The 132,378-nt window shown below is 34.9% G+C and overlaps 8 protein-coding genes and 1 long non-coding RNA gene across 19 annotated transcripts; 6 read left to right on the forward strand and 3 right to left on the reverse strand.

The window, feature by feature from the left end:
- The first annotated feature begins 39,680 nt into the window (after positions 1–39,680).
- Positions 39,681–46,062, forward strand: LOC141721375 (protein-tyrosine-phosphatase PTP1). The gene is made up of 8 exons (XM_074524291.1): positions 39,681–40,085; positions 41,459–41,555; positions 41,649–41,731; positions 41,846–41,986; positions 42,678–42,812; positions 44,825–44,973; positions 45,061–45,202; positions 45,738–46,062. The coding sequence occupies exons 1-8, from the start codon at positions 39,900–39,902 to the stop codon at positions 45,819–45,821; spliced, it is 1,017 nt and encodes a 338-aa protein (XP_074380392.1). The 5' UTR covers positions 39,681–39,899; the 3' UTR covers positions 45,822–46,062.
- Positions 46,063–48,111: 2,049 nt separating this feature from the next.
- Positions 48,112–56,933, forward strand: LOC141721376 (protein PSK SIMULATOR 1-like). 2 transcript variants are annotated; one of them, XM_074524293.1, is made up of 14 exons: positions 48,112–48,397; positions 48,716–48,779; positions 48,898–49,236; positions 49,605–49,930; positions 50,137–50,229; positions 50,315–50,405; positions 51,545–51,638; positions 52,610–52,707; positions 52,987–53,056; positions 53,761–53,855; positions 55,234–55,350; positions 55,538–55,614; positions 55,926–55,970; positions 56,058–56,933. In XM_074524293.1, the coding sequence occupies exons 3-14, from the start codon at positions 48,916–48,918 to the stop codon at positions 56,566–56,568; spliced, it is 1,938 nt and encodes a 645-aa protein (XP_074380394.1). In that variant the 5' UTR covers positions 48,112–48,397; positions 48,716–48,779; positions 48,898–48,915; the 3' UTR covers positions 56,569–56,933. The 2 variants fall into 2 exon arrangements, with proteins under 2 accessions (XP_074380394.1, XP_074380393.1); XM_074524292.1 differs by having other exon boundaries at positions 48,716–48,774.
- Positions 56,934–59,511: 2,578 nt separating this feature from the next.
- On the reverse strand, positions 59,512–62,052 carry LOC141721377 (uncharacterized). 3 transcript variants are annotated; one of them, XR_012574725.1, is made up of 4 exons: positions 61,812–62,052; positions 61,532–61,638; positions 60,173–60,558; positions 59,512–59,652 (listed from the first exon to the last, which is right to left on the reverse strand). It is a non-coding gene; the product is annotated as an uncharacterized LOC141721377 (long non-coding RNA). The 3 variants fall into 3 exon arrangements; XR_012574726.1 differs by lacking the exon at positions 61,532–61,638; XR_012574723.1 differs by lacking the exon at positions 61,812–62,052 and having other exon boundaries at positions 61,532–61,805.
- A 6,012-nt stretch (positions 62,053–68,064) lies between these two features.
- Positions 68,065–71,854, forward strand: LOC141721378 (alpha-N-acetylglucosaminidase-like). Of its 8 annotated transcripts, none has more exons than XR_012574729.1 (6): positions 68,065–68,245; positions 69,762–69,871; positions 70,496–70,559; positions 70,680–70,734; positions 70,832–70,867; positions 71,434–71,854. XR_012574729.1 is itself a non-coding variant. In XM_074524297.1 (6 exons), the coding sequence occupies exons 2-6, from the start codon at positions 69,181–69,183 to the stop codon at positions 71,455–71,457; spliced, it is 231 nt and encodes a 76-aa protein (XP_074380398.1). In that variant the 5' UTR covers positions 68,065–68,245; positions 69,021–69,180; the 3' UTR covers positions 71,458–71,854. The 8 variants fall into 8 exon arrangements, 5 of the variants coding, with proteins under 5 accessions (XP_074380398.1, XP_074380399.1, XP_074380395.1 ...); XM_074524297.1 differs by lacking the exon at positions 70,496–70,559 and adding an exon at positions 69,021–69,186; XM_074524298.1 differs by lacking the exon at positions 70,496–70,559 and adding an exon at positions 69,140–69,186.
- Positions 71,855–77,214: 5,360 nt separating this feature from the next.
- On the forward strand, positions 77,215–77,832 carry LOC141719918 (uncharacterized). Its single transcript, XM_074522280.1, has one exon. The coding sequence runs from the start codon at positions 77,215–77,217 to the stop codon at positions 77,830–77,832; it is 618 nt and encodes a 205-aa protein (XP_074378381.1).
- Positions 77,833–86,338: 8,506 nt separating this feature from the next.
- LOC141721379 (putative arabinose 5-phosphate isomerase) lies at positions 86,339–89,575 on the forward strand. The gene is made up of 3 exons (XM_074524299.1): positions 86,339–87,107; positions 88,207–88,430; positions 89,083–89,575. Exons 1-3 carry the CDS (start codon positions 86,469–86,471, stop codon positions 89,237–89,239), a joined length of 1,020 nt encoding a protein of 339 aa, XP_074380400.1. The 5' UTR covers positions 86,339–86,468; the 3' UTR covers positions 89,240–89,575.
- Positions 89,576–110,129: 20,554 nt separating this feature from the next.
- On the forward strand, positions 110,130–113,305 carry LOC141721380 (sucrose transport protein SUC8-like). The gene is made up of 4 exons (XM_074524300.1): positions 110,130–111,536; positions 112,148–112,211; positions 112,308–112,351; positions 112,973–113,305. Exons 1-4 carry the CDS (start codon positions 110,274–110,276, stop codon positions 113,147–113,149), a joined length of 1,548 nt encoding a protein of 515 aa, XP_074380401.1. The 5' UTR covers positions 110,130–110,273; the 3' UTR covers positions 113,150–113,305.
- Positions 113,306–119,879: 6,574 nt separating this feature from the next.
- Positions 119,880–122,982, reverse strand: LOC141719919 (uncharacterized). The gene is made up of 4 exons (XM_074522281.1): positions 122,336–122,982; positions 121,615–122,206; positions 120,577–121,422; positions 119,880–120,035 (listed from the first exon to the last, which is right to left on the reverse strand). The coding sequence occupies exons 1-4, from the start codon at positions 122,980–122,982 to the stop codon at positions 119,880–119,882; spliced, it is 2,241 nt and encodes a 746-aa protein (XP_074378382.1).
- A 54-nt stretch (positions 122,983–123,036) lies between these two features.
- LOC141719920 (uncharacterized) lies at positions 123,037–124,986 on the reverse strand. Its single transcript, XM_074522282.1, has 2 exons — positions 124,567–124,986; positions 123,037–124,428 (listed from the first exon to the last, which is right to left on the reverse strand). Exons 1-2 carry the CDS (start codon positions 124,984–124,986, stop codon positions 123,037–123,039), a joined length of 1,812 nt encoding a protein of 603 aa, XP_074378383.1.
- Between the last annotated feature and the right edge of the window lie 7,392 nt (positions 124,987–132,378).

The following is a 132,378-nucleotide window of genomic DNA, read 5'->3' on the forward strand; positions in this document are numbered from 1 at the left end:
GAGAGTGATCAAGAAATAGTGTCTAATGATAATGCAGACAAATCTACCACCAATGAAGCACAAAACTCAACATCCGTCGAGTTGCATAATGCTTCATCCGTCGGAAGGTAATATGTGTTATCCGTCTGAAGACAACCTGCCTCATCCGTCAAAACTCAAAATTCACCATCCTTCAGGTTATCAAAAGGAGCAGGAAGTCAAGACAGATCACCTACAGAAAATTCTCCTTTCTCAAATCAAAGATCCACAAACTCAGGGGTAGTTTCTAGCAATCAAAACTCAATCACACATCAAGACAATTATGTGGCCTCTTCATCTAGAGCTAATCTACCTCAACAAAGGAAATGGACAAAAGATCACCCCTTTGAACTTATTATTGGTGATGTTTCTTCTAGAGTTCAAACAAGGAGAGCAACTCAGGAAGAATGTCTATACAGCAGCTTTCTGTCAAAGGAAGAACCAAAGAAGGTAGAAGAAGCTTTGTTAGATCCTGATTGGATTTTAGCTATGCAGGAGGAGCTAAACCAATTTGAAAAGAATAAAGTATGGAAGCTGGTACCCAAGCCTAAAAGAAAAAATCCAATAGACACCAAGTGGGTATTCAGAAACAAGATGGATGAAAATGGCATAGTAGTCAGGAACAAAGCCAGATTGGTTACTAAAGGCTATTGCCAGCAAGAAGGAATAGATTTTGATGAAACATTTGCTCTTGTTGCAAGACTTGAAGCCATCAGAATCTTCTTAGCCTATGCAGCCCATGCCAATTTCAAGGTCTATCAAATGGATGTCAAAAGTGCCTTTCTGAATGGAGATTTGGAGGAAGAAGTGTATGTTAGTCAACCTCCTGGCTTTGAAGATCCAAATTTTCCAGAATATGTCTATTATCTACTGAAAGCACTTTATGGACTGAAGCAAGCACCTAGAGCCTGGTATGACACTTTATCAAAGTTCCTTTTGGAAAATCACTTCACAAGAGGTACTGTAGATAAAACTTTATTTTTCAGAAATGTTAATGGCTCTAGCATACTTGTTCAAATTTATGTAGATGATATTATTTTTGGCTCTACAGATGAGAAACTTTGTAAAAAGTTTGCCAAATTGATGCAAAGTAAGTATGAAATGAGTATGATGGGAGAACTAACTTATTTTCTTGGTTTAAAAGTTAAACAAGTTAGTGATGGAATATTCATCAGTCAAACTAAATATATTTTTAATCTTTTAAAGAAGTTTGATCTAATGGATTGTACATCTGCAAAAACTCCCATGGCCACTGTAACTAAGCTTGAATTAAACACTACTGAAAAGTCTGTGGATATTTCAAGTTATAGAGGCATGATTGGCTCACTTCTGTACTTAACAGCTAGTAGGCCAGATATAATGTTTGCTACATGTTTATGTGCTAGATTTCAGGCTGATCATAGAGAATCTCACTTGATAGCTATTAAGAGAATTTTCAGATATCTCAAGGGAACACCAAAACTTGGCATTTGGTACCCTAGAGATTCTGTCTTTGATCTAACTGGTTATTCAGATGCAGATTATGCAGGTTGCAGAATTGATAGAAAGAGCACAACAGGAACCTGTCAATTTTTAGGAAACAAGCTTGTGTCCTGGTTCGGTAAAAAGCAAAATTCAGTTTCTACTTCTACAGCTGAAGCTGAATATATTGCTGCTGGCAGTTGCTGTGCACAAATTTTATGGATGAAAAATCAATTGTTAGACTATGGTTTGCAAGTTGAAAGGATTCCTATTTTCTGTGACAACACAAGTGCAATTGCCATCACTGAAAATCCAGTGCAACATTCAAGGACAAAACACATAGACATCAAGTGCCACTTCATAAGGGAACATGTAATGAATGGTACTGTGGAGTTACATTTTGTTCCAAGTGAGAAGTAACTTGCAGATATCTTTACCAAGCCACTGGATGAATCCACCTTTTCAAGGTTGGTAAGTGAGTTAGGTATGCTTAATTACTCTTAATTTATCTGAGTTAGTTTGCAAGTTGAAATGTAGCCAGAAATTTAGCTGATTTTTTAGTCTTGGATGAAATTTTGGCTAAGTCAAAATTTGCATCTCGACGGATGACCATTATCCATCGAGTCGAGTCATCCATCGATATACTATTTGCCAATAAAAATCAATTACTTTTCTGGAATCTTTTAAAACTCGACGGATAACAGTTTATCCTCATCCGTCGAATTGTATAAATCTTAACCGTTAATTCCCTGAACATTATCCATCGAGTATACTTACAGTTTGTAAGCATTACACGACGGATAATGGGTGGAATTTTTACAGTTTATTTTTAAACGGCTATTTTAGGCAATTTTTATTGGTTAATTTACTTTTCTTTATTATTTTTATCCGTTGTTTTTGAGATAGTATAAAAGCTTATTTCATTCCAATTATTTTCTTTCATCATTCTCAAATTCAACTGCTTTTATTTCATTCTCTCTCAAGCAAATATTCTCTTTCTCTTCAAGCTTTCATTCTCTAACAATGGCACCTGTAGTAAAGATTATGTCTCAAACTGGGTTCATTTATGAGAAGAACAACTTCACTGCTTTGGTCAATAAGGGTATTCAGCAATCAGAAGACTAGGACTTTGTGAAGAACTGCAAGTTAAATTATGCCATGCTGGAATCACCCACAATTTTCTGTGAAGTTGTTGAAGAGATGTGGACCACTGCAATCTACAACTCTACTGACAAGACCATCACTCTAACCATCAAAGGTAACGAATTTTGTATCAATAGTGATGTGATAAAGGTATGTTTCAAAATTCCTGATAATAATGTGACTTCACCACACACTGACACTGATCTTATCAATATGCTTAATTCCATGCATTATGCACTTCCTACCTCTAAACTAAGTGATATTAGAAGAATGGGTCTTAGGAAGGAGTGGAGTTTCATGTGTGATGTAGTTACTAAGGTTTTCTCTGGAAAAATCAGTAATTTTGATTCTGTGAACATTTCCATGCTTAACATGCTATACATGCTAGTTACAGATAAATTTTATAATTTCAGTGACCTTGTCTTGTATGAGTTAGGCTTTAAATTAGGTGTGTTAGCTAAAAGGGGAAAGAATGTATATTATGCTAGATTTTTCATGTTATTGGCTAACCATCTATGTCAAGAGATTGTGCTTAAGAACTCAAACAACAAATTGGCTTGTTGGGTTCAAGAGAGAAGAATCATTGCAGATTTGAACAGGGCCAACCATCACAAGAATGTGCCAATGTTCTACTTCCCTGTAATGAAAGCACCTCAGGTAAGTGAGGTAATTTCATCCATCCCTTCAACTATTCCAACCTCCTCAATTTCTTTGAGTTCAGAAGTAGCTATGGCAACTGTGACAATGACCAAACAGTTGCCTACCAAAGCTGCCAAAACTACTGTTATTTCTAAATCCAAATCAAAGAAAACCCCCTCTGGTATCTCTCAAAAGGTACCAGTTGAAAAATCCACCAAAGCCAAAGAGGGGAGTGTGTAGGAGGGTAAGTTAGGTGAGGGAAGGGGTGAACATCAAAGAAACCCCAAGGATAAGGTTGGAGAGTTGAGTGAATCCCAGCCTAGCCACACTGCAGTTTCCCAACAAACTGCAGTGCTTAAAAAGGACTTAAGCTCACTTCTAGCTGCATCATCCCAAAAGGATGTAGTTATTGAACAAAGCTCTCAGCCAAGAGCACAGGCCAAAAGGGTTAGGGACACAAGCTCACCCCAAACTTACACAAGAAAGAAGAAATCCAAAAACACTGGGGATGCACAGGGCGCACACACAGTGCAAACTGGTGCTAAAGACACAGACCCTGCACTTTCTCAAATTCAGTTTGATGTGGCTCCAATAAATGTGGAGTCACAACCAAAATCTCTAATAATAGAAGCATCTGAAACACCATACTCACCAACAAACTCTCTGGAAGTGGATATGATAAACACTTCAATTCCTGATTCCCCTTCTTTAACTCTGTTGGGGAAGCTAAAATCTAGTGCAAGTGAGCATCATCTTTTAGATGATTTGTTGGCTCACTTGCCAATTCTTTCAGATACTATTGTGACATCTGTGCCTCAAATAACTTCAATCAACACAGAGTCAACAATAGTTTCTCTTCCCACCTCATTCATTTCTACTCTCTCGATGGATATTGCTCATCCGTCGAGTAGTGATTGTATCCCGACGGATAAGCTTAACAGCAGTTATCCGTCGGATAGCAATACCACTCACTCGATGGATATCACTTATCCGTCGAGTATCTCTGCACAACTTCAAACTTCAATTATTTCTAGTGCAGAAGATTTAGTGGTAATACAGTCACTCTTAGGACTGAGAGAGGAGAGTGCATTGAGTGAGAGACTGGGTTGCTCCCAGGCAAAAGGAGAGGAAAAAAGTGAATCTCAGCAATCCATTTATTCAGGATTGGCAAAAGTGAGTAAGAGGAGTCCCACCTTAGTAGGTGAAGGTGAGGGTGTGAGGGTGGGGAGCCAGGGTGAGACCCTGATGCAACAAAAGAGAGATAATGAGAGAAAGGCAGGTACAGGAGAAATAAGGGTGGATCCAGCCATTGCCAGTGAGTCAATGATTGTGGATGATGCTGAAAAGGGAAGACAATTTCAGCAACATTACAAAGTTGTAATTGATAAGATTTCCTTGGATGCTGACACTTTTACTCTTCCTGTGTCAGCCTATCAATTGTTGGCTGCTCAGGGCAATGTGGAGGCAAAACAAACCTTGAACTTAGTACACACCTCAGAATCTCTTCAAAGAGATAAAGCTGCTGTTAATAGGATGCCTTCTCAAGCTGGTGAGCCATCTGAAGAATTTGGAGTAAATTCTAATGGTGATGACTCTATTTTATTTGATGGAAGCATGAACTTAGGGGGAGATGAAGGCCCAAGTTCTATTCCTGATCTACCTGAATGGGCTTTGACTAAGGAATCTACTCCTGGACAATTCAATGTATCCTTGGTCAAACAAATTATGTCTATCCAACAGGCCATTCAGAAGAGCTCCAATGCTGGTACCAAGGCTGTTCTTCAAGCTCACCTAGAGTCTTTACATCTAATGAAGCTACAGCAAGTCAGACAGAATATGAGTGTAGATGAAATCAAAAAGGACATAGCTGACTTGAAGACCTATAATTCTGAGAAACTGGATTCAGTCATGCCATATGGTACCATGCAAGATCTAGTACTGAGACTGAGGAAAAAATCAGATTCTGAAAAGAAGCTGGCCAAGCTGGAAGATAGAGTTCAAGCTATTGAGAATTCTGTGGCCATTCTTCTGTAAAATCAACAGTCTCAAACAATCCTTCTCATGCAACTGGCTAAAGCACAAGGCCTAACTCCTCAACTTGATGATAACAAAAAGGGGGAGAGAGAATCAAGTAAGGGGGAGAAAGGACCAAGTGAGGGGGAGACACTTCAAGTTCAAATCAGCAAAGTAATTGTACCTTCAATTACTGTCTCCAAGCCAATAGTAGCAGATGTCATAGATCTAATTAAAGCAGCAACAACAAATTTGAAATTTGCTGAGAAAGAAAAATTGAGTTTGATCAACTGGGAGAAGATTGATGAGGAGATACAGAAAAAGTTTGAACCTGTCAAGGAGCCAGTTAAGTCAGCCATCCATCACTCTCAAGTCAAGCCAATCGGTGTGAATGAGATGAGCATGAATTATCTGGAAAGAGGACAATCCTCCTGCATCAAGTCTCCAAAGGCTGAAACAATTCTAAAACCAAGGGCAAATTATCCAAAATCATCTTTGAAGAACCCCTTGGACACTGTGTATGAGACACCCAAGCCTGATGAGAAGAAACTTCTGTCAAGATCTATTGTCTTCAATAAAGATCTAGCTGATTCAGCTTCAAAAAGGAGAATTGCTAAGATATTCAGAAATGGAAAGGAAATTTGTGTGGTAGCTGGACATCCACAATTTGCTCAAGCAAAGAGAGAAGAAAAAGCCAGATTGAAGCAGGAAAAGAAGCAAGCTGCTCTAGATGCAAAGAAGACTAAACAAAAAAAAGAGCAGATTGCTATCTTGGCCAAGCTACAGGCTGTTAATTCATCTCAACAAATTCCCTCTCAACCATCTGAAGCTGTTGAATCAAAGAAGAAAATTGAAGAGCAGAAGAAATCCCCAAGGAAGAAAGAATTGGCTAGAAGAACAAAAAGGAAACTGGATATTGTTGACAAGGAATTGGAAGATCAATTTCCTAATGAATCAACACCAGCTACAACTCAAGCATCAAAACCCTTTATAGTATTTGAAGACATAAGGGTGGTGGATCCCTACAGGAATATTCATGGTGAACCTATTGTGCCAAAGGATAATCCAATAGAGTGGGATAATATACCAATTCCTGACTTCAGCTTACCAATCCTTAGCAAGCCAAAAAGGACAAAGTCAAGGGCAGTCAAGAAAGTGAAGTTGTCACCTCTCAAATCCAAATCAGTAGTTCAAGCACAACCCAAAGTTAACAGGATAGACTACTTGTACTTGTGTGACATCAAAGAATTTTCAGATCTAAATCTTTATCTGGATGAACTGGATGAAGTGAGGGGAATTGATGCATATAGGAACCTACCTGAAAGGTTAGTGTTCAAGTACAAAGGAGGAAGGGAGATTCAGTGGCCATTTCACAGGATTCTTCAAGAGAGCCAAGCTGTGCTGATTAAAGTTTATTCATCCTTCAAGAAAAACTTTGGGTTCAATGTAACTGCAAGAAGACTAGTATTGAAGAAGATTGAAGAACTAAGGAATGTTAGAGCTAAAGATGTTGCTGCTGAAACTCAAAGAAAACAGGATCCACTTGAGCTTCCTCCTCCCATTCTTCAAAATCACTTTCCTCCTCAGCTTCAAAGAAACCATCTTTATTTTCCAAGACTGGTTCAGTGGGAATGTCAAAAATATCAAAGTCATCCTGTTCTCCACTATAGTAGACATCATCAGCCTTCCTTGTGTCTCCAGCAGAAGAATCTTTTTCTTTAACCTTTTAACTTCTCCCTTGCTTCTCCCTCTTAGTTGAGGAATCCTCTACAGATTTTCCTCTAGACCCTCCATGACCTCCATTACCTCCAGAGCATGAGCCTCCACCAGACGGCCCTTCAAAGAAGGTTCTCTGCTCTTCATTAGGGCAGTGAGAATTTTTAATCATAAAATACAAGTGCTTCATCCCTTCATTGATATGTTCCATGCCCGTCTCTATCTTTAGGAATCTGGAGGAGTCCAGTGAATGGTTCATTTCAACCAGGTCTTCAAGAGAATTCCGTCTAGTATGAAGAGAGCAGAACTTTGCAATATCGTCTGCTGATAAAGTTGGAGATTCCTGAATGGAATTAAGCTTTGGTATCACAGAGGTCTTGAAATCTGAGATATCATTCCTAATGAATGCTAGCTGATTGTTGATAGAGGTGGAAGAAGAAGACCGTTCAACCACTTGTGTTTTGAATATTTGAGTCTCAGCCTGACTTTTTGCAAGTTGTTCTTTCAGATCAGTAATTTGAGCTAACAGATTTTCAGTATTTGTGTCTGTGTGTGCGCTCACCTGAATATCTCTCCTGTTTGGTTCACTGAACTCACGTGCTTGTGTTTCTCTCAATATAAGTGCTCGTGAGGAGCCATCCTGTAGCTGGTCTTCTGTACCTGCAATTGAAATCACCCTAGCCTCTTCAAGAGAGGTCAGTGGTCGTGCAATGGGAATTCGCGAGTCCCGATCCTCAGTCAAACCTATCTTTTCATGTGAACTAGATGTCTGAATTGCTTCAGGGATAGATTGACCGAGTTGCCCTCCACTTTCTCCAGATAAATCTGCGAGTGGAGAATCCCGTGAGGGAGCCAGAGGTGTTGGATCTGGGAGGGGAGAAAATGACTCTATTAAAGGTGGTTGAGAGTCAGATTTTCCCTCTGAAGCATGTGACTGCTCTTCTGCCGTAACTATGGCAGGCACTGTAACCGACTCAATGTGCACTCCTCTCTCTGTGTCCTGATTATCATCTATTGGTCTGTATGCTTCCATTGTGAGTAATGGAAGTGTGCTTGACTCAGTACAAGATGCCATGGCCCTATGGCGAATTTCAATAGATTCATCCTGTTAAGAGAATGTCTCTAGTAACTGTTCACTGGCCATATCAAAGTCCATGTCCTGTTGGGAGGACATGGATGGGCTTTCAGATGCCTCAGTAAGTGTTTTTCTTTTCTTGGGAGGAGGCAGAGCTGAGGGTTCATTCACATCCAACAACATACTACTTCCTACTAACCTTCTCGGTAACATTTTAGACCGTAGGGGAGAGGTTGAGACAGGTTGAGACTTTGTGTTTGGCTCTATGACCTGGGATTGAAGCTGCGGTTCTACAACTTCATGGTCAGCCCTATCAACCACTGGGGGTCTTTCAACAGAAGTAGGAATGGTGTGAGAGTGAGGAATTATTACCTGCAGTGGAAGAGCATCTGATGTTTGAGCCTGGGTGGCTTGAACCACTGGAGGTTGAGGTTGCTGTTCATGACCGGGAATATTGAAAATTGGTAAAGGAATGAAGGTGGCCATGAAAGCAGATACAAGTACTGGAACTTGCATGAATTTGAAGGAAGTGTCTTGGCGTGTGTAGATCTTTTTGCTTACGGGAGGGGGTTCAGCTACTGATGAGTTAGCAAAAAGAGTCTTATGCTCAGGTGTGAGAAGATGTTCAGCTATAAGCATGAGAAAGCGAGCGTAATAGCAAGAAACCCTACGATTTGTAGAATGATCACGCTTAGCTGAAATGAGACGTCTCAGAAGAATGGGTAAAAGTAATTTGCCAACATTGATCCTTTAATTGAAAACAACCGCAAGACCAATATACTGCAGAGTGGAAGTGATGTTGTGAAAATTTGATTTAGTGCAGTTGGCAAACACTTTGGAAATAGTATCAAAGAAATTGTCCCATTCAGAAACCAAATTGGATTAAGAAATCTTGGTTAAATTAATCACCCCCTGATAGTGAATGGCATGAAAAATTTTTGAAATCTCATTTTCAGAGGGTAAATTATAGAAATTGTCCATTGGAAAATTTAACGCTCGATTGATGACTGTTTCATCAACTACATACTGTGTGTTTGCCACGGTGAATGAAAAAGATTTTGAATCATCGGCCACGGTAGAGGTTGTGCAAATCAGTCTAAGCAGATCGACATTTAATAGCACATTTGATTTAATAGCAGAGCTAACAATCGAATGGTCATTTAAAAATCTAATCCACGGCTTAAATTTTTCCACATCACACTTTTCTGGATTAAAATAACCAACATGATTATGCGAGACAATTTGGAAATTGAGAGCCATTAAAAATATAATAAAACACACACTTTCAGAATTTTAAGAATTAAATTAAGAAAATTCGAATTAAAAAAAATTAATAATTCGAATTAAATCAATTATATCCGAAAAACTTAGAAAGAAATGAATCTCGTTAATGTTCTTAACTCACAAAATCAGATTTGCAAACTTACAAGACATAAAACCAAATTGAAATAAAGAAATAATAATAAAAAAAAACTGATTTTGAAGAGAAAAAAATAACGAAGTGAAAATAGAAAAAATGGGCAGCACTTCCTCACTGTATGTATACACACGTATATGTATATATCACAGTTAAGTGTGCTAAGTAAAAACTCGAGCAAGAAGATAACAATGGTGACTGATTTGATCGAAGAGAGAGAGAAAGACACGACTGTTAAAAATGATTTAAAATAAAATACAATCACAAAAATTATTAAGTAGGACAACTGGTATGACAATCGAGGATAGTCATACCGATTGTCTTCCCGATTGTCATACCAGGCAACCGGTTGGAATTTAAAAAGGAAAAAGATAACTGGTATGACAATCTGATAGTCATACCGATTGTCATACCAGTATAAAATAATATGAAGTTAAACATAATATACTAGAAAGACAATCGATAGTCATACCGATTGTCATTCTAGTATAAAAATAAAAAGAAATATATATATATATATATATATATATATATATATATATATATATATATATAATATAAGTTTTATAACTGGCAAGACTATTGATAGTCATACCGATTGTCTTGCCAGTATAAAATTAAACTGAAAATAAAATTAAACACATATACACATACACACTGGAATGACTTTCTGCAAGATAATTTCAATTGTCTTGCCGATTGTCATTGCAGTAATAAACCAAATATAAACATAATTTACACTTACACAAAATATTTACAAAATTAAAATACTTAGAAATAATTATATTTTATTCCAAAAACAGATTTCTGTTGAATTTTAGAAAACAAAATTCATAGAAAAATATTTTTAGAGAAAATAAATTATTCTGAGATATTAAAATTAACAAGTAGAATAAATAAAGAAGATAAGATAATAAAACTTACATAGAAATAAGCAAGAATTATGGAAAATATGATAAAATAAATTTGCAAATGAATTTTTCATTCATGAAAAATTCATTTGTAAATTCATTCAAGAACAGATTTCAGATATTAACAAGTTTAATCACTAAAGCTATTCAACATACCCAGTTTACCAACTAATCTGGTAAATGTTGATTCATCAAGAGGTTTAGTGAAAATATCTGCTATTTGTTCTTCTGTTGGAACAAAAAATAGTTCAACAGTACCATTCATGACGTGCTCTCTAATAAAATGATACCTGATGTCAATGTGCTTGGTCCTTGTGTGCTGCACAGGGTTGTTGGTGATGGCTATTGCACTTGTATTGTCACATAGAATAGGGATTTTGTTCAATACAGAGCCATAGTCCCGTAGCTGATTCCTAATCCACAAGATCTGAGCACAGCAGCTTCCAGCAGCAATATATTCAGCCTCGGCCGTTGAATTGGAAACTGTTTGCTGTTTCTTGCTGTACCATGAGACTAGTCTGCTACCTAGGAATTGACAACTCCCTGAGGTGCTTTTCCTATCAACAACACTTCCTTTGTAATCTGAATCTGTATATCCAACAAGGTTAAAACCAGATTCTTTAGGGTACCAAATACCTAGATTTGGTGTTCCCTTAAGATATCTCAAGATTCGTTTAACAGCAACGAGATGAATATCTCTAGGATCCGCTTGGAACCTTGCACATAAGCATGTAGCATACGTAATATCTGGTCTACTTGTAGTAAGATAGAGTAATGAGCCAATTATACCTCTGTAGCTTGTGACATCTACCTTAATGGAGTTTTCACATGGTCCAAGCTTGACAGCTATAGTTGACGGAGTCCTTGCTGATGCAGAGTCCTCTAGATTGTACTTTTTGAGGAGTTCCTTGAGATAATTGGATTGACAAATAAAAGTTCCATCTAACCTTTGATTTACTTGTAATCCAAGAAAGAACTTCAGCTCTCCCATCATGCTCATTTCAAATTTGCTGTGCATTAACTTAGAAAATCTCTTACAGAGATTATCATTAGTAGACCCAAATATTATATCATCCACATAGACTTGGACTAATATAGTATCATTATTATGCTTTTTAGAAAAGAGAGTTTTGTTTATGACACCTCTAATAAAGCTATTTTCAATAAGAAATTCAGAGAGAGTGTCATACCATTTTCTCGGAGACTGTTTGAGACCATAGATAGCCTTGAAAAGAAAGTAGACAAAATCCAAATGATCTGGATCTTCAAAACCAGGAGGTTGCTCTACATACACCTCTTCATCCAACTTTCCATTCAGAAAGGCACTCTTGACATCCATTTGATAAACTTTAAAGTTCAAGAATGTCGCGAATGCCAGAAATATCCTAATGGCCTCTAGTCTAGCTACTGGAGTATAGGTTTCATCATAATCAATGCCTTCAGCTTGAGAATACCCTTTAGCTACCAATCTTGCTTTATTTCTTGTAACCACACCATCTTCATCTAGTTTATTCTTGAATACCCACCGAGTACCAACAGCTTTCTTGTGTGTAGGTCTAGGTACCAGTTTCCAGACTTGTTGATGTTCAAACTGATTGAGTTCATCTTGCATAGCAATCACCCAATCTGGATCAGTCAGTGCTTCTTCAATATTCTTAGGTTCCATCTCAAAAAGAAATCCTGAGAACAGACATTCATTTTGAGTAGCACGTCTAGTTCTGACTCCAACATCTGGATCACCAATAATCAAATCAAAAGGATGAGCTTTATTCCAGACAGTCTTTCTTGGAAGATTTGATCTTGATGATTCACCTCGAAACATATTGGGATGTTGTGTCCTACTCGTTGATCCTTCAGCATCTCCCCCGAGTTGTTGTCAGGTTTACTTGATGATTCTTCGTCAGTAGCAGTGGTATCTCCATTGTTGCCAATGTTTTCATCACCATTACCTTGAGTATCATCATGATTAACAGGTTCTTCATCAGCAACAACCTCAGGTTCTTGATCATGTTCTGATTCTGAATCTGACATATCATCAAACTTCAGTTTCTCAGAAGGATCTTCAGTTTGGATACTAGGGAGTTTAGTGTCATCAAATGTAACATTGACACTTTCAGTTACTTTGTGTTGATCAATGATATACACCCTGTATGATCTTCTTCCATATCCAACAAAAATACCCTCATATGCCTTTGCCTCGAATTTACCACGACGATCATCTCCATCCTTGAGCACGAAGCATCTGGCACCAAATACATGAAAGTATTTGATAGAAGGTTTATGTTCATTCATAATCTCATAAGGAGTCTTCATGAAGTCTTTGTTGATTAGAGTTCGATTCTGAGTATAACATGCAGTATTGACAGCTTCATCCCAAAAGTACATTGGAAGACCTGATTCACTTAACATAGTTCTTGCAGCTTCAATCAATGTACGATTCTTCCTTTCTACCACTCCATTTTGCTGAGGGGTTCTAGGAGCTGAAAATTGTCTGGTAATCCCTTTGTTTGTACAGAATTCATTGAGAAGTGAATTCTTGAATTATGTTCCATTATCTGACCTTATTGCTCTAACAGAGACATTAGAATCTAACTCGATCAACTTGATATGATCAATCACAACTTGTGGTGTTTCATCCTTGGAGTGAAGGAATAAAACCCAAGTATACTTGGAATAGTCATCAACTATCACAAGACAGTAACACTTCTTTGACATCGAAAGAACATTAACTGGTCCAAATAAATCCATGTGCAATAATTGCAGAACACCAGTTATAGAGAATGTGTCAGTGCCTTTGTGACTTGCTTTCTTTGACTTTCCCTTCTGGCAAGCCTCACACAGTCCTTCTGGGGAGAATTCCAGCTGAGGCAGACCTCTGACCAGTTCTCTCTTGACAAGAGAATTCATTGATTTGAAATTGAGATGGGAAAGTCTCTTGTGTCATAGCCAACTCTCATCTGAAGATGCCTTTGCATAAAAACAATTGACTTCAAAATTGCTTCCAGAGTTCATGTCAGCTACGAACAGATTTCCTTTCCGGATTCCCATCAAGGAGGGTTTTTCACTTTTCTTGTGCAGAATCTGACACTTCAGCTTGTCGAATAAAACATTGTAGCCGTTGTCACAGAACTGACTAATACTAAGCAGATTGTGTTCAAGTCCTTGCACAACATACACATTTTCAATGATAACATTACCAGCTTGCAAACAGCCATATCCCTAGTTAGACCTTTGCTGTTATCTCCAAAGTTAACCACTGGGCCAGCTTTCTCAACCACATTTGATAGCAGGGCTCTATCTCCAGTCATATGTCTCGATGATCCGCTGTCAAGAATCCACACTACCGGTTCTTTCTGTTTAATGCCCTGTAATATTCTATAGAAAAGATACTTGTTCTTTTAATTTATCTTGATTAATGTGCACAAGTCTTAATTCATTGACCTCTTTCTCAAGGTCTTTGGTTTGTTGAGTTAACATTTCATTATCACGACGAGCACAATCTAAGGAGACTCCTAGATGATAAACTAATTCAGCATCAGTAAATTTTACCTCTTTTCTTGATGATGAGGTGTTTGCATCACTAGCCATAAGAGCAAGATTCCCAACTTCTTCATCTTCACTGTCAGTATCATCCCAGCTTCTTCCTTTTTCCAGGTAAGCCCTTTCAGATTTACTCTTCTGATTAGAGTCATAAGAGTTCTTCCTAACTTACTTTGGCTTTCTGCATTCTGTGGCAAAGTGTCCCAACTCATTGCAGTTAAAGCATCGAATGGTGCTTCGATCAACCATCCCTGTTTTGTATCCACCACTGCTGGTGTTAGAGGATGAAGATCCACCTTTCTGGAATCTGTTGTTGTTGGACTTGTACTTGAACTTGGGATTCCTCTTGAATCTGACATTGGAGATTCTCTTGACAATCGGGGCCATTGACTCATCTTCCAATTGCTCCAGTTCTTCCAGGGAGTAAAAATCATCTCCTGATTGATTTGTAGTAGGAGGATCAAATTCTGCTACTATCACATTTTCTTCAGCCTTGGAAGACTGTACCATTCTCTCTGACTATTGAGATTGTTGTTGTTGTTCTTCAGCTACTAGAGCAGTAGATGTGCTGACCACTCTTCCTTTCCCGTAGACTTCCTTCTGCTGAATCTGCTCCAACTCATAGGTTTTTAGCACACCATAGAGCCTTTCCAAAGAAATCTCATTCATATCTCTCGCTTCTCTTATGGCAGTGATTCTATGTTCAAGATGAGTTGGCAGTGTTAAAAGGAACTTTTTGTTGACCTCCCTGATTGAATAATATTTTCCATTTATGTTCAGGTTGTTGATCAATGCATTGTACCTCTCAAACACTTCAGTGATTCCTTCTCCTGGATTGGATTTAAAATGTTCATACTCAGAGATTAGGATCTCTAACTTGTTCTCCCGAACTTATTCTGTGCCTTCATTGATCACCTCAATAGTTTCCCAGATGTGTTTGGAATTTTTACAGTTCATCACATGTCTGTTCATCAAGGGATCAAGGGAATCAACTAAAATTAATTGAAGGCTAGCATCCAAGGAGGCTTCTTCTTTTTCAGCAGGAGAAAAATCTTCAGGATCCTTTACATAGGTTCTAGCTTTGGTAATTACAACATCATCTTCCATGACCTCTGGTTCAATAACCATCGGAATTTTTGGACCCTTCTTTAACACGTCCAGATATTTGGGATTTGCAACTTATAAAAACAAGAGCATCTTCTTCTTTCACATAATATAATTTTCTTTATCGAACAGTGGAATTTTAACGGTTCCAACTTTTTGTGTAGTCATTATGAATTTTTGAGTAAACAAAAATTCAAGGAGTGGAAGAATCACAAAAGTCTAGGATCTTGATTTGTTCGTTAATCAGAAGGCTCTGATACCAATTGTTAGGTCCCAACATGTTTGTAGAAGGGGGGGTTGAATATAAACTATACCGTTTAATCGAATAAAATGCGGGATAAAAAGTGAAACAAAATTCAAGTTAAATAAAACTATTATTAAACTTGAAAGGTGTTACAACAACGGTATCGTTTCTCAAATAAATTATTCCAAATCTAGAATAAATTTGACATAAACTTTTTCTATTTTTGAAATAAAAAGGATCAGATGCTAAATGCAATTTGAGATTAAGTTCTAGGGATTTTGATCCGCTAGATAGTTACACAAGAACAAGAAAAGGATTTCTAGTGGTTTAGATTTAACAATAAATACTAGAAATTAATGTCCTGAGAAATTGCAATAAGTTCTCTGCTTTTGTTCTGTGTTCTTCAGTTGGTTTGATATTCAATGCTCCTGTTAACAATCAGCTTCTGTTGTTTTATATTAAAACAACCCACTTGATTTAACTGGCAAGATAATCAGTTGAGCTCAGCAAGACAATCCCAACAGCTGGTAGAACTTTCGGTAGGACTATTGATTGTACTAGCAAGACAATCACCACGGCTGGTAAGACTTCCAGCAAGACAATTTAAATGAACTGGCATGACTTTCGGTATGACTATTGATTGTCATACCGATTGTCATACTAATACAAAAGATTGTCTTGCTGAATTAATTTTGAATTTCTGAAAATGCATAATATTAATTCAGAATTAATTAATCAATTAATCTAATTAATCAATAAATTAATCTTTGCAGATATAATTTATTTTCTTAATTAAATTATACGACTTAATTAATTAATAGAGAATTAATACTATTCTTGAACAACAACCACTTTTCTGACAATCTTCTAAAAAATCATGAATCCATTTCACCACTTCAATGTTGACACTCGATGTACTGTGATGTTTCTTCATGTCTTGATTTTCTTCAGATTAAATCCCTGTAATTAGTTGATACCCTGACGAGATCTCTGTCACTTGATTAAATCCACAATCTTGATTTATATCACTGAGGCTTGATCAATTTCTTGAGCTTCTTCCAGTGAATTAAGTCCTCAAGTCTGTAGATAAACAATGTTACTTAATCCTTTGACATATGTTACTTTGAGAGATCTCTCTGACGATAGAACCACTATTTACTTGTTACATCCTTATTTGAGTTGAGTTAAATCCTCGAATAAACAAATAGGATATGACATATGCCTTTCAGTCATGCATTGAAAGATGGAGATACAAGATACCCTACCATCGAAAAGTTAGCCTTGGGGTTAATAACGACAGCAAGGAAGCTTAGACATTATTTCCAAGGAAAAATTATTGAGGTGATTACTGACCAGCCATTGAAGAAAGTTTTACATAAACATGAAGTATCGGGAAAATTGATGGTATGGGCTATAGAGCTTGGTGAACATGACATTGATTACAAACCTCAGACTGCAATCAGAGCTCAAGAACTTGTTGATTTTATGGCCTAATGTTCTTTCAAAACACCAATGGAGGATGTCACTGATGATCATATTGATAAAACCCCAAAGCTTTGGATACTCTTCGTCGATGGGTGAGTTACACAAGAAAAATATAAATGCGGAATGCTCCTAACTAGCCCGAGTGGGTTTGAGGTTCGTCAAGCAATACGTTTTACGTTCAAAGTTACAAACAATGAAGCTGAATATGAAGTAATGATATCTAGGATGAAATTAGCCCGTAGCCTAGAGGTAACTCACTTACAAGCTTATAGTGATTCACAACTTGTTGTTAAACACTACTCTGGAGAGTATAATCGCAAGGAAGAAATATTAAAATCTTATGTAATCGAAGTGAGAAGTTTGGTGAAGGAATTTGATATCTTTAACATTATTGGGATAGCTAGAGAAGACAATTGACGTGCATATGCTCTTTCAAGATTGGTACCGCTGATAGAGGTACTCCTGATGGAGCTATATACATGATGGAGTTACATCAACCATCAATTGAAAGAACACAAGTAAATTTTATTGGCCAAATAAGATACTGGATGACGATAATCCGTATCTATTTGGAGAAAAATATCTTGCCACCCGATCGAACCGAAGCTAGAAAAATAAAGTATAGAGCAGCTATTTATACAATGGTTGGAAATTTGCTCTATCAAAGATCCATGTCACAACCACTCTTGCAATGTGTTACTCCTGAAGAAGCAAGGTTGACCCTGGAAGAAGTTCAGGAAGGAGTATATGTTGATCACTTAGCATGAATAGCTTTGGCCTTTAAAATTCTAAGGCAGAGATATTTTTGGCCTACCATTCGTCAAGATGCATTGTATTATGTTCAAAAGTGTCACCAATGTCAAACTCATGCAAACATTCCCCGCCAACCTTCATCAAAGCTTACTTCAATTTTTTGCCCAATTCCTTTTGCGGTGTGGGGAATTGATATTGTGGAAAAGCTGCCAAAAGGTAAGGGTCAAGTAGTCTATTGCATAGTAGTAGTTGATTACATGTTGAAGTGGGTTGAAGCAAAAGCACTTTCTCAAATCACAGAAGTTGCAGTCATTAGGTTCGTCAAAGAGAGCGTTATTTACAGATTTGGTGTGCCAAAAACAATGGTCTGTGATAACGGTTCTCAATTTAAAGGAAACGAATTTGATGAACTTATGGAGATCTATCACATTGAACATCACACTAGTGTTGTTGCTTATCCTCGGGGAAATGATCAAGTTGAAAATGTAAACAAATCCATCAACAAATGTATTGACAAAAGACTGGAAGATGCCAAAGGTTTATGGGTTGATGAATTGCCACATGTGTTATGGGTATATCGTACGACTACAAGAAGAGCAACAATTGACACACCCTTCAGATTAAAATATGGAACTGATGCCTTAGTTCCTGTCGAGGTTGGGTTATCATCCTATCGTAACCAAAATTTTGACATGAAGAAAAATTAAGAAGGTCTAAGGTCAAATATGGATCTTACCAAAAAGTTGAAGGACATAGCTACACTACACACTATTTATTATCATCAGAAGGTTGCTCGACACTTCGACTCTAAAATTAAAAAGAGATTTTTTCGCGTTGGCGACTATCACATTTTTCTTCTTCATTTCTCTATCCAATGCAATCTAAGATAATCTGTGAATCTTTGAATATTTCCTTGTTTGCACCAGAATGGAAATGCTGCTTTTTCTTGACTCCTCCAAGAGGCTACCACATTCCAATTATCTCTGTCAACCCATGTGCCTCTGTCAGCTTATGAATTGTCACTATCAACTGCTATGGAACTAAGCATCTGTTGAAGCTTTCATCCGTTGATGGCTTTTATCCGTTGATGCTTTAGTGACATCCGTTGATGCTTTAACAGTTGAAGCTTTATCCGTTGATGCACTCATCCGTTGATGGATGTTATCCGTTTAAGCTTTAGAGACATCCGTTGAAGCTTTGTTTCTCATCCGTTGAAGGCCTTTAATCTATCAGTTGATACTACTTCATTTATACAAAATTACAAGGCATGAGATATTTACAATTAGCCCTCCTATTTGCATATCCACTAGTAGTCAACATGACTTATAATTTCTCACAACTTCTAAGAATTATAACTTAAAATGCAGAGACTGAAATGTGCTACAATACTAAACTTATTTCTAAGTAAAGCTACTCCATCAACGGATAGCCAAGATGGTCTTATCCGTTGAGACTACAAACACTAGATTTCTACTTAAGTGTTTTGTTTAACTTATCATCAAACTAATACACATATTCCTAACAATGTGCTTAGGGAAATAGGTCCGTCAAAACCATAACACCTTGGATTCATGATTGGTAAGTATACCAATGACACTTGACTGTTGAGGTTAATACTCAAAAGGTCTGCAAGGACCCTCTTCTCTTGTACCCAGCATTTGAGTTTATTACTCTCATTAGTTATGACCAAACCTTCAACAACATGGTTAGCCAATAACATAAAGAATCTATCATGGTAGATGTTATGAGGTCTATTAGCCTTTTTACCTAACCTAGTACCCAATTCTAGCATAATATAATTGCTAAAATTAAAATACCTATCAGAAACCAGCATATAGAGCATATTAACAAGAGATGAAGTTATTGCATCAGAATTACTAATTTTCCCAGAGAAAACCTTGATAAAGGCATCACCAAGAAAACGCCATTCTTTCCTAAGGCCTTTTCTCCTAATACTGTCTAAACTAGCAGAATCAAAGGAATAGCCTATGGAATCTAACATGCTAGATACATCATTATCAGTGTGTGGTGTCATGGCATGATTTTCAGGTAATTTAAAATAGGACGGTATATCATCACAGTTAATACAGTAATCCTTACCTTTGAGAGAGAAAGTGATGGTCATATCAGTGGGGTTGAACTCTACAGTTGTCCACATTTCTTCAACTACCTCACAGTAAATCACTGGGGCTTCCAGCATTGCATAGCTTAGTTTGCAGTTTTTGATGAAGTCCATCATCTTGTGATAATCTGAGTGGGCTTCATTCTTTTCCACCAAAGCTACAAAATTGTTTTTCTCATAGACAAACCCAGATTGGGACATAATCTTTACTACTGGTGCCATTGTTGTGAGTAGAAGTTGCAGAGAAAGGTTGAGAGTTTTGGGAGAGAAAGAGAGTAAAAGCTTTTGAAAATTGCAAGAAATCGTAAAGTGAAAATAAGAATTCAAAGGGGCTTTTATACTTTCTCAAATTAAAACATAAAGAGAATGATTAAACAATATTTTTAAGTGAATTACAGCCGTCTGAGAATAATATTAAAACTGTAAGTATTCTAAAACTGCCTTTAATACAAATACATACATCTGTGTATATATGTATGTATCAACGGTTAAGTACATAGAATCAACGGCTGTGACTCACTCAAAACGACCGATGTGACACTTCAACGGATGAGGTAAACAATTATCTGTTGAAGATTAGCAGAATTTTATCCGTTGAAGGATAAAATTACCAGAAATATATATGTCTTTCAAAGGATAATGGACATCCGTTGATAGAACAATTTTGGCTTTCAACGGATAGGGAATATCCATTGATAGAATAAACTTTACTAAAAGCCAACTATGTTCTTGCAACAAATTTATTTCAGGCTACAAAACAAATTATAATTAGAACATGAATTTAGGAATAATTAAGCATACCTAGCTCACTTACTAATCTTGTGAATGTTGATTCATCAAGTGGCTTGGTGAATATGTCTACAATTTATTTTTCACTGGGAACAAAATAAAGTTTCACTGTACTATTCATCACATGTTCCCTTATGAAGTGGTACTTCATGTCAATGTGCTTGGTTCTTGAATGCTGCACTGGATTTTCAGTAATGGAAATGGCACTTGTGTTGTCACAGAATATTGGTATTTTGTCAACATTTAGCCCATAGTCAAATAGTTGATTCCTCATCCATAATATATGTACACAACAACTACCAGCAGCAATGTACTCAGCCTCAACTATTGATGTAGAAACATAATTTTGCTTCTTACTGAACCATGACACAAGCTTATTCCCTAGAAATTGACAGGTGCCAGTTGTACTTTTCCTGTCTATTTTGCAACCTGTATAATCTGCATCTGAGTAGCCAATTAGATCAAAACCAGACTCTCTAGGGTACCAAATTCCTAGATTTGGAGTCCCTTTGAGATATCTGAAAATTCTTTTAATAGCAACTAAGTGAGATTCTCTAGGATCAGCTTGGAATCTAGCACAAAGACATGTAGAAAATATTATATCAGGTCTACTAGTAGTTAAATATAGAAGTGAACCAACCATGCCTCTATAGCTTGTAATGTCCACAAACTTTTCAGCCTTGTTTAATTCAAGCTTGGTGGCAGTGGCCATGGGAGTTTTTGCAGATGAATATTCCATTAAGTCAAACTTCTTTAAAAGATCATAAATATATTTAGTTTGACTAATGAAAATTCCACCACTAACTTGTTTAACTTGTAAACCAAGAAAATAAGTTAGCTCTCCCATCATGCTCATTTCATATTTACTTTACATTAACTTAGTAAACTTTTTACAAAGTTTATCATCTGTAGAGTCAAATATAATATCATCTACATAAATTTGAACAAGTATTGTAGAGCCATTAACATTTCTAAAGAAAAGAGTTTTGTCAACAGTACCTCTTGTGAAGTAATTATCTAGGAGAATTTTTGACAAAGTCTCATACCAGGCTCTAGGTGCTTGCTTTAGTCCATATAGTGCTTTTAACAGATAGTACACATGGTCTGGAAAATTTGGATCTTCAAACCCTGGAGGTTGACTCACATAAACTTCTTCCTCCAATTCTCCAATCAGAAATGCACTCTTGACGTCCATTTGATAGACTTTGAAATTGGCATGGGCTGCATAGGCTAGAAAAATTCTGATGGCTTCAAGTCTTGCAACAGGAGCAAATGTCTCATCAAAATCTATTCCCTCTTGTTGAGAGTAGTCCTTGGCAACCAATCTAGCTTTATTCCTTATGACAATGCCATTTTCATCCATCTTGTTTCTGAATACCCATTTTGTGTCAATAGAACTTTTGTTCTTTGGCTTGGGTACCAGCTTCCATACTTTGTTCCTCTCAAATTGGTTTAGCTCCTCTTGCATTGCTAAAATCCAATCTGGATCCAATAGAGCTTCTTCCACTCTCTTAGGTTCTTCCTGTGATAGAAAACTACTGTATAGACATTCATCTTGAGTAGCCCTTCTAGTTTGCACCTTAGATGTTGCATCACCAATTATTAGTTTAAACGGATGATTCTTGGTCCATTTCCTTTGAGGTGGTAGATTAGCTCTAGACGAGGTTGCCTCAGTATTGTCATGATGTGAGATAGAGTGTTGATTGGTTGAAACTCCCCCCTGAGTTATTGGTCCTTTGTAAGGAACTGGGAGTTCTATCAACTGATAATGTAAATTGATTATCCGTTGATGAACTATGATCAACGGATGCTCCATTATGTACTTCAACGGATGATGCACTTTGTCTTTCAACGGATGCTGCATTACTTCTGTCAACGGATGCTGAATTATGACTTTCAACTGATGCAACATTTTGTGCATTATCCAAAGGCATATTTTGAATCCTTTTTGAAGTGTCTTCTCCATCATTCTCATCTTCACTATCATCACAATATATCTCAATGTTGTCAAATTTGAGTCCTTCATGATGTCCCTCATCTGTTAGTCCATCAATCTTTTTATCATCAAACACAACATGCACAGATTCCATAACAATGTTGGTTCTTAGATTGTAGACCCTATATGATTTTCCAGCAGAATAACCAACAAAGATCCCTTTATCAGCCTTTGCATCAAACTTTCCTTTGTGATCAGGTTGGTTCCTTAGAATGTAGCATTTGCAACCAAAGACATGAAGGAAGTTTAAGGTTGGTTTTCTTCTCTTGAACAATTGATAGTGAGTCATGCCTTTTGTCTGATTGATTAGAGAAATATTCTAAGTGTAACATGCACAGTTAACAGCCTCAACCCAAAAGTATGTTGGGAGTTTTGACTCTTCAAGCATTGTTCTTGCAGCTTCAATTAGTGAACTGTTCTTCCTTTCCACCACACCATTCTGTTGTGGAGTCCTTGGAGCTGAGAACTCATGCATGATCCCATTTTCTTCATAGAACAGCCTCATGGTTGAAGTCCTGAACTCAGTTCCATTGTCACTCCTGATATTCCTTACTTTGAAATATGGATGGTTGTTGACTTGCTTGATATGATTGATAATAATTTCACTAGCTTCATCCTTTGAACCAAGAAAATAGGTCCATGAGAACTTTGAGAAATCATCTACAATCACTAGGCAATATCTTTTCCTTGAAATTGACAACACATTGACTGGTCTAAAAAGATCCATGTGTAGCAGTTGTAATGGTTAATCAATTGCTGATTCAAGCTTCTTTTTAAATGATGCTTTCTTTTGTTTTCCTTTCTGACAAGCATCACACAGTCCATCCCTTGAGAATTCCACTAGAGGCATTCCTCTAACTAAGTCCTTTTTGACTAGATCATTCATTGTTTTGAAATTCAAATGGGACAACTTCTTGTGCCATAGCCAACTTTCATCTTGACTTGCTTTGCTGAAAAGACAAGTAAATGATTCTGCATCTGTAGAGTTAAAGTCAGCCAAATACACATTCCCTTTTCTAACTCCAGTTAGAACCACTTTGTTGTCCTTTTTACTGGTGACAACACAGGCTTCAGAATTGAAGGAAACGTATTCCCTCTGTCACATAGTTGACTGATGCTCAATAGATTGTGTTTGAGACCATCAACTAATGCAACTTCATCAGTGATGACATTTTCTTTTGAAATCAAGCCATATCCCATAGTGAACCCTTTGCTGTCATCTCCAAAGGTTATGCTAGGGCCAACTCTCTCCTTGAACTCTGTGAGCAGGGTGAAATCTCCTGTCATGTGCCTTGAACAACCACTGTCCAAGTACCATAGATTCCTTATTTTTCCCTGCACACAACAAAATCAAATCAAGTTGATTTTGGTACCCAAGTTTCCTTGGGTCCAGCCTTGTTAGTTTTTTTCCTAGACTTCACACTTCCTGCACCTTTTGACTTAGGTAACTTTGAGTCAACCTTGATCTCAGATGTAGTTGGTTGAAGTGTAGGGTTAGTCACAGAATCATTTAGCACATTTGACTGAATTTGATAATGCATAGATTGTGCAAACATATTATTCCGCATAGGCATGTTGTATGGCATTTGAGGCATACTAAATGCAGCAAAATAAGGATTATTAACATATGGCATGTTTGCAAAATGTGTATGTGAATTCTGTTGAGACATAACAGGCATAACATGCAGTGGTGACATAGACATGTTAGGCATGGAAGGAGTTAAAGGCATGGGAGCATTCTTAACAGATTTGCAGTTAGCAGATAGATGATTAACACTACTACAATGTACACAACTTTTTCTAGGAGCATACTTATCAGGTGTGTAATTGTTGTGTTTGTCAATCCCTACCTTCCCATTTCTATTAGATTTTATTTTAGTTTCCTTTTTATCCTCAACCAACTTAAGCATATTTTTCAACTGATCTAAAGTCATGTGTCCTATATTCACCTTACTGGCATCTTTGGATGTGCTAGCTTCTTCTTTGACAAAGTTCTTGGAAGTTGAACCAAACTTCTTACTGAGATTTTTCAAATTATTCCTTTTAGAATCTTTTGCCTGTTTCAATTAATGAGCCTTCAACGGATGCTCCTTTTCTTCCTTCAACGGATGACTTTCATCATCCATTGATTCCACATCCGTTGACACTCCATCAATTAACTCTATTTCCTTTTTGTTTTTCTTCCAGGCATTCTCACAGAGTGATTCAATTCTTTGAACCTTGACAATTTGAGCACTAACATCCCTAGATGTTTTCCAGGCCTTAATTACCTCTTGCTCACGTTCTAGTTGTCTGGAAAGAACTTCTACTTTCTTAACAGACTCTTCTAGTTCACTCTCAACAGATAAACATTTGATTTTAATCTTTTCAAGCTCAATTACCTTACCCTCTAACACAACATTCCTATCACTTAAAAACAAATTATTCTCTTTAATTCTTGTGTTCTCTTTAGCCAGTGATTTAAGGGAAACGCGTAAATGATATAATTCATTGGACATATCATTTATAGCTTCATTGAATTCATTTTTAGAAAGCTGAGAGAGGTCAGTAGTAATTACCTGGTTACTTGATGAACTAGTTTCATTTTCATCAGAATTAGCCATCAAGGCTAAGTTGACATATTCCATATCATCATCTTCACTGGCTCCATCAGCTGCCCAGTCATTTTCCTGAGTCAGAAAAGCCCTTTCCTTTTGTTTGAGCAATTCGAAATATTTCTTTTTGTAATCCACTTGCTCAAATTTCTTCTTTTCAGAAGTTGGCTTTCTACACTCACTTGCAAAGTGTCCACTTATGCCACAATTATAACACTTGAACTTAGATTTGTCCACCATGTTCTTGTTTGGCTTAGTGGCTCTAATGTTTTTCTTGAATTTCATTTTTGCAAACCTTCTGGACAGAAAAGCCAGATGTTCATCAACATCATCAGAGTCATCTTGACTGGAATTGTCTTCAACCTCAACAACTTGCTCCTTTCCCTTGCTTGTGCCAGTTTTGAGACTTGGCATTATCTTTTCTTCATTCCTGGCTTCAGTTCTCTCATTGCCAGCTACAAGTGCAACTGATCCACCTTTTCTCTTTCCCTTCTCCAACAGCTCATCTTGCTCCATCTCAAGTTCATAGGTCTTCAAAATTCCATATAATCTTTCAAGTGTGAAGTCCTTATAATCTTGAGAATTCCTTAGTGAAACAGTCATAGGCTTCCATTCCTTTGGTAGAGACCTCAGATTTTTTAGGTTGGAATCCTTGACTTGGTACACTCTGCCATACAGCTTCAATCCATTCAATAGTTTCTGAAATCTATTGAAGGTATCATTCAATGATTCTCCTTCTTCAGAATGAAAATATTCATATTGTTGAATGAGGAGCTGCATTTTATTTTCTCTAACTTGTTCAGTACCTTCACAGATAAGTTGCACAGTATCCCAAATTTCCTTGGCAGTTTGGCTGTTAATGACATTATCAAACATATCTTTGTCTAGGCCATTAAACAGAATGTTCATGGCCTTTTTGTCCTTGTGAACCTCTTCAATATCTTCATCAGTCCATTCTGCTTTTGGCTTGGGAATAGACTGTCCAACAGCAACTGTGGCAGTGGCAGCTGTGGCCACTTTGTGAGGAATGTGAGGACCATTCTCAATGCAGTTGATGTAGCTTTCATCTTGAGAGAGAAGATGTAGAGCATCTTCACTTTCCAGTGATGATAATTATCTCTTTCCAGGATTGGAATCTTCACTCCAATATCATTCTTACTCATGATGTTAGTATAATAGATCTTTAAACTCTTTGTATGTCAAGAGCTCGCTCTGATACCAATTGTTATTCCCAAGGAACTAACAATGAGATTTACAGAAGGGGGGTTGAATGTAAATCTCAAAACTTTTTCAAGTTTTGAGCAGTTTATAAAGCAAAGTGTTATGATGAACAACTGTGTGTGAATTGCTTTGAGCAGGTGCAGACATATGTATATTCAAGACACAAATGTAAAGAACACAAAGGCTTCAAAAACTTTTCTGGTGGATTTGTTGTTCCACCAGAGATGTGTATTTCAGAAAATCTGTGATATAAAGAATTGATCACAGCTGCTTCCTAGTACAAACTAGATGATTTTCTCTCTAAGTTTTTCTAAACAGCTCTGGAAAATTCACATCTAATTACTACCTGCTACTTGGTTTATATATCACCAAATTTACAAGTGAAGACAAAGATAAAGTGCAATTATAAAATAGTTCTTCACATGTTTCTTCTTCATTTCTCTATCCAATGCAATCTAAGATAATCTGTGAATTTTTGAATACTTCCTTGTTTGCACCAGAATGGAAATGCTGCTTTTTCTTGATTCCTCCAAGAGGCTACCACATTCCAATTGTCTCTGTCAACCCATGCGCCTCTGTCAGCTTATGAATTGTCACTATCAACTGCTATGGAACTAAGCATCCGTTGAAGCTTTCATCCGTTGATGGCTTTATCCGTTGATGCTTTAGTGACATCCGTTGATGCTTTAACAGTTGAAGCTTTATCTGTTGATGCACTCATCCGTTGATGGATGTTATCCGTTGAAGCTTTAGAGACATCCGTTGAAGCTTTGTTTCTCATCCGTTGAAGGCCTTTAATCTATCAGTTGATACTACTTCATTTATACAAAATTACAAGGCATGAAATATTTACAATTAGCCCTCCTATTTGCATATCCACTAGTAGTCAACATGACTTATAATTTCCCACAACTTCTATTTCCAAGCTATTGATGGTACGCCAATCAAGAATACTTGGAATATTTCCAAGCTAAAGAAATACTACTAGTAGCTCATCATACTATCGTCATCATCAGATAAGCTTAAATAAAGTGATGTTGATGATCCATAATTCTATTTATCATAGTAGGATATTTATTTAAATATGTATGAGGATTTTTATCTATTTGGTAAAATAAAAAACAAATTATGAGAGCAATATATTTATCAATAAAAGTTTTTTTCATTTTATCTATATTAACATGTGTATGTCAATTTTATTAAATTAGTATAACTTAGTTGCATAACTTCCTTAAGGGATGACAAGCAACTAGAGGTTACAATTCCAACCCAAACAAGTGTTTGACGAAGGTCACTTGGGGCCAACGAATTTTTTTCAGTCCTGGACTAGCGACTCTTCGCCAAACACTTGGGAGGAAATCAAATATTTATCCTAGATTTGTGACCATATGGGTGATAAAATGGTTAAGTTCCAAACTTGTGATATATCGATGATCACTCGGGAACAAAAAATTAATCTAACACCCTACTTATGATCTGTTCGATACTCACATGGGGATACAATATATATATACGTGCTAGACTAGTGATGAACCACTTTTTTAATGAAGCAACAAGTCACTTGAGGGCAGAGGATATATCAGGCCAGATATACGCCCTTTTGAGTTAACTCCATCCGTCCTTTTGAGTTAACATTTGAAATGAAGTGTTTGACACGCATTTTAAGGCTCTTATCTATTATAATTGTATAACTTATTTTGAAGATTTTTTTTAATAAAAGTTTAAACATTTAATATTTACTCAGAAGAAAAAAAATTAAAAAATAATTTATTTAACTATAGTAGATAGGAGCCTTAAAATGCGTGTCGAACACTTCATTTCAAATGTTAACAAATCAAAGGGACAAGGGAGTAGAAAATAAGACTACCGCAACCGGCAACTATGGCACTAAAGCAGCCCGTGAAAAACAAACGGGGCATTAGATTTTCACACTTTCAGATGGATGAAGAAAGTCCAAAAAAATAGATTCAAGATTAATGATCTTACCAGAATGGCAAGTTGGAAAAATACTCCAGGACGCCACATTTTGAAACCCTAATTATAATTACAATTGGGGATGAGGAAATAGATGTGAAGTAAAACTAGTGGTTTCGATTATACCATTGTTGGAGGGCATGGCTAGGATTGCTGACACATGGGTAAAAATATATCCCCAGCTTTCTCCAATAGAGCTTAAAGTTTGAGATGACTAGTTAAAAAGCTATTAAAAAACAAGCTATAAGTCATCATCGACATAGGTAGCCTATTGAGTGCTAAAATAATATATTAATAAAAGGGGAAAAAGAAAAAACCAAGGTATTGAGATTATGAGATTCAAATGGGTCGTGATGGAAGTAAAAAGGCCTACTAATAAAAATTAGCTCAATAATTCCCTCTAAATGCATCAACATAGTTGTTTTGGCAAATGGGACAACATTACTACCATATTCCCAATGATATTGGAACAAAAAGTACATCAATTTTATATTCAATACCATGGCTGCTAAACTACATAAGAGATGTGATAATTTGAATTCATATTTTTTATTTATCCCGAGGAAGAGATTCAACATGGAATAAATTGATAATGATTTGGCAAACTATGCCAAATAAATTATGATAATAAGTTATTTTGATAACATCAAAATAATTAAAAATATTAAAAACTAAAAGTTTCAAAAATCTCGGGTACTTGTTGATACTATATTGTGATTTTAGATATTTATTATTGAATTAGCAACAACTCGTATTATTAGATCTCTAAATCTATAGAACAAGTATAATGCCAATGACTTCACATTAAATGTTAGGCCCAATGACTCATTGGCGAATAAAAACCAACATAAGATATCAGTATATTATTGGGCCAAAAGAACATAACGGGCTCAACAACTTTATATCAAGACAATGGCAATCCAATAACGAAAGCGGTGGAAGGATCTAGAATTTCAATAATATTATATTGATGACTTGCCGCCAAAGCATTGTCATTTCCATAATAAATATTACTTGTCGCCAAAGCATAATAATGGGTTGGGCCTAACGTCAATCATAACCAATATTGAATAGAAATATGTGAACTTGATCCTTATAAATAATGTACGTAGGCACCTTGAGAGGGATCCGAAAATCATTATTAATTAACCTACTCTCAAGAGCAGTCCCAAATATCTTAAAACCCTAATTTTATTCTTATTATTTACTAGCATAAATCTTGTGCGATGCACAGGTTCCCGTTAATATTTTAAATTTTTATTTATCACGTTATATTATATTTTTAAAAATTTATATAAATATATAATGATTATAAATTTATAATAAAAATAATAAAATAACATGTGGTCATAATTTAGTAGAATAAGTAGAATATTTCTAGTCAAATTTGGGTTAATTTAACCATAAAAAGTCAAGTATGACGGATAAATTTGGATGAATGAAGTATTTATTATGAAAAAGAGGAATCATTCTTTTTCTTTAGCAAAAAAAGAAGGAATTATTATTTCTCTTATCTTTTAAATTGTGCATAGTGTAATAATAATTTAAATTATCCAAATTCCAAAGTGCCTTTCTGAAAAAATAAAATAAAATTCCAGTGCCTTTATATTCGTTCTTGTTTGGTATAACTTTGAAAATAATCATGATACCCCATAAAAATTTATTCGAGGCTAACAACCTTTATCGATTATTTTAATGTTTTTTTGACAAATATGGGTTATATTCGAGGCTAACAACCTTTATCGATTATTTTAATGTTTTTTTGACAAATATGGCTTATAGCCTTACAAATGAGTATCTGTTCTCATAAATTCTCGGGATGAGCGAGGATCGAACCCAGTACCTGGGACTGGGACGACAGAGGATAAACTATTAACCAATTGAGCTATTAATAGTAAATAAATACTAGTCTATATACCTATATAAAGTAGAATCACGGGAGGTCCACGTTGCAGTGTTCAAATCTCCTCAAACTCCATTCTGATTTTCTCAAGCCTCTCTAATTTGTCCTCAAATTTTCTCTCATAATTGTATTGTAAGTTTTAAAATGATTGTCAGCAGAAATACCAAGAGGCAATTGATCGAATTCAATTCATCAATTCAATTACAAGTTAGGGTCTTTCTGCCTACCCAAACCACGCAAATTGAACTGTATAAATATACATCAACAGACTTTTGTGGGATAAAATTAGTACGAAAACCCCAATTTTCTGCCCCTGTAGGCTTTAAGAACATGTACTTTTTGTTATCAAACTTGTACGATAAAGACATTATTATATATATATATATATATATTGAATATATAACTAATTCACAAGAACATTGCTAATTCTTAAATCACATAAGAATTAACAATTAAATTAGGAGAAAAGTTTGAGAAAACAAACAGAGATTGGATTTAATCTCGAGTCCAGAAAACTGTCTCCTTAAAGCAGTTTTGCCCCGCAACATCCGTGTTTAGCGACCTGCTTCCCAGGATAAAACGAGATACTAGTATAATCGATAGATCGAATATACTCTCAGCGAACTTGAACTGAGCCCGAGAACTATCACCGGAATATTGGAAAAATTTAAGACTAAAGAGACCGAGAATGAAAGAGATGACTCCTATTTCCTCGACTTAATAAAACTGATGCCCTAAGACTCTATTTATAAAGAGAGGCTTAAAAGGACTTATTTTTCTTTTCGATGTGGTACATGGTATTTATAAGAAAAACAAAGGAATAGGTTTGTGCTACTCTCGATGTGGTACAAAACCACTTTTCATATTAAAAGGTAAAACTTTGGAACATCAGTTCTCATTCACCTTTTACTCATTTTGAGTGTGTAAATATACGTTGGAATCCCCTCGAAGAGGAGAATACGTTCCAATAAATACACACCACTAACACATAATGTGTCTCACTCACATAGAGTCTCAAAATGATTCACAACTTAGTCTAAAATATTAAGTTTGTCTAACAATCCCCCACAAATGAGATTGATGGTCCAGTAGCACGCACCACATAGACAGACAGACACGGAGCTTGACTTGGTGATAGTTCCGGCGGTCAGATATAGCATACGATAGGTAGAGAATGCTCATTGAACCTTCGCTCGAATAAGTATATCGACTTTACTGGTAGACAGTATGACGCGATGTCCTTGAACTATTTGACCGTTTGTGTAAACGATGACATACTCATCACTATATCTTTCCTGACTCATTCAGTTCTCATGATTATATCCATTTTGGCCCTGGAACATCGTCCTGGTTCTGCAAGAGTTTCTAAAGAATTGTGCCTCGCAATTCTCCTTTGAAGTGACCATACTTCTCTCTTACATAGGTGATCTTCATCTTATCGAGTAACCCGCGTTTACTCAACCGAATATTATGTATTCAAACTTGAAATCCTTGTATTCGTCAAAGATCATTAAAAGCATAAAGCTTAACCTCGTACCTTATGGGTCTCACTATTTCATCATCATAGAAATAGGCCAGGGGTTACCCCCACAGTGATTTGGTCATCATGATTTAGTTGTCCCATTGAACCAAGTTTTTGGGATCTCCAGTCAACAAGGTTGGGTGTCCACCATGACGCCGTTAAGCAATAGGCAAGGAGCATTCATCTCGATGATTTGACAACTATCTCTCGGTCTAACTAGATTCCCTTGGCTTAAACAGATTCACTCAGTTTAACCATCTGGTTAGTGGATCCAAACATTATCATTTGACTTTACATAGTCAATCATGATAATTCTCGTTGAGAATAGTTGTTTATTGGTATTATGTCCTCATCATAGATGTGAGACATACCATTTCATACACAATAATGTGATCTCCCAATTTGCATATTGATTACACGATATATGCATATTAAAGACACATTTTCCTTGTCATTTAGGAATATCCTTACAAAGTGGCTATTCAGCCTTTTAACTGCATTTATTTTATGCACCAGACTCGTATTCCATCATGAATCGAGCTAAGTTTAGGATTTCCATGACACGACTGCTAAGTGTGAAATGTATTCTCGAATGACTTTTAAATTCTTAAAGTCAAATATCTAATTTACATACTATATTCATATAGTACAATTAGATATCTTTCGTATTGCAGTCCAAGCTCACGAGCACATATCATACACCTTAAATCTCATTGCAATCACTTCCAAGTGACCAATTTCCATTGTACTCGTGCATCTACCCAGTTTACCAACTGTGTAGCCTATGTCTAATTTTGTACAATTTTAAAAGTACAACAGACTTGCAATCCTTCTTGAGAGATCCTTGTTCATCTACGCTTGGATAAATATAAATCCATTCTAGCTATGACAACTTTAGCTTCGTTGATCTCTTCAAAATTCACATCACCAACATATGACATGTATCATCTAAAACTTTTAAAGTCACGAAGATTGTAATCTTCAAATGAAAATTTTTCAATCTCATCAAGATTTTCAGAGATGATTCTCTTGTCATTACTTCTCGTAATGATCAGATCACTCACATGCAATCAATTATGACTTGCATATCATGTGTAAATAACACATGCACACATGTCAATTCTCTGATTTTGAATCAGTTTGACATCTCATATTGACATATTTCACATTTATGAAATAACTTTACTAATTATTACTTAAGGCTTCACTTGTTATTGATATTACCAGCTGTTAGCGTCCCAAAAACCAGCAATTTCAGTTTGCATCATTATTGAGTTTAAACGTCCTTAAACTGGCAATCCATATTCACATAGCAACCAATTTTGAGCGTCCTCAAAATGGCAACCATGTCATTTTTTTGAATCCACTGCTTATCATATCAATATCAAATTTAATATGTCATTATTTCATGTCAATGTTGTTTCACTCAACATGATCACCAAAAATACAGATTTTCTACTCTTGCTTTATCTAGAGCAACCTTCAGGTTCACGTAAATAGATATTTCTCCAAATATCTATTTAGAAAGACCGTCTCAATGTTCATTGATGCACTTTTAAATTTCACAATACGATAATTTTAGTATCATCTTAATGAACCTTATTCTCAAAACTCGAGAATATTTCATAAATTATATAAGGTCATCACTTTTGTCTGTAATATTTTATTATCAGTCTGACCTTATACTTCCTTCAGACCCACATATATTTTCCCAATTTGAAAATTTATTTGGGTCCCAATACTTCTATCTCGTAAGAAGATCTATATATTTTTTAAATAAGATTCTGTCAAACAGAACCACTCTCTCTATTTCTTAACATCCTTTCCCCCACAAAGGACATAAAGAGAACATGCACAATCCATTTTCTAGTACACGTGCTAGAAAATCTTGATTTATTGACTCTCAGTAATAGTCAAATTTTCTCTTGATATATTCACTTATCAAGGAATTATACGAGAAGCGCATTGTTTTCCATTAAATTTACAAGTTCACCTTCAAGCAAATTATCAAGACATTCGGGACTAGCAATTATCCAAGTCTTTTGCTCTCTGCAGGTTCATCCTCACATTCTTCCAATAACTCGTAAGTTCATTTAGATAACTTTTAATTATAGATCTACTAGTTTATCGCATAAGCATTCCTAAACTCTGTAATAGTATTCTTACGAATCTCAAAAATTAGATTCATATGTCGGATATTATTAGACTCAACCATTGTCTATGTATCCATCCAAAATATCTCAATTGATTTTGGATCTCATGCTACCAACAGATGTATTGGTATCAAGTTTCGAGATACCCCCACATTTCAATTATTTTCAAGAATGTTTCATTACATTCCACTATTCATATAAAATTCAATAATTTTCTATTCTAGATACCCCCACAATTTTAATATTTTACAGAATGTCAGAAAACTTTCCAAAACTAATAGGAAATTTAATTATTTCCTTCTGTGGTATCATGTTTAAGGAACGATTAGCCCTTCGTAACTAATATCCTCAAATTCAGTGATAGTCTGAGCTGATCACAATCGTTTTGCATCTCTCTCATAGCGCAACTCAAGCCTGCATCTACTCCATTTATTTAATGCGAGTAAGGTACAACGACCTCATGAATATTCACGTTGCAAACAGAATTTTCCCGGTGATTATTCATCATCAAATTTATCCAGTGCAGCACAAGTGAAAATACTAGAACAAATTTTTCCAGTCAAACTAATGTTAACTAACGAGACACGTTATATAATAAAGCAACTTATGCCTCCTTTAATAGCTTTCCAAAGCCTCCATATAGACTAAAAGCATTTTGTTAACAAATAAATCTATTAAAATAAGATGTTTAGAACTACATAGTTTGCATAACGTTTATTGTCACCAACCTATGCTTGTAATCTATTTTCTCCAATTAAATAGATACGCGGTAAGGCCTCTATTTATCCAGTATTACAAGTTTGTGATATAACTCCATTATTAAAGATTAAACAATAATAATTGATGCCTTATCATCACTCAACAATGATTAAAAATTAATCACCAAATAATCAAGTTCCATCATGAAGGGTCACATTTATGTAGCCATATCGTTTAATTGCATAGCAATATCATGTTATGAACTTGCAAACACGCATGTAAACTATAGCATATATGATTCTTGTATCAATATACTAATAATTCCGAAATTAATTCAGAATTAAGAAACTCTAGCTCATATATATTATCAATCACCATGTTAATTAAACAAAACATAATAAGCTATCCATTAATAGCGAAAACATGGACAAATTATAAATTTGGGTTTAATCTACCTATTTATAATGATCAACCCGAGAGAGATGTCACCAAATATGTTCACTTGAATATAAGTTGATCATAAATCAATAACCATTAAAGCATCAATAGCTTTATAAGAAACCAATTATCCAACAACTTTGTGCTTACTTTTGCCTCGTACCTGTTATGCTTAAACAAAGCACCACTTAAAATCAAATTTATATTAATTTCAGGCACATGGCAACAAGTGATCAAAGAAATTAACGCACTAAATTTAATTTAATTATTGAGGCAAATAATGGCCACTCATATACCCATAAATAAATCCAATTTAAACAATCAAATTGACTTTTGCGTCTACTCACAAGAAAGTATGAAAATTGAAGGGAACTGCTTTAAGATTGTTATCAAACTTGTACGATAAAGACATTATTATATATATATTGAATATATAACTAATTCACAAGAACATTGTTAATTCTTAAATCACATAAGAATTAATAATTAAATTAGGAGAAGGGTTTGAGAAAACAAACAGAGATTGGATTTAATCTCGAGTCCAGAAAACTGTCTCCTTAAAGCAGTTTCGCCCCGCACCATCCGTGTTTAGCGACATATTTCCCAGGATAAAACGAGATACTAGTATAATCGATAGATCGAATATACTCTCAGCGAACTTGACCTGATCCCGAGAACTATCACCGGAATATTGGAAAAATTTAAGACTAAAGAGACCGAGAATGAATGAGATGACTCTTATTTCCTCGACTTAATAAAACTGATGCCCTAAGACTCTATTTATAAAGAGAGGCTTAAAAGGTCTTGTTTTTCTTTTCGATGTGGTACATGGTATTTATAAGAAAAACTAAGGAATAGGTTTGTGCTACCCTCGATGTGGTACAAAACCATTTTTCATATTAAAAGATAAAACTTTGGAACATCAGTTCTCATTCACCTTTTACTCATTTTGAGCGTGTAAATATGCGTTGGAATCCCCTCGAAGAGGAGAATACGTTCAAATAAATATACACCACTAACACATAATGTGTCTCACTCATATAGAGTCTCAAAATGATTCACAACTTAGTCTAAAATACTAAGTTTGTCCAACACTTTGTTAGTTTTTACATCATATATCATACACGCATAATTATAGATTTACATTTTCACTTGTATAAATATTTTAATAATTTTATCTATAGTTGTTCTTCTACATCAATCAATTAATCCAGTTTGTGAAATAGTATCAGAATCCAAGCAATATTTTCTCATACCTTGTGTTTGTTGTTCGGGTATTAGGCTTCCAAGAGAATGGTGTTTACAAGTGGAGACAACATATTTTCGCCATTCAAATGCCCCAACTCGAAAAGGTACACATGCCCTAGACTAGAAACTTTTGAATTAATCAATTAATCAACTACATAAATGAACATTTATGTATTTAGGTTTCAATAATTGCTGATATGACAATGATTGGTTTACATTTGGTTACATTATGCACATATGGTGAACAGAACAATGACACTGAGATAATTGCATGCAGAGGAGGATGAAGATAGATTTTTTGCGGACCTTAAAAGAGTTGTGTGTGAAAGCCTTGGTAAAAACTAAAAAGCTTTTATTCTTTACTCTTCACCGCAACTTTGTAAAGTATAAAAATAAGGGACTGAGTTTCCAGTGCACTATGTTTTGTTACTAGCATGACTAGAAATTTCCATTCTTATCAAGTTCTAAATTGAAAATTAATAATATAGCTTGGTGATTGAAATAAGTTTTGCCCTGTCCATTGGCCATAATTCAAGTCATGGGAGTGAAGTGTTGAACACAACTTTCTGTGTAAAAATTCTTATACAGTTGCCTTTTATTATTTATTATTTATAAATTTATAAATAATAAGGCATTTGGCTCCATTGCAACTTAATCGGGATAACATGAATTGTCATTTGATATTTATTTTAAACACAACTAGCATAAGGTATTCTCTCCCTCCCTCCCTCAATATAAGTATCACTATTTAGCTTTTCTGCCAACTATCAAAGTCTTAGGTTTTTTATATTTTTAGGATCATAATATTATAACTTCCTTTCTTCGTCTTTCTTTGTAGGAGCGTGCATAACAGGGTAAATAATCTTTATATTTTTGGTGATGCAAGCATGTCGTGTTTTTCTCTGCATTTGTATACAATTCAAGCTTAGAGAGGCAAAGCTGCAAATAGATGAAGAACAACATAAATGGTAGAGTAGTTGAAATTAAACACCAATATCAAAGGAGATGCAAGATAAATAAAATGGAAGTGAAAGGCTACCAACACGTCCCTCCAAATTTGTATTTTACCATCTATAATCCTTTTAGTTTCTCAGTAAAAATTTCCCTTTTTTGAATTTGCTTTCATTAGTTTGGTAAATTTATCAGTATTAGATTGATTGATTTATATAACTATCCTTTTTTTTCTCCAAAAGATAGTTTTAGACTTTTAGTTTAGCTGTTAAGTCTTTTGATTCTTCTTCGTTATTTGGAAATTTGTGCTGAAAGTTTCAGTTACATTTGTGGACACTCATATTCCTATTCGTTTAACCTAATCAACTGGTTTTGCTTCATCTGACAGGAAATAAACTACAATGAGCAGGCCGAAGGGGTGCACATTAACATTGTGAGGCTGATGTAAAATGTTATTGTCGAATTCTATTTCATGAACGAATCATACGTTGAATTTTATTTTACTAAATATAAAACATTCAGATTGTGAAGTTGGAATACATAAAGAATGTAAATTATATGTTGTGCTCTTCTATATTAGAAAGAATGGAACCCTGTATTCAAATATAAATATAGAATTTAGTTGAAAGGTTGTTAGAATGTAATTTCATTTAGGGTCTATAGGTATTGTAGTCGATAGTAATACTACACAGAATTAATCGAGCAGGATTACACCAGTGATCTATAATGCACACACAATATAATTCGAAGCATTTAGGTAATACGGTGCTTTGGCGTTATTAGTTAAGATCTACAATTAACAAATAATGATTTAGTCAAAAAAATGTAAAAAAAATATAACTTTCTTGGTAAAAATGAGAAAAGAAAGTGAATTAATATCCATGGGAAAATTTTATTTGGGTCTGAGCCCCAAGGTATCATTTGGACTTTGAAATCAATGTACCATTAACGTAACTAACGTAACCATATTCTCCTACATGTAGATAGATTTTTTGTAGTGTTCGTACAAATTCTTGATTAAGGTAGATGAGATGAATTAGTCATTCACCATGTCTGCAAATTTACCTCATACGTTGTGTGATCTCACAAAACATGCAACTAACAAACAATGTGTTAGTTACTCCATATTTTTAGGTTTTTAGATTTGGTTCGCATATATTTCCCTGTCTCATTATTTTATCTGACTTGTTTAACTTTTGACGGTCAAATTGACTCAATTTTGATCATAAATAAAAATTTACTTTTTTATTATTTTAAAAATCTGAAAAATGTATATTAAAATAAATTAAATATACTTTCTAATAATATAATTTTATAATTAAATTTGATTATTTACTATATATAATTTTTAGTCAAAATTAAGTTACTTTGACCGCAAAAAATCAAGACTAAAAAAATTGGAACGGAGAAAATACCTTTTTTTGAAGAAGTATCGCATAATGTACTTCCATTATAAAAAAAATAGTTAACCACCAGTAGTTCTTTAGTCCCTTACATTTTCCACTGAAAAATACCTTGATAAATATAAACACTTTAACAAGGGTGAACGACAAAAATGTCCGTTTTCCGGAGAACATTAACAAAAATAGCCAGTTCTAACTACCTGGCCAATTTTAGCCGTCGGGTTACGCATTTGGCTGAGTAGTAAATCTTGTTACGCATTTCATGGTCATGTAACATGTTCAACTTTTTGTTCTTTTTTTTTTCAAAATCAATTACGCATATGGCTATGGAGTGAAGGCTAACACGCATTTAGCATTTGTGTAATGGGTGTATATATATAACTTTTTTTAATATTTGTAAGATAGCTTACGCATCTAATAATGTGGTATCCTGATGTGTTAACGCAAATGGAGTTGGGGTATTCTGAAATATAAGGGGTGTTGCCCCTCTATCACACTATTATTTAATTTAGTGTTTAAATTTAAATTAAGGTTTAAAATTTAGGGTTTAGGCCTTTAAATCCTTAATTAATGTGTTTTTTATTCAATTTTTAATATTTCTAAAATTCAAAATTAGAACTCTTTTAATTTTAAAATATTAAAACGTAAACCTTAGATTAAATTAGGGTTTAGGCTCTAAGGTCCTTAAATCCTAAACCATAAATCGATGAAACTTTTATTATTTTTTTGTGAATATTTCTAAAATCCAAATATGGATGGTTGAACCCTAAAATATTAAAAATTGTTAAATTAGCAAATATCCATAAATTTTAAAAATAATATTATAAAAATAATTGTTAAAAATATAATATCAAGTAGTGTCTCGAAATATAAACACCTGTCTTGAGGTTATGTGAATGCATAATTATCTTGAGGTGTGTTAAATGTTAAGATATAAAAATATCAGGACACATTGGTTTGAAGTCAGAAGATAAGATATGAGAGTCAGGTTACGCATTTGGTACCGGCATATCCGAAGGGACAAAGTTGGCCAAACTTTTAGAATCGGCTATATTTGTCATATTAAAAGAGTAATGGGTTATATTTGTAAATTTTTCGAAATTAACTATTTTTATTATTAAAAATCGTATTGTAACGTGTTTTCAACGTTTTTTTACCTAGTAGTTATCATTCATAATCCAAAGTCTCGATCCAATATTCGGCTATTTCGTCGTGAATTATTCTCGCACCTTTCCTTATAAACGCCCTTATGTACCCTCTCGAAATCGATAATTCTCAAGCAGACACGATCGAACCAAACCGAAATCAAATTTTCGAAACTCGAAAAAAGAGCCACGGGTAATTCTAAATCTCGCCCAAAATCGGCGATGTCGGCCGCCGGTAAATCCCGATCCATCAACTCGTCTTCCAACTCAGTGAGTCCCTCCGAGTCTCCGTCAAAACTCACTCTCTCATCTCATCAAATCAAGTACTGCTCTCAAGCTCTCGGTTTTCTCAAGGATAAGAGAATTAATCATCCTCGCTCACTGAGTCACGAGTTCGATATCTTGCAGGTTGTCTATACATATCTATCAATCAAATATTTTGTTGTGTTCTGTGTATTTTATTGCTCCTTGGTTAGGGGGATTGACACGCATTTTAAGGCTCCCCTAAGTATTGTTGCTAAATAATTTTTAATATTTTTTTCTTTTGAAAAAAAATATAATGTTTAAATTTTTATACTGAAAAAGAAAATTTTAAAAATAAATCATATAAGTATACTTTATAATAGCCTTAAAATGAGCATGAAGAAAAAATATGTAAAAAAATGAGTGGGACAAAGGGAGTATGTATTTTGTAATGCTGTTGAATTTTCGGATTGTGTATGATATAGATAATCTTTATTAGACTATATATTATATTGTGATTCGATGGTTTTAACTCGATTTGTGTTTTTAGGGTTTTGTGCTGGGGAAGTTAAAGTTGTGCATTAAAATAACTAGGTTTTGATATTAATGCGATGCGGTTGAGGTTTTGTGAATTATATGTAAAGACGTTCATCGTCAAATGCAAATATATATATTCTATGTTTGTGTTATTAGATTTGAAAGATGCAAACCTATATAGGAAAATGATAGAGGTACCTGAAATCTGTTACCAAAATATTTTCTCAATGCTTATGTGCAACCTTGTTAATTAGTATCTTTCATGTAATAATATGGGACCCCACGTGTATACATATGCGCCCACAAATTGATACGTGACAAGTATTATGCCACGTTATTTGGGGGAAAGTTTCGGGAACTAATTTGGGGTACCTCGCACTACTCGGAGGTAAATAAAGGGAATTATGTACTTTTTAAAATGTAAGTAATGCTAAGCAAATGCGCAATCTTTTAATTAACTAAAACATATTTGATATTACTATATTTGCAGGGTGTGTATTTTATTGCCATCCTAAAATGACTGAATGAGTGAACAATTAATGTTACTGGAAAAACAAGTTGTTTCTAGGCATGCTTTTGTATATTTGTTTAATCAATGATCACCTTGACCTTCTACGATTAATTTGTTGGTATTAGTAGCTCCGTTACCCTTATATATCTTTGTCGTTAACTTCAGCTAAGATTACTGTCTGGTAGCATTATTTTTATTGGCTGTTGAGTCTGTTGACTCTTACATGAGCCCATTATAATGGATATGTTACGGAATTTAGCTTATTAAAAAGTGTTGCTTCAGCATTTTCAATTTGTCGTGGAACTGGAATTTCAATGGATTGAATTCATTACAATGTTAGACCACCATTTAGTCATTTCTCTGTAAATGCGGGAATAGTAGTAATTTATGTATTGCTCTGCCTTTTTATGTATTTCTTGAGCAACTGGTGCTCTTGCTAGAGTACTTTTGTTCTCCATTTGATTACTAATCTATATATTCTTATTCACAGGCCAATCGGATGAGAGCATTGGAAGGGGAACATAGGTGTTTAGTGGCCTACAACCCAAATAATATTAGCAAGAACCGTTATACAGATGTTGTACCATGTATGCTAAAATAATTCTGTCATTATCCAATTTTTTTTTAGTTATTTGCTCATTTATTAAAAAAATAATCTTATTGAACTGCATTGCTATCAGTTGATGATAACAGGGTTGTCCTGAACCCATGTAAAGATCATCAAACATCAAGCAAGGGATATATCAATGCAAGCCTTATCACGGTAAATTTAGATTTTATTAATTAAATATGCCAAAATGGTTCGCACAGTTAATGGAAATCACTGTTAGTGTCAGAAACATATTCACGTTTTCTGACTCAGAATTTCTGCTTGTAGACTTCTACATCTGAAAGTATTTCACGGTTCATAGCTACACAAGGTCCAATGGCCCACACCTGTGAAGATTTTTGGGAGATGGTACTCCAATATCGCTGCCCTGTAATTGTGATGCTTACTCGATTGGTTGACAATTACAAGGTACCTATGCCCCTATGCTAGATTGCTAGATGTCTATTAGATCCATCAGGTTGTACTTGTACCTATGCTACCTGTCTTAGAGATGCTTATTTTACAAAAGGCAGAGGAAAAAAACTTGATTCCGTGATTATTTACCAAACTAATTGTATCTTTTTGATAGAAAGCAAAGTTGGGTCATTTACAAGTGTAAATGTTTATCAAACTAATTGTATCTTTATTGATAGAAAGCAAAGTTGGATAGGAAATGAAAGACGATGTCAACGGTTCATGAAAAACAAATCAAGAATCCCTACAGAAACCACTATTGGACAATATAAATTAGTATAAAAGAAAATGATTACCTGGGTGTATAATGCTATGAAAAATTGGTGTTTTGATATTTGTTTTGCAACCAGAAAGTGCATCCATAAACTATTACTGGAGATGCTCACCTTTGACTCGTGTCAGCTGCCAATTAATTCTGTAGTTCTTTAACCTCTAGTCAAACCATTTTATTGACGTTTCGACATGACAGACAGGAAATGCATTGTTATATGCTTATATTACAAGTGTTATCGTAGTAAACCATTTTTTTGTCACTGTCAGTATTCAGTTGCACACTTGCACTACAGGATTAATATATTTTAATACTCTATTTTCGTTTCTTCATTTGTTTAGGCTCCTGATTCTTGTACTAATTTCTTTTATGCAGACACAAAAATGTGGAGATTATTTTCAGGCCGAGGACGGTCAGCGAGAATTTGGCAAAATATGCATCCGTACTAAATGTACAACGACAACCAGAACTTCATTAATTCTGCGTAGTTTGGAGGTCAAGTACAAAGAGGTAAATTTGTAATTGGAGACGGCTCTTTGTAGCATTGCAAGATCCTATTTCTGTTTTGCATAGTTTTCACCCAAAAATAAATAAAGTTAGGTATAATAAAGACTTATTTTTAAGAAGTTGAGGATGTATTATAATGTCTATACAACACAATGAAATATCACATGAAGGTGCTATGTTCTTATTGACAATTTTTTTCCCTTTTTTATAATATAAGTTATGCATGGCCTGCTTTTTAATTGCTGTCATTATACTCTCTTAGGCTTAGTCTGTTCCTTTTGATACAAAGTAGGTTATTTCCTCCCTAGATAAAGAGAGTACGTCTGTCATCATATTTTCTTATGCTTAGTCTGTTCCTTTTCAAGAGTGCGTCGGAGATAACTTATAAGTTATAATTATTGAAAAACTATGATAGGTTATCTTCCCCCCTAGATAAAGAGAGTGCGACTGTTGGTTGTAGCCCGGTGCACAAAATGTTTGTGCTGTCACCCGTGCATTCTAAACCATTCTCTTTCTCAACTATACAACTAATTGAGTTTTGAATTCCTTTCATCATACTTATCTCAATATAATGCATATCTCCGATATAACGAAAATAACATGCACAGAGGAATGACAGTCAACATAAAATTAAATCTATGTGCTTAATGTACAAGTCTATAAAGTTTAAGTAATCTGATGATGTCTAGAATGGGACATCGTAAACATAATATTTATAGTGTCATAAGAACCGACAATGTTGGAAAACTGAAATAATTACACAAAGAACTAGAGAAACTCTCCTGAAGCCAAGAGAGGTTGTTGTTGTTCCCCAGAAAAATGTTTATTTTTAGATTTTCCTGTGTTTGCTTGGGCTTTGGAATTTTTTTTTCTGGAAATTGTTCTCTTTATTTATTTGACTTTCTGGAAAATGTCTTTTAAGTTTCTTGTGTTTGTTTGATGTTGAGGAAAATAAAATATTTTCCAAAGGAGAAAATTTCTTGACATATCTTTTCAAAAGAGAAAATCATTTTTCAAAATAAACATTTTCTCACCATTTTTCACAATTTTTTCATGATAGCAAAATCACGATAAAATATTTTCCTGCAAATAATTTCCAGACAAATATTTTCCGAGAAAATTATTTAAAGGAGTATTCTCCGGGAAAAATGTTTCCAAAATTTAGTTATTTTCCGGAAAACAAACAGAGCCTTAGGCGGAGACGCCGTTCTCCCAAGGATTTCCATACCTGCAGGAAGGAGAAATGAAAATGGAACAAAACCTGTTACCAGAGAGAAAGGTGAAATGCTCAGTTTGAAGTTAGTTCAATGCCAATAAGCTAATGAATAAGCAAGTAAAATGATAGAATTAGGGGATGCTTATTCTTAGAACACCGATTTAAACTACCAAACTTAAATTATTAGATAATAGCTATGCTATGTATAGATATATATACATATCATCTTCACGTATGTTATCTTCACTTGCTTTCTGGGCGTGCTTAAGGCGAACATTGTTTTACCATAAATCTTGTTATGGAAACTTCTAGGCAAAGTATTTTTCTCTTTTCCATCAAAACAGTTAAAATGAGACTTGGAAATATTTAGTTAAATGTGATGTTTCCTTTGTGTTATCATGTGTACCCAAAACATGAAACGAAACGCGAAAGTAGAAACCCAAACACGTTTTTTTTGTGCAACAAATATGCGGGATCTAGTTATAATAATTGATGTGTTACTGCTAGGTTCCACCAAATGAAGTTGTCTATGTAGTTGGTGAAAAGTACAGACATCCCCCCTCCTCAAGTGAGTCGATGGAAATGTTTATCATTTACAAACAATGACAGTTACTTCCTTATGACTTGTGAACATGTATAAATTTTGGAATCATTGTTTTGTGTATCAAACAGATTACTAGTACAGACTTTAGTGTTTTTTCTTGTTGCCTAAAGTGTTTCTTATTCATTTTAATAAGATTCTCTACCTGATTACACCTACTAGATAGTAACCATTCGTATGTCCTTACTGTTCTTTCAGTCTAAAGAACCGCCACTAAATGTTTTGCATATTATGTATCCTGAATGGCCGGATCATGGAGTTCCCCAAGACACCCTTGCTGTTCGTGAGATTTGGAGAAGATTATGTACTGTACCACCTACCGCCGGACCTATTGTGGTGCACTGCAGGTTGACCTCTCAGTTTAATGAAATTTCACACTTTTGGGGATGATAGTATATTAAATTTTCTTTGAAACATATTCTACTACTTCACAGTGCAGGTATTGGTAGAACTGGCACGTATTGCACGGTTCACAATACAATTCAGAGGATTCTCGCAGGAGATATGTCTGCTTTGGATCTTGTTAAAACTGTATCCATATTCAGATCACAGCGAATGGGAATGGTTCAGACAAAGGTATATGTTCTTTGCCTCTTAGAGTATTGTTCTATCCTAATTCCCTCCACAAATTAATTAGGTACAAAGTTATGATTCAGAGACTGATTATCTCATTATATCCTCGCCTAAAATGAGACCCATATTTGCATAAGAACTACCTGAGCACCACAGAAATACACTTAAAATACCTGCCATGGTTAATTTTGTAAATAACTAATTTGTTTAATTTTTCCAAGTTCTCAGGGTTCGTAATGTAGGGTTCTGACTAGAATTTTACTCGTGTACTTCTAATTATATATTTTTGGAGCAGTTGAAGTATAAGTTTTCATAAGAGCGGTAACCCATAGGTGTCTGTTTTCTTTGATAAAGCGATCAAATATATGTGGCGGAAAATATCTAGTTCAGGAAAATTTTCAGTCCTCGGTCAAGGTCCAAGATGTTTCTGAATTGTACACTTAATGGAATCAACGAGGGGCTTTCAGTTCCTCTGCTTTTGCATAGGGTGTTTTACTTCTATTCTTATGTTAACCTATAACTTTGCATTGTTGTTTAGGAACAATACTTTTACTGCTATGATGCAATTATTGAAGAACTAGAAGACCTTATATCAGCATACAATGGTCGCATGAATTCCTAATGGCATGCTTGTTGTTTTTGGGCGTTGGATCTTATTTGGCTCCATGCACCATATGATCTTAGATCCTTGTGGAGGATGCTAATTTGTATGTTTATATTTCTAGAGTATATTAGGATTTTACTTGCCGTACTTTGTTTTACCTTATTCTTTCTGCTATAATTCATTTCTTGAGAAATGGGTCATTTCAGTGGAGGTACACTGTAAAGAACTCTATAAAATTAATTTCTTACCTTTCCCCCCCTTTCAATATCTATGGACCGGAAGTTTTTTAGGCTATTGTTTCGAAGTTGCTAGTTACTTTACAGACCAAGCCTGAATGTATATGTGCGTTTTCAAGGTGATTGGATCTTTCTGAAGGAAATGTTGTCATCCATATTACTGTCGGCAGCACAAAGATCCCCATTTCACATTTTTTTTGGAGGGGGGAGATTCTCGTTTCACATAGTAAATGCTCGATTTGCCTAATTTGCTAAACAATGTACCAGGCCATTAGCCTCTCTCCTCACAAAATTAAGGTTGAGGAATTTATGCCGTCATGTTTCAAACCAATCTATGCAAGTTATGATAGTTGTAATGTGGGTTGCTTAGGAAATTGTAAGCATCCGAGTATGTGAGGGGGTGTTCCCAACTACTGGAAAATTGCATGACATTATACTTGCAAGAAGTAAACTAGATTATGAAACATAAGAATCTGAGAATCTTTTAGCAAACCTCTATTCAAATACCGCAATCATTAATCATGTAATTACGTTGGAAATCAAGGCAAAAATTTGGGCTGTATTATGTAGGCACTGAGGGGATGGATGATGGAAGGGAACATGAACATCCCCCACCAAAAATTCTAACAATCTCAGTCCTTAGTTACATACACTATACAACCATCACATTCCGTCTGTATTGTCGGTGAAAAATGTCCATTCCGTTGTATGTTTTGACTTTGGCCATAATCTCAAATTTGTTTGTTACAAGATTCTTCCGTCAATACTTTTGAGAAAAAAAAATGTGGGTTTGTTTTGAAAGCAGGTATGTTTTATTTTTTATCCTCTTTTTATTTCTTGTACGATTGCAATGGTGCAGTAGAGGTCCCGGAATGGCTTTCAGTGACACTTTAGACTCGGTCATATGGAGGCCGGTCCACAAGGAAGACTAGTGAACAGCGACATGCTAATTGCAATTTTGTGCTATGCCGTACATGTTGAATGGGAAAGTATTGATTAAAGTTTGATCCTTAATTTGATTTGATTTTTATTAAAATAAAGGCAAGAAATTGTAAAAGAAAATCAAATATGTATATAAAACAAATCTTCACACTTTCTCGTAGACACATGAACCATAATCACAACCATATTTATTTACCCGTTGATTCTATTATTATTCAACAACCTCCAAATTTATAGTCTTACCTAATTTCAACCAAAAATTTACTATCACATTTTACATAAATGGGCCCCGTTCCTTTTACAGTCTTATAAGGCACTGCTCACGTTTTGTAGAAAAAGAAGAAACAATGAGAAATCGAAAGTTTTTCCTAACTTTGCTCTTAACCGAAAATATTAGCGAACCAGCGAATTCAACAAACAAATGGGATCGGGAGATTAATACTTTTAGCACGCTGTTCCACGTTATTAATTATTTTTGAAATAATATAGGCATATTTTATTATAACTTAAAAATAAACATATATGATAAAATTCTCTCAAAAAATACTATTAAAAATAAACATATATGATAAAATTCTTTCAAAAAATACTATTATTTTAGGATGGAGGTATAAAAAATTAAAAAAATTATGTGTTCATGCTTTATCTGTCAATTTTAAGTTGGTCAATATTATTTTCAGCAATTAAACTTATCAGAGCATTTTCAATGGATAAAAATCTTTAGGTTAAAAAGTATCAAACATACTAAAAATAATTATTATAGATATAATGTAAAAAATTATCCTCTTCTATTAGCTATATTTTAGCCAATTTATCTATGTTGGCTATATTTGTTAATAGAACTGAAATTATAGTGAAATTATAAATCATATATTTTTATAATAAAATAAAATATATTTTTTATAATAATTTAAAATAATAATAACATACTATTTTTAAAAAATAGTCCATCAATATAGCCAATTTCATCTGAGTAAATCAGCTATCAGCTTATAGATTCGATAAATTTTATATTATTATTATTTTATCTATTTTAACCGATCATTTCAGCTAATTTCGGTATACTCTAACGTGACCCTGTACATAATTTTATATTCATTTGTTTCTTGTTAAAAAAATCAAAGATGTAACCGTGAGGAGTGATTGACTCGAGAGAGGAGGAGAGTGAAGTCTAGCTTTGGTGTGTGTCTGACTCAGTCAGCTTAATTCAGACAAACAAACAAAGAATCACAACTTACATTTATTTTTATTGTTATTATATAAGTATGTCTTTGTTATCATCATCATCCTCATCATCCTCCTTTTTATTCTTGATTCACTGGTATTCTAGTAGTTGGAAGAATCACCAAGAACAAAAATATATAAGCATACTTTGATACATACATACATACATACAGTTTATCTTTCAAGTCACAGGCAAGCATCATCTCCTTCTTACATGTCTCTTTTTTTACTCTCCTTTTATGCTTTAGTCTGTCTGCTTAATGGGTTTTGTTTGTTTTATTGGATTATTAATTTCAAGATTAATGCTTTTCTTAACTTTTTATAATAGCCCATGTTAAAATTTTCAAGATTTTTAAGTATTATGATGAAATAGCCTTTGCCTGATCATGTGGTCTCTCTTTTTTCCTTTTTTCCTAATTGGTTTTTTTCTTTTCAATTTTATTGGTATATATGGCCTGATGCTAGCATTTTCAACAATAATCAATTTGTGGTATTTATGTTATATGGCAGGTATGGTAGGTTCTTTTAGGCCACAAAGCAAGCCGTGGATCGTTATCGTGATTTTTTAAGTAAGGTTTTGTCAGTTTATGCTGATCATTCTGAATTTATTTTTCGGAACTAATTTATAGATTTAATGTTTATGGTGTTACTTGGTGCTATACATTGAATCTGAACTGGACTGAATTTGTTAGGGGGTGTGTGTTAGCTTAATGGGTGGATTTTGCTCAAAGAAATCAACTGAAGATATTGTTCCAACTGAAGAATTGACACATGGGAATGATAATCAGACCCGTTCTGAGGTGATTTCTCAGACTCAAGAATTGCCTGTTCAAGGAAATGACGATTCAACTTTGCCCTCTGCCCGAGAAAGCTTTGATACGCAATTGAGAGAGCCCTTTTCATTTCCTAATGTAAATGCTATGTCCTACGGAATGAATGCAAATGATAACAATGACGGAATACCTCGATTCTCTAGGGCATTGTCAAGCAATTCTAGCTCAACAAAATCTAAGCAGCTTACAAGTGCCAAGGTAAGCACAACAGGTCTGGAAGTGATTGCATTTTGTTGATGTATTTCTTCCCCTTGTGTTCTTTTTATTTGTCCTTAAAATTCTTGCAGGTTGTTGCACAATAGGTTGTTTGTCCCTATAACAGTAAACATTTTTTTCTCAAGTGTCTGGAACTGAAAAATGCTTACGATATATTTTTAAACAAATGCCAACAACTGATGGTGAATGATAGAAAAAAGCAATTAAAAGCGCGATAGCTTTAGAAATCAGAGATAATATCAGTGAGGTCGGTCAAACCTGTATCAGATTCAAAATGCTTACCTCTCTGAGCTCTACTTCATTTTTAATGCTGCAGAGCAGCAGTTATATGTACTCTCTGTGTATCACAGGTTTCTGAAGTAGGTGGAATTCTTGGTAGAGCAGGAACTGCTGGGCTGGGGAAGGCTGTAGAAGTTTTAGATACACTTGGTAGCAGCATGACAAATATGAACTTCAGCAGTAATTTTGTATCCGGTGTGGCTACAAAGGGAAGAGAGATTTCCATTTTGTCTTTTGAAGTTGCAAACACAGTTGTGAAGGGTGCCAAACTTATGCAATCCCTTTCAGAGGAAAGCATTAGACATCTTAAAGAGGTGATACTTCCTGCGGAAGGAGTGCAGCGGCTAATATCAAAAGATACGGAAGAGTTGATGAGAATTGCTGCATCTGACAAGAGGTAAATACAGAGAGCACTATTTTAATTAAGCAAAGAAAGGAAAAAAAGAGAAGAGAGACAGAGAGCACTATTCTAATAATCTTCATTGTACATACACATACACAGTGATTATGTACATTTTATATGATCTAGATTTTGGTTGTAGGCTTTGGGATAAATGTTTGCAATTGTCGGATAATGATTATATTGCATTGTGATTGAAACAGAGATGAGCTGAAAACTTTCTCCAAAGAAGTGGTCCGTTTTGGAAATCATTGCAAGGATCCTCAGTGGCATAACTTGGACCGCTATTTTGAAAAGTAAATAGTTACTAGTATTCTTATCGTTCACTTAATTTCACACTGTGGCAACATTAAGAAATGCTTTATTTATGTGTAACGATAGGTCGGGTTCTGAACTTACACCTCATAATCAGTTGAAAGAGGAAGCAGAGACTGTGATGCCGCGAATGTTGACTTTAGTTCAGTACACAGCCGTGAGTATTTCTGGTCACTATAATGCACTTTGTTCGTTTTATTTCTGATAAAGAACTTGGATAATCATTCATAGCAACCGAGAGAGCTGACACTTTAGGACATCGAAATACTCTAACAATTAGAATGTGGACGACATCCATTAGAAAACAACCCTGATAATTTTTTTCACCTGTTGAAAATCAACATATCCTGTGCAGCCAATGAATTTAACCTGTAAGAGATCCTAATCTCCGGTACCGGACGTAATGACGTGGAAGTAATCTCTGGCCACCATATCTTACTTCAGATCATAGATTTGTGTACATGTTGAGACGTGTAGTTCTATAGTTTTTTATATCCATGAAATCAGACTAGAATTAGTTTTCTAGCCTAGGAAGCTAAGTTCAGATCTTTTGTATAATCTACACTGTTATACATTTTGTTATATAATCTTGACTGTTGTAGTTATTGATTTCTCAGCAGTTGTACTTGGGTAATAAACATTCCTTTAGATTTTCACCATAGTCAGCTGTGAGATCTTGATTGTGCAGTCTGTTGATGAACTGATTATGGAATGGTGAGAAAGAAGGCCGCCCGTTTGATGAATAGCGTAATATATATAATTGAGCTACCAACAGAGTAATCTAGTAACAAATGAAAACAGAGAAATCAAGCTACTAACAGAGTAATCTTGTAACAAATGAAAACAGAGAAATCAAGCTACTAACAGAGAAATCTAATAACAAACGAAAACAAGGAGATGAAATTAAGAAATCTGTGAACGATCACAGGTGGCATCATAAAATGTTAATGCTTTTAGTTTGATTTGGAGCAGTGAAAATATATCATTTTAATCGATGAATTTTGTATCGACTCTAAACAAAATTATTTAGATAAATTCTAAAGAGTTGGGACTTTTTTTTTGAAGTTAACCTTTGAAACATATTTATTGTTTTAAGTCTGTCTTTTTTCTAAAGAACAGATAATTGAGAATCCTATGATGAACATTATAATAGCTCATTTATAAGTGTAGGCCCCTAATTGATTGCTTATATGGCTGACTGCATGAACCGACCCTTGCTATACTAAACTGCAAGCTGGATATGCAAAAAAGTATCACTTCGAACTTCAGGTAACAAAGTAATGCTAACTGTTGCAGGAATTATATCATGAGTTGCAAGCATTAGATAGATTTGAACAAGATTATCGGAATAAACTTGAAGAGGAGAACAGCACCAGTGCTTCTCAAAGAGGTGCATATTCTGGTTCTACGATATTCCCTACTTTGAAGATATATTACTAATTACTGTTTCCAATAAGATCTTAATGACTTACATGTTGATGGTTGCCATGTACTTGTACTAATACCTAGAATTATATGTGATAGAAAGTTAACCTACTTCCTATTTGTACACTATGTTCCCAATACTTTTATGAGCACAGTTGGATGACTCAAGTGGTTAAGAGTTTATCCTCTGTCGTCCCAGAACCTGGGTTCGATCCTCGGTCATTTATGAGAACAAATACTCATTTGTAAGGCTATAAGCCATATTTTTCAAAAAAAAAACAAAAAGTGAAATAATTAATTTCTCTACCTTCTTCTGTATGAGTTACTGAAAAAGAGAGGACAGGAAGGCTAGTGATTGAGAAAAAAGTTGTTTTTATTTGAATTGGTTTCATCGAGTCCCAAGAGATAGTGGACAAGTGGTTTCCACTATTGTCCAAGGAGGAACCATTTTGTTCGTTACTTAGTTTGCCTCTTTGTTCCTTTGTTAGTAGCAAGGACAAACATTTTAGAAGTGTGCACAATTTGATATATATATGCTAGATTGTGTGTGCTATTTACTCACCATACTTGTTGATATTTAAACTTCACACGAGCCTTGCAACTGTGGATTTTCAATGGGAAGACATATATTCAGGATAAAATCCTACACAGTGAACTGTAACACAAATCAATTGATTTCAATGTCAATAATCTACTTAGAACTTAATGTTCTACCTATCATTGTCTGGGGAAGTAGTCAGTGAGGTTTCGCATAGAATTTGAAGGGTTAGAAGTGTTTAGGATCTTTAATTTGTATATTGAATTTCTAGTTCTCTTATGTTATTTTTGGTATATTATTTTCTTGTGAGATTTAATGCACAAGTTATTGAATACCTATTACTGGATTAAGTTTTTCGTTTGTAATTCCTGTGAACGTTTGCACGCGTTACTCTGTAGGAGACAGCCTTGCAATCTTAAAGAATGAATTGAAAAGTCAAAAGAAGCACGTCAGAAGTCTGAAAAAGAAGTCACTCTGGAGCAAGATTTTAGAAGAGGCAAGTAGATTATCTATTATGTACCTTCCTAGGTATAGTGGTTAGCTTGAAACACTGTACTTTTCATTATCAAGGATTTTGTTGCTGATAGTTGTGTTTCCACTACTCTGAATATGTACTGAATATTGAATAGTTTTGGTGCCTTTTGTACATTAACCTTATGGCGAATATCTTTGATGAATAAGATTTGCACTTGGAAAGTATTGAATAGATATCCTAGTTTGTAGTGACAACTGAATTGATCAGGCTAATTGTGCTTTTTCCTTTCTACATATAAAGGTAATGGAGAAGCTTGTGGACATTGTACACTTCTTGAATACGGAGATTCATAATGTTTTCGGCAGTGCTGGTATGCAACCAAACTTTTATCAATATAACTATCATAATTGTATTAAAATTTGTTGTACTCTGGTACGTCAACCTGCCGGATTTGGTGCAGCGTGAAAACGACAATTCTCTAATTTTAACCCTTCAAAAAATCTATGTAGCAACATAAGTTGCTTACATCTATTACTTTTAACCATGGCTGTCTTTTATATAAATCATTTCTTAGAGGAATAAATAGGACAACGAGATCATATAGAAAAGAGATGCTTTTTAATATCGTAATGTGGGAGGATCACATGAATCTTTCAATTTTGATGGTACTCCTGGCTAGTTTTGTCTTTCTATTTACGGAAGCATTTTGACAAGAGAGTGAGATGATGAAGATATGAGGTCTTCATCATATCAAAAGTTGTAATGTAATCTATTGAGGTCCACATGCCATTGGAAATATTTCGTAATACAGAGGGATGATCTCCCAGATGGCTGGTCACATTTGTTTCAGGGGTTAAGAGCCCAGGACTCCTGTTGATGCTTTTATGATTTCATAGAAGTCATCCGGTTCATCTTTTTACAGAATTTACTCTAGGTTAAAATGACTCATTCTTTGTTCACAGTATTGTGCCTTTAAAAAAGTAGACTTTACTGTTCTGCTCTCTTTTAGTTTCTTGATCCAATCAAATTTTCAAGATTGTTGCTGATGATATTTCCTTTTTGCAAATCATACAGACAGAGATAGACCAGCAAGAAACAATCATCAGAAGCTAGGGTCGGCTGGCCTTGCATTACATTATGCAAATATCATTACTCAAATTGATACACTGGTGAGTACTGATTATATATTTAGCACAGATGTGTATACACACACACACACATACTCCCTCCATCCCACTCCATCCCACTGGATTCTTTACATTGGGGACGGGGATCGGCACACATTTTAAGGCTCCAGTAAAACATGATTTTCTAAATATTTTTTTTAAAATATTTTTTTCTTTTAAATAAAAATATAATGTTTAAACTTTTATACAGAAAAAATATTCTAAAAAAATTATAAAACTATACTTTAGAGTAGCCTTAAAATGCGTGCCAAGCATGAGGAAAAATATGTAAAGAATCCAGTGGGACGGACGAAGGGAATATGATTTAGGGGTTTTTGATCTAATTTCATTTGTATTTAGAGGTCATCAATTCGTTTCCCATAAAAGCACCAAGAAATCGTGTTATATTTTTGTATTTCTTGTACTTTCTGCGTACATCACACCCTCCTCGTACCATGCTCTAATCGAGATTTACAGGGTATGTTTGGTTAGTTAGTTGGTATTTTTAAAATTGACATGACACCAATAATTTATGATATTATTACATAGAGGATATAGTGGTCATCTCACATTTTTGTTAAGGTCACCCCCAGTTAAATGACATAAATAACATATATGTCACAAACATGTATAAAAAGAGAGGGTGATTTAAGTATTTACTCAATACTAACATTAAATTTATATTCTTCTATAATATAAATAAATTGTAACAGATTTTGATCATTCAAGTAATAAAAATTTCAATTATTAGAGTGAGGAATATTTTGATAGTTTTATTTTCAAAAAATCTTAAAATAAATTATTAATATAACAAGTTAATGGTTTGTAAATTTAGTTAAAGATTTTAAGAAAGGTGTTAAAATTTGTAAGTAGTGGTTGTGAATGTGAAAAAAAAAACTTTAGATGTCATATTTTTCCATACTTGTCCATAATTATTGTATTAAATCACTATGTATATGAAAAAATCAACACTGAAAATGACAGGTAGTGGATAATTTTGGAATATTAGCTTTCTATGTAGAGGTTGACAAATAATACAGTATAGGATAAATTTTTCTCAAAAGAAACTATTTTGTTGGGATGAAAGATTTAGTTGTTATTCACTATATGTCTATATCAGGTAGACAAATAATATTGGGCTAAATTTTTCTCTCAAGAGACTATTGTATTGGGATGGAAGAGTGTTGTAATTTACTATTTCAGGTACTTGTTACACGAAATGAATCTCAAGTACTCCAAACTGTTCCCAGTTCTTTCAGTGGCGTAAACATGACTTCAGTTCATTTAATATAAACTGTTCAAATAATGCTATGTTTTATTTCATTTAGCTATGTTGAATGAGCAAGTTCTTTGTGAAGTATAAATATTCTGTTGTACTCAGGTGGCCAGACCAGGTTTCATGCCTCCAAATACAAGGGATGCTCTATATCATGGATTACCACCTAATATCAAGTCAGCATTGCGCTCTAAGTTGCAGTCATTTCACCACAAGGAAGAGGTACTTTTTAGGGGGTCCAACTGTTCTGAACATATTATAAAATGTTGCAGCCCTATGTCATCCAATTATGTAACCTCATAACTTGAATAAATTGTAATTTATACCTTTTTGTTATGTCCATTACTGCTTGTTTCTTTCTTATGTGTACTTGCCTGTAGCGACTACTCACAGTTCTGTATTATTTCAGCTTACCGTCCCTTTGATCAAAGCTGAAATGGAGAAAACATTGCAGTGGCTTGTTCCTTTGGCTACAAATACTACCAAGTAAAACTTTCTTATAAAATCTAGCAGAGTAAAACTAACATTACAAATGTCTTTTATACCCTTCTGTTTTGCAATGCCATGCACATCAAGGAGAATAGTGTCACTTCTGTTCAAGTTCAAGTCTCAATTGACAAAGAATGCTAAATTATTTGTAGGGTCCTTCAATTTGAAACTACTTTAGCTGTGTTTTGGTAGCAGAACAAAGCAAAAAAGTTGTTTCTCGTCAGGAGATCGTTATTTTGTAGAATATTATACTGTTTTTTTTATTTCGCTTCTACTTGATAGTAATCCTTGTGTTATGGTATAAACAGAGCTCATCATGGATTTGGTTGGGTTGGGGAATGGGCAAATGCAGGGTGAGTAAAAAACCTATATATTTTTTTTTCTGGGGTTTACTCTTTTGTTTCTACTTCATATATTAAACAAGTGGGTGACTTTTATAGGTCTGAGGTGAACAAAAACCCCTCCAGCCAGAGTGAGTTGATCAAGATCGAAACACTCCATCATGCGGATAAGGATAAAACTGAATCATATATTCTCGAATTGATTGTGTGGCTTCACCATCTTATCATCCAATCAAGGGTGGGTAATGGAGGTTTCAGGTCCCCAGTTATATCCCCAATACGGTCCCCTAATCAAAACACAATACATTTAACACAAAAACCCAGCTCTCAGTCACCAACATTAACAGTTGAGGATCAGATGATGCTTCAGGATGTAACCAAGAGGAAACTAACACCCGGATTAAGTAAGAGTCAAGAATTTGACACTACAAAAAGTACTTTAAGCAAGTACCACAGGTTAAGTAAGAGTAGCAACCACTCTCCATCTGAAGGCCAAAAAGATTTTTACTCTGCAAAGAGGCCATTATACGTTCCTGTCTTTAACTTTGATATTGACAAAACCAAAGCCTTAGATGTCATTGACCGGGTCGACAGTGTAGGGAGCTTATGAATTCTGGAGGATAGATTGTATAGGATCTGCAGCCATATTTCAGCTATGAGGCTAGGTATTGCAGTGCATACATCTTGTTCCTGTATGCCGCTTCGCGTTTTGGAATGCTGTATGCAAGGTACACCGAGAGAGGAGGATCATGATTTATGAGTGAGGGACAGGCAAGATGGTGACAGAAGACAGAACTCAGAATCTGTTTTGAATGTGAATATAAACAATTTTCATAGTCACGATAGTAATATCAATATACGAAGGCGTGGGAAGAGTGCTCAGAGGCTTCGGAGATATTGAATAATGGTAATGCTCATGTACAGAATGCTATTATAATTTCAGCTGTTGTTTTTTTTCTTTTAAAATTACCCTGACGTATTGTAGGTGTCTCTTTGGTTTATGATCACTCTTCAAGAGATTATAGAACATAAATATAATAATTGGAGAGTTTGTGAGGTATTCATTTAAATATAATAACTTTAAAAGCTTTAAAGTTATCGTTAACTTCTAAAAATAAATATTTATTGGTAAAAATATATTTAACGTTTAAATAAATATTTATCTTAAGAAGTGTGTAATGCAATTTTATCATTAAAAGTTATCTACAAAAGTGTTCTTACATATATCATTTAATGATACATGAACCGATGAAATATTTATAGATAATATTCCTTTGGTCTCTTTTTAGATATCATAGTCAAATTGATCAACTTTTGACTAATTATTAAAATTTATTCATCAATAATTTTAAAAACAGGTTGGTTCTAATTTTCAATAATATAATTTTTGAAAATAATTTTAATTATATAACATACTTAAATTTCAGTCAAAATTCGGTTAAATTGACCATGACAACTAAGAAGAGACGCCCCGAGAGTATATATTAGTGATTCGGAGAAAATGAGGTATTTCACTATATTAAACTATATAACATTAGGAAAAAAATTCATGTAAGTTACCCAGGAAAATTGCACGAGTATATAGTGTTATTTAATAATAAATTTAAAAAAAAAATGTTCCTAAGTACGTACTTATGGAGCTTACATGATTATATAATATATTTTTAGTGATAGAGTTGTAATTTTTTAAATAAATTATGTAATTACGATAATACCCCTCGTGCATTTGCATTAAAAAACTCTTTGTATTGGAAAAAACTAATGGATTTAACTGTATATAATTTTTGCTAAATATAATTATATATGGTGAGTTTTTATATTATAAAATTTTGCTAATTTGATAATTTGGAAATGTATTGGATTACAAAGATATCTAAAAAAAAGTAAAGTTTATAAAATTTAATAAAAGTCAGAGAAAATATTACTAAGAAATGATTATGATGAGACAATGGAATCAGTAATGACTTATTTCTTGTCGTTCATAATTCGATTGTCGCTAACCCAATTTATTTGGTAGAAAGATATTCGCATAGGAAGGCATATAGGTTTAATTATTAAAAAAACTATTCTCAATGCAATGTCTTGTTTTCCAATTTGGATACTGGAAAATATTTTGACGCTATAATGATTATTATAATTATGGCTCCACCCTTGTATTTATAAATTAACATTTTATTCTTATATTTAAATTCTTTGCAAAATGTACAAATTCTTATTTTTATTTTCTAAATTGGGGAAAAAAATTATAATAACTGAAAACCAAATTTTATTGATATCATTATATTACCCATTATAAAAAAACATATATTATTTTACTAAGTAACTAAGTAGAAAAGAATCATAACTAAGTAACTATTAGTACTATCTAGTATGTGCTACAATTTTTACTGAACAATATAATTTTCAAATAATATATATTGAAATTAACATCACATAATAATATTTATTTTTAAGGGAAAATAGTATTTATTTTAAAATTATCTAGTTTTCTATAAAATTAATACTCGCATTAGTAAATTATATTTTTACTAATTCTAAACTTATTCATAGAAACATTTGGCAAAGAAAGATCATTACAAATAATCACAATTTTTGAAAATAAAGCTTTTTGTTTTAGTTGAGAGGAACCCAGACAAACTTACAAATATTTAAATTTATAATAAAATACTTAAGTTTATCACTAATCACTAAAATAAAATGTGCCTAAAAAGAAAAGCTAGAATCTTTCCCATGGTCTCTCATAAGTTTCAAAATAAGATAGTACCACTGGTTAGATTTTACTGAACTAAAATAAAGCTCTTGAAGATCCTATCAGTTTTATAATATATTTTTTTGTTTGATAATCAACCATTGTATTAAAAAGGAAACAGGACAACACGTGGAGAACCTCGTATTGCTATAAGGGAAAAGAACCCAGCCATTGAGACACCCATAATCTAGGCTTAGATCATTGATGTTTTTCAAGCTGCATTCAGACCCTCTTCCACGAAAACATCTCCATCAGCACTTCCTTCTATGTCCATGAGATTAAAGTTTTGACTCCCATGTCCATCTTTAAAAGATTTTGAATAGTTAATTTTAGGGGGCAATCAAATTAATAAGTTTTTCAAAATCACCAATGAATGCAATATTCATAGATCCTTCACACAGTAGCCTTCAAAAACTTGTTCCTCCAAGTCCATTAAACCATTGAGGTTACCTTCATCTAGAATTTACACCGCTTTTTGAGACATTAAACCATCATTATTCAATATACAGTCTGGGTGATAATTTACATTTTCCTTTGTCATAGAGATCTGAACAAATTTTTGCCTTGGGGACTGTATGACTGGAAGATAGTGTTAAACTGGAAGTTTTGATTGATGTAAAACACAATATAACCTCCCACAGAATTCGCATACGTATTTTGAGTTTGAGAAAACTCATTTTCTGTATATTATGGGAGATTAAAAAACTGATTAACTCATTTTCTGTATCCGGGAGATTAACAAACTGATTCATTTCAGATGATATGGAGATCGAGAAGTGGATACCTCGCCTTCTCTTATGTTAAGAAGCATTTCAGTTGCAGCTAACCCCATGTCCAGACTCAAGTATTCTTGCAAAGTTGGAAAAGACAACAGAGATGGAAGCAAAAGAGATGTAACTATATCCATGCCTTCATTTCCCAACATGATAGTAGCACGGTTCAAATCTGGAGGGAAAACGAAACCCTCAGCAATATGGTAACTTAAAAATATCATAATTTTAAATTTGAATTAGGGTGGTGTCACACTTTAAATAAAACTATTCCATGAAACTCCACACAAGAAATCCAAAAAGAGACAAACAAAGAGACCTTTAAAATATAAAAATTAATCAAAAAAATATTTCTTACTCATGGACAATAAACTTAAGCATCAGAAATATCCAGATGACCCGCCTTAAACAAAACTACTCCACGAAACTCCACACAAGAAATCCAAAAAGAGGCAAACAAAGAGACCTTTAAAATATGAAAATTAAACAAAGAAATATTTCTTACTTTTGGACAACAAACTTAAGCATTAGAAATATTCATGTGACACTTTAAATAAAATTATTCCACAAACTTCACATAAGAAATCCAAAAAGAAACCTTTAAAAATCTTTGTAAGTTGCATGTTGTGGATTGTGAAGGTGTAATGAAAGGTAAATAGTGCAACACCAATTGCAAGACACTGACTAAAAATTACCTTGACCATCAACATCACTCTATACCAGCTGTGATATTTTTACAGCAAGATGGAGGCCTCGTAAAAGAAAACCTTGACAAACCCAACTAATTCTGGGGAGTTTGGAAAAGTAACAACATCACTACTCTATGAAAATTATCTGGCAATATAGGTGAAGGGTGTCACGGGAGAAGGAGCAACCACTGTAATTCAACAATTTAGAATATAAAAATTAAATAAAGAAGCATTTACTGGAAAGTTTAGGCAGCACATATGTTATTTCGAGAGTGAAATTTAGATAAATAACAAACCTACACCTTTAGAATCAGATGAATTAATTCCTTTAACATTAGCAAAGCTGGGTGTACTCAATAAATCAATCTTCCCCAATTTTCTAGGGTGTGTGCCTATATAAAGGAAGTTAAGGCAACATCTTAATTATAAATCTTCCTTAATTGTAACCACGTGTAAGGCTATAGTGGAGCTTGTTGTTGGCTTGGCAAATTAGCCTAATAAAACGGTCATCATTATATATTCAAATTACAACATCTTAATTGTAAAGCTCATTGTATTCATCATTCATCAATTATAAATCATTATCAAACTTTATATAATAATTATATAAACTTATTATATATATATATATATTGTATATAATAAATATACAATATATATTATAAAAGAAGTTCAAAACCCTTTGACATTTGAAAGAATTAGAAAACAGATTTATATAGATATTTTATTATTTTTTAGCATGCCAGAGTAACTACACTTCTAGTTTAGCCAAATTTCTTACTACAAACATGAATCTTAGTCAAGAGAGGAGGATGAAATTTTAGAATTATTGTAGCATCATGTGCATTGGAACATAAAATTAACATTTAGCTTTAGAAACAAATATAGATATTCAGTGTAGACATAATTATTATTTTTCTAGTAAATTCATAAGTTATGACTGATCTTTACAAAAGTCCAAATCTAGAAATGTCAAATTCCAGATATTAGCAATACCAGTCAGATTCATAGGGCACAAAACTCTATTCTTAGAGACAGTTTTGCTCTACACCTAACAAATATCATTCCCTTGATATATTAGGCCAATATGTATCTAAACTCAAATATATAAATAGTCAAAAGTAACTAATTGCAAGTAACTAACTGGTCAGTATGATTTGAATGAAGAATACATACTTATTACATAATTAGAAACAAATATATATTCTATTTAAATGTGTATTAAATATGTAATTTGGAAATATTTTTCTGATTTTACAAAATTAGTCTTCAACAGGTCATATTGCATCTGCTCTTAAAAGCAATAAGCAAGAAACTTAAATTAAACTTGAGCAGCAAACTTGATTAGATATTGAAAAATATCACCTTTAGAACAAAACTTCCTTGCACGAATGTGGATGCCTCTTTCATATATTGAGTTCTTTTGCACCATGTTAAAAGATTTCAAAGTGTCTCCGACACCCATTCAAAAACTATGAAAGAAAATATGGTAGTAATTGAACTAAAAACATCATCCCTATATAAATAGGGAAATTTATTATCATTAAGCACCCAACAACCAAAAACTATATAGGATCTTTAATCAAACACTTAGAGTGCATAAATATAAAATAATGAATATATAAAATATTGAAAAAGAACTTACCCATTTATTTGAGTCGATTTATAAATGAAGAACAGATCGTCGTAACAAAAATTACTCATTGTCCGTGTACCTGATACATCACTAAAAAATAGATCGACCAGATCAAGATTAGTACCAACCGGAATGAACAATCTAGTTAAATAAGTAATCATATTCAATTAAAATAATTAAATGCAGAGTTCTATATAACAAACACATATTGCTTATATAAAAAGTTTTGATAATTTGATGCAGAAGGAATGAGATGGAGAGAAATGGTTATAAAGCTCAAATTCAAAATTTGGAATACAGAGACAGAAGGACACAAAAGATGGAGTACAAGAGATTTCAAAATTCAAATCAGTATACATGGATGAGATTTCGATGAATGTTTGAAATTTGAATTATTCAAAAATGTGCATGTTGTATACGTGTTGGTAGCGTATATGTATGCATCTAATATATCTCGAGTATAAACCAAACTGATATGCACGTGGGTTCTTTGGAAATCGGAAAGTAAGTAAAAAAATTATGTTGTACTATGTTTGGATGGCATTTTATGTAATTAGGTATGAAGTTTTGGGGTAGGCCTTGTAAATAGTCATGTTTTTTTTGTGATCTGGATTTATTATATAGATATAGATTAAATGCAGAGTTCTATATAACAAACACATATTGCTTATATGAAAAGTTTTGATAATTTGATGCTGAAGGAATGAGATGGAGAGAAATGATTTTAAAGCTCAAATTCAAAATTTGGAATACAGAGACAGAAGGGCACAAAAGATAGAGTACAGAAGATTTCAAAATTCAAATTAGTATACATGGATGAGATTTCGATGAATGTTTGAAATTTGAATTATTCAAAAATGTGCATGTTGTATACGTGTTGGTAGCGTATGTGTATGCATTTAATATATCTCGAATATAAACCAAACTGATATGCACGTGGGTTCTTTGAAAATCGGAAAGTAAGTAAAAAAATTATGTTGTACTGTGTTTGGATGGCATTTTATGTAATTAGGTATGAAGATTTGGGGTAGGCCTTGTAAATAGTCATGTTTTTTTTGTCATATGGATTTATTATATAGATAGATAGATTGATGGATGGAATTTAAGTTCTCTGTTCACCTTTGAAATTTTGCACCAGATTCTGAGACCTTGGTACACGTTTTGGTAGTTAGCTCGAACGAGATTACAGCTATCATCACGACACTTTAGACTGTCCATTGCTAGCATATTACTATTACACAATAGATTTCAAACTCATAAATTTTAAAAACAATTACGCGAAAACATTCCCGATTTTGTTTGGATCAGACACACAGCTCTGTATCGTTTGCGACATTTTAAACAACTCCACCGATAAGTATATTTTATAGGCAAAATAACTATCTCGATCTTAATCTATTTTGAATTGGATGACAAATAGATATATTTATCCGCATTGTGTGCAATAAATTTTGCAATATCTAAAACGCAGACATATAGATATATTTATACGCAATAATTTTTCCAATCCCAATCAATTAGCTTAATTTTTTCTCCAGTCTCATTATATTTTGAATCAAGTATTATACGAAGTCCTTTCATAATAATTATTTTAATCTCAATTATTATAAATAAAATGCCTAATCAAATCGGGATTACTTTTTTTTTGGAACTAGTAAATAAAGCAGCGCTTCGCGGCGGCGTTATAAATTTTTCATAAATTTAATATAAATTCTAATATGAACTAATATTATAATTTAAAGAAAAAATAGTTTGAGTCGTCCTCTCGTCAAACACAATACTGATAAAAAATTATTATAATTTAGATAAAAAATAGTTTGAGTCGACCCTCCGGTAAAACACAATACTAATATAAACTATTATAATCTAAAAAAATTAGTTTCAGCTTACTTCCGTCAAATATAATACTAATAAACAAATTATTAATATTTATATATAATTTAGTTTGAGTCGCCCTCCCGTCAAATACAATACTAATAAAAAAAATATTATAATTTATATAAGATTTAACTCGAGCCTCCTTTTGAGTAGCCTTCACCTTAGAGTAGCCCTCTCCTTAAACACAATATTAATAAAAAAACTTCTTACCGCAATATATTTAAGCACATAGTGTTAAAAAATGGAAAGTTTGAGTCATATTTTAAGACATGTTCTTGATGTAATTTTCTAAAACTAATTGTCGGAGGTTGTTCCTTGTAATGAGGAATTAAACTTTCATATTTGTCATTTTCCTAGTGTAATCCATATAGAAATTGAGATGAAGTTAGTAGTTTGAAATAAGTTTGTGGGTTTTGTTCCGCATTGTTAAGTAAAGAAGGGTGTAGTGCTTTATATAGTACCATGTTCAAGAGTAGTATACCAAATACTAAGGCATGTGGGTGTACATGATGTTATTGTGTGCCTCGCACGCACACACGCGCGTCGCTGCCGCCACGCCGCGACTCGGGTCGAAGGGCGATTTGGGTGAATGTCTCGGCATCTCGCGTACGCGAGGCGACCTGGGCAAGAAATTTTACTGCTTGTTTAATTGAAATATTTACTGATTTATTATATTATTTTTATCTGAAAATTGATCAGTGTTTCTGTAACAGGAAAATATCATATCAGTATTTGTTGAACTGAATAAATACTGATATCAGTATTTGCTGAATCAGAATTTATAAACTCTGATATGCTGAATAAATGCTACTATACATCAGCATTTGCTAAAAGGCTGTTAAATGCTTATATGATATCATCATTTGCTGGAAAACTGTTAAATGCTGATATGTAAATTAAAATATTTACTAATTTATTATATTGTTTTTATCTGAATATTGTTCAGTGTTTCTGTAACAAGAGATATCATATCAGTATTTGCTGAACAGAATAGATACTGATATCAATATTTGCTGAATCAGAGTTTATAAACTCCTGTATGCTGAATAAATACCCATGGATATTAGCATTTGCTAAAAGGCTGTTAAATGGTGATATGATATCAGCATTTGCTGGAAAGCTATTAAATCCTGATATGTGACTGTTACAGTTCTGATTCCGGAAATATTCCATTAATTACAATTCTGGGCAAACTGAGTTCAGGTCGCTGTTGAGCTTTACGTATCAGTGGACGAATTGCTCTGAGCTGTTGTATCATGGAAGTGATATTGCTGCAACCCAACACAGCGTAAGTGGAGAAATAATCTCTTAAAGAACAATATAGACTTCTCGAAGGCTAGACGCCTCAACTGTTCATAGTTCTTTCAGATTTGTTAAAGTGTCTGTTAGAGCTAAGTATTTTCTCCTCTCTTTATCAATTCAGTTACTGATTTATCTTGTTATTTTTGCATTCGTGTTTTGTTTCGTTAATTGGTTTAATTGTCTGTATTTGCTTAATCCTGATTATATATAACTGCCTCATTATTGCGCTTAATAATTCAAATTGATTTCTTCTATAAATTATAATACATATTGACTTATAATGTGTTAAATAATAATTTTAACCTCTCTTATTGAAAATTAAGATACATTTTTATTATATAACCTAGTTCCCCCCCCCCTAAATTTACCATGATATTAAATCTCTATTCTGTATCTCACAAAATATATTTATATATTATTCTATTTATGATACGTATTCTATCTACTATATATTGATATATAATTCGAACTCCTCTGGTTTATGAATTATAATATCTATTTTACTTACAATACGTGTCAAAAAGAAAATTTGAACCGCTATTTAAAAATTATGGTACTTTTTTTATTTATAAATCTCAACATCTCTCCTTTATAAATTTTTTTCGTATTTGCGTATTGTGGACATTCCCTCATTTACATCGCGGAGTATTTTTGTGTGTTCTATTTTCAATATGTTAAAAGATACTTTAATTATCAATATTTAAAAATGAAACTTTTAAAAAATAGAAAAATAAATCAAAGCGATATTAGAATGTCACGTAAACGATAAATCTAAATTAAAAAAGAAAAACTCCCGACCTATTCTACTACATACTCACCTAACTTAGGTGAGTACATAGAAATTTTTAATGTTATACACGGGTCCTTTTTAATTATAAAATTTTATTTAAAAAATTAAAACTCTACTATTAAAAATACATTAAATATTTACATAACACCCATATAACACCTACTTAGGTATATATTTCTCCTGCCAAAAGGGCTTAATGTTACCTAATGTAGGTGAGTGAAAAAAGAAATTTTAAATGAATATAAGGTTGTATTTTTGTAATTATACTTAAGATTATGGGTGCTAATATCTTCTTTGAATTGATAGGCCAAGTTTACAATTATTCGTATTGACTCAACGCATACCATTTCTTACGCGGTAACAACAAACATCACAACCAAATTATAAAAACATAAATTTAAAATTATAAATGGAATTAAATCCCTCGACTTTTCTCCTTTTTTATAAATTCAAACTCCTCGTCTTTATAATTAGGAAAGACATAATTATTTATAAATTTATATATGTACTATTTTCCTTTATAAATTAGAATACCAAAAAAAACTTTAGACATGAAAATTCATGGTTACGAATTCCTTTAATCCTCTCTTGCATCTTTTTATCATGCATGCCTTCGAATTACAACTCATAGTGTCTCCATTTTATTACAAAATTGTTTTACTTGAAATTTTAAAACATAACATATCAATTATCATTAAACATAAAACTTATTTTAAAACACACCATTATGTGAAACAATTACAAAACGAAAAAGTATATAAAATAAATCAATGCAAAGAGATAAAGTCTAAAGAATGCACGAATGAGAAAGTGTATAAAAAGTATATTTCGTTACACAAAAAAATCATATATACTCGTAAAAAAGGAAAACTAAAATATGTTGAATCTATATTAAATAATATGTAATCGATTTAATGCTTATCATCCAAAAAATCTATTAAACGCAACATGCCCATCAAAATACATCTAACTTGTTGGGACAAAAATAACTTCTCACTGTTAAAATAAATAGCCTATAATCCGTGCCATGCACGGATTGTTTCTGACACTAATGATTTTTAATAATATATTTTATTTTAAAATTATTTATATTGTAACATATTATTTTAATAGTTGGAAAAAATTGAAGAATACAATTATTTATAATAATATATGTCTAAATATAATATAATATAATATAATATGTCGTGATTGAAAATAAATAATATATTATAAGATATTATTGACCGACTCGAATTCTATACAAATTGTTTAGAAAATAAGGAATATACAAATGAATAATATTAAAGCTTAAATATAATATGCTAAATATAGTATGCTATTGGAGGGGATTTGAATCCAGAAAAGTTTAGATATTAATATAATAAATAATAATTTATTATTACATTTAACGGTTGTCATTTATTTGAATTATAATCTAACGGCTGTAATCTACCATGCTAAACAAACCAAATAGAGAGTGTTCTGTTTATAATAGTATAATATATATTTGTCTTATTTGTGACAGAATATTATTTTTATTTGTATACTTCCAGCATTAGAAGAAAAAGAAAAAGAGAAGTTGATCTAAGTTGTAAAAATGTAAAATCTAAGAAGGTTATCAAGAGCTTAATCAATATATATATCCAATCTCTCGTCATTTATCACTACACCATATATGACCTCTAACAACACTTTTTTTGGTGTTACAAGCAAAAATATTATCTTAGATCACTAATATTTTATATGAGGTACCATTTTTTTTAACGTTACAGTAGAGGTTAACCAATGTTACCATATGTAGTAAATTGCTATTGTAACATAAAAAAAGATGTTAGCATTGATATTGAAATAAGTGGGTGATGTTTAAAAATACCCATTTTTTGGGTGCAATGGCTGAAAATACCAATTTTCAAAACACATGGCTGAAAATACCGTTTTGGATACACATTTTGTAATTGGGTAAGTGTAATACGCATTTGAAAATTGGGTATCTAAGAAAATTACTAAACATACGCATTTGTAGTTTGGGTATTACCATTGAGATAAACATTTGCCAAATGCGTATCTTAAAAAATAAAATAAAAAATAAATTGGATACCCATTTGACAAATGCGTATCTAGTACAAAACACGATACCCAAATGAAAAATGCGTATCCAAAACGGTATTTTCAGCCTTCCACTTTCACAATGGGTATTTTCAGCCATTTGCACCAAAAAATTGTTATTTTTAACATTATTTCCAAAAAGTAAGTGTTATCACATAACTGAAAATTTAGGCGGCAAAGTGAAAACTAAATAAGCGGCCAAGACCAAATACAACCCGCTCAATTATTTTGTCCAAAATAAATCTAAAAACTAGACCATCTCAATACTCTAAAATTAGAGTTTTAGGGTTCGACAAATTGGGGTTTCTTCTCAATCGCGCTTGTAATTATGGCCTTTTTTTTCAATCGAGCTTATAGTTTGGGGCTTTATTCAACATTTCTTGAGGTATGCCTTCATTCCTTCATATAGTTTATAATCTGGTTTAGTGCTATTCCTGAAGTTGCGGATGGGGGGTGTGAGGCGGTGGTTCTGGTCAGCTTTTGTCTGGTTGTACCAGGAAAAAGCTTGCTAGTATTTAACATATGTATTTAACATACAGTACTTCATAACATTATTCTGTTCTTGCTTCTGTGCCCTGTATTATGTTATTGTAACTTGTGTGTAATATTTAAATCCTTTTTTTATTTCTCTTGTATTCTTTAAACATTCAATAGCAGAAAAATAAATTTTGCCTCATCTTCTGTAACTTTTGTTAACTTTTGTATGGTAATGTTAACAAGGTAATATTAAACAGTTTTAAGGCTATATATAGAATTACTTGTTGTTATTCTTCCTTGTGGTTTTAATTTAAATTGGCATAACAGTAGCCACATTTTAGTAATATGGTCTGAAGTTCACATATAGAACCGGTTGACATCTTCACATAATTGATCAAAAAGCAGTTATGTAAGCTTCTTTTTTATCTTTCAAGAATTTCTTAATACTCTACATATGATGTTATGTGTTCTATTAAGTTTGTTCTTTGTTGGTATCTGAATATATTGCAGTGTGAATTAAGTAGTACAGCTAGTTGCTTGCATATTCTAATTACTGCTAGTAATAGTAATACTAGTAGTTCTCCCATTTTGAAAAGGCACAGGAATATGCTCACTGACTTACCTAATGAACTACTAGCAGAAATTCTTGTAAGACTGCCTGTTAAGTATATCTTACGCTGCAGGTGCGTACGGTGATATATGCTAACAAAATTTGAAGATATCTAATCATTCTCCATTGCTCTAAGGACTTAACTTTATTTCTTTTTTCTTCCTGAAATATAATGTATTCTTGTTTTACAAGGATGGCTTTTTTCTTATGACCCATTCTGGAGGCCTCCACAAATGAAGGTCTTGTCCTTGCATATAAAGTTTGGTTTTTGTTTTTCTTTTAACTGTCCAGATGCATGATTTTAACCATGCAATCATTTATATTATTCTGTTTTATTTTGACTTAAATGAATATATTCTGATTTGATAATTGCTTTAAGATGCACATAATAACTCCAGTTGTAATTTGATACTTGATTCGAGAATAACAATTTATTTTCCCACAGCTAAATCGAAAAATATTATAACTGGATTCAAAGTAGATAAAGCTATCATAGAGCGGTTAAAAAAAATTAAACTATGAGGTATGTAGGATGTGGAAGGCTATATAATGTCCTGGAACGGTATCACTAACAAGAGCCTCTGTGAAATTAGTACAAGAATAGTTCCTATTATATATTGCTTCGTATTCTGATTATGACAACTTGACCTGGTCTAATGTGGTTAAAATGCACTCCCTCCAACTTAACTGCTGCTAAAGTTTAAGGAGGGCTCTCCATAATAATAGATTAGATTCAATTTGTTCTAGTATCTCCATTCCGAATCCTGGTTAAGATTCTAAGATTCTCTGTTGCAATCCTACATGCTTTTTTCAGGCGCTTCTTCATTATGTCCCAGTAGGAAAGATGGTAGTCCTTGACTTGTTTGCCGAAGTGCTATCAATATGGACCATTTCAGAGCAGTTTTATGGAGTTCCTTACATATGGTAAGTTAAAGCTTCTTTCATACTAATTAGTCAGATATGGTACTTTATTAATTTTAGAATAATTACTTAATTCAAAAAAATTATTTGCTGAAAAGATATATAATAATTTAATTACCAGTGTGTGCTCGTCTTTTGGTTGCCTGATGCACACATACTATATCTGTTATATCCTGCAAACCTATTTTTTAGATTATCATAACTCTGCATATGTAGTCCACATTAGTTGTAGCATGAAAATGCACATTCCTATTTTAGATTTTTTTTGTTTGTGCCGGAGCTTAAAGCAACTGGGTTTTTCTTAATCCAAAATAACCTCTTATCTCACTGTCATTTGTGAGAAGAGATGCCAGTTAATTTTGAATTTTTGCTGAAAATTTGAAGATTTTTGTAAGCCGCATAATTTGTTGACAGTTGGGTCAACAGTAAATTGTTAAAGCACCAAAGTTAGTTATGTTGTTTCCATTGCTACATCACTGTTTTTACTTGCTTACTGATAGCAAAATATATTACTCGCTGATATCAATGGATAACTTTAGTGTTGATGTTTTATTAAAGCTGGTCCAGTGTATGTCCAGCCACTGATGCCAATATAAGTGGTTGCTGATCTATGTTTGTTATGTTAAGGATCATCACTTTTGGAGGTTAAAATGCAAGTGTCAAACTGTGATGTTGATGACATATTATATTGGTAGGTTTCTAGATTCTTTACTAACTTTTTGAGAGCATTCATCTGCTCAGTATCACAATTTATTTCATCACCTTACATGTCCCCGTTTTGCTTAAATCTTTTGGAATCAATGTTACACAGGCTATTGATCTTCCTGCTCGATGTAGCATCAACTTCAGTATCAGTGAATGCACAGGTTTGCGATTTGTGAATTATTCGGATTTCGTTTCATATTTGGACACAAAAAGGGGTATTACCTATATAAAATGAACCAAATATTTTTTACTTCTTAGGATCACCTGCTCCGAATTCTCCAATTCCACAACCAGGTAACCAATGTATTTTTAAAAAATGTCGGATTTAATTATCTATCCTGTTATCTGGATTACACAGTTCATTTGCTTCTATAAGCTGGTTTAGGCACTGAGAATTAAGTACCCCTAGACCCTCCCATTATACCAGCATACTGCATATATATGACATATACTGCTTATTAAAATTCCATTGTTGTTTTTGTGTAAAGTTCCTTGTAAATAGGAATGTAGGATTATGTTTTTCTATTAGTTATTTGTTACATCTTTTAGACTAAAAATTAAAAAGGGCAGAGGTTCAAAGCTACCAACATGAAGAAGTAGAAGGAGTACTTGAATTGTAATGCAGCCGAGTGTATTTAAAGTTTTAATGTTATGGAATGGATGGAATGGATTGGTAGCTCAGACCATAGTTCTGTTAGAGATTGCTCTTTTGGATGAAAGTAGTGCAACTCATGTTATAGCCTTGATTTCTTAAACTAGAGTACTAGACTGATATGTGTGAATATCGCGTGCTTCCTTTTCAAGTATGTTTCACGCAGATGCGGGAATGTATAGTTATTTTAATCTTTTTTCCTTTCCAGGATCAACAACTCCGAGTTATCTGACAGCTCCGAATTCAGAACCGACAACTCGGAAATCTCCGACAACACTATCAGTACATAATTTTCATGAATGAACTATTTTATTAAGGCCCTAACAGTAGAACTGGTCATGTATCTTTTTACTCGTTAAAAGTCAGAATAGGAAGCATCAAATGGTCCAGCCGTTCAAGTAGCATTATAATTCGGCAGTTAAATTGTCTTTACAGATCGATCTTGATTACGAATTTGTTTCAATTTTGGTTTGCTATGCAGCACCACAACCATCAAGCGACAGTGGCTGAATCATCGACATCTTATATTTTACACGGTTCAATATTTCTCTAAATTTAGTTTGTTGTTAATTTTAAGTCAAAGTTTGTTCTCTTTTTTTTGCTCAATAGTCGAAGTTTATTTATTCTTATTTAAGCTTTGGAAGACCAGAAACACAGATTTACAATACTTAAATGACTGTGACAATGATTTTGCTTTGACCTCAGCTTACATTACAAGCCCATCTAGTACACTGACATAAAATCTGTGGTCAAGTTAATGGCTCCATAATCATTATAAGTTGTATTAGTTGAGTGAATTGCTTTTTTATCTTGTTTTGCTGATGCACTTGATTTATAAGAGATGGTGGGTGGGCTGGTGTTTGTTTTTATATTGCTAGCTAGTGGGATTTTTGGTTAAGTCTTTTAGCTTTGCCTTTCTTCTTTTAAGTTAGGTTTGATTTTTGATTAAATTTATTTTTGTTTTTTGTTTTTTCTCTTTGTTTTTCTTAGAGCCTGTTCTAAGAGAAATTTTGAGAAGTGACTCATGTAAATTCTTTCTTTTTTATATATTTTACGTGGCTTAGATCTCATTTACCCAAAAAAAATACCAGAGTGTTAAAAAATAATGTTACAATAACATATAAAAATGTTACCAAAAGATTAAATTAAGTGTTACAATAGCTAATATAGTGTTGCAGAAGAGTCAATTCCAACACATATTTAAGTGTTACTGAAGGGTTATGTATGTAGTAACAGAACTGTGGTTACATTTTTCAATTTGTTACTATAGAAATAGAAAATGTAACTATAGGTACTCTAGTGTAACACATTGAAAGCTGTTACCAAAATTTCAAAAAATGTAACAGTAGACACCTGTTGCAGCAGGCTCAAATCCAACACCCCTTATTTTTAAAAAGTGTAACCATAGCCAATAATTTGGCTTTAGGTAATATTTTTTGGTCATTTTAACATTTTTTTTTGGTGTTGCTATTGGTCAAGTAAGGTGTAGTGTATTGATTAAGATATTTTTTTTAGTTATGATAACAATAATTTAAGATACGATTAAAATGACACTATTTTGTAAATTAGAATACATATTTAGGTACAATATGTCAAAATATATTGTAATTATCAATATCAATATTTAAATTTTAAAATTATAATAAAAAAAATAGAACGAGTGATCATCTAAAAAAATTATAAGTTTATCGGTAAAAACACTCGACCTCAATTTCAACCTCTTTATGGAACTTTGGGAAGCAGTTCATTATTGTTTTCATCCATTTGCTGAGTGATATGATTCCTGGACCAATCCAAGTTTTGCTACATATGCGTATCCATATAAACAATCCATAGCCTCGTAATCACTGAATCTGAATAAAAATAAAATAGATTAATTAATGATAGCAGTAAAACTTAAGAATATCAAACTCAAAACTTAAAAAACTGCACATATAATTAAAGTTCTATTCGTTATTATCAAAATATGCACAAAAATAAGATAATAAATAATCATAATCGAAAAATATCAAAGTAAGGTATACGTAAATATAAAAATGAATATAATGACTAACCGAAACATAAGATTTCATGAATAATTGGTTTGATTTCAAGATTTGGGTGTTTATATAGGCTAAAATTTCAAATTATACTTTTATAAAAATTCAAATGTTTTTAATATAACTTCTAGTACAATTTTGAAGTATATATCTTTTATACAAATTCGAACTCTTCTCCACTATAAACTCGAACACCTAGTCTATTTCAAATATGTTAAATATTATTTTTTAGTATTTAAAATTTCGAAACTCTAAAAAAATTAGAAAAATAGAATGAGACGATCTTAGAGCGCCACCTAACCTCTCGCGTATCCTCCTTTATATATAGAAACTAGGAAATATAGCCGCGCTTCGCGGCGGTGTTATGAATTTTTTATAAATTCTGATATGAACTAATAATATAATTTAGATAAAAATTAATTTGGGTCTCTCTCCTGTCAAACACGATACGAATAAAAATTATAAATTAGATAAAAATTAGTTTAAGCCGTCTTCCCATCACACATAATATTATTAAAAATTTATTATAATTTAGAGAAAGTTAGTTTGAGCTGCTCTGGCATAAATACAATACTAATAATAAAATTATATAATTTAAATAATAATTAGTTAGAGTCGTTCTCTCGTCAAACACAATACTAATAAAGAGTTATTATAGTTTAAATAAGAATTTACTTGTATGACAAATATAAAACAAAAGTAATGAATTTTTAAAGTTATGATGAAGTGAAGGTTGGTAATAATTAACTTCTCATGAATTGGTCTTTATTTATTTACATAGTATTAAATAGTTATCACCTTCTTCAGAATTCTTATTCTTTATAAACTTGATTGTCTTCTCTAGTTTGAATTATAATTCTACTTTTAATATGCTAAATTTATAAAATTATAAGTATATTCACTATAAATTCTAACTATTCTCTAAAAACTCGAACTTTTTTTTACAATAATTATTCTATACAAATTCAAACTAATATCTTCTCTTTAAATTCGAACTATTCTTCTTTATAAACTCAAACTCTTCTCTATTAATTTGTATGTTTATTTTATATCAGATATGTTAAAAGATATTATAATTATTATTTTTAAAATGGTAAAACACTAAGAAAATTAGAAAAACAGAGTGAGACGATTTTACCGCCACCTAATCTCCCGTGTATCCTTATTAATATAAAACTAATTTAAGCCACCCTCCAGCCAAATATAATATTAACAAAAAATTGTGTACTTCGATATATATAACCTTATCTATTTTGAATATCATTGTCTAAAATAAAATTAAAAACCTATTTCCATGTATATAACCTATTTTGTATAGCTAACAATAATGTCCTATTATTTGAATGATCCCTATAATTATTCTTATGGTATGCTACGTAAATTTTTAGCTAAAATTTTTATCTCATTAGAGGTGCGCAGTGCACTCAATATACTATAAAATAATTAAATTATGCCCTTATATTTTGATATACTATAAATATAAAATAATAAAATAAAGTTAAATTAAAATCAAACTTCACTTTCTCCTGTACCCATGAAATTTCCCTAAAAAATCTAACAAATTACTCATATCAATATTTAATAAATCAAGAATTAAATATTTCAAATATTAAACAGCATATGTCACCTAATCACCCTGCTTGCAACTTTGGCATGTACCCAGAGTATCCATGATTACATGACAATATCGACAACATGAAGTAGTGGCATGGGTTTGAAGTCTGCCATCAAGTAAACAAAACAAAATTTAGGATTAATCTTTCCGAGAATAATATATGTATAAAAAGTCTACTTTATTTAAGTTCAACTTTTTTTTTAATTTGAATTAATTTTTTTATTTCGATACATTAAATAAAATTATAAGAATATATCTTCCAGGTAGAATTGAACTCTCATGCTCTTAATCTAATTCTCAAAAATTTTAAAGATGGACAATTTAATTTGATACCTTACATACATCAAGCTCGGAGTGGCGATGGTCCATTACACCAGTACTCGAAATCATTTATTTGACTAATAAATGTACCGTAGTTCTGGCTTAGCGTCATTTGCAGGATATTAGAATTTTGTGGAGTTTATTATATGCGCATCCTAAAAATAGCGGCCGAGAGTTCTCTCCAATAAAAAAAATGTACCGTAATTGACATTGTCATCCTGTAACAATTTTATAATTTTGCCAAGAAGGTTAGAGATGGTGATACAAATAAGTAATACAAAAATGTATAAACTAAGCCTTAATGTCCTGAACTAATTCTGTAGGCAGATTAAGCAAGCTTGAATGTACGAACTCTTCGTCTAATTTATTTAAATACTTAAGTTTTAATTATACGTATTCTTTACAATTTTAAAGTTCTCTTATCAATGAACTCGATTACTTTTCTAATTCTAATAGACTAAGAGATATTAATTATAGGTCTTCTTTATAAATTCAAACTCATCTCCTCTATAAATTTGAAAGCATACTCTACTTCAAATATGTTGAATGATATTTTTTTAGTATTTAAAAATCTAAAACTCTAAAAAAATTATAAAAATAGAATGAAACGATATTAGAGCGCCACCTAACCTCCCGCGTATCCTCGCGTATCCTCCTTTATATATATATATTGATTGATGATTGATGATTGATGATGATAGATATTGATGATTGATTTCACTTGACCCAACATAATTTGTAAAAATCAGTTAAAAATCAATTTCAATATCAAAAATATAATTAAATAAGATTACTTTTGTAGTTTTGTCAAGAAAAATAATAATCTTATTTAAATTCTTGTCATTTTTTTTAATTAGGATTATATGTCTTCTACAATTTTTATTTTAATAAATATCGGTATAAGGGAGAATCGAATCAAAATCTAAAATACATAGTTTTCGTTCTAACAAATCACACTGTGAGTAAGAATATCATCAAAATCTAGAACAACAATATAAGCCCTCGAAACAACAAGTGACCCAAGATATGACGAGTTTTGATTTGTGTGCACATAATCGATGGCGTCCGTATTTAGTTTTTGGGGAAAAAAAACCCGTAATAATATCGGTTTTGTTGTAAATTGATTGTTATTGTCAAAGATTAAATAGTAAGGCTAGGCTTAGATTTGGAAATCTTCACATTGCATTTAATTTGCTTGTCTCTTGTTTTGGCTATAAATAGTTTTGTTTGTGATGAATAAAAACACACTCAAGCAGCTTTCATCTCTCTAGCCTGCTCTTTTTCTCCCTTTCTGCTATATTTACTTTTACAGAGGTTTGATATAATATTATTATAGCTAGTATTTTACAACACGTTATCGGCACGAAGCCCTGCCGAAACTGAGAAGGTATAATTTTAATTTAAAAATATATATATATATATAAGTAGACGTGATTACACCCTCTACTAATAATTTAAATATATATGGCCGGAGCACCGCCTATTAAAATTATATTACGGTACCATTTAATTTTGGGTAATACCGAAATATAGTGGGAACCTTGATTTATAAATTGCATAATTATCGGATAACAACTTTGCCCATAACTAACTTATGCAGGATTGTCCACTTTAATTTATTATTGGTCGGAGATAACCTGCATACGCAGACGTCCGTATGGCGGGTGAAAATCCATTTGTCATTTTATATATAGATTTGTTTATATTATCAATGATAATAATGAGATATACATTGATTATTGCGTACTTGTTAACGCACCCTATTAACTAGAATTTGATGTAATATTCACATTGATGAATTAAAATTTAATTTATGTGTTAATTCAGATTTAGTATGACAAATATTACAAGCTTGTCGTTCGTTGCCTTGGACATTTCTAGCGATAATTATTTATCATGCGTACAAGATGTAAAGTTGCATTTGGGTTCAAAGAAATTAAGCGATACAATAAAGGTAGAAAATAAATCTACGACTGAAGAAAACTTTACCTCTATAATTTTTCTCCGATACCACATGCATGAAGATTTAAAATCTGAGTACTTAGAAGTCGAGGATCCCTTTATTTTATGGGAAAATCTAAAGGATAGGTTCGATTACCAGAAACTAGTTTATCTACCTGCAGCTGAAAATGATTGGGCTAATTTAAGATTTCAGGATTTTAAGAGTGTCCGAGCATATAGCTCTGCTTTGTTCAAAATAAGTTCTAGGCTTATTATGTGTGGTGAAAAAATTACAGAGAAAAGAAAAATCGATAAAACACTATCAACTTTTCACCCCAACAATATCAACTTAGCAGAGATGTACAGGGAGCGCAAATTTACTAAGTTCAGGGATCTTCTATCAACTCTCCTCGTCGCTGAACAAAATCATGAATTGGTGATTAAGAATCATCAATCCCGTCCAACAGGATCTGCCCCATTACCTGAAGTAAATAACATGTCATTCCAGCAGAATGTACGTGAAAAAGGGTATAGAGGTGGACGGGGCCAAGGTCGGTACCGTGGACGAGGTCGGAGCCACGGACATTTTCGTCCATATAACAACTCTGGTCACCGGAACTGGCAATCTGAATCACAGAGTAAAAGAAAGGCACCACGAGGAGGAAAAACTGAAAATATTTGCTATAGGTGAGGCATAGATGGGCACTAGACACGTAATTGTCATGCCCCAAATCATCTTGTTAAGCTATACCAATCTTCTCAAAAATCAAAAGAGAAAATGGTAGAAACAAATTTCGCCAACAATAACATAGATGATTTCCCAAAAATCACAAATTGAGGAATAAGCATTAATGGTCCGAATGAACCTAACGAAACTCCCATATGGGAGGCTGAAGATTAGTTTCATATAATTACTATAGTAGCGTGTATTCTGTGCTTTATTTTGTTTGAACTATGTAGTGTGTTAGGTTCTTATCAAATAAATTATGTTTCTTAATTATATATAGAATGGATTCTGAAGATATATGCATTGCTGATTGTGGTACAACTCATACAATTCTACAGAACCGAAAATATTTTACCCAAATAACCAAAACTGAAGCTCAAGTCGGAACGATTTCCGGCGTATCTAATATAATCGAAGGTTTTGGAAAAGCTAGTTTCGTCTTACCTAATGGTACCCACATACACATTCCAAATGCATTATATTCTAGTAAGTCTACTAGAAATCTTATTAGTTTTAAAGATATCCGACTCAATAATTTTCACATCGAAATTACATCTGAGGCTAATAGAGAATATCTTCTTATTACTTCCGCTAATCCTAGCAACAAGAAAATTTTAGAAAAGTTTCACTCACTTTTCTCGGGATTATATATGATGAAAATTAGAACTTTTGAGTCACATAATGTCATTGCTTCCAAACTCATAGATCCAAAAGCTTTTACACTTTGGCATGAAAGATTAGGTCATCCTGGCGTCTCTATGATGCGTCGTATTATAGAGAATTCTACTGGTCATCCTCTTAAAGATTTTAAAGTTCTTTCCAACAATGACCTTCCATGTTCAGCATGTTCTTTAGGAAAACTGATTACTCGACCATCCCCTACTAAAGTTCAGCTTGAAAGCCCAACTTTTCTAGAAAGGATCCAAGGTGACATATGTGGACCTATACACCCATCATCTGACCCATTTAGGTATTTCATGGTATTAATCGATGTCTCAACTAGATGGTCTCATGTTTGTCTTCTCTCAACTCGTAATGATGCTTTTGCAAAATTACTTGCCCAAATAATTAAATTACAAGCTCAATTCCCAGATCATTGCATCAAGTCAATTCGTTTAGATAATGCCGGCGAATTCACATCTGCAACTTTTATCAACTATTGCATGTCTGTAGGAATCTCAGTTGAACACTCAGTTCCTCATGTACATACACAAAATGGGTTAGCCGAGTCCTTTATCAAAAGAATCCAACTTATTGCAAAATCTCTGTTATTGAAAGCAAAATTACCTACATCTATTTGGGGTCACGCAATACTTCACGCTGCTAATATTATTAGGATTAGGCCAACTTCCTACAACCAACATTCTCCGCTACAACTGATACTTGGTCAAGTTCCTAATATTTCTCACTTCAAAATTTTCGGAAGTGCGGTATATGTACCGATTGCTCCACCACAAAGATTGAAGATGGGAGCTCAAAGAAGAATAAGTATCTACGTTGATTTTGATTCCATATCTATAATTAGATATTTGGAACCTCTAACTAGAGATTTATTTACCGCAAGATATGCAGATTGTCATTTTGACGAGTCTATGTTTCCTCCCTTAGGGGGAGATAAACATTCGAATAAAGTTAATCCTGACCTATCATGGAATGCAACAGGACTATATTTTCTAGATCCACGTACCGGTCAATGCGAACTTGAAGTTAAAAGAATTATTCATATACAAAATATTGCAAACCAAATGCCTGACGCATTTAACGATTCTAGAAATATAACTAAATCTCATAAACCTGCAGTAAATACTCCAACCTGGATAGAGATACCAATTCAAAAATCAGATACTAAAGAATTGGTTACAGAATCAAAGTCATGCCTAAAGCGTGGTAGACCGTTCAGTGCAAAAGATGTTGCACCACGAAAAAGAAAAATAAAGAAAATTGTCCCTGAAGTGGCACATGCTCCAGATGAAGCAAATACCCCTGAAGTGGTATTATCTCCTGAAGAGATTCCATCCCCTGAAGATACGGGATTAAACAATCATGAAATTTCAATAAATTATGTGCTTGATATAAAATTATGGGATCGAAGTAAAGCCATAATTGATGATGTATTTGTGTATTCCGCAGCATTGGATGTAGACATAAATTCTGATCCTGAACCACAAAGTGTGGATGAATGACGTCAAAGAAAAGACTGGCCAAAATAGAAAGACGCAATCCAATCATAATTAAATTCATTGCGTAAAAGAGAATTATTTGGGCATGTTGTCCAAACACCAATTGGTGTAAACCCTGTTGGGAATAAATGGGTATTCATAAGAAAACGAAATGAAAAGAATGAAATTATGAGATATAAAGCCCGACCTGTAGCACAAGGATTTTCTCAGAGGCCTGACATTGATTATCAAGAGACATATTCGCCAGTGATGGATGAAATTACTTTTCGTTTTATATTAGGTATGTCATCTAAAGAAAATTTGGAAACTCGTCTTATGGACGTCGTTACTGCATACCTATATGGTTCACTCGATAGTGAAATTTTTATGAAAATCCCAGAAGGGTTAAAAATGGATGAGTTCAAGAAACTTCGTCATATATACTCCATTAAACTTCAATGATCATTGTAAGGACTGAAACAATCTGGTCGTATGTGGCAGGATTGTCAAGTCGACGACTAGTCGCCGACTAGTCGACGAGTCGACATAGGAAAGGAAGTCGGGCCTCAACTTGTTCAGTTTGTCGTCCATGGGTTTTACCCGGGTCCGACCCAGTACCCGGCCCAAAACCCGACTAATTACCCGACCCGATCTGTAAAATTAGGCAATTGTAATAAAACTTACGTGGTTTTTTAATTGAAACCTATCTCCATCTCATAACATCCACAACCATCTCATAACATCCCACGACGGCGGCTCAGATCTCGTCTCCGGCGGCTCTTCGACGGCTATTCTCTGGTAAGTTCTTCTCTCTTCTTCTTCTTCATCTAATCTCTCTTCTTTTTCTCTAATCTCCTTTTTCATCTCTCACTTTTTTGTTCCTTTTTTTTTGTTTGTTCCCGACGTTGAATATATATACACACAGTCAGTGTATATATACATACGTTTTTTTACTTTTTATTTCAAAAGTTTTTTAGTTTTATTTTTAAAAGAATAATTTTTATCTTATGAGTACTCTTCCTCTCCTTATGTATATAACATAAAATATTATTTTTATTATTTTTAGATTATTTGTTTCCACAGGTAAATATTTTTACAACTTAAAATTTATTTCTTTATTTTAACATTTTACATCAAAATCTTAAAAAAACTTCTGTTTATAGCTTTTACAACTTCAAATCTTGTTATTTTTTGTTGAACAAGTTATTAAAATTCAAACATTGTTTTGAATAATTTTGATAAACCAAAACTCCTGAATAAATTTGAGCAGCTTCGAATAATTTTACACAGCTTCAAAATTTTACAAACAATGTTTGTTGCTTCTGATTTTTTTTTCTGCACTTCTACTGTTATACACACTGGTACACTGTTATGCTACACTGCCTCTTCTCTACTGCTCTGCTACACTGCAGCACTGCACTTCGAATTGCTTTATTAATGCTGTGCTGCTTCTGATTTATTTTCTGCAGAAAAAGATGGACACTGAAATTGAAAATGAAAATACAAGAAGAGAGTTGGCTAAAGATCCCAAAAGAAAAGCTAAAAGATCAAATGATCCGGGATGGAAATATGCATATTATCCCCTTCCGGACACTAATAAAGATATTATCAAATGTATTCTTTGCGGGAATCAAAATCATGGAGGAATGAATCGGTTTAAACAGCACTTAATTGGAGGCTATCCAGATATTGTCAAGTGTTCCAAAACAACCAAAGAAATTGCCAACGAAATGCATGAGTTTGTGCAAAATAAAAAGAGGAAGAATAAAAAAAATGTGCAACATGTTGAGGAAGAGAACAGTGATGATGATGTTCAAGAAATACCTTCAACAGCAGCCTCAAATACTCTCCAAAGTTCAAAATCAGGTGCTGGGAAAAAAGACAAGGCTGCTGCTCAGTCATTTTCATTCAAAAAACCAGCAGCTAGCTCAAAATCTGTTGCTTCCATGCTCATGAGGACTCCAGAACAGGTTGTTGAAGATCGACACACACCAGGAGTAAAGCAAACAACCTTGGAAAATCGTCTAAGGACTCCAGAAGAGAAGGAACGAGTTCATATGCATATTGCAAACTTTTTCTATGAATGTGGGATTCCTTTCAATGCTGCAAACTCTAGGAGTTATGAGGTGATGATCGAATCCATAGGGGAGAAAAATGTTGTTCAAGTAGTGACTGATAATGGGGCAAACTACAAGCTAGCTGGACAGATTTTGGAGATTAGGATGCCTACACTATTTTGGACTCCATGTGCCGCGCATTGCCTTGATTTGATGTTGGAGGACGTTGGCAAAATCCCAAGCTTTAAGAAGGCAATTAATCAAGCAAGAAGATGCACTACATTTATCTATAGGCATGGGCGTATCCTTGATGCTATGAGGGAGAAGACTAATGGAGGGGACTTAGTGAGGACTGGAGCTACAAGGTTTGCTACTGCCTTTCTTACATTACAGTGCCTGCAAAAGTACCAAGAGCCATTGCGGTACTTATTTTGTGGCTTAGATTGGACCAGGTCCAAGTTGGCTAAAACAGAAAATGGAAGGAGGGTTTGTGACACTGTTCTCTCTTCTATCTTTTGGGGTAGTGTTGATGATTGTGTAAGTGCATCAAAGCCGCTTCTTCAGGTGTTGCGCATAGCTGATGGTGACGAAAGGCCTGCTTTGGCAGAGGTTGCATCTGCTATTGATTATGCAAAAGTCCAAATCAAGAAAATATTTGGAAGTGGAAAAATTGCTATTCAGAACAAAGTAGTGAAGATCATTGAGGATCGTTGGAATAATCAGATGGGAAAACCTTTGTATGGGGCTGCCTTGTTTCTTAATCCGGGAAAGTATTTTAATCTTCTTGAGACAGATCTTGCCTATGCCTCTCGAGTAAGGGAAGCCTTCAATGATGTGCTTGAGAAGATGGTCGTGGATCGAGATACAAGGAACAAAATAAGTAACTCTGCCGATGCCTACAAAAATACACGAGAAGGCTTTTCTAGGGAGATGACTATTGAGCATAGAAAGGAAAAATGTCCTCGTAAATTCACTTTAAAACTTAATATATTTCTTATCACTAGTTAGTTACTTGGTAATTTTATAAAATACTTATTTTGTATAAGTCTTGTTTTTATACTAGTTGATTGGTGGGATGCATATGGAGGTCGTGCAGTTGAACTCCAATCATTTGCGAAGCGTATTGTTGGTTTGTGTTGTTCATCTTCCGGTTGTGAACGTAATTGGAGTACATTTGAGTTTGTAAGTGTCACTTTCTTGAAATATTATTTTACTACCAATTCCAGACTATTCCTACTTGAGAATTAATTTCATATAATTCATTTCATTGATTTAGATACACACGAAGAAGAGGAATAGGTTGGAACATCAACGTTTAAATGACTTAGTGTATGTCCAATACAACCGAAAGATAGATTCAAGATTCAAAAAGAGGTGTGAGCTTGGAAAGAAATTTGATCCACTTGTACTTGAAGACTTGGAATGGACTAATGAGTGGATTGGTGACATTGAGGAGAGGTTTTGGAATGCAGTGGATATAGCTTCGGGTGCCTCCGAAGCTCTTGAGGGACGCAATTTTCCGAGGAGAGCTAGAGGTGATCCCACTCTTACTTATAGTCGACGTGGAGCTAGTTCAACACAAGATCAACCTATTGATGATGATGGAGAAAGGGAAGATGAAGATAATATTCCTCTTGATGATGAGGACGTAGAAGATGATTATGGTTTACCACCGGAGGAGAATACTCAAGAGGGAGATGGAGATGATGATGATGAGATGGATGATTATTGATGCATAATTGTGTTTGTTTAGTTTATTTCACTCTTTGATGCATTATTGTGTTTTTAGTTGTTTTCACTATATGACTTCGGGTACTAGAACTTATTATCTATTAGTTTTATTTAAAATTATGAAGTTGATATGTGTTAACTTATATCATACATTATAATTGCTCTAAATATATGTATGTCGACTATTTATCGACTTTTTACGACTAGTCGGGCGACTTGTCGACTAATGAGTTTGAAGGTACTCGAGCGCCTAGGCTCGACTTATCGACTTAACAAGCTTGGTATGTGGTATAACAGACTAAGTCGTTATTTGCAAAAGAATGGGTATATTAGTAACCAAATTTCTCCATGTGTTTTTATCAAAAAATCACAATCTGGTTTTGTGATTATTGTTGTATATGTGGATGATTTAAATCTTGTAGGAACATCTACAGAGGTTAATGATGCTGTCATATACCTAAAGACAGAGTTTGAAATGAAAGATCTTGGAAAGACAAAATATTGTCTTGGGATACAAGTCGAGCACTTGTCAACAAGAATTTTCCTCCACCAAACCACATATACAGAAAAGGTTTTGAACAGATTTTACATGGAAAAATCTCATCCATTGACTACTCCAATGGTGGTTATATCTTTAGAGCCCGATAAAGATTTATTTCAACCACGAGAAGATGATGAAGATGTTCTTGGTCCCGAAATCCCATATCTAGGCGCGATTGGTGCGCTTATGTATTTTGCAAATAATACAAGGCCAGATATTGCATTTGCTGTGAATTTATTGGCTAGATTTAGCTCTGCTCCGATGGACATACATTGGAATGAGATCAAACATATATTCCGTTATCTTCGTGGAGCAACAGACTTTGGATTATTCTTCCCGAAAAAATCGACATCTCAGTTAATTGGATATGCAGACGCTGGATATTTGTCAGATCCTCATTTTGGTAAATCATAAACTGGATATGTGTTTACATATTGCGGTACAGCCATTTCCTGGAAATCTACGAAGCAAACTATAATGGCAACCTCAACAAATCACTCAAAACTCATTGCAATTCATGAAGCCAGTAGAGAATGTGTTTGGTTGCGATCTATCATCAAGAATATTCAGGAATCATGTGGATTATCAGACATCACTAGAAGTCCTACCATTATGTTTGAAGATAACACTGCATGCATTAATTAACTCAAGGAAGGATATATCAAAGGAGACAATATGAAACACATTTCACCAAAATTCTTCTACACTCATGAGTTTCAAAAGAATGGTGAAATTGATATACAATAAATTCGATCATGTGACAACCTTGCTGATTTATTCACGAAATCATTACCAAATTAACATTTGGGAAGTTACGACATAACATTGGAATGCGTCGATTCAAGGATTTGTTACAACAAAATTTTGGAGAATGATTAGTTTTTCCAAGGGGAGATTGTACTCTTTTTCCTTCGCCAAAGTTTTTATCCCATTGGATTTTTCTTTGACAATGTTTTAACGGCAGTCTATGATCCATTCCAAAATAACAATCAGAGAGGAGTGTTGTAAATTGATTGTTATTGTCAAAGATTAAATAGTAAGGCTAGACTTAAACTTGAAAATCTTCACATTGCATTTAATTTGTTTGTCTCTTGTTTTGGCTATAAATAGCTTTGTTTGTGATGAATAAAAATACACCCAAGCAGCTTTCATCTCTCTAATCTGTTCTCTTTCTCTCTTTCTGCTATATTTACTTTTACAGAGATTCGATATAATATTGTTACAGCTAGGGCTGAGCATCGGTTGGTTTGGGCGGTTTGGAAGGTCCAAACCGAACCAAACCGAAATTAGCGGTTTCCCTAAAATCCAATCCGAAACCAAACCGTTATGTGAAAAAACCAAACCAAACCAATCCGTTTGAAACGGTTCGATTCGGTTTGGTTTCGGTTTAAACCGTTTTTCCTATAAAACAAAGTTAGAAATTAAATTAAACTTGAAATTGTAAATGAGAATTGAAATTTTGTACCATATTATTGAATTATATTTTCTATTATAATCATATTCAAAAATAATATATATAAAAATAATGACTTTGAAAAATAAAAAAGGCAAGAAGATGAACGAAAAAGATGTGACCAATTCTTATGCTTTTATTGAATAAAAATAAAAATAGTGAAAATACAACACATACATGAATATTTATATCTTAGAATAAAATATATTATGATTAGTTCTTTTATATGTTTTAGTTTACACATATGTTGTACATAATAATTTTATTATTAATTGCACTTTACTAATATATTTAAATATTCGGTTCGGTTCGGTTATATCGGTCGGTTTGGAGGTAAAAACCGAAACCAAACCGAAAAAATTCGGTTTTTAAAATGACAATCCGTAACCGAACCAAACCGTTAGTAAACCGTAAAATTCGGTTTGGTCGGTTTGGATTGGGCGGTTTCGGTCGGTTTAGATAATTTATGCTCAGCCCTAGTTACAGCCGGTATTTTACAACTGGTTTCTGAATTTGTTACAAGAAAAAGACACCGACACTCCTGGTACCCCTGCATCATCTGCAGCCACTGCTACATGTTGTCCCAAAATACAGCCCAATAATCTCTCCCCCAAAAATCTCTCTCCTGCTCATTTCGGATCTCATTTCAAGATCCGACAATGGGATCTCTCCCTCCACCATGTTCAAAACAACAAAATACCCAAATCAACATTGACCCAAACAATCTCTTAACCCTCTTCAAATCTCAACAAAACCACCTCAATTACTTTTTCCAAAATCTCGATCTCTCTCAAACCCTAATTTTCACACAAACCCTATTAAACTCCAATGGCACAATTTTCTTCACTGGCATTGGCAAATCAGGTTTTGTGGCCCAGAAAATCTCTCAGACTCTCGTTTCTCTTGGTATTCGAGCCGGGTTTTTATCCCCTGTTGATGCATTACATGGTGACATTGGCATTTTATGTAAAAATGATATCTTGGTTATGTTTAGTAAGAGTGGCAATACTGAGGAGTTGTTGAAATTGGTGCCTTGTGTTAAGGCTAAAGGGGTGTATTTGATTTCTGTTACTTCTCTTGAGGGGAATTCTTTGATGGGTATTTGCGATTTTAATGTGTTTTTGCCTTTGGAGAGGGAGTTGTGTCCTTTTGATTTGGCTCCGGTTACGTCGACTGCGATTCAGATGGTTTTTGGAGATACGGTGGCTATTGCGATGATGGGTGCTAGGAATTTGAGTAGGGATGAGTATGCTGCTAATCATCCGGCTGGACGGATCGGGAAAAGTTTGATCTTTAAGGTGAGGGTGTTTTGGGGGTAATGTGTGTGTTTTGTTGAGATTGGATTGGATTGTGTGATACCATTTGTGTTGATATTTTCGAGTTTATTAGTTATGTGCTTTTGTTTCTTTATATAGTTTTTGCTTGTGTTATACTTGTGTGCCAAGGTTGATTTAATTTAGACTCAAGTGACTGCCAGTAGGTTTTTGACATACTAAATGATGGAGAAAACAACTTTGTAGGCGGCAGTGGCACCAGAGTTGTTGTAAGCAACTTTCGCTTCTTCTCCCCAAGAAAAAGCACTTACAGAAAAATGGCACTCAAGCACGCTAAGTAATGTTTTCTTAGCGCTTCGGGCTTCCATCCTGGAAGAAAATTTAAATCTATTGTTTTGAAAGGGCTTTCATTAACTACAAGTTATACTCTAAAGACTAAAGTTTAATCATTGATCAATACACACACATTTTATTTGCTTTTTTGTTATGATAATACTATGACTTATAAGTAAAATATGATGTTCTTTCTATATTCAAATAAGTATGCATGTTTTTTTTAATTAGTATGTTGTATATAGTTGGCTACAAACTACTTGAACTAGTTTGTCCTTGACTTTCTGGCATAGATGAATAAAGGCGGACTGCTTGAACGTTTGCTTTTGATTTGTGTAAGATCTATTATGTTGCCATTTTTATATCTAATTAATTATATTTGTCTTGTGTGCGCCTTTTGCTTTGTGCTTAACCTTTGTCAATCCTATTGCGCTTTCCGCTTTAAACAACTAGAGGTGACACTATACAAATTTTCCACTACAATCATAATGAGATCATATGAATTTGCGTGCCATTTCATCCAAACTTATAAACAATGAGAAAGAATAAAAATGGTATCCGGTATCAATATTAAACTCAACAATTAATTATGTGCTTGTGTTACTTAACATCATACTAATTAGTAACCAACTTTGATAGTGGCCTATTATTTTTGTGTAGATGTCCAATTGTATAGTGACCCCACTAATATTATGTCTGGCTGTTTGTCGGACTTGAGGTCTAAGAAATTAAATTATTTTCAAAATTGATAAAGATGTGTATTCACTTGACTGGATTCTTTATGTTTCAGGTAAAGGATGTTATGAAAAAGCAAGATGAACTTCCAATTTGCAAGGAAGGTGATTTAATAATGGATCAGCTAGTAGAGCTAACCAGTAAAGGATGTGGGTGCCTTCTTGTCATTACCAATGAATACAATTTGATTGGCACATTTACTGATGGTGATTTGAGGCGGACTCTAAAAGCTAGTAAGGAGGCAATTTTCAAAATGACCGTGGGAGAGATGTGCAATAGGTAACTGTTCTCTCTCTTTCATGTATATAGTATTATATCTAAGAGTATATCTTAGCTGTTAGTACATTTTTAGGCCTCGAATGCTAAGCACAGGCTTTTCATCAATCTGAGTCGCATAAACGGATATGACTATGCTTCTTTTTTCCCCAATGTCGTCGTACCTCTAACTCTCAATAAAATTATTGTCACTGTACTCATTAAATAATAGCGTTATCCATACCAATTAAGGCTGGCTTAAAATGTAACTTATTAGTAAGCATATAAAAAATCAAGAAGGAAACAAAAAAATAAAGATATCGATCAGATGAATATAAGAAAAAGAATTATAAGTAGATGATATATTTTTTAAATAGTATAAATTGCAAAAGCAAAATAATAGTTGGAAAAATTATATAATTGAGTAGGGGGAGTGGAAATTAAACAACTTGAAATGGAAGATATAAAAAGGTACAATGTGTAGTTTTTGAAAATAATCTGTGGTTCATCATATAACCTTTGGCCTAGTCCATTATTTCTTTTGTAAATATTTTAACACCTGTTGTTGAGTTTTTTTTTCTATTACTATTATGTAAAGGGTTGCATTTGGTTATACTTCTTAACAATGCCATTTGACTGAGAATCATTTCTGTCTATTTACGTTGTTCGATCTCAGGAACCCAAGGACGATTGGGCCTGACTTCATGGCAGTTGAGGCTATGCAGAAGATGGAGTCTCCGCCTTCTCCAGTTCAATTTTTGCCCGTCATTAATGAGCACAACATCCTTATTGGTATCATCACACTGCATGGATTGGTCTCGGCTGGCTTGTAAATATTGTATGCCTTAATTTTCTTGCATCGTATTACTGATGTTCTGTTCTTGTAATTTACCATATCCTATTGGTATTTGTAAGGTTGTTTTTTTATTCTTTGATGATTTAAAAATAGCTAATCATAATTGAAGGCTTCTTGTACTTGTGTTGTGATGACTGTGTACAACACCACAAATGTCTTGGCTTTTTATTCAATACAAATCTAGAAGACCACTCTGGATCGTAAATTATCTAGTGATAATTCAATTTGAAGTTCCAGTTTATTAGTTTGTAAATATGTATAGTTAATTTATTGATAATTGGATCACATTTTTGAGCCAGTTGTGCTGATGGAACCATGTCCCCCAAATGTTTTTGTTCTTACTTTTTACAATCTGATGTTTCATGTTTTGTGAATGTGAATTACAAAAATAAGAAGTTTATCATAATTGGGTGAATTAGATAGTGTACCCATTTGATTTGAAGCATTGTCGATTGCACTTGGTATCCAGGCTTTTTTAGCGGTGCATTTTGCACCCTGTTACCGTTAAATAGGGTAGGAGTAATATAGTAATTTGATAATATTTCAATTTGACCTATCAGATTTGACATATTTTTCATTTAAACCATTTAACAATTTTTTTTTACATTTCTGTCCCTCATAAAATTTTTACGGTTGAACCTTTTTATAAAAATTACCTTTATTTATTTTTGCGGCAGTCTAATTGATATTTTTTAAAAAAATTGTAAAAATTGAAAGTCGTAGATAATGTAACTATCTTTCTAAAATGATAAGACTCATTACTCTAATGATAAGACTCATTAGAAGCGGAATTATAATGATTACAAAGTTGAATAAAACTTATCCTGAATTAAAAAATAAAAAAGAAGTTCTATATTTTTAATTTATTTTGAGAAAAAATCTAAACATAAATTAGGAATTACATGAATAAAAGTTATTGGAAAATGAAAAGGCCTGTAATATCATCAAAAATTTTGAAAATTGATCACCGTATCTTAATATTATCCATATGTTTTGCTTATTTTGTATTGATTTGAATTTTTATTTAATAATATTAGTGTTTTATTATATATCAAGGAGTTATAATAAATGAATACTTGGAGTTTATAAAATCAGAGTTTGAGTTTAATTTAATTTAAAATCAGATTTTACGGGTCGCTTGCACATTTTACGATGTTTGAGTCATATATATAGTTTTATAAATCCGATTTTGATAATTCAACAGCCCACGAATTTTTTTTGAGAAAAACTTTATTTCAAAAGTGGTATTGAATCATCCTAGATTCAATGTCAAAAAAGTCAACTATGAATATCCACTTTCTTGTAATTCAATTCTAATTGGAATATTTCTTTCTATTTGCATTAATTCATCCAAAAGACTTTTATTATAGATATTATTAGATAATAAGATATTCAGAACTAATACTAGAAAAGTCAAGTGACAAGTAGCCGCACAAGGGATGATGAGAAATAAAAATCGGCGAAAAAGAATTGAGCATTAAAGTCATGCAATTGGCTTTGTTGTCTCTTATTTTTTTATATATCTCTTATTATATATAGCATGGTTTGGTTCGGTTCTATTTTTTAATAAAATCGAAATCGAAACCGCATACGAGGTTTTTAAAATTTAACACCGAAACCGTAACCAAAATTATCGGTTTTGTTTAAGTTTTAAAAATTCCGATTCGATTACAATCAGGCGATTTTAAAATTACATAACTCAAAATTGTCAAAATAGGCTAGTAGAATTTTAATTTTTTTTATAGATAATACATAAAATATTAAAAATTACATGGTTAAAGTCTGCACTTTGTTAATGGTGCAATGACCATCACAAGACATTTAGCAGAAACATTTACACTGGAGTGGCTGTACATAATTGCTGGAGTAATCACTTAAGTTAGCATGACCTTAAGGTTATAATCTAACAATATGGTGGAAGGTTGCGCCTACCAGAGATGTTAACGAAGTCCTACTAAAAGTGTATATAACTTGAACCGGCAAAACTGGGCAGAATTCTGATATCAGCTACTTATAAGATATGCACTTGTTTGGCCAATATCTCAGCATGTAAATATACGCTTTTTTTACATTTTTATTTCAAATATTTATATCACTTATATAAAAATATTTTTATATTTATTTATTTTACTAATTGGATTGGTTCCGGTTTTAATATATAACTGAAACCGAAAATCTGTTTTAGTTATTAATTTTGCGGTTTCGATTTCAATTCGGATTTAAACAGTTCATTTTTTATCGGTTTTTAGCGATTTTGGTTTTAAATATTTTTGGTTTTATGCTCACTCGTACTTATAACTATGTGTTGGTTATCTTGTAATTATTTTGATATATTGATTATGTAAACTTGTATGAGTTATAATTTTTATGAAAACCAAGTACGAGATTGTTGGTATTTTGATAAAAAGTACTATACGCAGTTTGCAGTTTATTTATTCAAATATTTTTTATGCTAATACTTTTTTTTGTCTGATCAACTTTAGTAGATTAATGAGTTAATTATAATACTGAGAAATATATAATTAATTGAAGGTTAGAAATGTAAAAAAAAACATTCAAACTTTCGGATAAAATTGTGTGGAACCATAATGGTCAAATGCAATAAAATATTGTTAAATTACTTCTTTATTCCTGAATAATTTGAATTTTTCATGTTTAAACTCGTTAAAAAAATATTATATTCGAATTTGAGCTCGAACTTTTATCGAGTCGGAATTTTTGTTCGTGTATCGACTCATAGAAAAAAAGTTATTTACGAACATGTTTACAAAAAAGCTCATGTATTATGCTTCAACGGACTACTCATGATTGTTGCTCACGAACTTTTGATAACAAAAAACAGATTACGAACTCGTTCACTTGATTGCCGAATCTTTGCATGAGTTTCAATTATTTCAATTTTTAAATAAATTAAATAATTCAAATAATTTTTTAAATACATTACAAACCAAACAAATAATTTTGAGTGTTTAGCTTTCAAATCCGGATTAAATTACGTCATTTTTATTTAAAAATGATACATACACATTAATTGAATGCATGAAAATAAATTAATTAAAAAAATACATGAATTAAATAAATTGATAATTTATTTGTAGGTGAATATATGGAGAATTATCCAATAAATAGTTGTCATAAGCTTTTTTATAACATGTTTAGAAACATATATAACTAATAATTTATATAATTATTTACGAGTTATATTAACGAACATATTCACGCATAATACTCATGAACATATGAACCTGTTCATGAACTATATTAACGAATTATGTCGTGTTCAAATTCAACTCATTTACAAACCAAATCTCAAAATTGAATTTGTAATATCCGGGATATATGGTGTAATTATTTTTATCAATAAATAATTATTATGTGATTATTACGTGAATTTTGGTGAATTATCTGATGGTTGACATTAATATTTGGGTGTTTATACATGATAATTCTGATAATCTGAATCGTTTTTGCGTTTTTACAACCCGAAACTCTTCGTAAAACTCTTCCTAACCTAATATGATAATTCTGAACACTTTCCGTGTTTTGACCTTTTCGATCCGGGGTACGGTTTGACCCGTACGAGTCCCGGCGTAAAATTTTCGATACGCTAATCATTTTATAGATCGATAAAACTCGTATTCTCGAAAGACGGTATAATATTACTTTATTTTCGTATAAAGTGTTTTATGGGAGGCTCAGTCTTGATAATTATCCAAATCTGGTATTAAATTGTATCGTCTTTATAGTTCTTAGCGGCTAAGTAATCTATTTTTGGATCCAATATATAAGTGTAATTATGGAATTATTAAATAAATAAAATACTTGAGGGTTCTGTCAGCTGTGTGTTGCCTTATTATTAATTATGGGTAATTTGTTTGGTACGAAGATTACTTGTATAATTAATTATTGAGATGTATGAATTTATTTTATTTTTAAAGTGATCTTATTGAATATTTATTCTCATAAATGGTAAAATTATTTCTAAAATTATTTTTGTTGCTTTCTAATTTTTAGGAATTTATAAAATTCAAAAATCAATATTTTACCAATTATTCATCTGTAAATCATTTTCTGATTGCATTTAAGTGTAAATTCAGTATAAATTCCAGAATACTTCAAAAAAATTACGAAATTCATATTTTATTAAGTTTGGAATATTCCGAGAATTTTAAAATTATTCTGGAAATTTTTGGGATTAAATTCACCCGCGTGTTGTTTCGTCTAGTCGTTAAACGCGGATATAAGTTGCGTTTCAAAAATGCTTTAAAAATTATGAAAATTTTATTTTATTAGTTTTTAATTATTCTGATAATTTTAACATTATTTTGGCTATTTTTCAAGTTTTATTTACCTGTAAGTTAGTCCGTTAAAAAGGCAAATACGAGGCAAAACCGGACTTGCAGACGGAAAAAACAGATACACGTCCAATCGTTATGTAGTAGAATAAAAACATGGCAGACTCTCACTGTTTCCTGTGCTACGCGTCAGTGTAAAAAATAATAATAATAAAAATACAAAACAAACACACAAACACAGATATACACGACTGTTTCTCTCGTTCTTCCATCTCTCTTGCTGTTCGATCTCTTCGATTTCTCTCGACTCTCTTTCAAGTCTCTCTTCCTCGAATTTCTCCCCTCTCTCTCCCTGTTCCCCTTTGTCCCTTTTCCCTGTTAATTTTATTTCCCTTTCCCCGTTGCTTCTAGTCGCCGTGCTTCTTCCGGTTGCGCCGCCGCCGCCATGTTTTCCGGTTGGTCTCGGTTGCCTGCCTCGTTATAATCCTGTTGGTTTATATGTATATATATATATACATTTTTTTTGTATATGTGTGTAATTTATGTGTTGTGTGTGTATAAACTGTGTGTGTGTGAATAGTGTGTGCGTGTGTGTGTGATTTGGGTGTGTGTATGCTGCTGTGATGGTGATGCGTGAAGGTGGTGGTGTGCCGCCTATTGCTGCGTTCCTTCTGGCTGTGTTTGCTTTTCTCTTCCGGTTATGCGCGCGGGCGCGTGTTATTGCCTGGTTGAGATTTTTACTATTATTTTATTAATTTCTGCAGGGAATTATTGAATAATATTCGTGATAAAAATAATTTGTGCGGGAAAATTTTATAATCGGTGGGATTCGCGTTGGAAACCCGAATTTAATTGGGTACCCGCGAATTTTACCGCCGTCGCCGATGAGCCCCAGCTAGCCGACGGTGGACGGTGATGAATTAATTCTGAGTCCTACGAATAAAAACATAAAAATGCGAATAATAATAATAAATAATTGAAATTGTATTGGTGATTGGGAATTGCGAGTTGTGGTTGTGGATTGTTGTTGTTGATTGTGATTGACGTCGATTATGATTCGACGGATAAACCGATAAACAAAGGAGATGCTGCCCGATTTTCGTGAACTTAATTCCGAAAATACGGGGACGTAACCTATAATTATCGGATATGTCGAACGAGGAAATATAATTATATTATACAGAACCTAATTACGTGTTGTGACAAGATATTTTATAAATAATCGATCACCTTATTTTCAAAACATTGAGTATACGTACTTTCCGAAAATAAGTACTGAGCCGAATCTCGAAGATGTGAACCTTAAATGTTATGTGTATTTCAATGATACATATAAATACGAGTCGGGTTATGAAATCGTATGGGTAGAAGTGATAGTGATATTATGTTAAGCTTAAACGATTATCTGAATTGGGGTATTTCGACCCTGTAGATCCTAGTCGGAAGACCCGAGGATTGACATAGGACTAAGAATGGCCTAGTGGTTAGTAGTCGAGCTCAGCAAAGTTCCAATCGAAGGACCTGAGTGTTAGGATTGTGTCCATGATAAGTTAGTGGCTAAACAATAAAGCCGAATGTCCAAGTCGGTCCGAAGTCAACCAATAATAGTGGTTAAAGCTTATTAAGACAAGTATTCCTAACTTTTCTCATAATATATTGCAATTACTTCATTCCTATTCTCAGTTCAGAATAGTTAACTGTTTTATATTTCGCTGCAATTACTCTTAATTATGCACGTCCCTTTCATTATTGTTCCTATAGTATCGATTGATCTCTTGAGCAAATACCTATTCTTCCGGGTTATTTGCGAACCCTGAATTGGGATGTTTTGAAATCAAAATGATTTGACATCAAAATACTCTACGGGCTGAATGGTTACTATGAGGGCCAGTGATGAGCTGGACCCTATGGGCCGGGGATGAACCAGACCTTCGGGCCATAGTGCCTCGGTACCCGAATGGATCTATACAGGTGGGTATAGATCTACACTATATCCTGACTGATCAACAGGGTATGAGTGTGAACGTTACACTAGTGTCCAGTCTAATTCATTGTCGATCGCCATTAACGGCATTCTCTCTCAAAAAGTTATATGATTACAAAACCGGACAAAACCTTAATTCAGGAGATGAATATGGGAATTGTTCGTCACTTTTGATTTATAATTAAAGGCTGGTAACGGCAAATTGTTATTCGCTCAACTACCTCAAATAAATAAAATTGTTTATAAATTATTTAAAAGATTTTGTCCGAAAATTTCCTTTAATATTGATATCTGGAAATCAGTTATATACTTGCTGGGCATTTTTGGCTCACTCTTGTTTTGTAAATTCTTATTTCTTTAGAAAACAAATTAGGATAAAAGTGAGTAGCTTTTGATAGACAGCAGAATTTAGAAAGATCTCCGCAGCAAGAAGACGAAGATGTTAGAAAAATATAAGATAAGGGGAATTAGTATAAAGGTATTTAATTTTGAATTTTAGTTGTTGTGAATTGAAGAAGGTTAGATCCTTATTTCATACCATAACCTGTAAACTATCCGGAACTAAGGGGTCATTTGTATATTATTTTATATTATATAAAGGTTGTTTAGTGACATCAAATCTTGACCCCGGATTTGAGCGGTTACAAGTTGGTATCAGAGCAACAAGTTATTGGTACCTGAAATAAGAATAAGTGAGAGTAAGATAGGAATGATAGGACATATAAGATAGGAAAGACCTAGGCATACTCATTTTAAGTTTGAATTGAGTGCGAACTAGGATTAACAGATTCGATATGGAATTAGTATGATAGGATATTGTTGAGAAAAGTGTAAGGCGAATATAGCAACGCTATAGATATATTGAGTTCTCAGATCCTATAGTAATGAGGAGTCGACAGCTCGACGGAGACTGGGTATGTTACCCTACTTTTCATGTGGTTTTAAAGAAAAATGCGATTGATTCTTGTGAGAACTTCGTATAAGGAAAGCTAGGTGAGTTTTAGTAAGATTTTAACTTAGAATTAGGTAGTAGGACAAGCTCCACGCTGGAGGCAACAAGTTGATGGAAGCTAACGAAGAGCCAAAGTTGCAAGTTTCAAAGGCACCACCGTTGCGAGAAGATTCTTATCACTTATCGGACGATGCGCAATGAATGATATCTACCTTATTAGGTATAGGTAAGACTAGCAAGAAGATGCGACCTTACCTACAAACAGAATGTCGAATTGCATTGTTAGTTGTAAGTATAACATCAAGGATGACGATGAGAATATCGAAGACAATATCAGACGTCAGCATTGGGGTAGAATTACGAATAAAATGGTAAACAGCAGTAAATGAAGTTTCATCGACTAATAAATGCGAACATAATTCAAGGAGAAATAGAAGATATACCAAAGTGGAAAGACCCGTACATGGGCGTTCCTTTCATTAGATATCCCATTAGCGGATTATAAGAATAGCGAGTAACTTATATAGTAACGACAACCAAATGTCTGATTTTCAAAATTTAAAACGAGTTTTCGAAAAAGATTTTTCTTAATAAACTTTCAGAAGATCTTTGCATAAAATGAGATTCACAATGTGGTTGTCGAATTACTACTTAAGTTCATTTGTACTCGCCAGTAATGGTCTTCTTTCGATTCTCGTGGGGTTATATCTTTGCAGATATACCCGGGATGACGGATTCATTTAAAATGCTTTAACACTGTGTATATTTTATGGACTTGTTGAGCAATTTTTGGCTCACCCTTTTTGTTGTTATTCACCTTATTGTTTTCAGTTAAGAAGTAATATGAAACCAATCAGGACTCAAGTGGTAAAGAAGCGGGTCAAGCCTCGAGATCCTCTCATATCCAAGGTGTTGATCCCAATCCAGGAAGAAAGCTTTGAGTTGCCCGAATAGGTGGAGTGTTGATAGATAGTGTGTGTGTTTGAATAAAAGCTGAACTTAGTAAAAAAATGAAATAGACAATGGTTTGTAATAAAGAGAGTTTGTGAGACTTTGAATGTGGTTTGTAATAAAAGTAGTTAGTGGTTCTTGTTTTCATACTTCAACCTAAAAAGATCCTGGTTAGTGTTAAATGGGTTTAATTTCATTTCTTTATTAATTGTTAATCAGATTGTACATGTTTGGTGATTAGCTAGTAACCCCCAGACTTATACCCCGGGTCTGGAGGGCGTTACACTTCTGGAAAATGTAGTGCTTGTCGAACAGTTGATAAGGTCACCACATGCTCATCCTCCCCTGTTGTGAAGATAATAGTTGGGGACCCAGCTTTTTCACCATCATCATAAACACCAGACCGCCAAAACTCCAGAATCTGCTTGCCTGAGAGAGCCTGGGGTTGGGTCAGTGCATAGCCTATTTCACTTCGAGCAAGAAAGTCTTGGACGAAATGAAGTTCTGAAGGAGCCTCGTCCTTAGAGAGAATAGCCATGTAGTTATTAAGAACAAACTTGGCTCCATCATAGATTAGATCTTTGGGTTCCATTTCTGTAAAGAAATAAGTGAGAAAATATGTGTTCACAAGATGTTTGTTAAAATGCCTGTAAGAAAATCCGTCAGAAAATAGAGAGTAAAAGAGAGAGAGAGAGAGAGAGAGAGAGAGAGAGTAAAAGAAATAAGAGATTAAGTAAGAGAGAAAGTAAAAGATTTGGGTAATCTTTTGTCTCTAATATTTATACTCTTTCCACTCAACGACTCTTTTTGGAAGTAAAACAGACACTTTACACCTGTCATCCAGTAAATAGTCAAAACAGTAGTTAGTGGGCACGGGAATTAAGCAGTAATTATTGTTCACATGCTGTTTTCAAAACAAACACGTAACCCATAAACCAAATGATTAATACTGTTTTTATCTCACTTAATCATTTTCTGATAAATATGACCGTTACAATAAATACCACAAATAAGTCAAGTAAATAAATAATGCCACGTGAGCATCAGAGTTTCCATCAGGATTTGCATCAGAACTTGACTATTATCAGAATTTAACAGTCATTAGAATATGGCTTATGTACTCAAAAAGCGAATGTCTGTTTCTGTGATTCTCCACACAAATACTGACTTGTTTCTTCAGAGTTTAATCATCAGAACTTTCATCAGAATTTGTCCTCCATAAAGTGCTTTGTCAAGCCTATAGACATGATTTAGAAATTTTGGATCTACAAAGCCTGAAGGTTGTTCAACATATACCTCTTCTTCCAATTCTCCATTGAGAAAAGCACTTTTCACATCCATTTGAAAGACTTTAAACTTCTTGTGAGCAGCATAAGCCAAAAAGATTCTTATGGTGTAACACCCCCAAATCCGGGGTCGGGGATCCGGGTTGTCACGAGTTCCATTTCCCTTAATAACACCTAATCTTAATAAATAATCAACTATTCTGTACTGTGACCCCACTATAAACACACACACCACAAGTTATAGTCTCAGAGATGAATATCCAAAAATAATCACAAGTCGTTTTATTCCACAATTATATGCCAATACACCTTAAAAGGGTTTCTGAATAAATTTACATTTCTTTGACATTATTACAATTCATAAATATACATAAATCTGGTTCATCAATAGTTGAAAACCTAGCCTATTGGTAGCTCCTACCTCAGCTACGGCGGCATTAACGCTTCCAGAAAACTGCGGAACATTTTCTAACCGCTTGCGAATTGGAAGCTTGGTCCTGTTCATCTTGTCTAGCTGATGTTGTGTGATGAAAGAAGAAACCAAGGGTGAGCAACAAGCCCACCAAAATAATATGTATAATGATTTACAATATATGAGCATTCTCATAGTACTCATGAAAGTCCTGGTCAAAAGAAATGAACCAAGTTTGATCTCTTATGCGACCAAGTCGCAAAATATTCAGTATATATACATATATACTTTTCACAATCTTTGAAATCCTCTGACCTGTATAATATACACAGAGTTCCAGTTTATAACTGTATAAAAATATCGTTGCAAGGTGATCTCATATATCTAAGCTTGTCTCAACGTTTTTCTGAAAATCTTTGTCATGCATAAGATAATCAATAACCAGATGTAAGTTGAAAAGATGAAGTTACAAGATACCCCAATATACTTATATCTTTTCCGAATACTACTTGAACTACCACCGTTCAAGTTATAATTAATTTCAAAAGTTCATCACACTGATGAGACTACAAGATAAGACTTGAATAGATTCAATCTTTGAAATATCATTAAATGAAATGAAGTTATGATATACTTCATTAAGTCCCGATATATATATCCACATATATATCTCTTTATACATTTCCTGAAAACCTCTGTCATGTAAAGTATGAACAGAGTTTGTAACATCCAATGAGTTTTTTGGAAAGGAAAAGAATTGTGGCATAAACCCGGTATCTTGCTGATCAGGCAAAGATACCAATAAGTACCCTTTTCTACTAGTAGATGGACGAATTCCCCACTGGTCATCACCCTGGTCGTAATAGGACCTTATGCTGGACTGCCACTCAGCCACTTACGCATTTGATGGACTCCCACTGAGCCACTTACACTTTCATGGACGTCCACTGAGCCCATGTTGCTTATGCCGACTCGATAGATGGACTTACTTCCCGAACGTTGGGTAAGTAATCAATTCATTTACCAAAACAGCAACCTTGTTGCGAATATAAAATACACCACAGAGCCGGATCCCTCCGGTTTTGAGCGAGTATTTAAATCCCCTTTAAAATGAAGATCTTAAATATATAAAAAAATGAGTTTTGGGATCCGCTCTAACTTTTAAAAATCATTTTAAAGACTCGAAAACACTTTAAAGAGTGTTTGGAGTAATGCTGATTTAATAAAGTAAATCAGTCCCAATATATTAGAAAATATCTGAATATTATTATTTAAATAACATTCCCATAAAGAATAATCTTTATTAAAATAATTGAAGTAGAAGTTGTAAAACTTATACTTGAAATGAATAGTAAATAACCAAAGATATACTTATACGAAAGTAATATCTTTATTTGAATAATCAAAAGTAAGTTTGATTATCGACATATTATTCTTTAATAAAATAAATAATATTATTCAGTAAATAATCGGAGTCATAGGTCCTCAAATGAATATTCAAATGAATATTCATTAAATAATATAAACTGAGTCATAAGTCCTCGAATGAATATTCAAGTAATATTCATTAAATAATATAAACTTATCGAATAAACCTTATTCGATTAATAGTTTTGAAAACTATATCAATATATATATATAAATATATATATATATATATATATATATATATATATCATATACTCGGGAACATCTACTCCCGATTTTTAGAAAAGGGTTCACCTTTGGGTCCCCTATACTCAGGGTATACGCAACTACTGTTTATCTCTAGCATAGGTATTATGCAACTAATAAGCATTTGAACCAACAGATATATAAATCAAGAATACGAAACAGGCATGCATATATACCATATCACATGCTACAATATATCACAAGAATTTGCTAATAACAAATATGCATTTATCACAAGATCATGCATATACACATATACATCACAACAACAGTTATACGGGTAGAAAATTTGCCTGAGCGACTGGGGGTTATAAATGGCTTGAGACGAGTATGGTAACCTATAAACAACATATAAGTTGGAATTAAACCAAAGTCACTTGTAAATCTATACTTTAACCAAATTAGACTATAACGATCACTTTGCGCTTACTGATTCTCTTAAGTCGCTCGAGTACCTTCGGCTCCACCATTTTTAATAAATTAACCATTACGAGTTTTAAGGCGATTCTTTCTCGAGTGCCTTACCAACTGCCTATTACACTTTACATAATTGTTTCATACTCCAATTAGTCCTTTAAGGTCTTTAACAGAGGTTTCAAAGTAAGGCGAGGGGAAATGTTTCGTTCGCGAAACGCCGTTACTTAAAACGGTCGTTTCTCCTAAACCGTACATCGGAATCAAACGAACCACATATCAAAACGAAGCTCGTAACATGAAATATCTAAAAATGGCAATGGTCAAAACCTAGCAGTGAGTTCACGGGTCCTAATGTTAAGAGCAAAAACAGTCTAAAGTAAATCGGGCATTACGACGGCTATGTTTACGCGATTTCCCAAATTTATACCATTCCAAATCAACCACCAAGCAACCCCAATTCATTCATAAAACCAAAATCCATCCATACCATACTACAACAGCCCCAACACCTCAAGTTCTCCAATTTATGTTATTCTCAAACATGAATTTAAAACTATACTTAAGTCCTTTAACTAATCAATAAGATTTCAACATCCAATTTACTACAACTCCAACCCAAACTCTAAAACATGCAAGCATCAAGCTACTCTTTTACCATAACAATCAAAATCATCCTAATATACAAAGTAAAGCTAGGATTTGGAGATGTTATACCTTCCTTGAAGTGATGTGAGTAGCTAGGAAGCCTTAAGAAGTCTTGAGATGTCTTAGGGATGCTTGGATCTTAAAGGAAAAACAAGAAAAATCAAGTTAAAAATCTTGAAATCACTATTCATTATCTTCTTTATTGATTTCTTGGAAGAGATTGAGAATGAATTGGAGGCTTAAACTTATAGGATAGTCATATCTATGCATAAGGAGTACTAGATAATTACCTTACTAATTAAGGAAGCTTGGAACTTGAACTTTTAAATTTCTTCTTCTTGAAATGAAGAAAAGCCGAGAGCAAATGTTGAAGAAGAAAGGAAATGATTTTTGTGTTTGTGATTTGTTTAGCTTAGCTTGGTTGCTTTTGATTTGATTTTGGTTAATTACCTTATTAACCTTGAAAATTGTGTGGTTAAAAACCAACCACACCTCCCCCCCTATGTCATGCTTATGTCACCTTTGCTATGTCATCACCCCTTACTTACCATCTTCTTATTGGTTTGATGACCTCATCATCCCTAACCTCCTTGATTAACTCCTAATTTGTTTGCCTAATTACCGCTGATCTGTTATACGGTTCGCTTAACTTTCGTTCTCGTTTCTCGTTTGAGGGATCATACCCGGGATCTTATTACTTGGGTTTCCTTAACCTTTCTCAATACATTATATTCCTTTTATGATCCTCTCTTATAATCCTTTAATTTAAATCCTTTTTATCCTGTTACCTTATACTCAATTCTTTCTGTATCTAGTGGATTTTCGGGAAAAATCAAAGTGTTCGGATTTGGATTCTGACGATCTTTACATACACTTATATACAACATAGAGTACTAATAATATTTCAGAAGATCAATAAAAGAACCCCTACATAGTGTGGTATGAAAAGTTTTCTTATTCAGCATAATCGGAAAAATCACTATTCATAAGGGTTTCAAAAATTCCAAAAAATTGGGGTTATTACATATGGCTTCCAATATAGCAATTGGAGCAAATGTTTCATCATAGTCAATATCCTCCTGTTGAGAGTAACCTTTAGCAACCAGCCTTGCTTTGTTTCTTGTAATTATTCCATCACTGTCAATTTTGTTTCTGAACACCCATTTTGTGCCAACAATGGACCTGTTCTTTGGTCTTGGCACTAGGGCCCAGACTTTATTTCTTTCAAATTCATTTAACTCTTCCTGCATTGCTTGCACCCAATCAACATCTTGAAGAGCTTCTTCCACTTTCTTTGGTTCAGTCTGAGATAGAAAGGAATGATAGAGACATTCATTTGATGTTGTTGTTCTAGTTCTGACACCTGCTTCAGGATCTCCAATTATTAAGTCAGGTGTGTGTGCTTTAGTCCACTTCCTTGCAGATGGAAGTTGATCTCTAGAACTGGATCCTCCCCCATGATCCATGCTGTCTTCATCAGCATTTTCTGATGCTCCCCTGAAGTTATGCTCTCCGAGATTCCAGAATTTGAGTTGGATCCTTCAGGAATTAAAGAATTAGAGTTTCCAGAATTATCAGAATTTGGCTCATCAGAACTTGATGAATTAGAACTTAAGGAGCCAGTGACAGGTTCTGATGCTTCTTGAGAGTCTTGAGATATGGTATTATCATCAGCTTGGTCCCCCTGAACATGTGCATTTTCCCTTGGAGCAGTTACCTCAGTTTTAATGACATCAGAATTTACCCCGTCAAGACTTACAGGATCAGAACTTAGGTCATCAGAATTTACAGAATCAGAATTTACAACTTCATTTTCAAATCTCAGCTGATCATGATCATTGAAATCTTCAAGTCCAGTAATCTTTTTATCATCAAAAGATACATTGATAGATTCCATGACAACCCTTGTTCTTAAATTGTAGACTCTGAAGGCTTTTGTGGAAAGTGGATATCCAACAAAAATTCCTTCATCATCTTTTAGATCAAATTTTGACAGCTGTTCAGGATGAGTCTTAAGAACAAAACACTCGCATCCAAATACATGAAAGTATTTCAGATTTGGCTTCTTTTTCTTCACCATCTCATATGGTGTTTTTCCATGCTTGTTGATCAGTGTAGCATTCTGTGTAAAACAAGCAGTCTGCACAACTTCAGCCCAAAAGTAGGTTGGTAGCTTTGCTTCATCAAGCATAGTTCGTGCAGCTTCAATAAGAGTCATGTTCTTTCTTTCTACAACCCCATTCTACTGTGGAGTTCCAGGTGCAGAAAATTCCTGCTTTATTTCATGCTCTTTGCAGAACTCTTCCATGATTGAATTCTTGAACTCAGTGCCATTATCACTTCTTATGATTTTAACAGAGTCTTTGACTAACTTATCCAGCTGTCTGACATAATCAGTTAGAGAAGATGCAGTTTCATTCTTCTTGTGCAAGAAATACACCGAAGTGTATCTTGTGAACTCATCCACTATAACCATAGCATATTTCTTCTTTGCAATGAACATGATATTGACTGGACCAAATAAATCAACATGAAGTAAGTGATAAGGCTCAAGAATTGAGGATTCAGTTTTGCTCTTGAATAAAGATTTTCTTTGTTTTGTCTTTTGACATGAATCACAAAGGCCATCAGGAGCAAATACTGATTTTGGCAGTCCTCTCACGAGATCTTTCTTTACTAGCTTATTTATGTTGTTGAAATTTAAATGAGAGAGTCTCTTGTTCCAATTCCAGCTTTCTTCAATTGATGTTCTGCTTAACAGACAGATTGCAGAACCATCAAAGTTTGTTGAAAGTCCGGCTTCATATATGTTACCATGCCTGTAACCTTTCAGAACCACTTTATCTGTAGAATTACTTACAACTTCACAGTGTTCTTCAAATAAATCCACATGATAACCTCTGTCACAGATTTGACTCACACTTAGCAGATTGTGTTTAAGTCCTGAGACAAGAGCTACTGATTCAATGATGACATTTTCAAGATTGATATTGCCATATCCTAGAGTTTTTCCCATATTGCCATCTCCATAAGAAACTCCTGGGCCAGCTTTCTCCACAAAGTCTAATAGCAGGGCTTTATTTCCAGTCATATGTCCTGAACATCCACTGTCCAGAACTAGGATGTTTTTTCCTGTTGCCCTGCAATCACAAAGACCACTATTGGTTAGTTTTAAGGACCCAGACTTGCTTGGATCCTTTGGCCTTATTAAGTTTGTTAGCATTTGCAGGGGATTTAATTTCAGAGTTTATGCTAACATGCTATTTATCAGACTTTATATCGGACTTTGCATCAGACTTTACACTAGAAGGAATAATGCTAGCTTTCTTTAAAGAAGGTTATATTTGATAATAATCATAGTACAAACTATGATATTCCTTACAAGTATAAATAGAATGCCATAAACTACCACAATGAAAACAAGGATTTTGTGGTTTAAACCTAACAGACTGACTCTTAACTCCTGATCTAGGAGGTAAAGAGTTTATATCCTTATTCTTCCTGCAAAAAGAAGCAAGATGGTTGGAGTTTCCACAGTTATAGCATTTCTTTCTAGGAACATTAGGAACAGGTATATAATAATTGCTTTTATTTACACCTTACTTTCCATTCCTATTTTTCCTAGCTTCCTTGACCTTGTTCACATTTCTAATCTCTTTCAGCTTATGCTTAAGCTGCTTCTTTGTTATTAAGCCTATGTTAACTTCAACTGGTTTATCCTGTTCTAATTTGTCGGAAGTTGACTTTTCTTTGACTTCTGTTTTAGAATCTTTCATCTTTTCAGAATCAGACTTAACAGTTTTTGCTACAAACTTAACAAGATTTACCTTTGGCTTAACAGTCTGTTTAACAGTAATTGGCTTAATTGGCAAAGTTTCTTTCTCACTTTTATCATCTTCATAACCTAAGCCCTCTTTCCAGTTTCCATTACTTAGTATATTTTGAGTTGTTCTGCCAGAGCTAGTCCAAGTTTTGATGATATCTCTTTCCTTTTCTAGTTCAGATTTAAGAGATTTATTCAATTTTAGCACTTCATCTCTAACATACAAAGCCTCATCTCTTTCTTTCTGAGTTTGATGAAATATAACTAACTCATTTTCTAAGTAGTCAATTCTCTTTCTAAGAGCAAGACTTTCAGATGTTAATCTTTCATTTGTTAAAGCATGATCTCTAAAACTAATGAACATGGTTTTAAGATATAATCTTAACTCAGTAATATCATCCGTATGAAAAGCAAGAGTTGTTTGAGGTACCTTCAATTCAGCAGTTTCAGAACTGCTATCAGCATTTGCCATCAAGGCATAGTTCACCTCTTCTTCAGAATCTGAAGTGTCTGCCCAGTTTTTCTTCTTTGTGACAAGTACCTTGCCTTTATCACCTTTTCCTTTCTTGCATTCAGGAGAGATGTGGCCTCTTTCACCATAATTGTAGCATTTGACATTTGAGTTGTCTCCTCTGTCAGACTTTCCTCATTTGCCTTCAGACTTTCTGAACCCTTTCTTTTCAGAACTTCCACCTTTCCTGGAAAACTTCTTGCCCTTTCTAAATTTCTTGTAGGCTATCTTTGTGATACCCTTCACCATAAGAGCACACAGTTGCATCATCTCTGCATCAACATCCACTTAAGATAAACTTTCAGTTTCTGAATCATCATCATCAGAATCTGATGATTCTGAATCAGACTTTATGATGAGAGCCTTTCCTTTGCCCCTCTTTGAGACAGCCACTTTGGGAGATTCCTCCTCAGCTTTAAGAGCAACTGTCTTTGACTTTCTTCCATGCCTTTTGCTCCTTTGATCTATCTCAAGTTCATGAGTCTTGAGCATACCATAAATTTCATCAAGAGTAGTTTCAGTAAGGTCATAGTTGTCTCTTATGGTAGTAGACTTCAAATCCCAATTCTCAGGAAGAGTCAAAAGGAATTTTAGATTTGAATCTTCAAGATCATATTCCTTGTCCACCAGTGACAGATCATTCAAGAGTTTGGCAAATCTGTCATATAAATCAGTTAATGACTCATCAGATTTTGAGTCAAAGTGCTCATACTCCTGAGTGAGTATTGTCTTCCTGTTCTTTTTGATGACATCAGTTCCCTGGCATCTTGTCTTCAAAGCATCCCATATTTTCTTTGCAGTCTTGCATCCAATTACCCTGTTTGACATGATATTGTCAATTGCACTATGCAGCAAATGCCTTACCCTTGCATCCTTGGCAATAGATGAGATGTCTTCAGCTGTGTAATCACCTTTCTCCTTTGGTATGACTTTTGCTGGTTGATCAGCAACTGCAACAGAGAGTTTGGTAGGCTTATGTGGTCCATCATAAATTCTATCAAGGTATTCTGGATCTGTGGCTTCTAGAAACATAGCCATCTTCACTTATCATATAGGATGCTCAGATGCTCTCAGTATGGGAACCCTAATAGTTTCATATCGACTGTGGGTTTGATTATTCTGAGTTTCTTGAGTTTTGGTGGGCTTGGTTGGAGTTTGTGTTTCTTCAGACATAATTGTAAACTGGATCTTACTGTTTGTATATCAACAGAGTAGCTCTGATACCACTTGTTAGGTCACACAACACTATAGAAGGGGGTTGAATATAGTGTTTATACAATCAAATCGATTTATCAACACAAGTATGTAACAGTAATCAAGTATATTCAATATAATAAACTCTGTTACAATAGAATAGTTGTTCTCTCTCAGTGATGAACAATATCACTAAGAGCTTCTAGGGTTATTAGAATAATGTTCTCGAGATTGATAACACATCTAGTGTAAACCCTAAGCCGTGTTTATATAGTACACAGTTACAAGATATCTTCTAATTGATATGAAATATAATTCCATCTCCTAAAATATATCAATCAGATATTATCTTTTATAAGTCTTCTAGCTGTCCAACTCTAAAGCATATCTTCCAGTATTTTAGTCATGATCCTCTCCATACAGCTGCATTCCTTATCTGAAGTACCCGCACTTAAGTCCTGATATAAATCCTGACGGCCTTAAGTTCTGATATAAGTTCTGACTTCAGTAAGTTCTGATTTCCAGTAAATCCTGACAAGTCCTGATATTAAGATCTGAAACTAAACACATCAGATTAGTTATGACATCACAAATATATCTAACAATGTGTATTTCAATGATACATATAAATACTAGTCGGGTTATGAAATCGTATGGGTAGAAGTGATAGTGATATTATGTTAAGCTTAAACGATTATCTGAATTGGGGTATTTCGACCCTGTAGATCCTAGTCGGAAGACCCGAGGATTGACATGGGACTAAGAATGACCTAGTGGTTAGTAGTCGAGCTCAACAAAGTTCCAATCGAAGGACCTGAGTGTTAGGATTGTGTCCAGGATAAGTTAGTGGCTAAACAATAAAGTCGAATGTTCAAGTCAGTCCGAAGTCAACCAATAATAGTGGTTAAAGCTTATCAAGGCAAGTATTCCTAACTTTTCTCGTAATATACTGCAATTACTTCATTCATATTCTGAGTTCAGTATAGTTAACTGTTTTATATTTCGCTGCAATTACTCTTAATTATGCACGTCCCTTTCATTATTGTTCCTATAGTATCGACTGATCTCTTGAGCAAATACCTATTCTTCCGGGTTATTTGCGAACCCTGAATTGGGATGTTTAGAAATCAAAATGATTTGACATCAAAATACTCTGCGGGCTGGATGGTTACTATGAGGGCAAGTGATGAGCTGGACCCCATGGGTCGGGGATGGACCGGACCCTTGGGCCATAGTACCTGGGTACCCGAATGGATTTATACAGGTGGGTATAGATCTACACTATATCCTGATTGATCAGCAGGGTATGAGTGTGAACGTTACACTAGTGTCTAATCTAATTCATTGTCGATCGCCATTAACGACATTCTCTCTCGAAAAATTTTATGATTACAAAACCGGACAAAACCCTGATTCAGGAGATGAATCTGGGAATTGCTCGTCACTTTTGATTTGTAATTAAAGGCTGGTAACGGCCAATTGTTATTCGCTCAACTACCTCAAATAAATAAAAATGTTTATAAATTATTTACAAGATTTTGTCCGAAATTTTCTTTAATATTGATATCTGGAAATCAGTTATATACTTGCTGGGCATTTTTTGTTCACTCTTGTTTTGTAAATTCTTATTTCTTTCAGAAACAAATGAGGATAAAAGTGAGTAGCTTTTGATAGACATCAGAATTTAGAAAGATCTCCGCTTCAAGAAGACGAAGATGTTAGAAAAATATAAGACAAGGGGAATTAGTACAAAGGTATTTAATTTTGTATTTTAGTTGTTGTGAATTGAATAAGGTTAGATCTTTGTTTCATACCATAACCTGTAAACGATCCGGAACTAAGGGGTCATTTATATATTATTTTATATTATGTAAAGATTGTTTAGTGACAATAAATCTTGACCGCGGATTTGGGCTGTTACAGTATTAATGCTCGACTCATTTACAAATCAAATCATATATGACTTATTTATAAATTAAACCGAATTCGAGCCAAATTTTTTTGAAGAGGTTAGTATCAGCATCTGTATTAGTTCTACCAGATAAAGAAGGTTATTTCATGATCTATAGTGATGCGTCTCACAGAGAACTAGGATGTGTGTTATTACATCATGGAAAAGTGATTGCATATGCTTCTCGGCAATTGAAACCTCACGAGCAAAAATATCCAACTCAGATTTTAATAGATTTTTTAAAATCCAAATTAAATAACTCCAGATTTTAAATGATTTTTCAAAAATTTAAATTAAATACCCATAGTATTTTGAAAATTCATAAAAAATCCTTTAAAAGTGAATACTTTAGAATCTAAATAGCCTGCAAATCACGTGAACCAAGTAAACCGCATTTAAGTGACAGATTCTGGCTCAGGAGTCATAATCATAAATTCTACTCCCGTGAAATTCGAACTTGTGACCAAGATGATAGTTATTCACTCTTTAACCAACTGAGCCAACCGGCTAAAATTCATTAAAATCGGAGTGTATTCAATGTAATCTCATTTTTGATATATTTTAATGAAGTTTTTAAAATTCGAATTGAATACCACAAAATTTGGATTTTTAAAAAAAAAAATTAGATTGAATACACTCCGATTTTAATTATTTTTTTTACGATTTAAATTGAATAGCCTCCTATTTTTAAAAATGTCAAGAATCTAAATTGATTAGGTGGAAGTCCTTTAATTGAATACACATTGTAGATTTGTAGTGCAGGAGTTTAGTAGCTAATTTCCCCCGACAATGCTGCCAAAAGCCCTGATAAATACCCAAGTATCACTTCTCCAGTTCCCTCACTCCCCAGTTATAACCTCTCAAGCTTTCTTCTACTGAACCCTCCCTCTCATCTCATACACATCATACAAAAAACATGGAAAATGGTACCAAACAAAATAAGCATCAGCAGAAGCAACCACCGTCCACAACCATGCAAATCCAAGCACCACCTACAGTTTTACCAACCCCTACGTGGAAATTAATCCTTGTAGCTGCAATAGCTGCCGGAGTTCAGTTCGGCTGGGCCCTACAGCTCTCCTTGCTCACCCCTTACGTTCAGCTCCTCGGCATCCCCCACAAATGGGCCGCTTACATCTGGCTCTGCGGCCCAATTTCTGGCATGTTGGTTCAACCCATCGTCGGCTACTACAGCGACCGTTGTCAGTCTTCCTTTGGCCGTCGCCGTCCATACATCGCCTCCGGTGCTGCCTGCGTTACGATCTCCGTCATCCTCATAGGCTTTGCAGCCGATATAGGTTATAAAGCCGGTGACGATATGACAAAACACCTCAAACCCCGAGCTGTAACCGTGTTTGTCATAGGATTCTGGATCCTGGACGTCGCAAATAATATGTTACAAGGCCCCTGTCGGGCCTTGCTCGCTGATCTATGTATTAGCGATACGAGAAGAATGCGTTCAGCAAACGCGTTCTTCTCGTTTTTTATGGCTGTAGGAAACATCTTAGGCTACGCCGCAGGGTCCTACAATGACCTCTACAAGATTTTCCCATTTTCGAAAACACACGCCTGTGACTTATATTGTGCAAACCTAAAGAGCTGTTTTATAATTTCCATTGCTTTGCTAATATCCATAACAGTTGTTGCCTTAACTCTTGTTAGAGAAAAGCAATGGACACCCGAGGAATTTTCCAGCGAAGAATCACCATCGTCCGGAAAAATACCAGTGTTTGGGGAATTATTCGGTGCTTTAAAGGACTTGCCTAGACCTATGTTGATATTACTATTGGTGACTTGTCTTAATTGGATTGCATGGTTCCCTTTTATTTTATTCGATACAGATTGGATGGGCAGGGAAATCTATGGCGGTGATGCAAATACAGGGAAATTATATGACCAAGGTGTACGTGCTGGTTCATTGGGATTGCTGCTTAACTCGGTGGTTTTAGGGCTGACGTCAATTGCCGTTGAGTATCTTGTTCGTGGAGTTGGTGGTGTTAAGGTTTTGTGGGGCGTGGTTAACTTTGTGTTGTCTATAGGGTTGGTTATGACGGTGGTGGTGTCGAAAGTGGCGGAGCATCAACGGAGGTATGGCAGTAATGGTCAGGTTCTACCGCCGTCCGCCGGAGTTAAGGCCGGAGCTTTGTCGCTTTTTTCAGTATTAGGCATTCCTCTATCGGTTAGTAACATTTCACTTTGACTTCCTGTACTCCTTCGTCACTTCTTATCTCTTACAAATTTTGTATCTGTAAAATTAGACACGTATTTGTAAAATTGTTTTACTAAATATTGCATGCCAATGCAAATTTGTACACTTATATATCTTCAACAAAGATGTCGTATGTGTACAGGGAGGAAGTCGGGGGACTGCGGTGAGCAGCTTTTTAAATTCACATAAATTTTAATATAATTTTTTTAAAATTTTAATATTATTTAGTTCGGTTCCCGAAAATTAGTAGGTCCCTAAATTCGCACTGTATGTGTATGCGAAAGCAATGATTATATACTCGAACTCTTCATTTTACCTCTCATTTTAACTCTGACACTCGGACTCGGACATGGACACTTGAACTCATACACTTATTTTAAGCAAAAAACATGTATATTTTTCAAAATATTTCCGACATGTCAGACACTTATAAACTCTACTTGAGTCCGACTAACATATGTACTCATGTTTGCAGCAGAAATATGATAGAATGTGGTCCTAAAAGGTAATTTCACAATTTTGCGAAAGAATTCTCAAGAAATTCACTAATATAATATGTTTCTCTTCAATTCTCTGTGCAGATTACTTACAGTATTCCATTCGCTTTGGCATCTATATATTCTAGCGGTTCTGGTGCAGGACAAGGTAGGATTTTCCCTAGTTAATGAATTTGTCATCTTTTAGTTAAGCACTATAGTTATATTTATTTTGTTGTCTAATATAATTTGTAATCATGTACAGGTCTATCACTTGGAGTTCTTAATCTTGCCATTGTTGTACCTCAGGTAAGATACAAATAAATTATAACTTCGCTTTCTGAATAATTTGATGCATATGTCTATCTCATGTGGACACAAAAACTCTAGGCCACAGAGAATGGTTAGAGATGAGAATTGAATCTTTAGTCCATTTCCATTATATAAGTGAGTAAAAACAAAAAAAAATGATATGAACCATGGTCCTGCCTATACTTGTGAATCTATTCTCTGATGTATTTAGGTAGTAAGGTAGAAGAATAAGGAAGCAAAAAGAGATTACAGTTAAACAACGATGAAGTAATAATCGATAAAGTAATAAACTTGCTAAAATAATATTTTTCTCCGATCCCAACATAATGGACACTATGTATTTTTACTCCCGGTAAAGTAATAAACTCGTTAAAGTAATATTTTTTTTTGGTACCGACCCTATTACTCTAAAGAGGTTTAACTGTAGGTGGATATGCCGTGACAAGTATTCATATTATTTGTTGTATTCTATTACTTAAAACTTTCAAACCCTGAAAAATGAAAAAAAAAAATCCAAATGCTGGTGGTTCTTTGGTCACAACTGCATTGTTGGTGTTGTGTGTCAAGAGTCTCTAGCTACCACATTTAGTTTTATACTAATTGTTGGAATTGTAACAGATGATTGTTTCGGTTCTAGCCGGACCATTTGACTCCTTATTTGGTGGTGGCAACTTACCGGCATTCATAGTCGGAGCGGTCTCTGCTGCGGTTAGTGGAGTCTTGGCTATAGTCATGCTGCCAAAGCCCTCTAAAGATGATGCAACCAAATTGACACTGGGCGGCTCCTACCATTAAAATGGCTATAATAAGATTTCCTGGTGTGGGAAATTCAGTGTCTACTCCTACAAATGTTCCTGATGTTATTTTCAGTATCAGGAAACTTATGTAATTTCTATTCACAACTATGAACTATACATGTTTTCGTTTGAATGTTTCTACTCTATGATTGCATGATATGGTGTCAGAATCAGAACTTCATAATTTTATTATAAAAATCAGTATGTGGTACACTGAACATTATGTAATGCTCTCTGCAGACAGAACACTACAAAATACTACTCTGTTATATACCATCGAAATATGGCTTTGTAAAATACCAGCATAAAAAGTTCGTTCCCATTATCATTACAGTGTTGGCACTAAGAATGAAAAAACTTCCGGCACATGCATATTCTTCGCAATAATTGATATACGTGTTTCGTTGTAATGAAGAAGACAACGTTTACCAAACTCGAAGGCCATCATGAGAATAGCTAGTGCCCATCTCTTTCAAAGCTCCAGTACTGCAATGATCAAATTCAAGTTTGTTTCCGCGATTTCATTTCATAGTTTCTTACATATAAATGACGAAATAGCTTAAAAGTGTAGTGGAGACATGCACCGGGCCTATAACTGATATTCCCACCTCACAAGCTCTTGTCTGAAAGTATGTTTTCAAGATTTCTTGACTTCCTCGAGTGGTGAATCTTTAGACAGCGCCACTCGTAATTTGATGGTCTAATACTACTGTTACACGGAGACACGTAGCAACTGATTTATTGCACTTGGAATAATAAGTAGCAAAAGTGGGAATATGTGTGGGGGGTAACAAGAATTTCCGTTTTTGATATCCTTTTGGATTCTTTATGCTGAAAAGAAAGTGTTGCAGTTCATTCTTGAATAGACTAGCCATTAGGTGATAAGAATTTGCTGCCAATATGTCTTCGATTATCAGTTCGTATAATTCTTAGTAAGCATGATTTGATTTAGTTGAAGGTATCGATACTTTGACAGAGACTGAACGTCCGTTTAAATGTTGACACCAATGTGAACCTACTACAGACTCTACGCAATATACCAAGAATTGGACGAAAGGTCTATGCATATATACCTTCTGAAAATGGCTCCTAGGGAGAGTATTGTCAAAGTATATTGTTAAGTTTTCAGTTCTTGCGAATCATTAAGGTATTAGCTAAGTTGATAATATATCTCTGTTATACGGAAGAATTTCGTATAACAGTGTTGTGGAGGTTGATGGGTGAAACAAAGATCAAGGACGGTGTTTGAGGGCGGAGGAAGGTTGTTTGGTGGTGGCTGAGCTTGTATGTTGACTCCTCAAGAAAGAATAGGGTTTGTTATTCTCTATCAAGTGTCGACTCATGTCTCATACAAGTGCTTACGTACCCTATTTATAGGGATCAAGTCTTACGTAGTTCTTGGGGAACAAGTCACGTAGGCTAGGGTTAGGGTTCTCCAACCCGTGCAGCCCAAGCCCACAATAAAGTCAGGCCTTCAGCCAATTAGTCACGTAAATCTCGACCGGCTCCACACGCTTCCTACAATCTCGCGGCATCTCCGCATTTCTTCCCGTAATTATAGGAATAACCCGTGTCGGCCCCGAAATTTACGAGCAACTCAGTCATCTATGAGTCACTTTCCATATTGCATGCAAAGTCCTTTGATGCGAGCCGGCCTGGTCACCTCGGCCCGCACCGCCTTCCTTTTCAATTAATAAATACAATGTTATCTCTGTTTTTATAAGATGTGGGCTCATGGGCTCAGCCCGCGTGTGGGCACCTGAGCCCAACCCGTGTGTGGGCACCTAAGCCTTCCTCGCGTAAAGGCACCTGAGCCCGCCTCGCGTGTGCGCAACCGAGCCCAGATCGCATATGAGAGCCCAGATGACAAATGTGAGTCCACCTTACATGTGTGAGCTCAGCTTGCACGTCATTACTTGAGCCCAGCTCGTATGGGTGAGCCCAGCTCTCATGTCATGATCCCAGCTCGCATGTGGTCACGTGAGCCCAGCTCACACACCACGAGCCCAGCTCGCATGTCACGAGCCCAGCTCGCATGTCACGAGCCCAGCTCGCATGTCACGAGCCCAGCCCGCATGCGCTGGCCCAAGTTATATTAATCCATGGTTCTAGCCCACACGCGAGAGTTCAGCTATTCAGTGCACCTACAAGGACCTGTTTAGGGCCCATGGCCGAAAGCGGGCATAACAACTACCCCCAAAAATTCCTGGTCGCATTTTTGAGGCTAGGAATTTTCTAGTCTTTTATGGTCTCGCAGGTGCGAGTCCACCAGGCCGCACCAAACTGCCTCGCGTGCCTCGCCTCGCATGCCTTTCATTTTAGCATTCATTTTGACAGTCGTTGGACAACTGGCGTGGGGATTCGTGTCGTCTTCTTAGATGGTGACACGTGTCATTTCTCCTTTCTCTCTCCTATCCCCTATAAATATGTGAGATTTCAATTCATTTCTCACATTTCCAAAAACACTTCTCGAATTGCTGCTAATTTTACTCATAGATCTACCACGGCGAAGATCATAATCTCCACAAGAACCGTCTACCGGCGGCGATATTCTCCCGGCACAGATTCATCAGGATCTTCATACACCTCTCCAACAGGTATTTTTCGATTCGAGCCCATTTACATTCATGCTTGTTCATGTGCACCATGCGAGCACACACCACCTGTTTGATACGAGCTCACACATAACCACAACATGCGATGCGAGCCCGTCTGCTTGCTTAGATACTTAGGCGCGATTTCGTGTGAGATGCGAGGACACTTAGGTGCGACCCCATACCTGGTTTTGTTTTTCTTTTTTAGGGCCACACACTAATTTTCACCATCTTTTACAGATGTCGAGTGCGTCTTCAGCCCGCTCCTATGGATCGTCTCGCTCTTCCTCGAGCCCGGCTCGCACCTCCGCTAGCCCGGCTTGCTCTTCAGCTACTCCATCTCCATTAAACCAATACCCTCCTGAGCAGCGAGGCTCAAAGGACTTCCAACGCGAGCTAACCTCTCTTTCTGGTCGTCTTAGCCAACCCATCTCTCCCGGCTCAGCTATCACCCCTCAAGGGGCTTTGAACATTGCCAGAGTTGAGAACTCGATGCGAGCAGCTAGATCCGGCTCGCTTGATATTCACCTCGACCCGAACCCTAAGGATTTCACCAGGGAGAAGAATATATATGATTGGAGAGATAGGCCCGTGGACCTCTCTCATATTCCATCCTCCCTTGGGGTAGAAGAGCTGCTAAACCGCGAGCCTGCTCCCTTGGATAAAGAATGAGCTGAGGAGATTTTACGAGAAATGGCTGAAGAGAGGGCAGCCCGCCTGAGGCAAGCTGCAGCTAACAACCTCGACCCCATTCATCTCGACTCAGAATCTACTGACAGTGACCTGTGAAGTGCATACTATGACACCAAGAAGAAAGGAAAAGAGCCCATAGCTGTTGAATACCCCATCTTGGGGCTCGAGGGTGAAGAGGACGGCTCGCACTGGTCCTATGACTCTCCTCAGAGCGAGGAGGTGGCAGATGTTACAAGTCAGTATAAGATTTGTAACTATAACTACATCCCGGCGGCCTCTCCTGAGCCTTATGTGCCTCCTGCCCAGCCCGAGCTGGAGGGTGAAATTATTTTTAAGAGGCAGATCATTCCTGATGGGGAGGAGAGCTCGACTGTCAACGAGGAGGTTAAGGTGCTCGCTTGCCGCGACCTATCAACCTCGTTAACTCAGAAACATCTGGCCGAGCATATTGAGCAATTCCAGCTCGAGGGCCATGTTATCTTGTCCCTGCCTCATATGAGGTGCTACAAATTTAACCATCCAGAGAATGGAGGCAGGGTGCCTCGCATGGTCTTGTCTACCTTCCTTCTGAGGCTAGGCATCTTTTCTCCTCTTCATCCCTTCATCAAGGATGTCTGCGAGTACTACCAGCTCGCGCATTTGCAGATCAACCCGAATGGATACCGGGCCGCCCTCGCATTATACATCATGTACAGTAAATGTGGGTTTCCTCCTCTCACAGCGAGGCAGCTGGGCTACTTCCTTAATCTGAAGCATTCTCCAAATGACTTTGATTATTTCTACTTCTCTGTTTGGCCGTGCTTCAACAAGAAGAATCTCATTCACAACGGGCCGAGCAACTCAGGAAAGTGGAAGAGCCCCTATTTCTACATCCACGAGGTGCCTCGAGTCCAGACTCATTTTTATTACAATCCATGTAAGTCTTCCCTGGCCGCTCTTGTTTTTTCTACCATAATTCCTTCTTTTAACAAGAAATATTTTTTATCTCCAGCCACCCTGCCTTCCACTGTCCTTGTGGGACAAGAAAAAATAAATACAGACAGCCTGTTAGATTTTCCTAAGGTAAACAGGGATATTCGAAAGCTCATAACGACCTCGAACCTGGTCGCGTGTGGGTTTTTGAAAGAAGGAGTGAGGCTGACTCCTCAAAAGAAGAAATCTAAGAAGAGAGCCAGAAAGGGTAAGAATATCAGGCCCGTATGTGCGGGTCTGTTTACTCGCGTGTGTGAGCTCGTACGCTCGCGTGTTTACACTTCCTGCATGCATCACTTCACATTGCACCTTAATTTTCCGCATTTTTTACCTGCTCGCATTACTTCTTTGCATTGCATCTCACTGTGACTAATCTTTTTCTTCATTGTTTTCTTTTTCAGAAATGGCCATCTCCCCTATCCCCTTCATGGAAGAGGCTGAGCAAGCTGCGACCTCGGGCCCAGTTCAGCCCGCGGCCGCGACTACAGTGGCTCGCTCTCAAGCTAACCCTCCGGCCCGCATGACTACTCTGACTGAGCATCTCAGGGCCCGACCCAAAAAAGACTATTCCATCTGATGCTCCTCTTCCCACCTCTTCTTCTGCCAGCATGGTTGCGACCACATTCGGCCGGCTCGCTCAATGTCACATCAGCGAGCAGGATGCAAAGGGTTGGTCTTCTTCTGCTCTCGAAGTCAACCAGGATGCACTGTCTCGAGCCGCGGCCGAAGTTTACTATCGTCAGCTGTCTAAGGCTCGAGAGATGCGAGCCCTCAGCCAGACCAACACAAAGCTTGAGTCTAAAGTCAAATCCCTTCAGAGTAAGGTTGCTGAGCACGGGCAAGAGAAGGTTACACTGGTGAACAACTATAATCAGAAGATAATTAACCTGAACGCTGCTCACGACCAGGCCCTAAGGGAGCAGAAGGAAGCTCATGATCTGGCTGCTGAGGTATGGAAGAAGGAGAAGGATGCCCTCGAGGAGAGGGTGCTCGAGCTGGAGGGATCAGTCTCTGCCCTGACCGAGGGCCGTGAGACCGCCATCGCTGATGCTAGGAACCTGGGAGCCAGGAATTTTATGAAAGTCTTTATGAAGAAGGTTCCTGACTTCGATTGGGCGGCTCTGGGTGCGAGCACAGCGAGGCATGCTGAAAAGCTGAAGCTGGAGATGGAGAGGGATGCCCAAATTGCTGAGGAGGCTCAGCTCGCGGCCGAGCAGGCCCGGGTCGCTGGTGATGAAAATCATGGGGGAGCAGAGGATGATAACCCTTGATGTAATTTTAATTAGAACTAGACTTTTGACTGGGTAAGCGGGCACCCCTCTCGCCTCACGCTTGTATTTGAATTATTCTGCCTCGGGGCCTAACTTTATTTAACTTTTGTTTGTATAAAATGTCAAGTCTTTTGTACCCGCGTATGTCTTTATGGTGCTAGCTGGCTTTCTTTATTTTTGTGTTTTCTTATCACGCCTCTACTGACCAAAAGTTATCATAACTCTGGCCGCGTATGGCGAGCGTTACACTTTCACAGCGAGCCCAGCTAAACAGCTTGCACCTTTTGTTCAACCGATCAAAATTTGTCGAAAAATGCTAAGTGGAACAGGCTCGCATCATTTCTAATTCACAAGTTTTGCACGCGTTGTCGTATGGGCTCGCATGATGCGACCCTGACCATGTTATGTGGAGGGCTGGGCCTCCTGGGTCGCATTTTGGGAGCCTTCGAGCCAGGGTATGGGCTCGCATCGCGTGCCCACCTCTCTTTTAAGCTTCATCTTTTATTTGCTTTATGCTCATATCTTTCAAAGCGGGCCGTGGCCCAGCTCGTTTCATGTTCTTGGCATCAAGCGAGCCGGGGCCCGGCCTGATTTGTGATTTTAACATGTTAATAAAACAACTGTTCTGTCCTCGCATGGGTTCCCAAGGATGGGCTCCCATACTGGGTATTTAATCTATCAACAGAAGTTAAAATATCAAGTGCACAAATAGAGATCAATCGTTTATTCATAGATAATGGGAAGTGAAAGGAGTACATGCTTGTGGTCTCAGGGAGGCACCTATATGGCACTACCCCCCGAGACTTAGGAATATTTTAAGATAATACTAGGTCTGAAAGGAATAATATTACTGATAATACTTGCGAAGGTGTTCCGCGTTCCAAGCTCTTGGGATCAACTTGTCTTGCATATCATTGAGGTGGTAGGTTCCCTCCCAGAGCACCGACTTTATCTTGTAAGGGCCTTCCCAATTCGCTCCAAATACTTCGTGACTCACCACCTTGGTGTTTGGCATGACCCGGTGCAGAACCAAATCTCCCACCTTGAAAGTTCGGGCTCAAACCTTACTGTTGTAATGCCTAGCTGTCCTCTGCTGATATGCCGATATCCTGATCTGAGCATCTTCTCGAATTTCTTCGATCATATCCAAATAGAGCCGATGATTGACCTCGTTTACCTCTGAGTCATAGTTGTCCCTTCAAAAAGATCCTGCTCCCACTTCAACGGGCACCATAGCTTCACACCCATACACCAGAGAGAAAGGGGTCTCTCTAGTTGTGGTTCGGGGTGTAGTGTTGTAAGACCATAGGACCTGGGCGAGCTCCTCTGGCCATGCTCCTTTCTTCTCTTCAAGCTTTTCATTTAGGTATGCTTAATGATTTTATTAACAGCCTCTGTCTGCCCGTTACTCTGGGGGTGACAGACTGCGCTAAAGCTCTTCTGAATCCCCAGCTGCTCACAAAACTCTCGCATTTCCTTGCTATCAAATTGTTTCCCATTGTCAGATATCAGCTTGTAAGGGATGCCATAGCGACATACAATAGCCCTGTATACAAACTCCCTGAGCTTTTTTGCTATGATGGTGGCTAGGGGCTCGGCCTCTGCCCACTTAGTGAAATAGTCTACCGCAACCACCGCATACTTGACGCCTCCCCTGGCCTTCAGGAGTTCCCCAATCAGATCAATTCCCCACATGGAGAAGGGCCAGGGGCTCATGAGGGATATGAGAGAGGCCACGGGGCTGTTGTAATAATTGGCATATCGCTGACACTTATCACAAGCTCTGGAGAATTCAAAGGCATCTTTTTTCAGCGTTGGCCAGTAGTAGCCTTGACGGAGGATTTTCTGAGCTAGAGAGCTACCCCCGAGTGATTGCCACAAATGCCCTCGTGTACTTCCCTTAGGATGTAGTTGCATTCATCTCCATCTATGCATTTGAGGAGAGGCACACTGAACCCTCTTCTGTATAGAATCCCGTCGTATATCACATAGCGGGTTGCTTTGTATTTTATCCTCCTTGCCTCATTCTTTTCGTCCGGAAGTGAACCTTCTTTTATGTATGCTAGAATAGATGTCATCCACGTGGGGCCGAGCTCATTACTGAGGCTGCCCACCTCGTGCTCGGGCACACTAGGTTGCCTCTGTATATCAAGGGGCACGGTCTCTAGCAAAGTGCTCTTGCGGTGTGAGCCGAGCTTAGCTAGCTCGTCCGCGCCTTCATTCTGCCCACGCGGGATTAGTTCCAGCCTCACCTCGTTGAACCTCGCGATTATCCTCTGTGCGCACTTCAGGTAAAGCTCTGTTCTCGGCCCCTTAGCTTGATACCCCCCGTTTATCTGATAGACCACAATCATGGAGTCACTAAACACATTCAAATTCTCGACCTTCATTTCCAAAGCTAGCTTGAGACCGTTGATCAGGGCCTCATACTCTGCATCATTGTTGGTTGCATGAAAGGCCAGATGGGTCGCACGTCTGATCTTGTGCGCCTCTGGGCTGATTAGCTCAATTCCAGCTCCTGCTCCATCACCGTTAGAGGCTCCATCCACAAATAGGCTCCACCATGGGGCACTAATTTGTCTCTCCAGTCCAACTTCTTCTGTGCAAGGTATAACAACAAGGGCTCCCGGCTCCACTTCTTGATGTTGAGGAAATTCTAGCACAAAATCGGCCAGGGCTTGGCCTTTGATCGCAGTCCTTGGCTTATAATCCACCTCGAATTGGCCGAGCTCAACCGTCCACTTCAACATTCAACCAGAAGACTCTGGTTTATGCATCACTTATCTGAGGGGGTAGGAGGTTCGCACTTCTATCTTGTGTGCCTGAAAATAGGGCCTGAGTTTTCGGGAGGCCAGGATCAGAGCATATGCTAGCTTTTCGAGGCTTGTGTATCGAGTCTCGGCATCGGCTAGCCTTTTACTCACATAATATACCGGGAGCTGGACACCATCCTCCTCTCGGACTAATACCGCACTTATTGCAAAGTCGGAGACAGCCAAGTATAGGATCAAAGTTTCTCCTGCCTTTGGGTTGGACAACATTGGAGGGTTGCTGAGATGCTTCTTTATGTTCTGAAAGGCTTCCTCACATTCTTCGCTCAACTTAAAATTCCTCCCCGCTCCTTTAATTGCTTTGAAGAACTCTTGGCATTTATCGGAGGATTCTGAGACGAAGCGGTTCAAGGCAGCCACTCGTCCCGTTAAGCTTTGAACATCCTTCACCCGTCGAGGGGATCTCATCTCGAGTAGGGCTTGTATCTTGGCTGGGTTGGACTCAATGCCTCTATGGTTGATAATAAATCCCAAAAACTTCCCTGATTCAACCCCAAACACACATTTCTGGGGGTTGAGCTTCATTCTGTACTCCCTTAGGATCTGGAACATTTCTTCCAGGTGGCGGACATGATCCCTCGCTTCTTTCGACTTCACCAACATGTCATCTACATAGGCCTCCATAGTCTTCCCCAATTGATGTTTGAACATCTTATTCACCAGCCTCTGATAGGTTGCCCCCGCATTAAGGAGCCTAAAGGGCATCCCGATATAACAGTAAAGGCCCCGATCAGTAATAAAGGAGGTGTGCTCCTGATCTGGCCCATACATGGGGATTTGGTTATATCCCGAATAAGCATCCATAAAACTAAGCAATGCATACCCAGCCGTGGAATCAACCAGCTGGTCGATTCGGGGTAGAGGAAAGCTGTCCTTAGGGCAAGCTTTGTTCAGGTCGGTGAAGTCTACACATGTCCTCCACTTGCCATTGGGCTTCTTGACAAGCACGGGGTTGGCCAGCCACACGGGGTAGAAGGCTTCTCTCACAAGTCCTGCCTCCATTAATCTATCCACTTCTTCTCTGAGGGCCTCTGCCCTCTCTCCACTAATCGGCCGTCTCTTTTGCCTAACCCCCTTCTTTTTCGGGTCCAAGTTGAGCCAACGGCACATGACATTTGGGTCAATCCCTATCATATCGGAGTGTGACCATGCAAAGACATCCAAATTCTCCCTTAGGAAGCGGGCTAGATCCTCTCTCAAGTCGAAACTTAGGTTAGAGCCTATTCTGAGTACCTTGGAGGGATCATTTGGGTCTACCAAAATCGGGATTGTGTCCTCTGCGGCCCCAGCCCTCTCGACCATTGGGGGCATTCTCGGGTCTAAATCTGCTCGAGCCTCGCTAGATTTTCCCATTTCCGTGATTGTCAAACCTTCCATATCCTTGAGCTCGGGTTGGTGAGCTCGGGCCGGATTTATCGAGCGTTCAGAGGTTGCAGTTACAGTGCGAGTGATTCTGTTGGGCAGGTCCATAGTGATTGTTGTTTCTTCGCATGCCCACTTCCCTCTCCTAAGTCTTGCAGCGATTTATTCTGGGCTCTCTTCTTCATCACTCGCTTCCTCCACAATCCCCTCTTGTATCAACATGATGGGCTGAGAGGCTTCCATTAGCAAGGCCCCTGGGCGTGGTTCCACCTGAATTCCCATGTGCTCGAAGTAGTTCTCGGGCAACTCCTCAATTGAAATCAAATTACAAGTCTCGTGGCCCTCGGGACGTATCCTTTTCCTGCCCTCTGTCTCTTCCATGGGGACGTCGCACTCACTTGCTTCAGCTATCTCCCTTGAGGCATTTCTTGACTCGGCCGCCTTGAGTGCCTGGTTGTAGCAGACCCTGGATTCGTATTGACAGCTCTTCAAGATGCCTACCCCCGTGGGGGTTGGGAATTTTATCGTCATATGATGGATCGAGGTCACCATCCCCATCGCCCTCATAAGGGGTCTGCCCACTATAACATTGTAGGCACAAGGCTGGTCTACAACTGTAAACATAGCGATCTGGGTGGCCACATGAGGCTCCTCTCCTATGGTCACCGGGAGCCGAATTGTCCCTTTCACTCCGATCGAGTTTCCCGTGAACCCGTACAGGTGCCCACATGTTGAGGTTAATTCTCTATCCAATAATCCCAGTTTTTTATAGGCATCATAAGTCAGAACATCAGCCGAGCTCCCGGTGTCCACCATTGCTCGGTGAACATTCACCGTCCCAATCTTCATTTTTATGACTAGGGCATCGGTATGAGGGTAATGCACCCATTTTGCATCGTTCTCCTTAAACACGATATCATCGGCCTCCCTTTCAAAGAGCTCCGGGGGCCTTTGGCTTAGATGGTTAACGTTGGTGAGGGGCTTGTCCTTTGCTTCCCGGGCATATCTGTCCATTGCCTTCCGGCTATCTCCACCAATGTGAGACCCGCCTAGAATAATATGAATACTACCAGCCCGAGGGACCCTTTCTTTGTCTTCTGGGGGTGGAGGAGGGACGGTATGATAATCAGTCCTATGTCTTCGAACCTCCTTGACAACCCACTCCGTAAGCTTCCCTTGTCTAATCAAAGTCTCGATCTCATCCTTTAGTTGTCTACAATCAGCTGTATCGTGTCCGGTGACCTCATGGTATGCACAATACTTCGAAGTGTCTATTTTATTGTAGTCTGTGAGAGGGGTTGCCTTCTTGAATACCCCCTTCCCAGCATATATAGCATATATGTGGTCGATAGAGGCTACCAGAGGGGTGTGTGACTGCCATTTACTTGTATAAGGCCTTCCCGAATCTTTGGCGGTTTCTTTGCCCCGGGTAGACTTTTTTGGGCTCGAACTGCGCCGATATGTCTTCCTCCTCTCGTCAGGGCTTGAGGATCGGTCCCTCTTGTCTCTATAGCTCTCGCTGATTTTCAGCTCTCTCATCGATTTCTCTACCCTCTTGAAGGGTTCAGCTTGCTCATAGAACTCGGCCAAGGTTCTCGGCTCAGTCGCTTGGAGGCTCTTCCAAAATTTCGATCCTTCTTTCAACCCTGCTATCAAGAAATTTTTGATGGTTTCCTCACTGGCTCCTCTCACCTTGGGGACCTCGGCGTTGAACCGACGAAAGTATTCTTCCAGGGGCTCCCCCTCCCTTTGCTTGATGTTGGCTAACGTGGCCACATGAGGCGAATAGTGGAGGGTGGACTGAAATTGTCTGACGAACGAGTCCTCCAATTTCCTCCACGTTCTTATGCTAGACGGTCCCAACTTGGAGAACCATTGTTGGGCACTACCTCTGAGTGATGCCACGAAGAGTCTGCAGCGGGTCATCTCCGGCACCTGATAGACTTCCATCTCAGTGTTAAATTGTATAAGGTACTCCGCCGGGTCGGCTTCGCCGTTGAATAGAAGGTCGGGGTTGTGCCTAAACACCCGAGGTAGGGGGGATGATCGGATAGCAGCCGTAAACGGAGAGGGGGCAGCCGAGGCGGGGGGCCCTCTCTTCTCTCGCTCCATCTCCTCTAAGATCCTTCTTAGGTCCCTTACTCTAACAACTTCTTCTTCTCTATCACCACCTGCGTTACTCGAATGGTGTGAGCCCTGAGGTCGTTCGCGGCGTCCCCCTCCTCCGGCTCACGCTTGCGACTCCCCTTCTCGATTGTCTCTGCATCTACGTCGCTCCTCCCTCCTGGGCGAGGTGTGTTGACGTTTTTCCGGAGGGGTCGCTGCCCGTTCTCTTTTCGAGCCTCTCTGATCCACGGGCTCTTTCTCTTCTCTCTCCTTCTTACAATTCTCCAATTTGAGCCTGAGGTAATGCTCGCTTAGTTTTTTACCCACTCGGTCTAGCACGCTAGTCGACCTTGCCTCAAATGAAGCTGGCTTCTGCCCCGATCTCGTAGAGATCTGGCTGCCCCGCTCATCATGGCCTCGGGGTATATCTTCCTTTTCGCGCGATGTTTCTTTCTTCTGCTTGGTCTCGGTTGCCACATCATCAAAATCGTGGATCAGCTTCTTCTGAGGGCCTTTGCCCTTCCAGCTACGCTGAGAGACCTTGAAGCGGCGTGCCTTACGCTTGGCGTTCCGGACCGAGCTTCTTTCTACCCTTGACATTCGGGCGTTGATGTGATTCATCTGATCGGCCAGCCCTTCGAGATACGTCATTACAGCTTTCCCGTCCACATTTGCAGTTGGTGGAGGTGGCGCCTGATTCTCTGGGGGCGTGTGTTCGACCTCATTAGGGTTCTTCTTCTTGCCTCCGCTCCCTGGTGTCGCCGCTTGCTTGCTTTCTTTGGTCATCTTTCTCCTTAAGATAAAAGACCCCTCCTTCTAGCGCCAATTGTTATAGGGAGAATTTCGTATAACAGTGTTGTGGAGGTTGATGGGTGAAACAAAGATCAAGAGCGGTGTTTGAGGGCGGAGGAAGGTTGTTTGGTGGTGGCTGAGCTTGTATGTTGACTCCTCAAGAAAGAATAGGGTTTGTTATTCTCTATCAAGTGTCGACTCATGTCTCATACAAGTGCTTACGTACCCTATTTATAGGGATCAAGCCTTACGTAGTTCTTGGGGAACAAGTCACGTAGGCTAGAGTTAGGGTTCTCCAACCCGTGCAGCCCAAGCCCACAATAAAGTCAGGCCTTCAGCCAATTAGTCACGTAAATCTCGACCGGCTCCACACGCTTCCTACAATCTCGCGGCATCTCCGCATTTCTTCCCGTAATTATAGGAATAACCCGTGTTGGCCCCGAAATTTACGAGCAACTCAGTCATCTATGAGTCACTTTCCATATTGTATACAAAGTCCTTTGATGTGAGCCGGCCTGGTCACCTCGGCCCGCACCGCCTTCCTTTTCAATTAATAAATATAATGTTATCTCTTTTTTTATAAGATGTGGGCTCATGGGCTCAGCCCGCGTGTGGGCACCTGAGCCCAGCCCGCGTATGGGCACCTGAGCCCAACCCGCGTGTGGGCACCTAAGCCTTCCTCGCGTAAAGGCACCTGAGCCCACCTCGCGTGGGCACAACCGAGCCCAGATCGCATATGAGAGCCCAGATGACAAATATGAGCCCACCTTACATGTGTGAGCTCAGCTTGCACGTCATTACTTGAGCCCAGCTCGTATGGGTGAGCCCAGCTCTCATGTCATGAGCCCAGCTCGCATGTGGTCACGTGAGCCCAGCTCACACACCACGAGCCCAGCTCGCATGTCACGAGCCCAGCTCGCATGTCACGACCCCAGCCCGCATGCGCTGGCCCAAGTCATATTAATCCATGGTTCTAGCCCACACGCGAGAGTCCAGCTATTCAGTGCACCTACAAGGACCTGTTTAGGGCTCATGGCCGAAAGCGGACATAACAATCTCTTAACAAACTCTTATTAACTGGAAAGCTCATTTCTTGGGTTGCAGAGTATATCACTAAGAACTCAGTTTGGGGAAAAAACCCGTTGGAGTACCTATTTAGATCATATCTCTTCTATATATAATAGGAGATAGAGATTAAAAAGTCTTATTAAAAAAACTAAAATGCCCCTATTTTTAATATTAATCGAACTCGAAATTTTTCATTCACCTGGACAAGCTCATACCACTACACTATATTGTCACATGTGTTTTTTATCATACAAATAATATGTAAGTGTGCTAAATGAATATTTTATTTAACTTTAAATATAGTTACTTGAATTCCGCAAGAAAAAAGATAGTTACTTGAATATTTGAACAGTTAATTTTAAAAAATTGAATTCCTGACATAAAATTAGGAATAGTACATAAATGAATTATTATCTTATTATTAATCATTTTTTAGTTTGAAAATATATCTCATATAGTCATATATTTTTAACATATTTTTTATTACAAAAAGTAATTAGAATGTACATATATAATTTTTAAGAAAATATTGAAAATAGAATCGCTTATATAAAAATAGTCTATATTAGTATTACATATTTAGATAAGTTCGAATTATAATAAGTCAATGCATTTTAGTTTATTTCGAATTTGAAATCAGAACTTGACCCATTATTCAAAAAATACTCGAAATTTGACTACATGACTCGGCCGAAAAACATCATCACATTCTACGTTTAGTAAATTTAAATTACAAGCTCGACAAAAATATCTTACCAATAATGTAAAATTTTTTAATATCTTATGTTAATATAAATTAATGTGTTTGAGATTTTTATAGGATCAAGTCAATTGATTATTTATATTAAAATTACTAACTTCACTGGTAACACATTATTATTTTGGGATTTATCTCGATTTCAAGAATATTCGAAATTTGATATGAGAACTCACGAGATTTGTTAAAACTACGATGATATATTAAATCGATTTACTTTTCATTTTTCACTTTAAAAATACTAGCTTTTTAAGAAGAATTCTTTTGGATAAACAATATTCATTGAACAAGATAATACAACTCGAGATATTTCATTCACCTAGACAACCTCATACCACTACACTATATTATCACATGTGTTTTTTATCATACAAATAATATGTAAGTGTGTTAAATGAATATTTTATTTAACTTTAAATATAGTTACTTGAATTCCGCAAGAAAAAAAGGATAGTTACTTGAATATTTGTACAGTTAATTTTAAAGAATTGAATTCCTCATATAAAGTTAGGCATAGTACATAAATGGATTATTATCTTATTATCAATCATTTTTTAGTTTGAAAATATATCTCATATAGTCATATATTTTTAACATATTTTTTATTATAAAAAGTAATTAAAATGTACATATATATTTTTTAAGAAAATATTGTAAATAGAATCGCTTATTTAAAAATAATCTATATTGGTATTACATATTTAGATAATTTTAAATTATAATGGGTCAATGCATTTTAGTTTATTTCGAATTTGAAATAAGAACTTGGCCCATTATTCAAAAAATACTCAAAATTTGACTACATGACTCGGCCGAAAAACATCATCACATTCTACGTTTAGTAAATTTAAATTACAAGTTCGACAAGAATATCTTACTAATAATGTGATTTTTTTTAATATCTTATGTTAATATAAATTAATGTGTTTGAGATCTTTATATGATCAAGTAAATTGATTATTTATATTAAAATTACTAACTTCACTGGTAACACATTATTATTTTTAGGATTTGTCCCGATTTCAAGAATATTCGAAATTTGATATGGGAACTTACGAGATTTGTTAAAACTACGATGATTTATTGAATTGATTTATTTTTTATTTTTTACTTTAAAAATACTAGCTTTTTAAGAAGAATTCTTTTGGATAAACAATATTAATTGATCAAGATAATACTGTACAAATATTTTGAATTATTTTAATATTTTGAATTATCCAAATAAAAGTTATATTTATACTATATTGTAGCATTTGATTCAATGCATTTTATATTATTTAAAGAAAAAAATATATTGTTCAATAATTTGAAAGATTTAACTAGTTCAACTGAAATTTATAAAACATTATCGAATTGAAAAATATTTAATTTTAGGATAATAGTATACAATGTTATCACATTATTATATGAAGAAATATTAGAGTCGTAATGAAAGAAACTTAAAAATAGTTTAAATAAAGATATAATTACAATTTTTCCTTCGAATTTTTGAAAAAAAATCATGAATATCAATAATAAGTCTTAAAAATATATAATTTATTTTTATGTTACAACCATGATTGATACTCGGTTGCGTGAAAAATATATAAAAATTGTTTGTCAGTGATAATGTGAATACCATATTTAAATTATAGCAATTTATTTATTACATAATTTTAATTTTTGAATATTTATAAATGCACGTTATTTAAGCAATCAATTTTCTCACTAGATGTTAATAATGATTATACATGTAAATAAATCAGATATTTAACATATAAATAATTGAATCCGTCATAATTTACTAAGAAATGTAACATACAATTATTTACATGTTAACACACACATACATATAACTTAATATTACTTTGTTAACACTAGTGTAGATAAAAAATTAACATTTTCCCATACATACATACGTTGAATTTCAAAAACTAATAATTTTCATTAAAATCAACTTTAATATTAACAGTAATGTAAATTTTACATTATTGTATATTATGATTGCAAGTCATTCTGACTTCAGTTATGCATCTTTTATCTTTTTAAATTGAGTAAGTTAATTGTAAGTTAGTAGTGAACTCAGTAATAATATAGACAGTACATATAGTTTATTTAAATAAAATTCAAAATTTTTGGTCAACTATGTATTCAATATATATGTTAATTTTTAGCTTTTGTTTTGCAAACATGCTTACGAAATTCTACATATTAAGTTTAATCATTTCGTTTTAAACGTACACTGACTATCCAGTTTATATTCATTTATTAAATATAAATTATACAACACAAAAAAGAATATATATATATATATTTTTCTTAATGAACTATATTAGAAATGTTGTGTAATTTGGTAATGTTTTGTATTAAAATAATACACATTGATAAACAATCAATTTGTATTTGATATACATTAGACATAGTATAACATTTACAAATAAGAAAACAATTAAGAGCAACTCCAACAACCTCCTTGCATTTTCACTACAAATAATATAAATAAATGAGCTTCTAATTATTTAAAAGCCAAAATCAAACAATTTCTCCAACAATTCTCCTTAAACTCACTCTCTGTCTATCTTTTTACTCATTAAAGTCATTTATGTTAAATAGACGGGTATGAAAAAATATAATATAATAATGTTTGAAGATGGGGTATTCACTCCTAAAATTGAGGAAACATTCGAAGCTTCCAATGTTATAGAGGGGGGACGAGAAAAATTTTATCTCCATTTTTTCAAAATTTGACTTAAGAGCCTCTATAATAATAGTATTGGAGTTGTTCTAAGAACATTATCATTGCATGATATATAAAAACACTCTAGAAAATGACCCGTGCCTCGCACGGGTTATTATGCTAGTTCTATTTTAAGCAGTGTTGTAAAAATTGGGAATCGGGGAGGATTGGTCGAGCTACTGATTTAGGATTAATTGAAAATCGGGGATTAATCGGAGTAAAAATCGGATGTATTATAATATTAAATTATATTTAATATATTATTATGATTATATTAGTTATTTATTAACAAATATATATTTATTATATCATAATTTCTATAATTATTCATTTTAAAATTAATATAGTATTTTAATTTTAATAAATAATTATATATACTGCAATAAAGAAAAATTCGTAAAAATAAATCGAATTTCAAAGATCGAATCGGTCGCATACTTTGTAGGGGATTAATCGAGAATTTTTTAAAATATCGGGGAATTTTAGAACAGTGATTTTAAGACATATCACAGCCGTATTATAGTTAAAGAAACAAAGTATCAAGCTTGGATTATCTCTGCACCATTAGATGATTTTCGGAGCATCTAAAGGTGTATATAATGTCAGATCATCCTTCACTTTGTGAAAGTCTATCGACATGCTCATTATATCTCCCATGTACACGGCCGCCGTGCATGAAATTTCACGTGCACCGTGCAAATTAAAAAAATGTGTCCTGGTCTTAACAATAAAAAATAATAGCAAATATATATAATAAAAAATATTAAAGAATATATTTTTAATTATTAAAATTATTTAAAAACTTAAACAATATTACAAGTACATAAAGATAAATATTTATAAACAAGAAAATGATCACATAAAACCTAATTCATATGTAAACTTATTTAAATTTATATACAAATATTAATTCATTAATTCAAAATTTTGAATTAAAATTTTATTGAATATATGTAAATATTATCATAATTTAAACTAAACTAATTACGCAAAAACTGTTTTATTTAAAATATAATATAATATATAAGTTATTTAAGAAAAACTAATATTCCACTTGTATTTTATTATCGAGACTAGTAGTCTATAATACTTATAAAAAAAATAACATTCTTATTCTCCAAGTAATTTTTCCTAATTTTTTTGTAACTTAGGATTAGAATATTGTTTTTATGATTTTGCTCAAGATAATAATTTATAATTATTTAATAATTACTATTTTCTAACCTTTCTTTTATTTGTATATTTTTTACTAGAAAAGAAAGTTATATATTATTCTTATTTTTTCAAAGAAAGAATATATATATATATATACACTTGTATCTAGAAAATGTGCCCTCAAATTTTTGGGCCCTATTCCGTCTAACCCTTGAACACCATTAGGCAAGGCTCAGCCTATATATCAAGGACAATGACAATGTATCAGACGTTTGAAATTGGATTGTACAAAATACATGTCAATGCTGAGAATATATCCCAGATCGGACACTCAGCGAGATATAAAAGCTATCACTATACTTGGAATATTTCTGAGTTCATGAGTAAGCAAAGTGCGATACGTTATGCGTCTCAATGGAAGGGAATAACCATAGACATTCCAGTATTTTGACGGTGCTTATAGTAGAGAATAAGTAGACAAATAATATGTGAAGCTGCAGCATTCGATACTTACACGTACAAAGCATCTTATCTACTGAATAATAGGGGAAAAGTTATGAGCATCCCACGGAGACTGAAGAAGAAACAGGGAGACTGGGAGAACTATTAAAGATAGCAAAAATTGGATTGAGGGAGGAAGATGTTGTTAGTACTTTAAAATATCATGTTTCCTACACCAGACTAAAATCCCAGAACTAGTCAGATGGAGTAGATAATTTGTCGAACGTTTTTCAGTATGTAAAATCATTGTCATTCAACACCACCAAGTGTCAAACAACTTTGTGGTATGCATGCAATCTCCAGGAATGGTGCCATCTTCTTCATGAGTGTTTTTAACATCAAAAAACATCTGTACTTCTGTGTTCTTCAAATCCATGATAAAAGTTAATCTGATTAAAGCTAATTCCTT

The sequence above is a fragment of the Apium graveolens genome, chromosome 4 (genome assembly GCF_009905375.1).
Source record: "Apium graveolens cultivar Ventura chromosome 4, ASM990537v1, whole genome shotgun sequence".
NCBI lineage: Eukaryota > Viridiplantae > Streptophyta > Magnoliopsida > Apiales > Apiaceae > Apium > Apium graveolens.

Coding starts and splice junctions, on each gene's coding strand:
- LOC141721375 (XM_074524291.1), top strand. CDS start 39,900: ATGTCGGCCGCCGGTAAATCCCGATCCATCAACTCGTCTTCCAACTCA. Junction 40,086..41,458: donor ACGAGTTCGATATCTTGCAG/GTTGTCTATACA, acceptor TCTTATTCACAG/GCCAATCGGATGAGAGCATT. Junction 41,732..41,845: donor TCAATGCAAGCCTTATCACG/GTAAATTTAGAT, acceptor TTCTGCTTGTAG/ACTTCTACATCTGAAAGTAT.
- LOC141721376 (XM_074524293.1), top strand. CDS start 48,916: ATGGGTGGATTTTGCTCAAAGAAATCAACTGAAGATATTGTTCCAACT. Junction 49,931..50,136: donor ATTGCTGCATCTGACAAGAG/GTAAATACAGAG, acceptor TGATTGAAACAG/AGATGAGCTGAAAACTTTCT. Junction 55,971..56,057: donor GGGGAATGGGCAAATGCAGG/GTGAGTAAAAAA, acceptor TGACTTTTATAG/GTCTGAGGTGAACAAAAACC.
- LOC141721378 (XM_074524294.1), top strand. CDS start 68,189: ATGGCCTTTTTTTTCAATCGAGCTTATAGTTTGGGGCTTTATTCAACA. Junction 68,246..69,761: donor TTTATTCAACATTTCTTGAG/GTATGCCTTCAT, acceptor TGCTTTTTTCAG/GCGCTTCTTCATTATGTCCC. Junction 69,872..70,679: donor TATGGAGTTCCTTACATATG/GTAAGTTAAAGC, acceptor AATGTTACACAG/GCTATTGATCTTCCTGCTCG.
- LOC141719918 (XM_074522280.1), top strand. CDS start 77,215: ATGCATGAAGATTTAAAATCTGAGTACTTAGAAGTCGAGGATCCCTTT.
- LOC141721379 (XM_074524299.1), top strand. CDS start 86,469: ATGGGATCTCTCCCTCCACCATGTTCAAAACAACAAAATACCCAAATC. Junction 87,108..88,206: donor GGAAAAGTTTGATCTTTAAG/GTGAGGGTGTTT, acceptor TTTATGTTTCAG/GTAAAGGATGTTATGAAAAA. Junction 88,431..89,082: donor GTGGGAGAGATGTGCAATAG/GTAACTGTTCTC, acceptor GTTCGATCTCAG/GAACCCAAGGACGATTGGGC.
- LOC141721380 (XM_074524300.1), top strand. CDS start 110,274: ATGGAAAATGGTACCAAACAAAATAAGCATCAGCAGAAGCAACCACCG. Junction 111,537..112,147: donor TATTAGGCATTCCTCTATCG/GTTAGTAACATT, acceptor TTCTCTGTGCAG/ATTACTTACAGTATTCCATT. Junction 112,212..112,307: donor CGGTTCTGGTGCAGGACAAG/GTAGGATTTTCC, acceptor AATCATGTACAG/GTCTATCACTTGGAGTTCTT.
- LOC141719919 (XM_074522281.1), bottom strand. CDS start 122,982: ATGGACCTGCCCAACAGAATCACTCGCACTGTAACTGCAACCTCTGAA. Junction 122,207..122,335: donor CTGGTTGATTCCACGGCTGG/GTATGCATTGCT, acceptor GATGCCCTTTAG/GCTCCTTAATGCGGGGGCAA. Junction 120,036..120,576: donor GCAACTACATCCTAAGGGAA/GTACACGAGGGC, acceptor CTAAATGAAAAG/CTTGAAGAGAAGAAAGGAGC.
- LOC141719920 (XM_074522282.1), bottom strand. CDS start 124,986: ATGGAGCGAGAGAAGAGAGGGCCCCCCGCCTCGGCTGCCCCCTCTCCG. Junction 124,429..124,566: donor TCAACGCCGAGGTCCCCAAG/GTGAGAGGAGCC, acceptor GAACCCTTCAAG/AGGGTAGAGAAATCGATGAG.